This window comes from Hippocampus guttulatus, chromosome 6, assembly GCF_054856545.1.
Source record: "Hippocampus guttulatus isolate MCC_2025c chromosome 6, RoL_Hgut_1.0, whole genome shotgun sequence".
NCBI lineage: Eukaryota > Metazoa > Chordata > Actinopteri > Syngnathiformes > Syngnathidae > Hippocampus > Hippocampus guttulatus.
Window position 1 is genome coordinate 24302436 of NC_141266.1, and position 121896 is coordinate 24424331.

A 121896-nucleotide genomic window follows, 5' to 3' on the forward strand; every position below is an offset into this window, starting at 1 on the left:
GCGCTGGAGCCTATCCCAGCCATCTTCGGGCAGTAGGCGAGGGACACCGTGAACCGGTTGCCCCATAAAAAATATATGTTTAATACTAGTTTTGTTTTTCATAGCAGTAATCAAGAAGGGAACACTGGATCGGTCACCTCCCGTTGCCATGGAGCAAAATGGAACATGCCGCAAAAAAGGTTTGATTTCATTTGCACGGGTGGAGCAGGCGCTGCCATTTGAAATGAACCTTGTACGTTTTCCACCCGCATGAGGTTCGCCTCTGACATCTTTTCACACGCGTCATTTCCAGTAAAAGTGAATGGAATTGCTTGTTAGCTGCGGTTGGACTGCCTCTCTGGTCAACACCTGCCGGCGTCCATCTTTGCTCCCACAAAACCACTCCCTCGGTGTTAATCCTGCTCCGAAGCCTTGCGTGATGTTAACCTTTTCTTTGGCGCCATATCAGATTTCTCAGTGTGCTCCCTGCGGCAAAACGCGCAGCCTTTAGAACGAGGCCGCGAAGAAAGTGTGCTATGCTAATCCATCACTTGTATTTTAATGTATCATTTTTATGTATTATTATGAGTATTGTTAGATGACAAGATTGTGCAGGAGCTGAATATGGTGAGCGAGCCTGCTGAGAATGGAGCCAGAACGGGTCCAAAACCATCGCTGAGATAAGAGCTCCCCCACGTGGACACAAATGAGCACTACAGTTTCATTTGAATTCGCATCCGCCTGAAGTTGGTTTCCTGTCGACTCAGAGGCGCACACAAATTGTACGTCTGTGTTTGTTCAGGCAGAGGCCGAGCGAATGTCACGGAACAGACTGAATCACAAAGAATCCAATGCTGAACGTGCAGCTCTGTTCGTACGCAGCCGCTTCGATCCGTTGCCATTCATCGTCGTGGACTTGAGGGCTTCGTAGCGTTGATGCTACACTGTAACGACAAAGTTTCGGCATACGAGATAGACGAATGTTCATAAACTTATCATAATTCTTAACTCATTCACTCCCAAAGACGTTTTGAAACGTCTTTTCAGACTTGGTCCAGAGTTGGCTGGTACTGAATGAGATGAATCATTAAAAATATAGATCATGAGGAAATACAGTCATAAAAAAGGTGTCAAGTCGAAGTCGTCGTAGGAGCAGTAACATACAGTGCGAACTGCTAATTATTCTTAGCATTTTTATATGACCAAACGTGGCCGCAAAGTGACGTATTCTAAGAAAGCGTACTCTGTAAACAACGCGAATTGGATTTTCGGGAGGCTAAAACAGTCGTTTCTTCTTCAGCTGACTATTATAATTACAGCGAAGTCACCGAAGGACCGGACATTTTTACGATTCGGATTATTGTTGCTCATATTGTTGTGGTTATTATTACAGTATCACACTGAGCTCGGCAAAGGGACTCATGAGTGGCGGCTGTCGGAGCGGCACTGTTTTTGGTGCATTATGATTAGTCATCTAGCCACGGGTCAGAAGATCACTTTTCTTCTTCATGTATTCGACAACATCATGAGCAGGCGCGGAGAAGTCACAGTACGCACTATCGAAATGATGTAAGTTGTTGGATGGTTGACAAATATAACGGCGGCGTGCTACGATTAACCGAGCCCACAAAACGTCAACAGATTCCATTAAATCTTACATTTCAGCGCGTGCCCGTACGCACAACCACAATCTATTCTCAGAGCTTGTTCCAACCTTTGCACACACACCTGCCTCTCCTCCCAGTGTCCCTCTAAAAAAAAGTCTGTTTACCAACGTCGAATGAAGCCAAGCTTAACGCCTTCCTCTCAATGGGACAGCCGTAAGGACCAAGTGGGGTCATTCGAGCGATGAAAAAGTATTTTATCACGACTCGGAGCTTGTGCGGCGTTTGAGGAGCCTCTGCAGACCGACCGAGTGGAAAAGACGAGTCGAAAGAATACAAAAGAGGAGCAATGTTATCACACAGGAACAACCAAAGCGTCTTTGCGGGCGCCGTTTAGACTGCGAATGAGCCTTGAGCTTCTTTTTTGATATTGTGTGAACACGCCACCCCCCCCCCCCAAAAAATGGGCAAAGACTTGGTTAAAAGTTGTCAAGCTGTATTAAATACAATTGAATATACTTCACAAATAATCAAACGGTGATTTTTTTTGTGTATGTATATATATACTGTATATATATATATATATATAAATACATCTATATATTGTATTGTATACATATACAGTATATATATATATATATAGATAGATATAGAGAGAGAGAGAGGGAGATCTCTCTCTCTGTGTTGGAATAACTCATTTGGTCTTGAAATATATGTATTAAATACATCAAATTAGCCAGCAACAAAATATAGAAAGCTTTCTTTCTTTTGTTTTCAATTCACCACATAAAAAGGTGAATATTGTGCTAAACAAAACAAGTGCAAATGACTCACAGTGTTTCTGTTAAGAAGTACAGATTCCACGACAAGGTAGTGCAGCGTGTCTCCTTGTTTAACACAAGGAGATGCTGAGAAGAGTTTACGGTGGGGGGTTTTTGTATTGTTTTTTTTTTTTTTAAGCACTTGAAGGTCTCATCATTGATTGTGCGGGAATGTAATTGCATGGAAATAATTTACAACAAAATCACCATTTCAATATTGCGCTGCCAAAATCCGCTAAAAAGCTCATGATAAAGTATTTGTTGCCCATTAAAGTCCCTTTTAAGTGAAAATAAATATCGACACACCACATGGAAGATTGATGGTAAGACTCCTGCCAAATGCGAAGGAGGACATAAATCAGCAAGTACATGAAATGATGAAAAAATTAAGGCGTTCTCTCCACTCACGAATGCCGGGGCCGTGTTCTCTTTGTGAGTTAAAACCACGGCCACTCAACTGTCAGCGGTCGATCAAATACCACTACTACCAACTGGAGCCATGGATGCTAAATGGATGAGCATCAGTCTTATGCCAAAAATCCCTCCAGTAGTTGGATGAATCTTAACGGGTCATTGCAACAACGAGGCGCTCTACAGCGGCCACGACAGCGCGAAACCACCTTTTCCCTACACTGGCCGTCACGTGGGACTTTAAAAAGAAATTTACCTCGCTTTTTCCGCCTTCTCCGCATCGCGCGCAAACTTGTGGGTGACTATGAGGCACTCGAAAGCAACCACGGCAATTAACTATCTGAAAGGAAGATGCCCTTTCGGGTGGAGGCATAGGCTGGCTAGCCAACTGCATGTCGCAATTGCGCCGGATACCTGCTGAGGCGAACAAAGGCGCTCAAGTTCTTACCTATTAGGGGACGGGTGATTCCTGACAAATCACAAAGTGTATCAGGCACCGTTTTGGCCACGCCCCAAAAACAAGTAAAAGTGAAATGATGAAAAAGAATTGTGTCATGCTCTCCGCAATAGCGCTGTCAGTCTTTGACATGTGGTCACCAACTAAGCCTAATGGATTTCGAAACAAATCTCCGAAATCACTTTACAGGGTCTTTAAATGCAACGGGAATAGCATTCATTCATAAAAATAAAGTCGCTTTCATAACATAAATATGAATATTGCAAGTGCTCCCGTCTTTGTATGTCTGGGACATTTTAAGTCTCCGTTTCGGAATCAGAGTTTTCGAGATGAGACGCGGTGGAGCTGTACCATTCAGCAGGCTCCTCCTCTTCTTCACGACGACCGCCGCCGCCGCGGTCGTTGAGCATTTCCACGGCCACTTGGTGGAAGGGGTGCTTGCGCTTGGTGTGGCGTCGCAGCGTGTTGCGCTCGGCGAAGCGCGTGTGGCAAAGTTGGCACTGGTAGGGTTTCTCGCCCGTGTGAACCCGTTGGTGGCGCTGGAGCTCGCCGGCCTCCCTGAAGCGTTTGGCACAGATGGGACACACGAAGTTCCTCTGACCCGTGTGGATGTGCTTGTGTCTCTGGCGGAGCGAATCAAGGACAAGAAATATTTTTTTTATCCCAGCCAAATTCCGGTCCAGTGGCACCTTGAATTACAGGATGGGTTGAAATTTATTCCGCGACCCAGCTAACGCAAAGCATCAGAACTGAAGCTATATTGGCAACAACGCTCAACTGCCCAGTTGAGATTTGTTAAACTGGCTGACCAAAAAAATAACACAGTTGATAAAACAGTAGATTAACCTCAGCGCTATGGTACCGGGCAACGGCTGAAACACATTTGCAATAGCCGCTAGTCACAGAGAACCACAGAGCACGTTTGAGAGGGGCGGCTGGCAAGCTAACGCTAAAAGCTAACGCAAGGGTGTTCAACTGGTTCAACTGTGAACACCACGAAAATATCAAATCGTTTTGGATGTTAACCATATGCTGTTTTAAGCTCATGGTTTCTGTTGAGGAGAAAGAGGAAATCGACAGCAGATTTCATGACTTTTAAAATGAAACATTAAAGGCTTAAATAACTGCGCTGATAATCACGATTCTGAAACGCTGTTTCGATAGCATCTCGCCGGTCATTAGGTTTGGTCGACAGAAGTTGAGCGGCACCGTGTTTGTTTCAATCAATCGGTCGCTCAAAACCCGTACGTGACCAGGAAATGAAACCCACTCAGACCGAGGTCTCTTTTTACTTTACGAAGAGTGAAGCTCGAGCCTACGCAAGTTGCACATCTTGTCCGTTAGCTGTACGGGGGCCCTCATGTTGGCCCGTATTGCATTACTGCTCTGTATTTGCTTTGTATCTTTTTCATGACAGATGACTACTTTTGAACGGGGGGGGCAGAGTAAAATTGTTGCAAAACTTTCACGGGCCACATTGTTTGACGAGGATTTGTCTGCGCGATTTCAGTCGAGCTAACAGGTTTGTCATCAGCCGATTTCACCAAATTGTAAACATCAAGTCAACGTGCCCACGTCTAACGGTACTTTTGGCTCGGGAGCGCAAAGGTACGGTTTGAATCCTGGCCTCAAGGTCACGCTTCCTGATGCGCGGCCATGTTTGCTCAACACTGACCTGCAGATGGCTGGAGCGCTTAAAGGCTTTGCCGCACTGCTGGCAAACATGAGGCTTCTTCTGTGAGTGTGTGATGGCGTGGCGCTCCAGGTCCGAGAGGTAAAAGAAGATCCGTGGGCAGAGCTGACAGTAGAGCACCCGCCGGGCAGAAGGGTCGTCGGGGGACTCCGTGGGAGAAAGAGAGTCCGCCGGGTCCAGCGGGTCCAGGGGCTCCAGTTTCGGTGGCAAGGGAGGAGCGGCGGCACTGGAAAAGTACATGTGGTCGTCCAGGGGTAAATGTTCAGAGTCCGCCAAGGGGTCGGGGTCTATCGATCGGGTGTCTGAGGGGTCGGGCGTCAAAGTAGCAGCAGCTGTTCTTGAAGATGATGGCTTATCGCTCTCATTGGAGACCTGCTCGGTAGGTATGGCTTCAATTCCAACAGGGGAGGCGACGTGAGTAGGAATGAGCGAAGAGGAAACGGGGGCCAGATTAGGGGCCAGGATGCCGCCGGATCCCCCCGATAGTATCACAGGGGGGTTGTTTAGGCCCAATCCCATGACGGGGCATGACAACGTGTTACCGGAAGCCAGGGGAAGGGAAAGCTGGGACAGCTGACCGGTGGCGGGGTTCAGGATGGCGATCGGGGTGGAGGTGGAGCCACTGGAGGAGAGGAGGAGGAACATTGGGCCGGAAGCATCAGCGGCGATGGGGGCGGCAGACAGAGGAAGAGAAAAACTCAGTGGAGCAGAGGGGAGCAGAATGGGAGCCCCGGACGAAGGCGTGCTAAGAATCTGGATGGGCTGGTTGGGGATGGCTTGTCCGCAGCCTTCGGGGGGATTCGTATCCAAACCGGTCAAGACTTGTGGCGTCTCGGAAACCCGCGAAGGCATCGGATCACCGGAAGGCGCATCGAGTGCATCGGCCAAACTTTGGCTGAGTTCTGAAACTGCTGCGTTGGGCACCCGCAAGGCCCCTTGGTTCTCAAACGGGCCCTCGGAGACGGCGACATCCACTTGCGGCACCCTGAGTCCGTCCGGACTGAGCGTGTACGGAATGCCCTGGTCGTCGATGAGAAGAAGGTCCCGGGTAAAGACAGATGTGGGGTAAAAGGAAGACGGTTCCACTTCGTCCTCCTCCACCACATCCCGGTCTCCCTCACCCTCGTATTCGTCCACCTCCATAATCAGCAAGCTGTCGCACGGGTCCAGAAAGCGTGCGTGCCTGGGCTCTCGGCTCTCTCTTTTCTTGGGCAGACTCAGGTCCAGCGGCTCGCTTTGCTCCTCCGCCCAGGCAAAGTCCTTCAGACAGTCTTCGACTTGCCTCTCGAAAGGTTCTTTCTTCGCTCCCTGACCCACTAATATCACGCCACTGGCTGTATGCGATTCTTTTAGGCTTTCTGCGAGCAAAACATCGCCACTAGCGTGCGTCCCTGCCGTGAGCTCGATTCTCTGGTCCTTGGTCTTGACCGTAGATATTTGGTTTGGTTTTTGTGCACTACTGAAAGGCGAGTCTTTGGTGGGTCCGGCGGCCGAGTCGGCGTTGGGCGTCTGGCGCAGAGGGGAAACCACAATTTGGTTTCTGATTGGTTGCCTCGACCCATGAGTCTCTCTCAATTCCTGGGGGGCGGGCTCACAAGTCCCGTCCTCCGCTGGCTTTCTCCCGTTGATTGACAGAGCATCATGGTTGACGGGGCGCGCCCAGAGACTACCGGCCCCGATCGCGTCGGAACCTGTCCCCTGCGGCTCCCTCTTTGGCTCCGATCGCAGCAGTTCGTGCGATTCTGCGCCCGGGCTGCCACGTCGGCCCTCCGGGCTGCCTCTCGGCAGGACTGTAGCCAGCTGACCATCCATTTTGGGTCACACCCATTTAGACATCTTGAATTTAAGAGCATAACAAGGCGTTAGAGACTCAAATGAGCACAGCAAAACAAAAATCAAATAAGTGTGCACAGGTGGCTCAGGTGGGGGTCCTCATGTCTTGAGAATAAAAGACTGCTCAGTTTAAGAGAGGTCTGACATACAACATTTCGAGGGTAGGAATGGCACATATTCAACTCATTTGCACGACAGGTAAGAATATGTCTTGACTGTTTCATATTTACGTCCAAGAAGTGAATTTCATAAAAATATTACCCGTTACTTTGACTGAATAATTGCATAAGCATATGTTCGATAAGGATGCAATGTAAGAATACAGTACACAAACCGCTATACTTTACTACCGCGCTAACGACTGTCCGTGTTTTATGTTATGTGTTGTGTTTATTATTTTACTTTATGTCAACTGTTTTGTGAAGCGCTTTGTTACAGCTGTCGCTGTTGTGAAAGCGCTATATAAATCTGCATGTATTGTATTGTTAGCGACAGATGACTACACACAGCGTAAAGGCCTTTTCACACTGCACTTAACGACAAGCAGTGCGCGGTCACCAACCCAAGCTCTTGTCAATGTGCTCCGTGGGCACACGGTGCAACAGGCCCTTAAGTTAAGAATGTTCAAGAGCAGTGTTGCGGTGAATTTATATGGCGCATCCAATCGGAGAAAAAAAACATGGCAGTGTGATTGCACTTCCAAATATGGGCAATCTTGGACAGGGGCGCTGTCGTCCTAAGACAACCAAGTGTGAAAAGGTCTCAGTTGTCGACGCAACTTATATTCCTGGCCCGGAATTGTATTTCCTCCAAATATTTACTCTCACTATGACTTTACAAATGCATTAGCTGACTAGACTACAGCGCTGCGTGAAAATTACGTGGTCACGTGGCACAAAGTCACGCTCAGTTACTCCATACTGTTTATCATCTCAGTATTTTATAAATATAACCAAAATGGGGATTTAGGAGAAAATGTTACTTCACTACTGCGTTAGCATAGGTTTGTGTGGCATGTTTGTTTCCCACCGTAGTCGACTGTTTTTCAGTTTTAATCATTACTATTGATATTTTCTGTCCAGTACATAGATCTGACTCTTGTGGATATGCCCTGGCGCGTTCCGACTTACATACAGGTTGCGCTTACGTCGCCGCCGTAGCAACGGAACTCCGTCGTAAACCGAGGAGGAACGTATGTGGGTCAAGTTCAGTGAGCGAGATGCTAATGAACCGGTCACGTGACCTCCCTAAACTCCGCGACGTCCTATCAAATGTGACGTTCACTGACACTCTGTTAAATTATGAAACACGTTGAAAAACAAATCCTAAATGGCTCGCGTGGGGGTGTAGCCGAAGCACACTGCACGTCGTCTCTCTTACTTCCTCATCGAAACGCACCGTGGGAAGGACATGATTATCATAAGACGTATTAGTGGCTCTTGCCCGTGTCGCGAAAAAAAAAGAGAAGGAAGGCTATGAAAGAGACGAGGCGGACAGTAGGACGCCATTATGCACAGTCCAAGGTGCGAGCTGTCAGTGCGCCGTGACGAGCGTTCGGACCCGCGACGTCGCCAGCCGGCACACTGACGCGTCGTTCCGACAGCCGAGAAGCATGCGCACGAGAGTTATATTTACAGCTTATGCGTGCAGGAAGGGAGACCGCCGCACCGCTGCTTAGTGCTTCCTCCTCGAACCTCCAGCCAGCCATTTTCGAAGCCGAGGGTCCGAGCGCGAGCAGGACAAAACTTTACGGCCGCGCCCCCGAGCGCCTCGCGGCTGTTGACGACGACCGGGCAACGCTTTGAAAATGCAATTTTTTTTAATCTTTGTAAAAAAAATAAAAAAAAAGAAAATTGAAAGTGTGCTCCACCCATACGCAGCCGCCGTGCTATGAAGGGACTGGCTTACCCGAGCCGCGCACACTTCCGGAGGACCAAATATGTCTGAGCTGCGCGCAGGGTGATGCTGGCTGGGGCTCGGCGAGGGAGGGGTCAGGGGGAGTTGCTATGGCGGAGCAGCCTACCGGGTCCGAGCAACGGCCATGCTCAGCCTATTAGGCATTTAGGCTGCCGTGGAACCTGCAGCCTGCAGGCTCCCCGCAACCGCTGGAGAGGTCGGAGACGTTTTATTCAAGTCTGATGACATCCAGCTCGAGTATGGAGTCACACTTCCTGTACTCTCTATGCTTGAATGGTGTTTTAAAGAGAGTCAATGGAAGGAGTGCAATGTAGGCAAAAGTGGGGTGGCATAAAGTGTGTGTGTGTATGTGCATGTGTATATATATATATATATATATATATATATATCCACACACACACACACACGCCAACAACCGGTTCAGGGTGTCCCCCGTCTACTGCCCGAGGAGAGCTGGGATAGGCTCCAGCACACCCCGCGACCCATGTGGGGACAAAGTGTTTATATATATATATATATTATAGAGCAGTGTTAATTTAATCCATCTCTTAATCGTCACAATTAGTCCCAATTCTGTACAACAAAACACAACATAGCAGTAAACAACTCTGCCATGTATATTATACGGAGTGGTTCAGAATCAATATTAATGTGAAAAAGTCAAGAGCTCACCTTGGTCAGAAAAAAAGAGTCAGGGGGGAATTTTTGTCAATATTGACTTTATTTCAAATCACTGCAGTCACTAAAAAAAAAACCCCTATAAAAATGTATAAAATATTTGACGTGTGCCGCGTCGAGCAGAGAAGAAGAAAGCTCACCTACAGGAGCCGCTACGGTGTAGCTAGCATAGCGAAGAATGTGTGAGATGTAGTCTCGTGCAGCGCTCAGAAGAGATTTCAAGTATACGCCACATTTGGTGGTCATCTCGAGCATTGATCGCTTTAATGATTTATCATCGGCTATCGATGGCAGAAGACGGACGGCAGCAATGCACTACTTTTCTATTAGACCAAGCTTTGGGCCAGTGGCCCATCTTTCAGAAAATGGTGCCACGGCACTAGTTTTATATTAAACAGGTCTTGAGCCTGCCAAATAGAAACCCCTCGCCTCATTTCTACATAGATCCTTGGCACCAAGATGGTGCCAAAGCACTATTTTTATATGAGATGGGGCTTTTTGTCTGAGCACAAAAATATGGTTGGCGAGGTTATTTTGGCAAATAACAGATGATAGGTTCCAAAACTGTTCTAAAATTTTTTTAATGGATCAAAAACGTATTTGTTTGGTTCGTTTCTTTTTTTTTCTTCTTTTTTTAATAACTCAAAATATTACTTTCACCATGTTGCTTCTATTTATTTTATGTGTTTTGTCATTTTACTGTTTTGGTCTTTTATGTTTGACTTTTGTCTTGAGTTTCATGTTTTGAATGTATTTATTTCTTTGCCTATGTAAAGCACCACGGATTTGCTTTTAGTATAAATGGTGCTATACAAATTGCCCCCACCCCCCTGTCTCGTGAACGCGGAGTTTTCTATTTCTGGGTGTACCTAATGAAATATCCACTCGGTGTATGCGTAACCATGGGGGCACGGTGATTGCTATTTACAATAAATTGCAGGATCATTACTGGATAGGTTCCGTGTTTTGTGTAAAAGGGGGATTAGTTGCAATTTAAAAAATGTCATATTTGTTCAAACAGTCATTATGACTTGACATTAGTGCATGATGAAAATGAGCTGAGGGAAAAAAAAAAGTCGTCTTTGGCCCCACCCAAAGCCTCTCATTATTTTGTACTGTGTCTGGCAAAAAAAAAACAAGCACTCGTGGGTGATTTCTGACAGGTCATATTAATTTTGTGGTACTGTCAAAACATAATTGTTTTAAGAAATATTACAAACAGTGTGTGTGTGTGTGTGTGTAATTCCAAACTTCCCTTCTGGAAGAGATGGGTGCAAATTGTCAGAACAGGGCTCACACCATACGCCAGGAGTCCCGGACCAGTTAGTTTTTCCCTCTGAACCACAGCAACAGTAGGCGTCGACGGCATTATGTATCACGAGTGCGCTACGAGATCAGAAGGTCTCCACGTCGGCGTCGGCGCACGCTTCAATCTCGGAGACGAGCCGGTGAGGGAAGAGTTTAAACTGCAGCCACGTGGGCTCTGCGAATCAAACACAGGCTTCATGCAATCACGGCGGCAGCCTCGAACCATCGACAACCGGAGTCCGGTTGGGAAGAAGCGAGAGCGCGTGAGATGCACGCGGACGCCCTACCGAGGTAGCAGGCCGGCGGCTGCAGCTCGCCGTCGAAGCACGTCTGCGCGGCGCTGAGGCTGCACTGCTTGTGAGGGTGTTTGCAGAAGAACGTCACGTTCTCTCCGTGAGGGACCATCGCGTCTGTGATGTCAGAAGGCCACCGCTTTGCGCCGTCAATCATCACGCGGCTTCTCTTGGCAGGGATGAGGCAGCGGGCTAGCAAAAGCAGACATTTGTTACACACTTTGGGGCCCCCCGAGCTATCCCGCATGTTTGATACGTTTCCCTCCTCCAACACACCGGATTCAAATAACGAGCTCATCAGCGAGCCTGATCATGAGCGTGCTCATTTGAATCACTTGCGTTGGAGGACATCATCTAAACCATCCCGGATCGGGGCCCCGGAGGACCGGAATTGGTGACCCCTACGATACGTCATCCCCATCACACTCGGCACGTCACTCACCTCTGCAGGATGGGGGCGCCGCGCTCCAGCTGCCGCTAGACAAACAGGTGACCTTCTGCGGTCCATCCAGGTGGAAGTTTTTCTTACAGAGGTAATGGATGTCAAAGCCCGCCTCGTACTCCGTCTTCTGGACGGCCACCACGTAGCCCTGCGCCACCTCGCGAGGAGGCTCACAGTACACCTCTGACCCGTGCGCACAAAGACATTTTTTGTGGTTCGTACCGGGCCGTCACCAACATGATCAACAAAAACTCACAATTTATTCCATCCAAATGGATTCACTCATTCTCTCTTTTTCATTCTCGAATATTTCTCTATGAATTTCTCTAATATTAGAAATTCATGACCCAGCAAGAATAAAAAGAATCAAATACATGAATAGGTTTGTCACCGTGTCAATCACACGTGAGCATCGTTATGGTCAGATGAGACTGTGCATGATGCAGTTCTTTTCATAATGAGCGCAGTGTCATATGCCACCGCTAGGGGGCAGTAAAGCTCTGCGAAAATGACGGCTTCGGGGAGAAAGGCCGACGTTTGGATGCTTTGCGTTTCCTGTTACATTGAAAAATAGATCCGACTTTGCAGATAATCATCATCATCATCATCTCACGATGCCATCGGGCCAGCGTGCACGTGGAGGAGGAAATAAAGGTGAAAACCAAACAAACATGGCTGGTGTTCCCATGCGCTGCTCACTTACTTTTACAGATGGGGTGCGGATACTGCCAGGTTCGATTGTCCTGGCAGTAATTCTCACTGCTTCCGACTATGTCGACCCTGTGCGGGGAAAAGAGAGAGCGGCGGGCAGATGGCTGGTGAGTGACATGTGACTGCCGGGATAGGCGTCAAAACATGAAGAGAGGGCGGGGGAGGGGGGGTGTCTAAAGGTGTGAATGCTCCTGTTTCCGCAGCATCCCCTTTCATTTCCGTGTGGCTCACATCCCCACTCATCTTTCTGCTGTGGATATGAGTCAGTGCGGAAGGGAGGCCATTCAACATGAGCCTGCAAGCATGACTCCTTTCGTTCAATGGAGGGAGAGAACTAGCCGGCACACGTCACTCTGGCAAAATTGGACTTTGGGGCCCTCTATTTCTGCCAAGAGGACAGATTTTTGTCAGCTGTTCAATTTCCACTCGAACGACTATAATGGGTTTAATTCAATAAAATTTATGAAAAAAAAACTAACAATAATAACCAGTAAGAGCAAACTTAGCACAACATGCATGCCATTGTAACAGTACGCACAGTTTCAACAAAAACACTGCACTCAGAAGAAAACAAAGTATTTGAAAACAAATGTTAAACTATAAAATGTAAACTCGAACAAAATCTGAAAGATTAACATGAAAACGCATTGCAAAACAAAGTTAAATACAACCGAACTGCATTATAAAATCAATAATACTGTAGTCTATAAACCCATACGGCAATGAGACATGTTTCAATAGAATTTAAAGAATTGAAGATTTTTTTTTTTTGCCACATTTTTTCAGTGGACGTTGTGCCGCTCCTTCTGGAGTGTCCGCCTTGGCCACCTGGGGGCAGTATAATACAGATATACCGTCCATCCGTGCCTCGGTAAAGAGCAGTCATCTGACTCGTTCTTCACAGAGGCTAACAAGTACATGCCCACCAGTGTTTTATGATCGGTTTCGGATAAAGACGAATAAAAGCTGCTGCTCGGGGCTTCGTAGTGTTTGCGGGTGCTAACTTCTCTTCTGACTCCACCCCTGACCCCCCCGCCAAAAAAAGGGCATGACTGCCATTCATCAGCCATCAACCGGCTCGCTCTCCAACACCTCATCCCTTCTTCTTCTTCACGCTCTGTCACTTCCTCCACATCCACCCCCGAACCACTTCAGGTTCACACGCAGCTGCAGCCTACTCACACACTCACGCAGGCCTGAAAGCCATTCTTTTCTTCCCTCCTCCCGCCAGCCGAGCTCACTCACCCTGACAGGCAGCTGTAGCGGATGGCCGTTCCTACGGCGGCGGTGCCCTCGATGGCGAAGGCGCTCGTCACCTCCCGAGGAAGGAGGCACGTCGGGGGAGGTGCAGGGAGAGCAGATTCTGGAAGAGCGCATCCATCAATTCACTCATTTAAGACTGACAAGCTATCGAGCATGACTTATGAGGCCTAGATTTTCATCACAATTTTTAAATGGCTGACTTTAGATTGACATTGTCGAGAGGGACTCGTTTAAGTGTATTTATTTTCCGGACTATAAATCGCAGTTTTTTGTCATAGTTTGTCCGGGGGGTGCGACTTATGTGTGAAATAATAAACACATTCGATCATTTGACATGTTATTTTCACATTAAACCGCAAGAGGGGGCTCTAGACCTGTGCCACATTGACCAAAAAAAAAAAAAACCTACGATGACTGACGTCAGCGAAGTAGAAGAGGAAGCACCGTCCGTCTCTTCTACCTCCGAAGTTGGCAGAGTTGCTTAAAAGTGACACCGAGGATGAAGATTTCATTGGATTTAGTGATTTGGAGTGACACTGATGGTTTGGTCAACTTGTTCGCATCACCATTATGCTACAGTTATCGGAGTAACTCTTAATATGTTACGTGAACATACCAGGCACATTCTCAGTTCATTGTTTATGCGTCATGTAACGTTAGCATACGGTACTCTTATTCAGCCCGTTGTTTTATTTTTATTTGCCTTCAAAGATGACATGTCTGTTCTTGGTGTTGGATTTTATCACATAAATTTCCCTCCAAAATGCGACTTATACTCCAGTGCGACTTAAGTATGTTTTTTTTTTTTTTTTGGTCTTTATTATGCATTTTATGGCTGGTGTGATTTATAGTCCGGAAAATACGGTAAATTCGTATTACGGTTGTGCTTGTCAATATAACTCACGTGTTCGGACACGAACAATCTGAGAGTGAGGTCACAAATGGAGAAATTAATCCCATTAAAAAAATAAAAAAAAAGACAGCGCCAAGAACGTTGGCGGGACTTTCAACGCAGATGAGGCTGAAGCACTTCGAGTACGAGGTCAACGGTCACGCGTTAATGGAGGGTCTTGTTCTATTGAAGCCGCCGCCGTTCTTAGGTAACACATTAGAGCACCTTCTCCACAAGAGCGTCGTTCTGTAACGGCGCGCATTGTTGGCTCCTGAAAAAGTTTTCGAGTGCATATAAAAATGATCAAGAGGCTGCGCAGGTTGCTCAAGGGGAGCGCCATCAAACGCCGGGCTCGCCTGAGGGGGAGGGGGGGGCATCTTTTGCTCTAAGAATGGAAGTGAGGGTGGTTGGCTGCGAATAAGAGCCTGGAGCTCAAGTTCACTGTTGCTGCCTCCCACACACACACAGCAGCACCAAAGCGCAACGGAGCAGGTGTATCATCTCAGTCACTTGACAAAGCAAAGCTACATGATGGAGCAACCGCCGCATCAATGCACAGAGACTAAAAGACGCCACATAGTCGGAGGTGGCTGAAGTATCGACAGAACGTATTTCAGTCCAACTCATACAGATACTTCGAGTACTGATTGAATGCGACTGGCCTCGCTTCACAACAGGCAGCACTTGGGCAGAACTGTCACGAGAAGAACGAGCTAGCATTAGTGCAGCGTTAAGGCTATCCAAAAAAAAAAAAAAAAAACCACGTTGCCATTGCTTTGCTAACATCGTAGCCAAATGATACTAAAATAGCTCATGAGCTAACGCGTGTTTTTTCACATTAGAGTGGTTTTGAAAGCCACTAAGGCCATATATGTAGAAATAAAACTAGATCAATCAAAGAAGCTGAGCTGTGTCCAGAGGTTTTTATCCCGACAACTGTCTGGATGATTCCCTTTGCGATGAAAACCTGAAATCCCTCGAGAGTACTCAGTTACTTCCCACCACTGTTTATAAAAGGCACTTTCCTCAAACTCAAGCCCCCAGCGCCTCACCACCACTTTTGCCTGCCGTTGTCGAGCGAGCCCCAATCAGAGGCCTCTCGCGTGGCAGAGGATGAGAGGGAGAAGGAGATGAGCGGTGAAGAGAAAGGCCTCAAGCAGCATGACCGGCACAGTTCTTTCTCTCGCTCCCTCTTTGACTCTGTGGACTGTGATGGGCCGCCCACACACACACACACACACAATGAACCCCCCCCCCTCACCACAAAACACACACATCGAGACTCGCATCTCTGTGTGCCACTTTGCCAGTGATCGGCCGCCCACAACCTCTCAGCAGGCATGAAGGAGCTCCAACGGGCGCGCACGCGTACGTGCGCGCGCGGTTGCAAAGCGGCTCTCACACGTTTTCAAACCCACCCACCTTCTGGCCGTCTCTCGGCAGCACGGCTACTCAACACCGCACACGGAGCCGGCGACGGTATCCTGATTTCAACATTTCAATGGCCTTCCCGTGGCTCGAAAAGATGAGCTCGGAAAGTGTGTCTGTCTGATGAGAGCCGGCAGGCTGGCGAGAAAAATAAGCCTCGAGTTTTGGAAGGCGTTTTATGCCGCCACTAAGTGCGCGTGAGGGAGTAGTGGGATTGCACTCGGCAAGCCAACGTTGACTCGTGTTACGTATTTTGAAGCGCATTCATTCAAGGTGAGACGCCGTCAGAGCGGTTAGCGCGTCTGCCTCACAGGCGAGTGGTTGCGGGTTCGAATCTGGGCAACGTTTGGATGTCCTGCTCGCGCTGACTTCCTGCCACATTCCCAAAACACGCATGTACGGTTTGCCGTCTGCACGAGTACCCGACACCTTGAAATAAAGCCGGTATCAGCCCGATACTGATATCTGGTATCGCGACTCGCTCATTGCTAGTTTTGGTTTCAATCATTTGCTTCGCGATCGTGTCGCCATAAAGCACGTAAACCACAACCACCGCGCCTGGCGTTGCGGGCTGTTTCGCTTGGGCGCCACGTAGACAACTCAAGTAACAAACGTTATTGTTCCAGGAACACCCATAACAGGGTCAATCAAAGGAGAACCGTTTTCCCTTTCCAATAAAAGAGTTGTTGTGCAAGTGTTGACAGTTAAGGTGCAAGGCTGACTGCAAAATATTTTTTTTCAGCAGCGCCCCGCCGCCGCCGTGGTCGCCATGGCGACGAGGAGGCCAGTCAAACACAATGGCTTTCATTCTTGAGGACGTGTCTCTACTTTGTCTGTTGCCAACACGACACAAGAGCGACTTTCAATCTTTGAACACATGCGCACGTGTCTGCTCGAAAAATAACAACAGGTAATTACTCAGTGGCACTGTGATTTCCTATTTCCGCTTTAACTTGAATTGAAATGTCATTCATCTATTTCAGCCACACGTTTTTCTTGCTTTTTTAATTTCATAAAGAAAGACGTAAAATCATCATGAAATGCGACAAATCAACGTGAAGGAATAAACGGACTGCTCATCACAATTACTTGTGCTCCAAATTGCAATCACGGTTATTTATCACAATCGTTCATCATGTTTGGGGAAAAAATACTTATTTTTACTCTTTTTCAACACACAAGATCCTATTATTTGTTTTCAAATCTGGAAATGACCCGGCTCCACCTTACCGCTCTCCACACCCGCCCGCTGCCTCGGGTCTGCGGACCGGACACTCTTAAAGCTAGCGAGAACTTAGCGGAGGCTCAGAGGTGACCGAGCCTTTTCCGTTGCCGCTCCCTCTCTTTGGAATGAGCTCCCGCCGAACAAGCCCCGTCACTGCCCATCTTTAAAGCTCATCGGTATTCTTTGGCTTTTGACGTGTCATGACTCAGACTTGACCTTAGTTTGACTGTTTTGTGCTTTCTACTGTCTTCGTTATTAATTTCTTATTTTATTGTTGTATATATGATATTTGCTCCACGTGCAGCACTTTGTATACAGCGATGGCTGTTTTAAAGTGCTCTATAAATACACTTGAGCTGAGTTGAGAATATGGGAGCTGTTTTCAGTCGAGAATACAACTTCAAAATTAATCCGGTTTTTAAAATCTCTTATGATCTGCATGATGCTTGTTCAGATTATTTTAAGGTATGTTTGGGTTTGTTTGTTTTTTTGTTTGTGTGTCATGTTATCTCTTGTTTACCCGGTTCATGTTTTGCCTTACTTGTTCGACAAAACCAAACACAAACACACACACACACGCTCACGCGCACACACACACACACACAAACTTCATGACAAAATGATAATAAAACAATGTACCAAGGTCTCACTGAAGAAATATGTTGTTAATGTCCAAACGAGTCAATGTCCAAATCCTCAACTTCAACTCCAACAATGTTTGCTCTGCCGCCTTCTCTTGCCATGACTCAGCAGGGTGCACTCGCTTGTTTTTTTTTTTAGGCAGTTTAAATGAAGCCTCGGCGATGTGCTCGCCCCCTGGTGGTTGGCTGACTACCGAATGAGAAAGCGTTGGATGAGATGAGCCAACTTTGAAATGTCAATAATGTCGTTGACCAATCAGGTTCATTGAATCATGAGCGCCAAAATCGGATCCCAAGCAAAATTTCCCCCGAGCCTTTACCTGTGCAGATGGGCTCGTCTCCGCTCCACCGACGGTCGCCTTGGCAACGCCGAATGGTGAAATCCAGGCCGCTCGGTAAGGCAAAGCCCGGCTTGCATCGCACTTCCAGGAAGGCGGAAAAGGAGTGAGTGGGGGAGAGCAGGCTAATCACGGCGTCCTCTCGGTGGGGCAGCGGCCAGGGGCAAGTGCGACCTGGGGGGTGGAGGGGTGGGGGAGGGGGATAAGGGCAACACGGTCAGCAGGCCTTTGCTGGTCTCAATCTGATCAGAAGCACTGACCTTATTTTTAGAAGAGTGAATAAAATTGTGTTCAAAGAATCTCAAATCTTGAATGCTACTTGGTTCTCACCTTCATCAAAAAACTGCCACACATTCACCCTAGAACTCACAGACACCTATAAACTCCCACATTCCACCGATAAACTCCCACACTCACCAAAAATCACAGACATGTGAAAGGCACTCACACATTCACCCAAAAACTCTCATATGCAAAAAAAAAAAAAAAACCACACACATTCATCACTTTCACACCTACACCCACCGAAAAACAAAAAAAAACTCTCAAGCCAAGAAACTCTTTCAGGCACAACCAAAAACATTTACTAGAAAAAAACACCCCAAAAAAAATCAGTCACTTGAAAAAAATTCTCCCACAAAAAAATTGTGGTGTGAAAGAAATTCAAAGTGTAAATGAAAACCATCCCAAAATGAATACACTGTACAGGTTAAGTCCCTCATGGAACTATTTTGGTATGTGTGAGTGGTTTTGGGTTTTTTTTTTTTGTTTTTTTTTAATGTGTGTGAAGGGTAAAATGTTATTCTTGGCCAAGATGCCACCTCACCAAATCGCCCTTTACACCTCACAAGTCATTTTCATTCATCACAATCAGTGAGCGACCTCACATGACACTACATGTCTCCTGATGTGGTATGCTTTGGATCACGAGCTAATACTTTCCTCTACCACACGTTTCTCTTGTCATCCTTCCGATGCAAGTCGATGACGGGCACCAAGTGTGTTGACACAGCTGTGAGTAAACACAACAACAACTGGGCCAGGACACCCACGCACGCACGCACGCGCAGATTGAAATCAGCTACCTGGAGCCACACAGCTGAGCCCACACTGTCCGTCGCACAGGCACTGCCGCTTGCTGCCGCAGTCTCTGTCGGTTTTGCACGGACGGGGACACGTCCTCCTCCGCTCGTCTCCAACGAGTCTCTTCGGGCACGAGTCTGCGCACGCACACAAGCGCACACGCACACACACAAACACACACACGTTACATTTCCTGGCATTTGGCCTTTTGTTTTGCCACCCTGCGGTCATGAACCCCCACCACCCCCAGCCCCCGACTCCCCCCCCCACTTGTAAAAACAGCAAACACCTCAAAGTCCACAAAGAGATTTTGTTGGCCTCTTCTGCTCTGTGTTGTGTTTGACGAAGTAGCGAATTCAGTGTGGGTGGGCCGGCCAAATGTTCACCACCCAGGTTGCCTTTTGAGTGATTCGATTAGGGGTGGGCAATTTGTGGCAAATGCAAAAAAGTTTGCCCATTCCTGATTTCAAGGAAGATCAAATAATGAAAATGTATCATTATAATTTGGGAAGTTCGCGACCACTTTTTTTTTTTTTCCAACCAGTACCAATATCTGTAATCATCATCATCAGGACTCACCAATACTATTAATAATTAGATCAGGAAAATTTCAAAGAGCACAATGACTGTCTGACGCACTTGATGATTCACCAAAGTGTCAATCGGCCGTAGTGGAGCACCAACTACAGGCAAAAGAAGACTTATTTGATGTACGATTTATTTTTTTTGTATGGGTTGCTGGTATCGGCATCATTCACGCTTGGGTTTGTGTGATTTATTTTTATTTTTTAACATTCAGAGAAGTGGCATCACAGCTTTTAGTTTCTTTGAATACTGAGTTTCAAAGCCTCATTCATTTTTCTTGCCTTTTTGTATAAGCCACCATATCACATGTCCCACAGCCAAATCCTTGTTTTTCGTAGCATGCCAACCTCCCGACCGACACAACACTGGAGGAGGAAGAGGGCACGGAACGAGGAGATGCGATTACTGTCCAGGAATGAAAACATGTGTGTGCGCTGCTGTATGTCAGACACATGGGAACACGTTTTTTTTTCTTCTTCTTCTAAAACCAAAACACACACGTGCCACGGTCACATGCAACACTCATCATGGAAACACGGTGTACAGTACATATGCGGAGGGCACATACACTATTGTGAAACACGTTGAATGATTGCAGTGCAGTTCATATTTATACGTATTTTACCTGACAAATACAAGGCAAATTCTGCGTGCTTGGCATAAATATTGCATCGTGTCTTCACGGATTTGGCTTTTAAATTGTGAGATTGGACTCTCTCCTTACGGTAGCGTGCAATTACAATTAACTTGAAACTTTGATTTAACCCTTGAACCGTCTTCAGCACGGATAGCCGTCATATCACTCTTTCATTTTTTTGCCGATGATACACGGCTTACTGTACCTGCGGTAGCCTGCGGCGTCACGCTTGCGGTCAGAGCGCACATGAGGGACAGGAGCAGCAGTGCACAGTCCATCCTTGAAGCCAGGCCTGCGACCTTCTGAGGGTGGGAGATGCCTACACACGGCCTTTGGAGGGAAGAGGGAAGAGTGGGAGGGGAGGACAGGGGGTGGCGGGGGTCATCAAAAAGAAAATGAGGGATGTTTTGGAAGGGAGGGAGCGATTGCAACATATGCGGTCTGTGGTGAGGAGGAGAAAAAGCCAAAATTTCACTCAGAAGGACCTTTCACTCATTTCAGGAGGATCGGCAGCTAAAAGTGAATTCGATTCACATTTAATTCAATCGGAATGTATTGGGTGAGAACAACAAATAAAGGCGAATTAAACTGGATTTCATTCACTCATTATTGTATTCAATTGAATATATTGAATTGAGTTGCTTGAAAATATTCCATCCACTGATTATTCACTGGTTGCAAAACTAAGCAAAAGAGTAAAAGTATCGCAATAAAGTAAGTAAAATGTTTTACATTTTTAAATAATACCAACACAATAAATAGAAATAATTATCTGCTGTTCCTGTTGTGTTAGTAAGAGAGTAAAAGTAAAGTAATAAAGTGAAAGTCAAATAAGGAATGCGAAAATACTAGCAATAAAATACAATAAATACAAATAATTAGCTGTTGTTCTTGCTGTGCCCGCCTTGGCCTCGTAGGGGCAGTATGGGTCCTGCTCAGAGACACACTAGCATGATGATTAAAAAAGAGCAGGAGAGGAAAGTGGCGAAATAATATTAATATCACGCATTTTTCACTTCTTAGGAAGAATAGAAACCTTTGAGTATTGCTGTGTTACCTGGTTGCACGTGTTAGTAAAGCGATCGTGTATATTCATTATTTGAATGAATCTCACTCCTGGAACTTGATGCTAACAATTAGCCTGTCAATGGGATCTTACCGTACGTTAACTTGATTCGCATTAGCATCGGCGATGTTTCTAAAGCTTTTACAGTGAACTCCAACTGTGATGTCATTAAGCAGCTTAATGCCAGAAGATCGAACATTTGTCACATGCTTGTCGCTCGCAAATCAGGAGCATTCAGGGTGTTTGGAAAATACATTAACTTCATACAAACACGCCGCCGTTCGGCACGTTTGTCATTTTTCGACAATTATAGTGCTTTGATGGCCGTGAGAAGTCAAAATCACAATTATATTCCAATAAACTGCTCAATCCTACTTTAAACTCACCATATTTTCCTCTGTCGATGAGTAAGTCACATGGGTTATGGCCGCCATTTTGTCAACCAAGCCCGGATCTCCATTTCTGCCATTGGCATTTTTGAAGTTGATTTTTGGCAGATTTGGTTTGTTGTGTTGCTTTCGCCACCCCCCACCCCAAAAAAAAGTTTTAAAAATAAATTTAAAAACCTTCACGTCAGCAAGCGGGGGTTTTCTCTGGGTACTCTGGTTTCCCTCCCACATTCCAAAAACATGCATGGCAGTCTGATTGAACACTCCAAATTGTCCCTTGGTGTGAGTGTGTGCCCTGCGATTGGCTGGCAACCGGTTCAGGGTGTAACCCCGCCTACTGCCTGAAGACAGCTGGGATAGGCTCCAGCACGACCCGCGACCCTTGTGAGGATAAGTGGATCGGAAAATGGATGGATGGATGGAAAATAACAGCAAAGTCGGTGAATGAGAATAATCTTTTATTGGTGTCATCCTGGGGAAATCTCAACTACATCCATAAAACCAGCACATAGTGGGTCGGACATGGCTGAGCCCACTGATGTCACCAGGGAGGTGGAGGGGGGCGGGGGGGTCAGATGTAGAGTCACTCTAAAGATTGATCAAGCACATCTGTCAAGATATCAAGAACAGTCCTGTTGGGAGAGTGCAAACCACCACTTGACACAGGTGAGAAATTGCTGAAAGAAAAGTAACCAACGGACGACGCCGTGCAAAGTCCGGCGACTTCGTGAGGAGCTCGTCCTGGAAAGAAAGGCATGTTTTGTTTTGTTTTTTGTTGGGGGAGTGGGGGGACACAATGGTGAACTCCATTCAAGCAGTTTTGTCTGTGGGCCACATTGAGGAATACCAAAGAGTGAGAAGATCATTGTCTTTCATTTCGGGGAGGTCACACACTGTATCAAGGTGCTTTAAGGTGGATCATTTTCATCCAAAGGAAGAAAAACAGTCATTAATATTGAACAACAACCATAACATAATCCTCATAATAATCATAACAAGAAGAAGAATAGCAGTCATGGTGATTACTCATGACAGGGATTACAATCGCACTCTCACGTTGTCCGGCTGAACACGGTGTTGGTACAGAAAGTTTGTTAGATGCGGGAGGGGGATTCTTGAAAGAAAGAAGTACAGACGCAATCTTGGCTTGGAATCTGAGAGGCATCATCAGGAAGATGCACAAAATAGCAAAGACCCTTCCGATAATACTCACTGAAGGACAATTTCCACTCCAGAAAACGATTGGAGCACGTAGCAAAAACGTTTGCCCTGAGAAACGCTTTTTTTAAAAAATATTCTGAATTGCAAAAATAGTTATCATGACAAAAATCGATGTCGTCTATTTTTATTTGGAATTATCTTTGTTTACTGTTTGGTTGGGTTAAAAAGTACACTCTCGTTTTGATTTGCCCTGTTAAAGGATGATGACGCTTTAAAAGTAAAAAGTCAAGGTTTTGGTGTTAAGTACCATTGAGGTAAAAAAATAAAATTAAAAAAAATGGGGAAATGTTATCATCCCCTCGTGTTAGAAGAGAAAATGGGAATGAAAGGTGTAGAAGTAGAAGCAGCATCACGACGACTTTCACCAGTGAAGTACCAGTCTGATAGAATTAGCCTGGGTAGTAAAGGAGATTATAATTACAGAGGATTGTCTATTTCTTTTTTTTTTCTTTTTCTTTTTTTTTTTTCCGAAAGATGCACAAATGTCTTAACTCAACTTTCCAAAATATAACGAGAATGTGGTGGGATTCGAGGGGGGTAAATCAAAGAAAACATTAAGTGCTTGCGTTGCTTGCAAAAAAGTCAAATCCACAAAAAAATTGACCTACACGACGTGAAGATCATTTTTGCTCTCTATATTACAACCGTTACACGCGTCCTCGCCCGCGCCGCAGCGTCCCCGCATGAATCGACCGGTCCAAAAAAAAAGAAGAAAATACCCATTCATGGCTGACCCCCTTTACATAAGATATCACCCCCCCCATCTCTAGTCATGTAGAAAATATACAAAATTATTTTCCAAATTTCTACTCTCCCGCTAATTGTTTTCTGAAGTCTTATAAAAATATACAATTCTCCAATAGCAAAACCCTTAAAAGTCACATCTGTTAAATTATTCTCTCCCTCCGTCACTTTTAAGAGCTCGACAAAAACAAGACACCTGAGCTGCGGTCCGCACGCCTTCTTCCTCCTCATCCCCCGAATACATTCAAAATCATCACCGTCATCATCGTCATCATGATTCCAGACCTGTCCGTCCTGTCATCCCCCCCAAAATTTCAAAGTTTGACAAAAGGAATCCAGCTTATTTCACTCGTCGTCATCGTCCTCCTTCATCACTGGTCGGCCAGACGGTTCTCGTATTTGCTCAGGATGCTGCGGCACCGGCCCAGTTCCTTGCGCATCTCGGCCACTTCCTGCCGCAGGGCGGCGTTCTCTCGCTCCAGGTAGGCGGCGCGCACCGAAATTTGGTTCTCCTTGAGGCGCCGCGCATCCCGGGAGCGCTTTGCCGCTTCGTTGTTTTTGTATCTCCTGCTCCAGTACTTTTCATCCTGAGAAGACCGAGATAGAGACAAAAAAGTACACATGAATTACATTGAAACCATTTTACAATGAAGCAAAAAACAAAAATACATGGACCGAGTTAAAAAGAAGGATAAGCTCAAGTAGATGGATAGATATTCAGTCTACATATACACTTACCCATTGCACATGTTTATGACGGGCACAAATTGAAACTAAAGAGTCATCAAAAAACTCATTCTTCCATTCCCCACAGTTATATCCACCTCAGATATAATTGAACATAAAAAGAAATTTCAAATTGGGTTGAAGCGGTACGGTGGTACCTCTGCTTATGAAATGAATTGGTTCTGGAAGAAATTTCTGAACTAGAAAATGATGTAAGTCGAGATTCATTTTCCATGTAAGAGGGTAGCACCGTACGCGCCCGAGTTTCAAGACGGCGCACGTCACTCACCTTCATGTTATCAGGCACCAGGATCTTGCGCGCTTTTTTCACCATGGGCTGCGGCTTCAGCTCCTCTTCACTGAAGGTCTGCCTGGGGTCAAAGTTTTGCTGATCGGGGCCGTTGGACAGAACCATGTCCGACGGATCCATGTTGAAAATTCCCGCCACGTCCGGCCCGCCGCTCGTGGGCGTCAGCAGGGGCGGGCAGGAGGACGACGGCGAGGAGGACGAAGAGGACGGCGACTCGCACGAGTCGTTCATACTGGTCTGGCTCCCTGCGATGACGAGAGCAGACGTCAGTTCTGTGTACCGACTGATGAATTGCTTCATGGAATTTAGTTCTATCAAACCCCCCAAAATTAATGTCGGTCAGGCCTGATGGGTCCACCGTATCTTTCTTCAACCGTCTGTGCCGGTCATGAATTGTGGCAGGCAGAATGAGTAAATGCAATTCCACGAGAGGGCAAAAGTTGCAATTATCCATTGTATGATTATTTAAATACGTGTACACTTTGTCACGTGTTTGGGGTTCCGATTATTCTTGCGAAATATTCTGGATGTGCTTCGGCGAGGGAAAGGTTAAAAAACACATGAAGCGTTACATAAAAGTGGCCACTAGGGGGGGGGGGCGAGAAGGATACGTTCTTGGTGCCATAAATGTCATTCCAGCTGCCTTAACTGCATTCCAGCCAAAATCCATCTCGAAAATGAATAATCTATTACGCAAGAAATACTTGTACTACTACTACTACTACTACTACTACTTTATCAATCAAACGACTGTCGAGGTTTGGACCGAGAGATCCAAAGGTGGAAAATGTTATGTAACGTGCTACCCCTCCCCTTGAAACGAGTTGAATGAAGAAGGGGCCTCAAAAGGGTTTTACTGAACCCTCCGACCGGCTTGAAGGTGTGATGTACCTTCAGCGCACCGCAGAGAGTCGCACAAACAAACAAACCGCCGTATGCACGCGACACGTGGAGGGCATTTGTTATGGACGTGGGACCGAAATAGAGCCGCGAGTCGATATCAGCCAGGCCGGGGGGTGCGATGCTATTGACAGGGCATGCTAAGCGCTACACAGGGGAAAAAACCAGATGTCCATGCAAAAAAAGCAGCTGGTTGCGATGGGAGTTTCAGGTGATTTTCATCTGTTTGAATGACAAGTCTGGGTCACTTTTCAAGGAAGAGGCTTATACGGCTTGCGAGCCAAATACGACCCGCTGGTATCTTTTCTACGGCCCACCAAACACTTCTCAGGGGCATGGCTGCGAAAAGAAATAAATAAAACGAAAGCTAAATCTGCAAGCAATTAACACCCCAACAAAAAGGTTTATAATGACCACAAACTGGCACCAAAGCAGTATTTTTTTTTTATATTGCACATGCTTTGGCCTGATGACAAAAATAGTGAATGGACGAAGAGATAGCTTGCACAACCAAAACAAAAACAAAAACATTTCATGTGTGACTCTGCGAATGTGGGTGTTAAGGTATGATAATTATCCCCATTTTGGGGTCTCTAAGAGGACTTTGCAAAAACAAAACGACCCTGAAAGGGATTTTTGGGGGGGGGGGGGGGGGGGTTAGGTAATGCAGAAAACATAGCTGAGCCATTGATGAAACTTAAACAATGCCCGCACAGTGACCAGAAAGGCACGCAAAATAGCCGGAGGCCTGAAAACTTGAAAGTGAAAATCCCGGGAAAAAAAAATACAATAAAAATCGCTTTTGGTGGCACATAATTCAAAAACGTTAATTTTTTTCCTCTGTCCCTTGAAAATATTAATTTGATTATCTGTTAGTTAAAACACATTTTCATCATGTCCAAATGAAGTCAATCCAAAGGACTTTTTTTTTTCCAGTGGACAGTTTTTGAGATTGTGATGCGAGCTCGAAGTGCAACAGGTCATCGATTGATTGACAACTAATCGATCATCGCGCCAAATATTTTGATCGTGGATGAATCGTTGACGAGACTTCAGCTGAAGCCTCGTGTCGCGTTTGTTTCTTAACAATGTTGATGGGTCAGTGTGACTCGCACGAATGTTTCATCATCCCCCAAACGATCCCGTAAGGTCACGCGCCGTTTTGCAGAATCTTTCTCTTTGGTGATATTTGAAAGAAAACATTTTCCAAGCATCCGTTTTGACTCTGGAAAGTCAACGATCAACATTTTCTGCCGATTTTCGGACATGTGACAAACCCAACCAGTAAGGGACTCGGAATCGGTTGACGTGTGTGCATTTTTTCGGCGCGTCGATTTGAAACGATGTCCTGCTTTGGAATAAAAGGGGATGGAAAATCATGATGCAATTCGTCAATGAAGTCGGAAGTCACACTTTTCCACCATCAAGCCTTAATTGTTTGGAATCGTTTTTTTTTTTTTGTTTTTTTGCTGGTATCTTTCCCAGCTGGAACTCCAGCACAGATCCGCGCTCGAATGAGCCCCAATTTGCCCTGGAAGGTAAAAGCTTAGCTTTGAAGCTTGCTCAATGCTTCCTTCCGTAAGAGCTGATCATTCCGTTTGACGTGAACGCGTTCGGCTCTCTCACGGGACGGGCCGAGGAACCATATTTGGTAACGTGACAAAATGGACGCCGTAGCAACGTGTTGAAAGGCAAGCCCCCGCAAAGAAGGAATGTGATTCTCCGAGCCGGTCACAAAAGAACGTTGACGATAATCATGAAGGTTGACCGAATGCAATGACATCGATTTTTTTTTTTTTTTTTTTTAAAGACAAAAATGTAAGATTCATTTTCAAGCGGGTGGGCTACGACCGTGGTCTCAAGGGTCATATTTGATATTTGCTCACACGATCAAATGTCCAGAGTTTCCACTAGCGGCCGTCTTCCTGTAGCCCGACGCGGCCCTCCCCTCCCCCCCCCCCCCCCTCCCCTCCGTGCGGACTCCTCCTCCATGTGTACCGGCCCGCCTCGAGTTCTCTCACTCCAGCCGACTCAGGCAGCCTCGGCACGTGTAGCGACGCGTGCACATGGCCGTGGCGTGTGAAGTGAGAGGAGATTTAAAGACACGCAATCATAAACACTCCACGCGCTGCTCTCTCTCGCTCTCTCGCTGTCTCGGTTCCAGAAAGAGTTTTGACCCCGCTTGCCTCCCATGACGGCGAATATTAATAATTGGCCCGGGTTGAACGCTGATCGTGTTCAGACACTGGGGAACACTGATCACATGCAAAATCCTGAAGCTGACTCCGAATGTTTCTATCTCGTGGTCTGTTTTGCTCGCTCGAATGCCACGGAGGAGCTAAAGGGAGCAGATTTGAACCCTGGGGGGGGGGGTTTCGGGCATTGTTTCAATGCTCAAGTCTATTTCTATGCTCTCGTCAAGCTTCACTTTGATTCCACGGGACCGAAAAGTGCTTTGTCACCGTGCTATTTACACTTTTGAAATTCCCTCACTGGCCTGCGGGAAGATGACACGCATCATATCTGCGTTTCAAGTGAACCTCGCAGGACGAGACCCCCCCCCCCCCCCCCCCCCCCCCCCCGTTCCCGGGCTCGTGTCGGCAAACTCACCGTGCAAACAGTCGTTTCCTCCGGTCAGGCTCTGAGGCTGCGCCACCTCCAAACCCAGCAGGGACGGGGAGGAGGAAGATGAAGGCGATGAGGACGAAGAGCCGGGCGGGGACGGGGGCGGTAGGCACTGGGAACTCTGGTTGGGCACTGCCGACTGGGAGCTCTGAGAGGGGATCTGCGCCGAACTGGAGCTGTTGTTGCTGTGCATGCTGCCCATTCCGTTTTCGGTCAGAAACTCCTCCAAGTCCATGTACTGCAGCTGGAAGAGGCCCCCGTCCGCCGGGAGGGTGCGATCCCACAAGAGGGGGCCCAGGAACTGGTTGAAATTGCCACCGCCACTTCCGCCGTTGCATCCGCCGGCGCCGGCGAGTCCGGACGTGTTCCTCACGGAGCACACTCCCATGGAGTCTTCGTCCAGGTCCATCGATCGCTCTTTGTCTAACGATCGACAAGAGGCGCGCGTCGTTAGCATCGGATCAGCGACAACGTGAAAACCCAAAAAGGATTTTAGGACGGAGGCTTTTCGCTTCGAAGGTGATGCCGAGCATTTGGACTGGCGGGGGGGTGTTATCGTGTTGGGACTTGGGCGGGTACCTTTTTACCTTTGAGTTTTACAACTCGGGAACACCCTTGAACTTTGGTCCAAGGTTCCAAGGGTCACCTTGAAGGCCCGCCGAATATCCCTTAAAGCGGAGACTGCAAACGCAGGCGCAAAAATAAAGAGGAAAGTCGGATGATTGAGTTCAGTTTGCTACAGTGGGTTTTGTTTTGGTTCCCATTGGCAAAGTTGCTCAGCTAAGTCACCCGAGAGCCGATAGGGTCCGTTCGATGCTACGTCGAGGGAAAGATATGGGGGGGGGGCCTTCAAAGTCCATTTCCGCCAAGCGGTGGAAGCTTGGCTCCGAATTGCTTTGGGGCACTTTTAATGGCTCCTCTTGTCAAAGTTGCAAAGGCCCACTGTCAGGTCTTTGAGACCGCATTTTGGGGAATCGATATGGAGCCTGAAGAATCGAGTCGGATCGAGTCGTGCGTTTCGGCTCAATTCGGGGGCCGGGGCGTACCTTTTTGGTTTTGGTTCCTATCGTCAGAGTTGTAAAAGGAAGAGTCACCTCGGAGCTCACCGATTTGGGTGTATTCGATTGTAGCCCGAGTGCCAGAATTCCAGCCTCAATTCGGAATGGTACCCTTGTTTTGAGTTTGTATTGTCAAACTTGCAACTTGTAGCCCAACAATTTGTCCTTCGGGGTCTACTAAATTGGATCTTGAGGGACAGTAATGGAGCCTCAAGCCCCGTTTACAGCAAGCGCCAGTGTTTGGTTCTGAATGGTTGAGTTTTTTTGGCTTCCTTGCCCAACATTTAGTTAGTTCCCTTCGATATTATGCCCCATAAGGTCTACCGAATTGAGGGCGGCAAGGCGGTCGGTCGAGTTTGCACGTTCTCCCCCGGTCCTGCGTGGGTTTCCCCCGGGTACCCCGCTTTCCACCCACATTCCAAAAACATGCACGATAGGTGAACCGAGTACTCTAAATTGTCACTGGGTGCGAGTGTGAACGTGAACGGTTGTTTGTTTTTGTATTCGCCCAGTTCAGGGTGCACCCCGCCGACTGACCGAAGACAGCTTGGGATGGGCTCCACCACACCCTGCGACCCTTTTGTACGAGGCTCGGAGAATGAAGGATGGAGAGCCCGAAGCCCCGTTTCCAGCAAGCAGTAGAGTTTGATTCCCAACGGTGTTTTTGGGTTCCAATGTCCCGAGTTGCGAGGGTGTGCCGATGTTGCGTGTGACTGGTCAACAGATCAGGCTTTCGCACCGTGAAGCAAATCGCTTGCCTTCGACCGGCCATCTAATTCAAGCAATGTTTCCACGAGACTCGCTTGGACGCAAACTCCTTCATATGCTTCCAACCGCCCACCGCGCACAAGCACACAACTCACAGATGGAACAGATGGCAACAGAAGCAGCGTATTTAATACGAGAGCCAGGACCGGTTTGCTATCACGGCGTATACGCGGCCGACAAGCTCCTGCGCCGTCCTCACCACGGCGGGAGATCAGAACGCATGTGAGCCTCGAACGTAAACGCACATTGTAATCCGGATTGTTATCGCCAAGTGATTCGTCCGAGGGACGGGCGGGGGATTATGCTATGCGGTGGCTCATCTATCATGAATTTTGATGGATTAATGACGCATCTTTGTACTGATAGCGCAGCATCAGATGATTTCATTGCCGTGTAGGCGGGGGGGTCACGTGGTGCACAACATAAACAAGAACCCACCTTTGAGATCGCAGGGGCTTCTCAAGCGCTGGTCCCCCTTCATGGGATGCTGCAGGAGGGATTTGAGACCCGTCATGGAGTTGAGGTGCCCCCCAGTGAGGGAAACCGCCGGCTGGGTGCAACTCCCAAACTGTGGGCTAGCGCCTGCGGGCAGGTCCGGGGTGGGGAGCTGTGTGAGCTGCCTGGACATCCTGGGCCTTATTGGAGGGGGTACGGGGGGAGTGGGGGAGGGGATCACGAAGAGACACCTGCGAGGTGGAGGTGGGTGGTGGGAAGGGGACGAGGTAAGATGACCACAGGGAGCTACCAATGGCAGTTTGGATGACTGCACATGCAGCAGAGAGAGGGGGGGGGGGGGTGGAGGAGAGTTGTTTATTGTGCTACTACTGTAAAGAATTATAATGACGAATATAATATTAACGATACATGCAGCTTTTATTACCTTTTTTCGATGAGATGACAAGCAAGGTCCCTTTATCCCCTTGCAGGACTGTTTGCCTCGAGGTATTCCATTGCACTCCTCGGGTGAGGGGGGGGGGGGTCGCTCCAAATTGTTATTCTCAGCACAGTGTGGGAAGATCAGATGAGTGGAAAATCTCACCAGATTTAGTGGTGTCGGGGGGGAAAAAAACTATGCAATGCGTGAAATCGCAACAGAAAGAAAAATATGAAAATGATATCCAGTTGTTTCAAAAAACGGAGCGACGGATCTGGTTGAAAAGTCTCCGAAAGAAAGTGCCGATCGATGAGGGAAGAAATGGGTGAGAAATCGACGAGTGTCGGTTGTTGTTCAAATGACAAGTTGATGTTTTTCCTCTCTGGGCTCGCGCTCACTTGTCCGTCGCGTGGAAGTGGGAGGAGGGACCGAGTGGTGATGGGAGTGGGTGTCGGGGGTGGGTGGGGGGGGGTCGTTTCCTCCTTCTCTGTCTGTACTCTTTCTCATTTGCACCCGATGGCTCCGGTCACGGGCAGAGTGGTGTGTGTTGTGTCGCGTGTAGTGTGTGTGCGAGTGTGTGTGTGTGTGTGTATGTGTGCGCGCGTGTGAAGCCGTCCTCCTCCTCTTCGAGCTCAGATGGAACGGACACGGGCGGCTCACGTGACGTCAAACGTCGCGGAATAAAGCCGGAGAGGGTTGGTCAAAACTCCTGACTGATCCCCCTCCGAACTTGCTCCATTATTTATGAGCAACGCCCAATCTCGTGCCACACCTCGAGGAGAGACGGCTGCTGTCACTTGTTCTTGTTTGTTTACTCCGCGGATAGAGCACTGCCACAGTGAGCATACGCGCTAACGTGACCGACCCGTAAAATAGCGACGGCTGCAAGATCGCCTTCTTTACGTTCGCATTTTGTCTGAGTGGCAAGGTTATGGCGTGTCTTTTGCATTTCCCTCCTCAATAATAATAATCCAATGAAAACGTGAGTGTGCAGTTTTTTTTTTCCCACGTTGCCTCCCGCCGGAGTGTACAATAGCGCCGCGGCTCACGTGTACCAAGCACGCGGAGACAACCCGTCCGCTCGCGGCTGTCGCTCTGATTGGCTGAGAGGGCGCCGTCTCCGAGATCCCCCATTGGCCAGAAGTAGGTCGGCCGGTCCCGCCCACTCGGATTCCCTCCGTGCATGCTCGAGCCGCGTGAGAGCGAGTTGGAAGGAGGGGGAAAAAAAAAAAACGGCACGAGGGCGGCCCAGTTCGCTGTACTGTACCCGAGCACAAGCAAAACTGCGCGCCACAGGAATCCAATTCTGCACGGCCCACAGACGGATGTGCTCGAGTTGACAAGTAAACAGTTGACAGGGCTCGAAGACACCCTTGGCGGGCGAATCATTTCCAAGCGTGAGAACACACGTGACGACCTTAAAATTAACCATGATGTGAACCAATACAGAAGAGGGGCGCGTAGACATGGTATTCAGTCTTGATTTTGGAGTCATATCAGGACTTGACAATTCCATGTACAACCCTTTTAGTCTTTTTTTGGGTCTAACGTTTAAGAGGTCGTCTCGAGGACGAGCCCCAAGCATTCGCGGTGCCCCAAACTTGATTTGGGAGTTTTCCCTGACTACAACTGTGTCACCTTTGATTGACTACTATTAAGTGTTACTACACTGTGTCCATCAGAATTTAAGATATCCTTTATTTGTCCCACACTGGGGAAATTTACAGGATTTCATGTGTCACCTTAAATATGTTTCGTAGGTGTGTCAATTTTGTGTACAGAAAAGGTCAATATTGGAATAAACCATTTGAAGAAACGTAACACGACGGTAGGGTGAGTTTTCTTCTTGTTTTTTTGAAACACTGCTACTTGTTTTCTTTTGTTTTTGTAATCCAATTTTGTATTTGGTCTTCAAAGGAAACCGCTTCTTACAATGTGGTTGCAGAAAAAGCTCGTCATGTTGAGAAATTAATTACATCTTGTCAAGATTTCAAACCCTTCAACGTGACCTTTAATACTTGATCGGGATCCGTGCCAGCCCAAGCCTGTGTGGAACCCAAAGCAGAGTCAAAGAAATAGCATAGCTCTGCTCTACTACCACCGATAAAAGTGTTGGGCTTGCATAATTAAACATCAGTCTGATGTTCGTGTCACCACGTTCATTTTAAAAACCCTAATTTTTTGGGGGAGGGGTGACCAGGCAGCCACCGCGTCCCAAACAGTTACCCCAGGCCAGTTGTGTGTCATTCAATGTAAACGTACTGAGGCTTGATTTACCTCAACTTGATGTACGTCCTGCCAAAAGAAAAGTGTATTTAATTGCCCTGCCTGTCACTTAACATCCCTGGACTCGATAGATACTTAAGTAACCTTCAGACCAATTATGGGAACTCGGGTAATTTCCCGAAGCATCCCTGACGATTTCTCACCCACAGCGATGGGCCGCGGCCAGTGGCGGGCCGTGCATTTCAACCTTAGGCCTTCAGTGACGTCACATACATGAACACAATATAGGCTCGTCAGGCAGCACTTCATTTCAGGAGCATTGAAAACCATCAAGTATGCATTCACAATTAAGAGCAGGAAACTACATTTACAGATATTGTCAAAAATAAAAAGATTTTAAAAATACTCAATAAAATGCCACCCAAATGACGCTGTGTGATCATCAACAAGTCTGTCCAATAAATTGCGCAATGTCGCAGTGTCATATAAGACACCAACCACACAATAACAAAACAAACTATTCTTTGAAAATAAAATGAACAGATCATTTGCATTTTGAGAATAGGCTATACAACAGCAAATAAGTGAAAATGTTGAGCAGCTGAGATTGAACGAATTTTAGTGCACGAAGCTGACGACAATGCGCCATTATAAATTGCAGGTGAGCCGATTTATTTGATATGTAACCAGGTGAACCTTACTTAGACGCTTGTAGTGAAGGCTTCCTTGTTTAACAAATGTAGCACTGTCACTTTAAGAGCCACACTAGATCAAAACACGCGGGAACATATGCAGCGTGTGAGAATCAGACCAGTAAGGGTGACATGCACGTGAAGGAGGGTAGTCGCTGAACTGTGCCCACTGCTTGTCCCAACTCGATACACCCATGATCGTCGTCGTAACCCTGGCGATATTCAGAGCACAATATCTGGAGTGGTTTGGTTTGGAGATTGAAATCTACCACTAGTGAGTCGTGTGAACAGCTGTACAGCAGGGGAGATCATTTGTGTTTGTCCACGTGCTTTGTACACACCCAACACACCGGAACATATCGACAAGCCACTGCTGTTGTCTATTGCGGCGTAATTGTCTTGAATCTGTTAAATGATTTTCTTTGATCTCTTAGATCCCTTTTTGAACTCTTTTAAAATTCAGTTTACATCTCAGACTTTCATCTTAAAGCTGCACAATTTCTCATTGTTCAGTCGGGAATAAAGCCCACATAAAAATTATTTGGTGTCCAGTCTAGTCCTTCCAGAGACTCGGCTACACAATTTTGGTGTCAGAAGTGGGATTCCCTATTAAGTTCTGAGATTGTAGTGGATAGTGTGAGTTTAAGTATAATAGACAACAGTAGTGGTGAGAAGTGAAGCAGTCCGGATGCCATTGTGTGGAGTGTCGATGGAGTAAGGCCTTCGTGTACAACCTGTGGTTCGTGTGGCTGAATGTGGAACAGCCTCGCATCGACACGCATCACTGGACGCGAGGGAGTCTTCAAAGCTGCCCGAAGAGAAACGGATTGACTTTTTGTGACTGTTGCGCTCTGCTGCGTTAAATACATTGCAACGGAGAGCTGAAAATGTCAGAGGACGGCGCGCAAGCAGCTGCCATCCTGGCAGGGACCCACAGCGAGGATGACCCAAGTTCCTTACTTTTGGGTGATGAAGGTAACTGCGTGACCGCATTACAGTCGCAAATTAGCGAACTCAGTCGAAAACACGAGGCTGTCATGTCAAGCCTTGCAAATTTGGGTAATGTTTAGCCCAGATCAATTGTTTACATCCCAAGGGAAAAACATATTGTACCTTTTTCTGGTGAGATTGGGAAAGATGTTGACACTGTTGATGAGTTTATAGAGGAAGTAGAACGGGCAATAAGAACGAGAGGTCTACAGGAGGAAGACCAAGTAGACTTCATTCTTTCACTGTTAAAAGGTTCAGCCCTAGAGGAGGTTAAACTATGCATGCGAGGGCAACCTAAGACGCCCAGTGATGTGTTTTCTTGTTTGCGTGAAGCCTTTCGAGAAAAACGTACGGTACCGCAACTCCTACACGCTTTTTATGCTCGCAGACAACTTGATGGAGAAGAATTGCGTGAATTTTCACATGCTCTCTCACAGCTGCTCAATTCAGCCCTCCAACAGTCGCCTAATGTGGTATCTGATGCTCAGATAGCTCTTAGAGACCAGTTCGTGGAGGGAGTGCGAGACTCCACCTTGAGGCGTGAACTGCGTAGGCTGCTCAGAGAGAGACCGGAAAGTAGTCTATTCGATGTGAGAAAGGAGGCCATGATGTGGGCCCTTGAAGACCAACCACCTCACACTAGTGTTGCAAAGAACAGAAACCTGGTTAGTGACCACGAGGATAGGACTTTAGAGAAGAGAGACACGACCACTGAAGTCCAAACTGACTTTTCCGTGACCCTGCAGGAAGTAGTTAAAATAATTGCCCAACAGGGAAAGGCTATTAGTGAATTGACAAATGCAGTCCGTGGACTCACCATGACCAATAGCAGACCTAAGGTTCAACCCAAGTATACGAGTGACGGCCAACCAATTTGTCTGCGATGTGAAGGTGTTGGACATATTGCTAAGCAATGCCCGGTGACACGCAAACCTTCATATCAACGTCCTACTGTGCCCAGGCCGCCAGTCCAGGGAAACGGGAATCCTCCACTGTTGTGAGCCGGTCAGTGAGGGGTCGGAGTGAAGGTTCAGGTCATTTGTTGACGAGAGAACATTTTATAGAGAGGGCTGTAGGCAAGTGCCCTGAAGTAGACATACAGATTGGTGGAGTCCCCTTGCGATGCATACTTGACTCTGGAAGCAATGTAAGCACCCTCACAGAAAGTTTTTTCAGAAACTGTCTTAATGGAGGAGATGAAGATATGCACTGTACTGCTAAATGGCTTAAACTAACCGCAGCAAATAACTTGCCTCTACCCTATTTAGGTTATGTTGAGTTGGACGTGCAGGCAATGGGAGTCAAGATCCCTGAGTGTGGATTCCTAGTTATCCAAGATAGCACAGATGAGGCTGGCAAACCTTTTCAGGGAATTATTGGAATGAACATTACCAAGCGATGTCAACAATTGGCATTGGCACGGTTCGACACCACTTTGGGTGGTGGATTCGATTTTGCCTGGAAAGAGGCCTTTCAGCGCGTGCAAGAAACAGAGTTGGTAGAGAAGGTTTCAGCTGCTCGTGTCATAGGAACAAGCAAAGTTAGAGTACCGTCTTTTTCCGTCGCAACAGTCTACGCAAGGGGCCTAAAGAGGTCACCCAATGATGCTGTAAGCATGCTGCTTGAACCTGGAAATAGCCAATTACCAGGAGGATTGATTGTGGTACCAACAGTAGTCCCTTCCCACAGCAATGTTTTCCCAGTCCAAGTCGTCAACTTGTCTCCAGAGGACACCTGGTTAGCTCCAAGAACACGGCTAGGTATTCTAAGTCAGTGTCAGTGTAGGGAAGGCAATCCCTTAGAAGTGAATTTTTGACAGATTTCGGCCAACCACGAGGAAGTCACAATTAGTCGGAAAAGTGTTCAACAGTCAAACTGTGACGTACAGGGCTTACTAGACCGGTTGGACATAGGTGGTACAACGACCCAACAGGCAGAGTTTAGGGGGCTCCTGACTAAGTATGCGGATGTGTTTGCTCTACAAGACGAGGACTTGGGATTTACTGATAGGGTTAAACACGAAATCCCCGTGGTTGATGAAATCCCAGTCAACCAAGCATACCGTCGCATCCCACCTAATCAGTATCAGGAAGTCAAAGAACATATATCAGAGTTGTTGAGGAAAGGTGTGATTCAAGAGAGTTCAAGTTCCTATGCTTCACCAGTCGTCTTGGTCCGAAAGTCAGATGGCAGTTTGAGACTTTGCGTTGATTATAGGAGGCTCAACTCGAAAACGAGGCGGGATGCTTTTCCACTCCCCCGTATCGATGAAAGCCTGGATGCTCTAAGTGGCGCCAAGTTCTTTTCCACACTTGATCTCGCCAGTGGGTACCATCAGGTGGCAGTACATGAGAAGGATAAACACAAAACGGCATTTACCACACCTTTTGGTCTTTATGAGTACCGTAGAATGCCTTTTGGGTTGTGTAATGCGCCCGCCACTTTTCAGCGACTGATGCAGACTACAATGAGTGACTTGGCGTTTCAGATCGTACTGGTCTATTTGGATGACCTACTGGTCTTCTCACCAACCTTCCGTGACCACCTAGTGAGGCTAGAGACAGTTCTGAAGCGATTGAGGGACACAGGCCTTAAAGTAAAGATTGAGAAATGTCACTTCCTAAAAACGGAAGTGAAGTTTCTGGGTCACCAGGTGTCTGCGGAAGGCATAAAAACAGACCTGGATAAAATAAGTGCAGTGAAACAGTGGCCTATCCCTACTACAGTAAAGGAACTCGGGTCTTTCTTAGGCTTTTGTAGCTATTATAGGAGATTTGTGGAAGGGTTCTCTAAGATCGCCGGACCGCTTCATGACGTTGTTAGCACCTGTGTAGCAGAAAATAGTCGGGCCAGGGCTAGCCAGTTGTTTAGGTCCGCTTGGACACCTCAGTGTCAACAGGCTTTTGAAGCATTAAAAAAACGGCTCACAAATGCACCCACACTAGGTTATGCTGACTTTACTTCACCTTTCATACTCGAGACAGATGCCAGCAATTTAGGTTTGGGTGCAGTCCTTTATCAAAAACAAGCGGGTCAGAAGAAGGCGATAGCTTTTGCAAGTCGTAGACTTAGGGGTGCTGAGAAGAATGATCAGAACTATAGCAGCATGAAGCTTGAACTCCTAGCACTGAAGTGGGCAGTGACTGAAAAGTTTAGGAGTTATCTGCTCGGGTCCAAGTTTACAGTCCTCACCGATAATAACCCTCTGTGTCACCTTCAGACTGCTGACTTAGGAGCAACTCAACAGCGCTGGGTGGCTCAGTTAGCAATATTTGATTTTGATGTAAAGTATCGTCCTGGCAGATGTAATACTGTAGCCGATGGCCTTTCTCGTCGACCGGTGAATGATGAGCCAGAACCGACCAGTGACGATGCAGAGTTTGATGGTAGTGTAGCAATTTGTAGCTCACTGAGGACAGGGATGGTTTTAGAACCAGAGTTAGTTTTGGCAGGAGTTGAGACCCATATGATCAGGCAGCTGCAAGCGTCAGAGGCCAATGAGACAGTAAATGATGAAACTGTTCAAGATAATACCCCCACACTGCCGGGATATTCCAAGGAAGTACTTCAAGGATTTCAGGCTGCCGACCCGACTCTCAAAGTGGTGCGTGACTTTTGGAGCCATCAGAGAAAACCATCTTATCAAGAAAGAAGGGGCCTTTCAAAGCCAGTGCGCGCTCTGCTAAAACAGTGGCCCCGTCTCAGAGAGAGAGATGGACTCTTGTACCGAGTGATTAACGATGTTCACCTGGGAGAATGCTACCAGTTGTTACTACCTGCCTGTCTCAAAGATAAAGTTCTCAGAAGTGTCCATGACCAGATGGGACATCAGGGTATAGAGCGAACATTAGGTCTGCTGCGGCAAAGGTGTTTCTGGGGAGGCATGCATGAAGAAGTTGAGCAGTGGATAAAGAAGTGCCAGAGATGTGTTTTGACCAAAATGCCACAACCAAAGATTCGGGCCCCTCGAACTCCATTTTTGGCGACTCGGCCACTTGAGGTCGTTGCTGTGGATTTCACGACACTGGAACGTGCAACAGATGGGCGGGAAAGTGTTCTCGTGATAACGGATGTATTCACGAAGTTCAGTCAGGCAATTGCTGTTCGAGATCAAAAGGCAGATACTACTGCAAAAATCATCCTGAGAGAGCGGTTTCTCAAGTATGGTGTGCCAGAACGCCTGCACTCAGACCAAGGCCGGAATTTTGAAAGTGCTGTCGTGGCCGAGTTGTGCGAGCTCTATGGAGTTAAGAAGACCCGAACCACACCCTATCACCCCCAAGGCAACCCACAGTGTGAAAGGTTCAACCGAACCCTACATGATCTTCTGCGTACACTTCCCCCTGAAAAGAAGCGCCGTTGGCCGGAACACCTGTCCGAGTTGGTCTATGCATACAATGTGACTCCACACTCAACAACGGGACATTCACCCCATTACTTGTTGTTTGGCGTCCATCCTCACCTTCCAGTGGATGCCTTACTGGGCCAAGAGCAACAAGTCAAAGATGATACAGTCGACTGGCTGGCCGTACACCAGGAACGACTCAGAGATGCACATGAAAGAGAGATGACTGAGAGCAAAGCGGCTGAGAGAATGGCCCAGCAACAGGAGAAAGTCTACTGTCCACCTGTTGATGTGGGTGAACTCGTGTACCTACGTTTCAGGCCTCTCGGAAGAAATAAGATACAGGATGCATGGGCCTCGACCATGTACAAGGTTGTGGAGGTACAAGGAACCACCTACACAGTAGAGACCCTAGATGGAGGACTGACAAAGAGGGTGCATAGGTCCAACCTCCGTCCATGTGTGGGACCAGCGCCGGAACAGAGAAGTCCTCGCCAAGCACCTGAAAAACAACCTATCCCAGCTCCACCATCAGAAGACGAGGCGAATGATATCGAGTTTGTATTAGTTGAAGAATTCAATGAACCACTTGCGGAAGAGGAAGTTTCCCAAGAGCCAGATGATAATGATAATGTTTCTGACACTGGTTCTGAGGAGGAGGAAAATTTGGAAACAGACTCGCGACAAAACCTTGAGGCCACATCAGATATTAGCATGGCTGAGGAGAGCCCAAGACCTGGGCCTGCACCGAGGGGAGAAAGAAAAGTGACTGTTAGTGTAGGTGTACCCAGTTCTGCCCTACGCAAGAGTAAGAGGAACACTGCAGGGAAACACAAGAATCCGTTCCATCTCCCCGTGTCAACATGCAATGCCATTTCGTTGAGTCCGGACGTATTCTCTCAGATTTTAGCAGGGGTAGTCCGCTACACTTCGACCTTCACCAGACAGGTGATCGAGTGATAAGTCACAGAGGACGTTGACTTGTAGCAGGGGAGAATGTAACCAGGTGAACCTTACTTAGACGCTTGTAGTGAAGGCTTCCTTGTTTAACAAATGTAGCACTGTCACTTTAAGAGCCACACTAGATCAAAACACGCGGGAACATATGCAGCATGTGAGAATCAGACCAGTAAGGGTGACATGCACGTGAAGGAGGGTAGTCGCTGAACTGTGCCCACTGCTTGTCCCAACTCGATACACCCATGATCGTCGTCGTAACCCTGGCGATATTCAGAGCACAATATCTGGAGTGGTTTGGTTTGGAGATTGAAATCTACCACTAGTGAGTCGTGTGAACAGCTGTACAGCAGGGGAGATCATTTGTGTTTGTCCACGTGCTTTGTACACACCCAACACACCGGAACATATCGACAAGCCACTGCTGTTGTCTATTGTGGCGTAATTGTCTTGAATCTGTTAAATGATTTTCTTTGATCTCTTAGATCCCTTTTCGAACTCTTTTAAAATTCAGTTTACATCTCAGACTTTCATCTTAAAGCTGTACAATTTCTCATTGTTCAGTCGGGAATAAAGCCCACATAAAAATTATTTGGTGTCCAGTCTAGTCCTTCCAGAGACTCGGCTACAGATACATTTTTGTATCTTACTCTATACTAACGAAATAAAATAACAAGAAGAAATGTAAAATAAAATTAGTTTACTCACCAATTTAGTGCCTGTTCACTGAGCTGCAGATCTACGCGAGTGTCCCCAAACGTTTTGAAACGCACCGTAGATTGTAAGTGCCCAGCCTGTCCTCTGATGTTTCCTTGCTGCCTTGGTAAAACAACTTCAATTGGTAAATCCAGTGGAAGGTCCGTCTTGAAAATTGTGTGGAAAGTAGTCTTGCAACCAGATCAACGTCTTCTCCTTCGGCCATTTTGGGTCAAAATGCAGCAGCAGCTCCCTCTAGCAGGCGCCCATCCAATCACCGAACGCGCACGTCCAATGTCGACGTAAGGCATTCGAGCTGGCCCCGGTGCGCAAACTCGTGGTCTGATTGGCTATTGCAACCTGACTGTGCCCGTTCATTTACAGCGCACAGGGGCCTGCTCTGTTTAATCTGAAGGCCCCGAGCAAGTTTAGTTTACCTGGCAACACAGGCTATCTGAAATATGATTGGTTAAAAACTCTACCATAATAAATAAGTTATTTAGCGAGTGGCTTTCAATGTTATTTTAAATAACTCGATTAAGTGGAAATAATATGACGTAAAGAATACAGAGAATCATTTTGTTGACATATTTATGAAAATAAAATAACAAATTAAATGTATGTTATTCTCAGAAAAGTAAATTTAATAAACTGAGAATGTTTAGGCCAGCAGAGAAGGCCTTGCTGGCCCTGACGGAACGCACTGGCCGCGGCACAGTTTTCCGGTTTAGACTTCACATCGTTACAACTTTTAGGCTGCTGTACATTTTGAGCTTTCGCCAAATTAGTGAAGTCCACCAGGGCTATCAGTCTGAGTTTTGTTTGGAATGTAGGTCAACTGGTCGCAGTTCAAGAGAGATGCGAATGCATACATTCTTTCCCTGTTCCATTTCATGGGGGAAAGCACGGGCAGAATTCGCAGCCACGCAGCATTGTGCCTTGTCACAGTGCGAGTCCACGTGACTTGGATGGCCAAGCCACGCTGGAGCAAGAGAACCGCGGTCCGGTGTCATTTACTGACACCTAGTGGACTTACAATGACAGTGGCTGGCTTTTGAGTTCTTTCTTTCACGGGTTCTGTCGTCGACAGGAGTGCGTCGCCGTTATCAACTAACGGAACCTTTGGTCAAATACAAACACATCGCAGCGAATGTTTATAAACAACCGGTAGAGAAAGGCAACAGTGGTCAGGATTTGCAATCCTGTTGCCGTGATTTGAGGGATAGCGTCGCTTCGAATCCTTGACTCCGACTTCAGAAACTATTAGTCAAACCTCGGTTTTCGAACGTCTCTGTTCTCGACCAAATCGGTTTCCGAGCATAAATTTCGATTTTTTTTATGCCTCGGTTATGCCAGAAAATCGGTTCTCGACCAATCTGGGCGCACTTGAATGCGCCACTTGACTCCTCTCGCCTTCCTTACACGAGGAAGTGAGTTTGATTGAGCAGTGTTCAATAAAGATTACTTCTTTTTTTTTTAAGTGTGGGATTTCAGTTTTCGAACAGCCTACTCGAACGGATTATGGTCGAAAACCGAGGTATGACTATATTTGTATTTTTACGATTATTATTGATGGGTTTGTAGGAGAAAATCATAACGGCGAAATTATACATTTCAAGAATTTTGAAGCCCAAATGTCCTCCAATTCCGCAATGACCCCCACGTTGCTTTCCGTTTGGCTTGGATCAAGAAAGGCAAACCATTTATTACACTCAAGGTTTATTCATTTCAAATATAATCAACTACTGGCTTTTCAGTAAATAAAGTGATAGAAATCTACTAAAACTATAGATTTTTTCTTTAGAAGAAAAAAACAAGGCATGAAACAGACATGGAAATTTCATGTGAGGAAATTAACATTTTTAGAAGAAAATAAAAAGCACGACAGTCAGATGATGATTGCGACTCAGCACACACTAAAAGGTTGCGGGTCAGCCTAAGATTGGTATGAATACGGTTACATACATAAATATGCGGAAGAGTACATTTGCTCTTCGAGAATAGGTCCTTGTCTTAAACACAAAGTGAAGCACTGTAGAAATAGTCACTGCTAAAAAGAGCATACAAATAACATGAGACAAACGTGTTATAGTTCACTTGTTTACTGTACCTTGCATTCTATCCCTTGGTATAAAAGCTAAGGAAAAAAGGAAAAATGGAAATCAAGGAAGCCAACGTAAAAAGCAAGGCTTTTTGTAAGTTTCTTCACTTTGGCAGGGGGGGGGGGGGGGTGAGTGAGTGAGAGAGAGAGAGAGAGAGAGAGAGAGAGAGAGAGAGAGAGAGAGAGAGAGAGAGAGAGAGAGAGAGAGACCCTTGATACTAATTACCACCAACATGTTTTATCTATATGTGATTATAATCACTAGGGTGTATATCAAATTTACACTACAAACTTCCGGGATATACTTGAATAAGCCATCACATATCATCTCAGCAAAAAACTTGACCGGAGAACAAACATGCACTGACAGACTATCAACAAATGTCTTCATCCCAAAGTCCCTATTCCTAATAAAAAAAGCACTTTACATGTTAAAATATAAAATAAAAATCCTCAGAGGTGCTACATGAACCATACAAAGTACACAGCAGAGACACAGTTTATCGTACAGCAAAAAAAAAAAAGCTGTGCGGGTTAGAATAGGAGGAGCGATACGTGTGCAGGGAAGGTTATCTAAACTTGCCTAGCGACTGCACAGTGTCTGCCGAGCGTAGTGTCAATGCACTTAAGGGGTTAGTGATCCTATGGAAACAGTCACATTTTTTGAAAGACATTCCAAAAGAATCTGGAAGCATTTCAAGGTGATTTCATTGGATGCTTTTACAGTAGTTGTTACCACACTCAGTCCTCAACTCAGCAGAGTGTCAAACCTAGTCCCTTTTTTGTCATCGGGGGCGGCGCGGGCACCAGGACGCTCAGTATCTGTACGATCCCAGCGGGTGGTACGGCGTGTCACCCTGAGCACCATCTCGGTGCTGTCTTTCTCTCGGTCTCTTTAAGAGCGTCGGCGGCTTCTTGGCCTCGCCTTGCCGCGCTCCCTTGGCCACGCGGCTGCAGGAGCCCTCATGCCTTCGGAGGAGGACGGCGTTCCAGAAGCGAGCCGAGCAGCACTGGCAGGAGAAGGTCCCTCTGGCGCGATGAGAAGCCCGATGGACGAAAGCTGCCAGGGGTCTTCGAGACTGCTTCCCACATACGCCGCACCGAAGTCGCTCTCGAGTGCTTCGGGCTTTTTGCGGGTGTCTAATTGCCATGTGGACGAGCAGCCCCGCTTTGCGGGAAAACACCGAACCGGGGCATATAGGACAGCCAAAACGCTTCACGGGAACTTTTAAGGACGACAGGACCTGAACCTTGACGCCCCCGGTGTGGACAAGTTTATACCCGCCGCCGCCGCCGCCAGATCCTTCTCCCCGCCTAATTGTCAAGCGAAGAGAGCCTTGTTTTTTGTTCGGCTGCCCCCTGACCGTGCAACTTATCTTTCTCTTCTTGGGGCCGCCGTCGAATCGGACTAAGTCGTACCGAGTCGTTCCCTGCCGCTCTCTCCTATCGGACTTTTTTTTTTTCTTCTTGTGTCGTCTGATCTCATCGTGCGGCAACGGGTTGCTGCAGTCGAAGTGTTGTTGGGGCTGGACGCCCAACTGATGATGAGGAGGATGAAGGTGGGGGTGATGATGATGATGATGTAGATGGTGATGTTCGGCGGAGGGCAGTTCCGTGAGGGGCTGGAACGGGGCCGTGGTGTGTAGAGTGCGGCTGCGGGATCCGGCCGGGTAGATGTGCTCCCCTTTCACCCCGGCGGGGGAGTGCGGGTGGTGGGGCGGCATGACAGTGGAATTGGGGGGCAGGGGCTGCGAGTAGGACTGGGCGCCGGAGGACGACGACTGGGCCGCCGTCGCGTCATAAAACAGAGGCGAATAACCGGCCGGTGGCTGCGGCGCCGCCTGTTGGTGGCCGTGAGTGACAACGTTCAGACTCGGAGGCCCGTGGCCGTCGGCGGCCGGGGCCATCTGCAGCAGGGCATTGGTGGCGGCCTCGCTCTCCGACGTCGACTGGTTCACGTCGCTCCCCCCCCTGTTGTCCGCAGAGCCGCCGCCGCCTTCTTGAGGGTTCGGCGGCTCCCCGCGGGTGATTCCGTGCTGGGACTGCCGGTGTCGGGTAAGGCTGTTGGAGTAAGCGAAGGCCTTACCGCACACCTCGCAGCAGAAATGCTTTTCGCCCCCTCCTTCGTGAACCGTCTGGTGATGAGCGGTCAGGTGGAAGTGGTGGCGGAAGGACTTCCAGCAGATGGCGCAGGTGTAGAGGCGAGCCGGAGGCTGCGAATCGTGAGGCTTGACATCTTGAGGGTAGGGGTAATAGGAGGAGGTGCTTGGTACTTGGTTCTGGCTCCCGTCTTGGGTCACACCGCATTGAGGGTCGGGATTAAAGCTGTTCATGTTCTCCGGAGCCGGCGTTGCGGGCACCTCTTCCATCTCCCCCTTCTGGTGGAGTTTGCTGTGCCGCCTGAGACTCTGGGAGTAACCAAACTCCTTCCCGCAGATGCTGCATTTGTAATTCTTAGCCCCAGAGTGAACCGTTTGGTGCTTGCTAAGGTGGAAAGCCTCCCGAAAATACTTGCCACAAACCGTGCAGTGGTGAGGCTTTTCTCCGGTATGTATGCGGTCGTGCCTGCGAAGAGTCTCGCGGCGTGCGAAACCCTTCCCGCAGACGCTGCAGAGGTGAGTGCGAGGGAGCCCGCCGGTTCCCATCCTCGGCGTGTACTGCCTACGTTTGGGGGGCTGCCCGTCGGCCGATGGGTCCTTCTTGGCTCTGGGTTTGCGGGGACGTTTGGGCTTCGCGGCGGGATTGGGTGGATTGTTGCTCAACGCCTCCTGGTTGCCAGCGCCTCGGAAATTCTTGTCCATGCCGGAGGTTGACGGTGAGCCCAGAGGGCCGAGGCCCAGCCCACCGAGTAGACCTCCTATGATGTCGCCCCTGTCGTCTCTATTTCCAGTTGCCGCAGTGATGGCGGAGATTGCGTTATTGACGGAGCTAGTGACATCATCCTCTGAGTCATCCAAGAGAGAGGAGAGGGGCAGGTGGGGCTGCTGCTGCTGCGGCTGCGGCTGCGGCTGCTGCGGATGATGGTGCTGGTTGTGGCTCTGAGAGTGCGGATGCAGTGTCGGGGCCAGGGGTGCCTTTCTCAGGGCCGGGCCGGCCATCCCGCTTCCGCAGGGGGATGCGCCGGAGTAGCATGGAGACGGATTACCTTGAGAACGGTGGTCTTCATGGTAGCCTGTGTAACGATTCCGAGAGTAGTCAGTGGGGTATTTACCATCGGCTCTGTCCCTGTCATTTGAATTCCCTCCCCTTGCAGACTGAAACAGATCACATCCTACACCTGATTTTTGCTCTCCTTCCCCGACAACGATAACACCCTCCTTCTCCTCAGTTTTCCCATAAACGACCCCCCCATTGCTCGGATAAGTTCCCCCTCCTCCGTGACCTCCTGCGCTCCCTCCCCCTATCCTGTCCTCACCATTGCTTCCTGGCTTGCCGCCTCGTTGTTTGGGTCCCCTACCCGGCTTGCCGCAGGTGCCTGAGGCAGCGTGGTTGAGTAGAGAGGTGCTCTCGCGGAAGGCACGACCACAGGCAGGACATCGGAATGGCTTTTCCTCATGTATCTTCTCATGCCGTGTCAGTGACTCCCTACGATTAAAAGCCCGAGAGCAGGTGGAGCAGCCATACGGGCGGGCCGAGGAGTGTAGGACACCGTGTTGCAGGAGGTGTCCTTTTTTCTTAAAGCCTTTCCCACAATCGGGGCAATGAAATATTTTGTCTGGGCTCGGGCAACAATTGGACAAGGGTCGGGGAGTTTCTTGGGTCGAATGGGGCAGGGTCGGGTCGGACTGACTTTTAATGTGCACGGGATTCGGGCAAGTGGCGGCAGATTTGCTCGTGCCGGCTGCAGTTGGCTCGTGCATACGCATGTGCCTGCGCAGGCTGGAAAGGTGCGGGAAGCTTTTGCCGCACTCTCCGCAGCTATAAATCGACTCGGTATCGGACTCTGTGGGGTTAGCTTGCATGGAGCCCAGGTTATCAGATTTAGAAAGGAGAGATTCGTTAGTAACCAGCACCGAGGCAGCGGAGGAAGAGGGAGCGGAGGAGGAGGAAGAGGAAACTACGGATGAGGATGAAGATGATGAAGCAAGCAGGGATGAGGGGTCTCCGCCCAGATTGGATAAGCCTACCCCACTTCCGATTAAAGCTGGGGGCTGACTATGGCTAAGTGCTCCATTGCTACCACTCGCGCTCGGGTTACCGTGGCTGCCGGGGCCATTGCTAGTGCTTTCTGATTTTCGCTGGGGCAAATAGCCAGCCATCGCTTTCTTCCTCCTACTGCTACTCGTGCTACCGCCACCGCCGCCGGTTCCACCACCCGTGCTTTCCGCTTTACCATCATCCTTAGACAAGGACAGATGAAGCGGCAAGGGAAGCGGCAAACCTCCTTCCTGCTGCATCAGTGAAGCGATCTGATTGGTTGAGAGGACAGGGATGCCTTGAAAGTCAAAGCCGCCCAGCGACGAGGGCTGGGACCCGGGGTGCAGCGGGTGGTGAGGATGAGAGTGAGAGTGAGGATGAGAAAGGGTGTGAGGCGGAAGCTGTTGCTGCTGGGCGGGCTGCGGCGGAACCTGCTGCGATTGCGAAGCGGAGTGGCTATGCGAGTGAGAGGAATGCAGCGCCGGGGGCGGAGCAAGGCTAGGTTCCCCACCGGTCTGACTTAAACCGATCCCTAAATGATTATGGCTACCCTGTTGAACGAGAAACTGCTCTAAACTGGCGTTAGCGGGCACCCCAGAGAGGAAGTACTGATTCGCCGCTAGCATGCAACTAAACTGTTGGTGGAGGCTCCGTGCATCAGACTGGGCCCCAACCAACTGGTGTCCCAAGGAGCTGACTGCACTGCTGCTAGAGGTGGCCACGGAGGTTGAAGGGGAAGGGGAGGACGAGGAGGGGCCAGATGATGCTTGGGGGACAGAGAGGCCGGGATGCAGAGGAGGTGGGGGCGGAGGTGGGGATGTGACTAATCCTCCTAATCCCCCAGCACTCGCACTACTGCTACTTCCTCCGGCAAAGTGCTCAAAGCGGCCTGCGCTCGGGTGCAACTGCTCCTGCGCTAGTGCTGCCTCAGACGGGTGGAAAGAGCGCAGGAACTGTGGGTAGCCTGAAGAATGGCTTGAGCTGCTGCTGCTGCTCATCTTGCTTGACTTTGAACGAGAGCTCTGGGATGAGGAAGGCTGCTGTTGTAAAGGCGGGGGAGGAGGGGCACTCATCTTGGCAAAAATGGAGGCAGAATCAGAAAAGGCGTTACCTCTTGACCCCTGCAGGGGGCCCAAGCCAAGTCCGGACAGAAGAGCTCCAGACGACTCGGCTTGCTGCTGCTGCTGCTGCTGTAGTTGGTGCTGGTGGAGTTGCACTTGCTGCTGATGCTGCAGTTGTCGGTCTAAACCAAGGCCTTTAAACTGGTGGGCCTGGTGCCCACTTAACATCTCTATTATGTCCAAATTGTATTTTCCAAACTGGAACATTTCCCACTCACATGGGGGAGGGGGGGGAGTGCAAAGTCAAACCTCCAGTGCTTAGAGCAGCAACAAGAGTCCCAACACAGAGTAGTGAAGTAAGGAGAGGAACAACAACAACAACAACAAAAAAAAAAAAAAAGCCTAAAGACGCTTCTGTCAAAAGGTTTTATCCAGAGACGCTTGAAAGTCACTTCAAAGTTTCCTATCTGGACTGAACAAAATTGGCCGTCAGTACCCGCGATCATCCACTGCTCACAATTTACTTCCAAAAGCAGTGGAGTAGCTGGGAAGCTCACAAGTATTTCAAAAAAGAAAAAGAAAAAGTGGTCCGCCTAATTTCAAACTTGCCTCGAATAATTTCTACCAAAGCAGCTCAATCGACTTCCTCTTGTTTCCTTTGCGAGTTACTGCTTTGACATTTTCCTTGATCTAAGTGAGAATCCTCATCTGTCTTCAGCCAAGAAGACCCTGACGCTGAAAAAAACACAAAGTTAAAGAAAAATACATGTCACAGAAGGAAGTCATGTCTTCCATCGCTGACGGACATTTAAGTAACACCAAGTTGAAGAAAGCTATTGACTCAGTTCAATTTTCTTATGCCGCCGCTTGCAAACTGTAACGGATGGTCACATTTGCTGTCTTCCCGTCTCATCCAGTAGCCAGCGGTGCTTCTTTTTTCAACGGCATATTTAGATTCCAAACACCAAAGAAACCAATTGTCTTTTTCCGACCCGATTTTGAACAATTTGAGCAAGTGCGGCAGATTTAGGTCAACCAAGTGTCAACATGGCAATTCATACTTCGAAAAGGTTTAATACAAAACACATCATGTGGGGTAAAAAAACAAAAAAAAAACCACAGCGTAATATATTGCAATATGTTCTTTAGCCACTTCGGATAAGTCATCATAATGAGCATTTGACGTTTTACAACTTACCCTGAAGTGGTTCTGCTGGGTAGGAGGAGCACATTGACGCTAAATAAATGTTCAAATGTCTCCCTTTTACTCGTTAGAGATTCATTCATTCATTTTCCAAAGTGCTTAATCCTCACGAGGGTCGCGGGGGTGGGGTGGGGTGCGGGGGGGGGGGGGGGGGGTGCTGGAGCCTATCCCAGCTGTCTTCGGGCAGTAGCGGGGGACACCCTGAACTGGTTGCCAGCCAATCACAGGGCACACAGAAACGAACAACCATTCGCGCCCACACTCACACCTAGGGACAAATTTGGAGTGTTCAATCAGCCTGCCATGCATGTTTTTGGAATGTGGGAGGAAATCGGAGGACCCGGAGAAAACCCACGCAAGCACGGGGACAACGTGCAAACTCCACAAAGGAAGGCTGGAACTGAGATCGAACCTACAACCTCTGCACTGTGAGGTCGACACGTGTACCACTCGTCCACCGGATCGCCACTAGTGAGAGATGATTACCCCCCCCCCATAAATAAATAATCACAAGTAAAATAAAATACCGAGAACATACACCAAACATTTACATGATGACAACTTGTGCAGTCTAGCGAGATCTGATACAAGCACTGTATGCCTTGACAAGGCTTCATTTTGATTGAGAGTGCCAGATGTGTTAATGTGACAAGTAAAGACTGCATTCTTCATATCATTCCACCATGACCGAGTCAATCAAAATTGCACTTGATCATCTTTGTGAAGGCGCGATTGTTAATAAATCTTGGCTCGACGCCATTAAGATCAGAGATTACCAACCAGGGTGTCGAGGCGCCCTTGTATACTGTGGGAAAATTACCCAACCCCACTTCATTTATCCCCAAATTTCATCACAAAGATGTCTTTCTTCATTGTGCGTGTGGGGGAGTTACATTAATACTAATGTTTCACCACTTTTATAGTTTTATTACTGTAGAGGGATTGTGTGCACAGATAAAGATGACTTCTGTTTGTCTTGTACTTTCCCCCTTTCATAAATTTGCTCCTGTAATTTGGGACTTTCTCCATCGTGAGACAAATAAAGGTTTTCTTATCTTATACAATTATGAACATTTGATGAGAGTGAGAGCACCACTACTCCACTCACTCTGGTTTACCTTTTACTGATGAAACGCTTCTTTAGTGACGCATTGCATCATCGTAAATATCTGTAAATAATTGTAAATCATTTTCATCCAATCCTCATTGCTAGAGTCATTTTTCAAAATGGGGGCAAAATATTAACACGTTGGGTAGAAGTAATAGACCCTAAATATATCTCTTTCATCTTACTGGTGGTTCCCTAAATATTAATGAGTGTATACGTGTAATTATTGCTCTAATGACATTTAAAGTTCCTTCAGGGATGACTATAATCTTAAAACCAATGTAAACAAAGCAATCCAGCGGTTTCCTTCGTTTAATATACAAATGGGGAATTTAACTGGTAATATGATTTGGCAAGTTTTAGATAGTCATGGTCAAATCGAATGCATAGTGGTTTTGATGTATTCCTTTCTGTGTGTTGCATTTGTAAACATGTGGAAAAAAATCTGGCTGTATTCCAATGTCTCACTTTGTACGTCGTGTTTTGTTTTGTTTTTCGGGCTCACCTCTTCACTTCTTACCGTTTCCTCCAATCGATCCTAAGGAGCTTTTGCACAACGAGCTCCCCCGAGTGATGAGCGAGGGATTTTTTTTTATCGTAGTTTGGGCCGATTCGCATTTTCGGGTAAAGCATCAATCCTGCTGCTGCTGCGGGGAAAAAACGAGGAAAAGAAGCGCACACATTAGCATTGCCCTTGCTGCACAGTGTAAACACTGGAGGCGGGTTCAAACATGCTAACTAACAACGGGCCATTTTGAGGAAGGCGCCTTTATTCAAAGAAATAGGGGGGGGAAAGTGGCGAGAAAAAATATTTAGAAACTCTACAAATCACCCAGGTTTAGATCATTTAAACTAGCCCGATAGAGTGGAGCTGTTCTGTCTTCGTCAAGGGAGGGGGGAAGGCTGCACCATGCTAACGTTAGCCATAGCACAAACATCCATATAAAACATACGCAAACTACACTTGGGATGCTAACAGTAAATTTTGTCGACCTGGATTAGATTATTTGGACATAATATAGACGTACCTGGTCGTGGAGAACGTGAAAGACGGATGCGGCCTGTCACGCCTTCTTCTTCGAGCCGAGCTAGCTATTAGCCACGGGCTAGCAGCTAGCGCTCGTTTCCATTGCTACGTGCTGCGTTCCAGTGCTTAGCCAGAGCCATTTTCAGCAACGCCGAGCCAAAAGGCTAGTGCAAGTCCGGCAACCCTTTTGCCCGCCTGTCTGTCTCCCTCTGCACGGAAATCAATCATAGACCGATAATGCCGTCGTCCTTCCGCATCCAACTCAACCAAAGAAGGGGCTTAGCAACACTATTAGCCGGTGGAAAAGGTTGGAATGGTGGTGGTCGCTAATTATTTGGGGGTTAAAAAAAAGTGAATGACGTGTGCTCCCCAAACATCGGTCCTTTCCGGCCCTCCTAATGTTTCCGGGTAGCAGGCATCAGCAGCGAGGCTGGACGGTGGACTCTTGGCTCTTTTGGCAATACAGTGTACTAAGGACGCGCTGCCCCCCCCCCCCCTTTACTGTTACTATTCATTTGTACACAAGATAACTTGCCCACTGCAGTGAAGAAAAAAATCCTCTGATAAGTGGAATAATTTCTCTTTGGATGACCACCCAGACAATGTCATGCTAGTTAAATGTTTTTAAGTGCAGCCAGTGGATAAAAAAAGTTTTAAGACTCATGGTTTTGCGCTACAAACACACACACATTACTCCCTCTCTCTCTCTCTCTCTCTATATATATATATATACACACACACACACACACACATATACACGTATAAACACACACACACACACACACTGTCGAGACAAAGATTAATCATATATACAGTGTATATATATTTTTTGAAGGGAAGTCAAAAACAATTAGACTGATGAACATCAAATTTTAATCAGAAGTGGCTTTATGTGTCCATAAATGTATTTTTGATGCCCATTGTTTAGACTTGTGGAGGCGCATAGAACATATTATTGGGAAAAATATTTTTTTTGCTTGGATCCCCCGATAAGTTTGACCTATAAAATCTTGTGCAATCCGAATTTCACAATGCGTTGTAATTCACACATAGGACGTTTCAGAACAAAATCCACCCAACCCTAAAAATGAACCTAACCCTAAATTCATAAACATTACTAAATATATTACTGTATTGGGCGGCACCGTGGTCAACGGTTTGGCATGTGTAGGTCCAGTTTTCAATTCCGGGTTCTGGCATTCGTGTGTGGAGTTTTCAATTGTACTCCCCGTGCTTGCGCGGGTTTTGTACGGGTACTCCGGTTTCCTCCCACATTCCAAAAACATGCGCGGTAGGTTAACTGAACACTCAAAATTGCGATTGGGTGGTAACCAGTTCAGGTACCTCTGATGAACCCTAAATAAAGTTCAGATGTTCTAGTTGGCTTTTTCCCCCGACATTTTTGTAGTCAGCTTTTACTGCATAAGCGATTGTCCCAAGAGAGCCTTTGGAGTATCAGAGGGATCTCATTTTGCAAAGGTGTCAGTCAGAAGAAGAGTACAAAAAGAAGTTCCAAGTGCATTGAACATACCATTGAAAATCGAGTTTGGTTATCAAATTTCCCAAGTAGTAGAGAAATGTATCCGACTCTCCATCTCAACATGAAATAATTATCGTATCATTTCTCTGCCTGCCTTTTATTCGTCAATGGTTGTAATCACACAGATTTGAATCATCGCAGCTCTGTGTCACTCTGAATTTTCAAAGTATTCATCATGTCTGAATTGGGAGGATAATCATGAGGACGGAGCGAGTCTTCTCCATCAAATGGAACTCTCATTTCAGAGTCATGAATGCATCATTGAAATATTCATTTGGACAGGGTTGTCTCGTCGGCCTTATCTTGAAAGGAGCAAACGAGGTGCAAAATACATTTACATAAAGTAGCCATCCATTTTCTCGTCCGCTTATCCTCACGAGGGTCGCAGGGGTCATTACATAAAGTATAGAATTAGGGACCCTTACAGTTAGCAGTCTAATGATGGCTAATACAAGAGCTGTATCCACATGATCACTCTCCTTGGCAAACAATGCACCGGTGGAAATCAAGCAAAAGTCTAAGCCAGGGTTGTCCAAAGTCGGTCCTGGAGGGCCGCTGTCCTGCCTGTTTTCCAGCTCTCCCAGCTGTGACAGGCAGGACAGCGGCCCTCCAGGACCGACTTTGGACACCCCTGGTCTAAGCGTAATCATATTGTTGGGTCACTCTGATGTCAAGTCTCAATTGTGGTTGAGCAGCCCTTGCTCCCCCTGGTGGCAAACTACGCAAACTACAAGTGGCGCTCCAAACGTGATTCGGGTGTCGACCAAAGAGCAAACTGCTGTGCTATTTCATTTCTGCTATTTCCCAATACAGCTCACTGCAATAAATGCAATCACAGGAGCTCAGTTGCCTTGGCGAGAGCGCAAAGGGCACTATAACTTTGTGCGGGCGAGACAGTTATTTGAGGACTCTTTCTACTTTTCATTTCACATATCAGAAGTGGAGCTATCCACCCCCAAAGGTGCTGCATAACCGCGCTGCCCCGGCATTATACAACTTGTTCCATTTATGTGCACATTGAGCCACATTTCTCCCGCTGTACTGTATCCTCTCTGCATTGCTTTTATTATGTTGACTCGGGTGAGCAACTCTGGTCCTCGAAGGCAATTATCCTCTTTGTTTTAGATGTTTCCCTCCTCCAAAATAAAATGTCTTCCTTGCTAATCATTGGAAGATGCAACATATAATATGAATACCTGACCCTCAAGTAAGTAAGTTTTTTATGTCATCTGTGAAGACCATTTCATTGCAATATGTCCTGCCTCTGCCCCATCCCACAAAAAAAAGACAAAACTATGTTTCCCACCAACTTTATTTTACAAATTCTCTGTAAGTCATTGTCGTATCCAAGGGGACAGATGCGTTGAAGAATAACAAAAAGGGGGGTGGGGGATGTTGAAATGTATTATCATGAAAATAAATTCATTTTTAGGCTATTGGACACCATTACGGTCCTTACAATTGTCATTTACTTTTGGCAATGCTTTTGTTTGACATTTCAAGTGGCCATTAAGCATCCTCGCTCTAAATGAATTCATAATGGTTCAAAACACACACCATGTTCATTCATTTCGCTCAAAAAAACACCAAAAAAAAGAGGTCCCTTACATTCCTGTGTATTGTTGGCTCTCAGCGGTGAAAAAGATATACAGTGGTGTACCGCTGTAGCCAAGCAGAAGACCATCATAATAAGCAAGACTGCAAACGTTATGAGTTTGGCACTGCACAATTCATTAAATACGTACACAGAATTTGCTTTTTAATTCTCAAATCAATGAAGATATCACTCAAAATAGTTTTCTGATTGTACTAGCTATACAAAATACGTTACTTGCACAAATTAGATTCACTATTTAGAAAAGTGGGAGAACATGAGTTTGGGTAGATATGGCTTGTGAGAGTTTACAGACTTTGCTACAGAGCTTTTGTGGCTCTATTCAAATTTAAGAACTAAAAAAAAAACCTAATACTGTACTACCCCCTCTTCAATAGACCCTTTACACGTGACGTCGGTATGTGTAGCTTTATCTTACCTTCGGTTGCGTCGCTTGTATTTGTTAATTTAATAAAACCAAAACAAATGACAAACAAGATCTTGGGACGTGGACACGGAGGAAACCGAACAAGAGAAGTAAAACACTAGTGATGCCAAGACGTTAACAGAGGAAGAATTGCTGCGAGCAGACCCTCATGCTAACCTAACCACCGGATATTAGTGTGATGGCGTTGCGTTTTTGGGTCTTTTTGACAGCTCCTCCAACTACAATGCCATGGTGGTGGTATTAAAAGCCGGATTAATTTGGGTTAGACATCGCCGAGGGCTCGCCCCAACAGTCCAATCTCGTCACAACGCACCTCGAGGGGAAAAAAATGAATCTCTACGTCATCACGGGAGTTCGTCGCCACCGTTTCCTATAAAATGGCCGCCAACTAATAATGCAATACGAACATTAATAGATGTAAAAATACGGACGTGTAATTCAGTGTAAACATGTCAATTACAAATACATGCATATGAAGAAAAATGATTTGATAAGACATGAAACAGACAACTGCCGTGTTCCTACTTCATCTATGAAAATATTCAGCCAGCAAACGTGAGCGACAGTTTCGGCCGTCACAAACCGCCAGATTCGCTTCCGTTTAGCGGACATGTTTTCAGAGCATTGTCCGCCGTGCCTCCGGAAGTACGTACAGCAACGAGGTTTTATGGCGAAAATTTGGTTGACATAATGACGTTTACGTTATAAAGGTGTTCGTTCTCAGCAAAATCGGAAAATGGATTACGTGAAATGGGGCCTTTGAAATGTGAACGTTATAGGGGTGAAATCGTAAACGGGGTTGGTTGAAAAGAGGTTGGACTGTCATTAGCACGCCCGTGTGCTAGCCCTTCTGCCACCACTAGCAATTTAAGACAGATCGACACGCGGGGGTCAATTGGGCCACATTTGAGCATTAGTTCTGAACAACTCATCAAATATCAAAACAGTTGCTTGTTATAATGCTGATTGGTGTAATCAAGTAATTGTTGCACCTCTAAATCTGATAACATTAGCAAATACGGATTGGGATCGACATATGGCATCACCTTGAAAAGGGTCTATTTCCCTGAAATATGCACGGATGTTTTTCCAGCAGCTCTTCTCCAGCAAAAACATGTCATGAAACGTCACACGTGTATAATGGTATCACAGGTTTTAACTCACGAGAATCAAATGAGGGACCTTTGCTCGTCTGGTGGCGGGCCTTTAAAAAAGCGCATCCCAAAGGACTCCCCGATACCCTTTTTAGAACTTCTTGCTCAACCCAAGCAATTGTATTAGATAAAGACACCATAAGGTCAAGGTCTAGGCACAGTACGTACAGCTAGAAACAAGAAAATGACCTTAGAGTCCAGACGTACTAGAAATGCTTCTTCAAAGAACGGAACCAGGCATGCATCAAGGAACCACATGTTTTGAACAAAATAGAACCTAGTGAGGAAGCTAAAAGTCATCCCAAAAAACGATAAACACTAAAACCCCACCAAATAAATGAACATCACATCATAAGATAATCGCGGATAATAACCATAACAATTATAATAATCATCAATAAGAGCACGCCATCATATTCAGAACAACGACATCGAGCACTGCGTATAAGGAAGATTGTTCAAATGAAATCGGTGTCCTTTTGTCGACAAAAGCGAGCGCTTGAATTCTTCCCCACCATCAGCAAAATGGGGGCCCGGCTAGTCTAGTTGTGCAAAATTTGAGTTTCTTGCGTGGTGACTCTTTCAACTGTGCTGCGTTTGCCCTTCTATCGTTATCGACGTGAATACTCTCCATACGCAATGACGATACCAACACAAAATCAAAGAGCATCTTCTATGGACCACAGATATCACATACTACAGTGTGTAAGGAGAGGATAGCCCTTGGTATTGATAAGCGTTGTTATTGATGTTTATTGGGGTTCTTTTTCTCCGGCGTGTTTTCACCCCTTACTGGCTGCAGTGCGTGACGACACGGCGAGGTCTTTGCGTGGGCACGTGTTTGGAAAGGGCTTCCTGGCCGTCCCGATGTCTCCTTGCCCGTACACAATCTCGCTGGCGTGTTTGGAACAATTGGCGAAACGCATTGCAATGGTGATTGTCTGACCAGCTTCCTCTGTGGTAGATTTTCGGAGTACCTCCAGAAAATGGCTTTGAAGGACATGTTGGATGCGTGCAACCTCTGCGACATTTCGACTCATTCTATACTAGTCATTTGTGCTCTGTTTAAATCGATACAAAAACGAAAGAAAAACATCTCCTTCGGTTACGTTAAAGCAAGTTGACTATTCTTATGTACGATGCATATGAAAAGTCTACACACCCTTGTTCAAAGGCTACAGTTTTAGATGAAGCGTTTTAAAAGGAAGGAGGAGCCTACAGGAACAGCTGAACTTTATCTGGGGTTAATCAGAGACACCTTAAAAGTGTCGATGCGGGTTTCACGTGAGTTTTCAATGTGAATGTTTGATTCTGAGCACAGCGACATCCCCAGTTATCGGAGGGTGTGGACACCCTCATTATTTCGGCTCTTTGTCCCCTCTCGAAAGGATTTTCAAAATGGAGTGATACCAGTTGGACAAAAAAAAACAAAAAACATTTGAACAGTGGCGTGTAGACTTTTCATATCCACTGCAATCATGGCTCTTGGTTATTTGGTAGCCCATTTTTGTTTTTGCAGTCAGCTTCTGATTTCAAACAACGGGACGCTGTCGTCTTGTGATAGCGTCTTTGACACGTTTGGCAGTGCAAAGGCGACGACCAGCGAGACTTCCTCCTCGAAGCTAAGGTCACATGGCAACACGGGGCAACGTGGGCGTCGGACCGCTCCGCGTTTGTCCGCGCTTTGAATGCGTGCGTCGTCCTGGTTGCTACGTCGTCCCAAAAAAAGTCACTCTTGCTGACGGGAAGCAGCACGAGTCAGTTTCTCCCTGTGGCGAGGGCAGACCAACATCCTTCTGCTTACCCACGAGAATCATCTCCCTCGTAAATCATTGTAGGCGAGGGCTTGCCCAGCAGGTAGTTGGCTCCGTTCTTTCATAAATTGTCTTTCCCACAAGGTCTTCTTCCTTTATCAGTCCTTTGAGTTTGTGTGCGTGCATGCGCATATATATATATATATATATATATATATATATATATGATCTAATATGGCTCCTGAGTGCTTTTTCAAAAGCGTCGACTGTACAACATGTACTGTACCGCCGTGTTCCTCCACCCCACCGCTCTGTGCAAGTAATGGCACTGCTGTGTATATGGCAAAGATGGCAAATTCACTTACAAAATATGGCTGATGTATGCTATCGCACAACTGGAGCGCTCCCGACGCTTTAAAAAGTGGTCGTTTTGAAGCCGTTTCACTATGACGCGGATTAGAATTGTCTCAATAGGCTTCTTGCCTTCCGGGTGAAATTTCAGGATAAACCTAAAAGGCATCATAAACTTTCCAGGTCAACTTCATTTCATTTTATCCAATCCATTTTGGGCGAACAAGGGGGGCTGAACGGCAAACGTGACAACAGGTGTTCGATTTAGGACGGGGGGGGGGGGGGCATACGTTTTCCTGGTTCAATTGGAATCACGTTTTGACATCCTGACACCAAGACGTCATCAAACAATTGATCCAGCAAAATAACGGTTCGGCATGAGCAAATTTGCCTGCAAGCGATCATGCTTGTGGCTATTCTCATTGGTCCAGGTGATTTTTTTTCGCAAGGCAATGAATCGATCGCAACTGGACCGCTCTATTGGTCCGAGAGGACGTTTTGCGTCCCATCCAAGAAGACTTCATCAATTCAAGCAACAAGGCTTGTTTTCGGACAGAGCAGCCCGAGTTGCCGTGGGAAACCCGAGTTGGAGGCACGTCCCACCACCAAAAACCATCATTAAGATCTAGTTGCTGAGAAACTCCAAAGCAATTGTTGTGGAGTAATCACAAAAAAAAGGTGAGTTGAGGAACTTCATTTAGGCAAAAGGTAGTCCTTTGCTGCCATCTTGTGGTGTTTATCGGCAATTACAATCCCATTGAGGGTGGCACCTGTTGTTTATTTTATTGTTAGAGTGCAAAAAAAAAAAAAAAAGTGAAACTTTGAACGGCTGGACGCTCGGAGGTCAAATGAAATTCACCTGTAAAGATGAGAGTTTATCTCCTGAAATTTCAAGCGAACATTTTGTGAGTTGTACACGTTAGACCGTCACCTTGTTCTATTTCTGGCAGCGGTGAATCGAGAGATTAAATGCAGACGGGCGAGGGGTGAGCTCGTCGTTAGGCACAACGCCCCCCTCACACCGTGACCTCATTTTTGCTCCCCGTCCTGATTTGACTGCCGCCGCCCCCGCCGCCACTGCCGCCCCCCCCGGATCCGCCGCCAGCGCCTCCCCCACCCGGGATAAAGTGCAGCTGCTCGATCGTGTTCTGCCGTTTGTTTGCGAAAGCCATCCTGCGGGCGTTGTGGCCCCCTAGCGTTCCCGTTCCCATGACGACGCCCGCCCCGGGTGTCTCCCCCGCCCATCCCATGCCCCCGCTGATGTGGCCGGTCACGCCCGGGTTCCTCTCCTGCTCTCTGCCAGACGTCGGGTGAGAGTTCATCTTGATCATGTGGTGGCGGTCCAGGGAGGGGGTGGCGCACACGTTCTGCTGGGACTGGGCCTTCTGCTGGCGAGGCAAGGTGGGGACACCCCCTCCCGAGTGGGCGTACGGATCCATGACCCCCATCCCGCCCATCCTCTCCTCCAAGTGGTCCGGGGACATGAGCAGCCGGTCCTGTCTTTCGTGTCTCTCCTGCCTCTCGTGTCTTTCGTGCCTGTCCTGCCTTTCCTGCCTGTCTTGGGTCTTACGGGTGAGGGTCTGCGTGTTCGAGTTCTTACCGGAGGCAGCCATGGCCTTGTAGTACTGGTGCTGCTGGTTCTTGGAAAGACGGGACAGGGTGCCGGTGTTGCCGGGGACGTCGCCCATGTTGAGCAGCTGGTCGCTGGACTTGACCTTCCTGGGTTTGGAGAGGGTGTCGTAGTTGGGGTTGTACTGGGGCTCCGGCGGGTCCAGCGGGTAAGGGTTGGGCGTGGGCGAGGCCGGCATGCCGGACGGCGGCGGCGGAATCCAGGGCCGGGCCGCGTGTCTGGGAAGCGTCCCCCTCCCGCCGAGGGTGTAGTCGCCACCCCAGTGGAGGTGGTGCTGGGAGGACTGAAGGGCCGGCTGAGCCGTGTGCGGGCGGCGCTTGGTGGTGCAGTAGCCGGACGAGTACTCGTCCAGACCTTTTTCTGAAAGCGGAACGAGATTCCTTAGCGGCACGCGACGGCGCCTCCCTCGCGGGCGAGCGAAGGGGGGCGGGTCACCGCGACGGAAACGACCGTACTTACCGAGCCGTTTGAGCGAGGAGTAGCGGTTGAGTTCGGGCTTGGTCGCGCTCTCGTAGGAGGGGGGCAGCTGAGCCAGGTTGTGTAAGGAGTGGTGGAAGGCAGGCTGGGATTTGGCGTTGTTGTGCTTACTGGACAGCAAGGTGCCCCCCGCCGCCAGCTGAGCGTTGTTCATCCGAGGCGTGCGTTCTGCGACAAGTCACAGGGAGTGGGTGCTACATTCAGTGAGATGTTCTCCTTTCGTTGATCTCATCGAAATCATTCCAAATGAAGACAAGCATCGGAGCATTTCAGGTCATTTGAGCACATTTGTTCTTTGGATCAAAGCGGTAACCCTTCACGTCAATGAGCGCGCTCGTCGCTCAGTTTCAAAAAGGGCCGCCGGTACTTTGACTGTATATTGTCAGTTGACATGTTGCTGCACCGTTTGTTTTCTTCCTAAGGTATAAGCCCGGTCATGGCCCAAATCGTATCTCAAGGCGCCATTGCAGCACTTACCGATCGTGGCGGTATGTTTGGGGCTGGAGCCTGACGTGTGGATGAAATTGTGCTGCAGGTTGCCCACTGTAATGAAAAGAACACGATGCTTCATCATCGGCTCAACGGCAATTTTTCAATTTTATCCCACCAAGAGATCTTTTTTTTTTTTTTTTGGTCAAGCACACTCGACACCCTCACGGAGGTTTTTCAAGTACCTGGATCATGAATGGCTAATTAAAATCTGAAATAATGATTGCTGCAAACCTCTGCTTGTTGAAAAGAAAATTAACGACAAAAAAAATAAAACAACAACAACGACAGTCCTTCTGCACACAGATACAGTATGAGTATCTATCCTTGAATGTCGTGCTCGTTATTAAAAATAAAAAACTAATTAAACAACAACGGTAACGTTGGCCTACGCTTGTTTTTTTTTTTTGTCCACGATTTATTCGAAAGCAGGCATTCCACACATTCCATCAGCCGCGCAGACAATTGTGCTCTAAAAAGCCGTGCGCCCTCACATCTGTTGTCCTTGCTGGGCAGTCCCGGGGCGTAGAGGTTTTTGGGAGCCCTCCCCAGCGTCCCCTGGCCGTCCCCCATGGTCAGAGCCACGCTGTTGTTCCTCTCGTCCTGCTGCACCGGACTGGACTGGTGACGCAGCATGTCCACCAAGGCTCTACAAGGGCGGAAAGTAGAAATAAAGACCCGCTGAGAGTTTCAACAGTCGACATCATCTGGTTTACAACAGTAGGCGGCGCCTCTGAGGCTAAAAAGTCGTCCGAGATGATATTCGGGGTCCCCCTTTGTCACTTGAACTGTTATGATATCGCCCCCCCCCCCCCCTCCACCACCTCCCGGGCGCGGTCTGCGCTTCTCGTCGAACCCTACTGCAAAAAGCTTGGAGTGCAGTAGTAGGCGTAAAGATGATCAATATTTTTAGCGGAACTAAAACCCCCAAATCCAATTTTGCTCGGGGCCCTGCGGAGACGTAGGCCGACTCCGGTTGTTTTCATGGATGATGGAATCTCTGAGGAAACTATCACGAGGGTCGGAAGGCACCGGGAGCATTTCAAAAAGGCTTACCGGAAAACACGGGTTTGTTTTGTTCACGACATGAACGTTTTAGTCTTCCAGCTAAGACAAGGAAATGAAATTTTGTTCGATGGGCAATTTGGCTTCGATGGCAAGAATTGATTTATGAATGTAAAAGTTGAAAGGTTTAAGGAGAATAAAGAATTATTCATCAAATTTCCGGTTTGTCACTTAAATATCGATAACCCTTTGGCTTGCTTGGCTACACGTGCGCACGCACGCGCACGCAAATCAATAGTGGCACCAAAAGACAGTCCAAAAACGATCGAGACACAGTATGTTTTTTTACATCTGTGCATTTTGCATTTATCTGTTGATAAACAAAACAAACATTATGGTGCGCCGAATGGAAGTTCATCGTCATGTAACGGAACAAACCAAATGTCGGCTTAAATCTCAATACTTCCCACAGAAAGTGAATTCAGCGGAATATTTTCAAGACGAATCATTTTTCTCCCGGGCCAGCTGAAAGGCATCTCCGAGATAAAAATGGCTGCATAAAAACAGCAATAAGCGAGAACCCAAAGGCGCCCGTTGATGCACGCGTCATTCTTAATCCCGCGGTGAGATTTGCGCTTTGTCTCTGCACGGCGAACTACAACAAGAATCATTCAAGCTGTTGTGAAACGAAGAGTTGAACTGAACGTTGACGATCCTTCGCGTATGGAATCGGCGCATTGCCGACATTGGCGGTGACATCCAGTGCAGCATCTGAGCCGAAAGGCCCGGAGGACTTTGCGGCGGCAGCCTCTCGCACTTTCCAGCTGATGACTAAGAGAAGGATTGTGAAGGCCGAATAATGAATCTGGGCCATTCATCGAGTCCTGAAAACCTCATTTCTTCACATCATTCACACACGCATGTGCGGAATAGAAGTTCTCATGCGTTGCGCTTCGTCCAAGTTCAGATATTGAGAAAAAATAAATAAAGTAGAAGTACCGATGCATCAAATGTACATTTAGGAGTGTAGACAAACAAAAATGCTTTTTTTTTTTTTACTGTCAATTCTATACAATAGCCTTTTTTGATCCCCAAAATGTCACCTGACCCGGACGTGTTTTCACAGGTTAGACGGCGAATGAATGAAGACCGTGAGCTGGCGGGTTTTAGTCTGGCGCAAGTCAAGGCATAATTCAACAATTGTCCGAAAGAAGGCCGTGGCGGGGAATCGTCTTGCTTCTCCGAATCCTATTTTACGTCGTCGCCGAATTCTCCCTGATTGACATTCCTCCATGTCGCTCCCGCCCCAAGACCTCAATCGACCCAGATCTCGACCGTTGCGTTGTCGTCCTGAGTTTGAAAACGCACCGAGGCTATTTTTCACAAACGGGTCAAAACGCTAAAACGCAGCGTTGACGCAAAAAAATATTCAGATTCCGCGTACTTGAAAAGTAGCAGAGAGTGAGACATAGCGTAAGATTGAGACCGAACGAGCTACGGCGGGGGTGTCAAACATACGGCCCGCGGGCCGGAACCGGCCCCCCCCCAAGGAGGTTCGATCCGGCCCAGCAAGATCATTTAAAAGTGAAACAAAAAAAAATGCATTGAAGACACAGAAGGAATATTTTCAATAAAATGCAATTCGTGGATTATCAGCTAGGGGGCACACTGTTTTGATCACAGGAGAAGACGACATGGTTTTGATCGGGGAAGAAAACAGCAGTCTCAGTCTGTCACCGAGATAGACCCAACGCAGCAAATGACATGAAAGTGCATCCAAAACAAAGGCAAGAGATGAGATTTTGGCGATTCATAGCACAGTACGGTTTCATGTTAACGGTTTGGCCCACTTGACATCTACAGAGTCCGTGTGAAATGAGTTTGACACCCCTGATCTACGGGAAGAGAGTGATAGAGGGAGCAACAGAGCGATAGCGAGAGAGAACGCTAGTTAGAAAGAGAGACAAGGTTGGAGAGAGAGAGAGAGGCTAGAAGAGATTGCAATCAATAGAGATGGAAGCAGAAGGCCTGAGAGAACAACAGAAAGATTGAGAGCGATACAAAGTCATATACGATAATCGTGTGCGTCTGTGTGAGAGAGAGCGAGAGCAATAGATAGAACACGATGGCAATGTGGTAGAGAGAGCGAAATGGAGTGATAGAGCCATCGAGTACAGCTTGAGCAGTGTCGACGAAGCGAGTGGTAGAAACACACACACACACACCCACTGACCCGAGAGACTGAGAGATGTTGGAGACGGGCGGGCAGACAGACAGACGGAGAGAGAGACGGATGGATGGACGGACGGCGTATGCAAAATGAGCAGTCCTTTGTGGTTTTTCAAAAAGCGGGAGAGGTGGCGAACTGCTGACCTTGGCATGTTGAGGTCCCTCTGGATGGCCTCGTGCTGCACCTTGTTGAAGACCACCTTGATGCCCACGGCCACGGCCACCATGAACACCACCACGCCTCCGATCACAAAGCCCGTGTTGTGGCTCTGCTGCTTCAGGGGGTCGAAGTCCGGGTCGGGGCCCAGCTCCTCTTCGATGACCAAGGCGTTGGACTCGGTCTTGGCCCAGGCGGGCGAGTCGTAGTTCTTGCAGCTGTCCTGGTCCAGCTGCCGGTTTCGATCGGGGCAGCAGAAGCGGTAGTGGCACGTCCCGCAGCAGTAAACGAACGTGTCCTTGGTGCAGTTGAAGGAGTTGTCAAAGTGTCCCATCACGTCGTAGTAACCCTGACACACGTCCATCCACACGTCGATGAGGCGCGGGGCCACCTGGGCGGCGCCCAAGGGCGGGGCCAGGGCCTCGGACGACGTCACGTTCTTGGGGAACATCGCTTGGGCCATGGGCTTCGGGGGGGCCTCCAGGACTCCCTCCGCGGGGCTTCCGGGAACTTTCTTGGGGGCCTCGGGCCGGCCGCGGAGGGCGGCCGGTCTCGGGTCAAACCGTGGCATGGAGGGGCCGGGCTGGGTGGAGGACGGGGCGGAGGACGGGAGCGCGTCCTCGCCGGCGCTATGCGGGGCGCCGAGAAGGACGACCAGCGCCAGGATGCGGAGCCTGGCCGTGGGCGTCATTTTTACATGACGATGGGACGGCGCTTTTGTTGTGCAGGTTTCTAGCTCGCCGGCTGATTCCAAAAGCGCACTCGTGAATATTCGCAACACAAAAGCAGCTTCATTCGGAAAAGCTGACCGGATCAAATTTGGCGGAGGAAAAAAAAAAATGAAAAAGAAAGGAAAGGATCGCAGGCGAATACTCTTAAACTGGCAGCTTTGATTTGAGATCGTTGCCAATGGCTTTGGAACGGGAGAGTCGAGTGCGCGCGAATGGCGTGGCAAAGCTTTTCAGACTCAGCCCGGAAAAGAAAGTTCGGAGGCAGTCCGTTACATTCCCGTACCGACGGCGGCACTTGAACGGCGCATCGATTCAACTGCAAAGGTTTCCGTAATGACGGTACGGCGCATTCAAAAGTAGGCACTCGTTCGATATCTCATCGGCGCGTCGTAAACACGGACCGCCACTCGCTCGGTGACTTCAGGGGAGCCCTCGGGAGACTCCCCCCCTCTCCCGCCCCACTAACTCTTTCTCTGGCATATCTAAAGATAACACGCTGTACTTTTATCTCCTGTTTTTTATTCCCGGGTTTGGATGAGCGCGCATTGGCGCTGGCCTGGCACGGGCTGTAACTGTGATGGGGTGCTGGTGGGTGATAATGAGGGAGCTTTTAAGTGTGAGGAGGGGGAGGAGGAGGCTACTGCTGGAAATTACGAGTAAGCACAAAGCGAGGAAATGGCTCCCCGCCCGCGAGAGACACTGCAAGCGACCACTTTTGCCGTTCTTCTGCCCTCGGCTCCCGAATTGCCGGTCCCATTTCAACTGGGGTGACTAATTAAGCGTGTGATAAATGACATCTCTTTCCCCCTCCCCCACCCAAAAAAAAAAAAAAAAAAATCAACCAAACTCAAACGGGGAGAAAAACTATCTCCGATTTGTCACTGGGAATGAGGAGTGGCTTTCAAAGACGATCACTTTTGTGGAGAAATATGTCAATTTGTGAAAGTTATTGTGCCGGCAAATAATAGGACGATGGCAGATGCCGGAGAATAAAATATAATTGCATGTAATTTTGAAAAATGCGTGGCAGAGAATGGAGGTACGTATGGATGGGAGAGGCAGCGGGGAGGGTGGGCTTCTGGAAGCTTTTGCGGGGGTGTTTGGTTCAAGGGGCGCAGGGCCAAAAAAGGCCTCTCTCGGAGGGGGGGGTCCGCTGGAATACAAACAAGAGATGAAGTGATTAGTGGCGAGGTAAATCCAGGAAAGGTGAGCCAGGGGGAGAGATTGAAAGGAAGCACAAAGAGAGGCGAGGAGGAAGAGCCGCCGGAGGTATAGGAGCAGAGACGGCCGCGAGTGGGAGTGCGGCGCGTGGGTGGGGAGCTACACAATCAAGTACATTTCTCCCAGCACTTAAGCGCCACGGCGCACGCACGAGAGCTGCAACATTAGGACGCGCGTATAGAGGGCCAAATAACCGCCGCAAAGTCAACGGCCTTTCCTCAACACCTCTTCGCAGTCAGAATGTTGTGTGTGCATCGAGCATGATTCTTCTGATCTGGTGGATATTGAATTCCATCCAAAATGTGTGTACCGTTGCAATGTCGTAATTTTGTGTAAAAAAAAAAAACTAACCAACAACAATAATAAACAAAAACGATCAATCGACGGCATCATTGATCGGTTTTGCGCGGCGAGACATCTCGTTCACATCAGCGGCGTTCTGTGCGACCATCGTGAATTTCTCAGCATATAGTGTTAGACTTTTCCCAATATTTGTCAATAATTTTGGTGGGTTTTTTTGGAGGATGGAGGGGGTGAAATCATTTCAGCGGGCGTCACTTCAAAGCAAAATTTGGCTATTTGTTGCCCGGGTCGTTCCCAATCTCCCTCCCACGTGTCGTCCCAAAAGTTAGGTCATGTGGACGATTACGTGGCCTTGGAAGGTCCCCACCTGTGACACAGCCAAAGGTTTTCAGGCATCCTCGTGTCAAAGGCCTGGCCCTTCTCCGTCCGCTGCTCCCTCTACTACATGGGAGCAAGTCACCTCCCGTTTTTCAGCGAAAAAATGGAAATTGGAAAAACATTCAATGATATGTTTATTTAAAACAAGTCGGGAACTAAAAAATAAGACCGTAATGTGTTTCCCTCGAAGAACTTCTGCTACGGTTACCTTTTTTGGCTGCGGCCACAGCGTAGAAGAAGAAATAGTTGTAGAAGAAGAACGTCTTGAAGCCCCAAGGAGAACTGATTTCGAGAGAAACAAATTACGGTCCTTTGTTATTCCACCACTTGTGTTCAATAAACACGTCGTAGGAGCTCAGAAAAGGCGAATTTTCCGGTTTTCAATTTCAATTATTTGGACGAAAAAAACCGAGAGATGGCTTATTCGGGTTCAATTGAGACAGCGACACCGCTCCCTAGTGGACGGAGGGGGAACTGGCCTTTCGACATGTGGAACGGAAGTGCGAACCGTGTGCATTGGAACTGCGTGACGTTTTTCCTCAAATAAAAAAGCGCGTGCCCGCTGATCCACAAACGTATCAATTCTACAATTCATAAGCAGAATAGAATGTTGACAAATGATGAACCATTATAAGGGCACACCGTGTAACTCGCGGAGATAATTGTGTGAAAATTCTGAGACAAATCTCGCCTCTTTCCTTCGGCCTTTCTCTCGCTTTCTCTCAGATTCCGTGCGTGGGTTGAGGCAGCTAACTCTCTCAGAATAGCACTGCAGCGCCGTCTGTGTGATGGGGAACGGAAGGGAAGCGAATGCAATTGGAACCCGTGGGCAAAAACAACCCCCAAAAACGGGTGAAAACGCGTTCTTGTAAAAGGATTCAACAACAGCTTCGTGTGAATTTTCTGTTGGACCAAAAAAAAAAAAAAAGCATCACTTCGGCCAGCGGCCTCTAGCAAAGGCACACTGTGTCAACTGAGGCATTGCAGCAAGGGGGCGGCAGGAAGGACGGAGGGGGTGAATGGCACACATTGACGAGTGTGAGGATGCATCGTTATGAGCAGCCACCGAGAGGAGGACGCAAAACAAAATCCAAACAAGCAAAAAGGAATCAAAATGCACAAAATGACCCTGCGTGATTGAGCCACACCCACCAAGTGTTACTTTGGCGCTAGCGCGTTGCAACAGGTGCTTGTCGGAGAAACTCCAGCATGCATTGGAAACATTCGGGGGGGGGGGGGTATTCAAAACACGAGTGCGCGACAGAGGCAGATTCATCAAAAACCACAGCACCGTAGCGCCCCCCCCCCCTAAAAAAAATGTCTTTTATATCCCGCTGCTGCACAATTAATGAGTGACGTGATTTCCCCCCTCCTCCCCCCGCACCGACAGATGAATTAGTTGGAACTCGTAACGGGGAAATGGACATGACTTGCATGTCGCTGTGGGGCTGCTTGCTTGCTCGCTGCTTGCGGGTGCGTGGGTGTATCCTCGCCGCTGTGTGTCTGCTTCTTCGGGAGTGCTCTCAACATCATTATTCTCATTATGCGCGTGCACATACGCTCGGTCATGTATCACTATGAATAGGATTGCTCAAACCCCCAAAATGAAATAAAACATCGCGCACGTGGTTGCGAATAACATAAAATAAAAGAAAATCAAATGAAAAAGTGACGAGCAGATAATAACATGACAAATTCACAGAAACATGCGCTTCGATGATGAATATGCAAATGTTTTCAAAAGTGCAGCGTCGTGTCTTACCTGTGCGCAGCTGTGTGAGGTCTGCGCACTCAACCTCCGCGTCTCTCACTCAGACCGGCAGCCTGTTGTTATTAGACCAGCAGATGATCCGGATCCCGGAACCCCGGATCCTGGATCTGGATCCTGAGCTAGACCACCTGTTTTTTTTCCCCCTGTCTGTGTTGTTTAATTAGAACGAGCAAGTGTCGCAGGTCTCCGTCGTCCTCGCTCTTGATAAATCCACGCACACGCACGACATATAGGGAAGCGAGGGGGGAGGGGGGGGCTTTGCAGGGGGGGGGGGGGTCAGCACCACCAGACGAGATGTTCTGAGATGTTCTCACACATGTCAGCTAGAGGATTCCGATGCAGAGGAAACCCACGGCGGGGTTAACGATGCAACTTTTGTCGAAGAGAATAGCAAGCCTGATCCTCGCCGAGCTGCTGCTGCCGCATCTTGTGATTGGACGCTCACCGGCTGCTGCTGATGAGACTCTCAACTCTCCTCCGAGCTGATTAGGCGCCTTCTCATCCCTCCCGTTTTAATCACTGAAAGTGCGAGCCCAACCCCAGTAGCAGAAGCGGCAAAGAAGTTTAATTGAAGCGGCAGCCGACAGAAGGGTGATCAGCCTCCGGTGAATGTGCGAGCGTTGGGAGGAAGAAGATGAGGGGGAGGGGAGGGGAGACATAGAAACATGGTTGCCAAGGCAACAGTGTCATTATGTTGGTGGCAATTATGAAAGAGATGAAACCAGAGGAGGGGAGCGGAGGGGGAAAAGATTGGCGCAAAAAAAAAAAAGCGTGAATACACGAGTCATTTGCATGGAAGAATTAGAAGGCGACTTTGCTTTGTGACGGACAAATGTGTGTGCTGTTCCTTTGGGGGGGGGGGCACGGTGTGTCGCATATGGTCTCTGTAATGGTGCATGAAAGAAGTGCTTTCGCATTCCTCCTTCAATGCGTTTGTTGGTGCGCAAATGCAAGGACGAGTGCAAAATAAACGCCAATTGATGAGTATTGTACAATGCGGTGGGGGCTCGTGGTGAGCAAGTCTGCCTCGCGGTCTCTGAGATTCAAAGTTTCAATTTCGGGTCGGGCCTCCATCTTCCTGTGTGGAGTGCACGCATGAATGGTGATCGAGATGGATCGAGTGATCGATAGATCGCTGTCGCTTAGACGGATTGATGAAGAGCAATCGGAGAGATGAATGAATGTAGAGTGAGCGACAAAGCGATTGATGTGGACAGAGTGAGAGATTGAGCCACAGTAGATCGAATAATGGCGTGACAGAGAGCGATAAAGATATTGTCGATAGAAGCAGCCGCCGATATGGAGCAGTAAAGTGCAGGAGAACGATACCAGGTATCAGTGGGCTCATTTCACCGGTATCGACGACTTACGAAGGCTGCCGATACTGCCCTCTTGTCGCCGTTGTACTCTCGCAAGTATATGCCTCGCATTGGCCGCCAGAATGTCTTTCTTGGAAGTGGACTGCTTCCGTGTCAATCGTCTCAAAATGCCCATGAAGATGAATGCTTAACTCATTCAGTACCAGCCAATTCTGGAGCAAGTCTGAAAAGACGTTTAAAAACGTCTTTGGGAGTGAATGAGTTAAGAGTGCGTCATTGTGAGCGAGTCGCCACCAAATCGTATACGTTTGCCAACTGCCATTTCTGCATCGCTAATTGCAAGCCTATCCATCCTCTGGTCTGCCCATTAAGACGCCATTTCTGAAACGCTACGTCCAAGTCGAAGCTTGATATCAAATGCGAATTGTGCTCTCAAATTTGGCCCTCGGGGCAGAGCGCCGAAAGTTCGCCCGGAAGAAGCGAAAAAAGGTTGGGGCTGTTGGGTGTAATTACTTGCATGTCAGGCTGCGATTGCCACACAGGTGGGAGGGGGGCCGGCGTGGGCCGTCATTAGATGCGCTCCAGTGCCGCTCTACAGGGTGTGCTTTTTCCATCGGCTGCTCTGCATGCAATTACGAGCTCCCTCCATCATGCTTGTTCCGTCGCGGCAGAACAGCGGATGACGATAAACAATGTGAACGGCGACGAGCTCGTCGTGTACGTTCACTCGGTCAGAAAATGAGACGGCGACGCCGCTTTCACTGGCGCTGGAAACACAAAGGTGACCGAAACATAACTGGCGTCGGCGGAACATGGTCGATTTCTACAACCGTAACCAAATGAATCCTCCATCGCGGGTGTGCCGACTTCAAAGTAGAAATCACAGTGGCAGCAAAATATTGAAGCAGTGGAAGTATACACCCCCCCCCCCCACCCCAAAGAAAAAAATAAAGACAATGATATTCAAACTCATGTTCAACGGGAGTCGGGACACACAAGCCACCACTCAAAGTGCCTCTGATTAACGTCAAATAAAGTTCAGCTGTTTTGGTGGCCCTTTGCTGAACATTTTGTGCTAATACTGAGTGATAATCAGGACAGTTCACGAATCCAGCTGGAAATTGGGTCTAAGATGAGGTGTGGGGGGGAGGGGGATTACGAACAGTTCCAAATAGCAGTCCATTATTAGCACGCAAGACAACGTGTCAGAAAACAGCAAAGATTTCTGGGGCACGGGGGCTAATCAGAAGCAATTGAAATCTTGGCGGGTACACCGTCTCTCTTTTAACACGAGTTTGAAAGCATCCCCAGTAATAAGATCAAATCACTCTCAAAAAGATCCAAGTCACATTGATGATGGAAAACGTTTTGAACTCATTTGTTTTTGGGTCTCACAAAAGCCTGGGTAGGTTTTGAACTGGGGTGTGTAGACTTTGAATACACCCACTGTAGAACTCTTGGGAGGGATTTGGTGAGGGGAAAAAAATGGTTAGAATATCTACAATGACTGGGGGGAAAAAAACTAAACTGTAATTGGGGATGGAATGTCCGGTTAGCAAGAAAACATAAAGCAGCCGCACCATTTTCTTTGGTGAGCCACAAGAGAGCGAGATGGGGGGAGGGAAAAAAAACAACGATGTGGTGGGTGGGCCGGGCCTTGAGTTCGACACCTGTGATTTAGTCTTCAATGAAACCTACGCAGTCGCCTTATTACAAAACCGGCACAGTGAGAGAGAGAAAAAAAAAGGCTCCAAAAGGGCCAGAGCGGAGATTTGAGCCTCAGAACGCAAAGCAAACCACTCGCTGACGTGCTGCAGCAGCTCCACTCCCTGACAAGACTAAAACCACACACACAAGAAAAGGAAAAGAAAAAAAAAACCGGAAGCTACATTGTTCATTTGTGCCTTCTTTGGGAAAATGTCAAAGTGACCTAAAAAGCCCCCCCCCCCCCCCTCCCCTGCAGTTTGCACATCCGGTCCAGTCGTTCTTCAAAATACTCTTTTCTATCCAATTTCAAGCAGAGATGGACGGTTTCGTTGGGAAATGAAAGCCAGCCTGCAGGCGAGGAAACCACACGCCGTCCAGAAACGTCTTCGGGGGTCTTTTTTGTGTTCATCCAAAACAGTCATGCTGCACACTGGACCGGATATTCTGCTCAGTAGACTCGACACTCTCGTGTGTTTTTAAAAGACACTTTCAAACACTTATTTCAACCAGCGCGAAATAATTGAATTGCAAATCCGCCCCCCCCCCCCGGCCTCTTCAATATTGTGATTTAAAATGCCATTTTTTCTTCCAAGGTTACCAGCATTTTCGTAAACTCACAATAAATGAATCTGTATGACAATAAACATCAGCTGCTGTTTTCAAGATATGACGGCGGTCGACCGTTTAGCGCGTCCACCTCACGGTGCAGCGTTTCAGTCCGGCTGCGGCCTTCCTGTGTGGACTTTGTGTTGTCCGGGTACTCCGGTCCCCCCCCCCCCATTGTGAGCGCGGATGGTTGTTCGTCAAGGTGGGCTCTGCGATTGGCTGGCGACCAGTTGAGGAAGACAGCTGGGATAGGCTCCGGCACACCCGCGACACCCGTGAGGAGAAGCGGTTGAGAAAATGCATGGATCGATATATAGATACATATAGACACACGGTTCTGGCTTCTGCAAAAGTTAAGGCAAATGAAGCACAGATCAACATTAAAGACAAGTATCTATTTCAGTCATTTAACGCGCAGTCTTTTAAGCATCCACGACGACTATTCATTCTCTTCCGCTGATCCAAAGTCAGGACGTGGGCGCAGCAGCTTCAGCAGGGAAGCCCGGACAACGTTTGATTGAAGACATTCTGATGCCAATTGCGGCTTTGTTTTCAATTCTTAGATTCAATGCCTTTTCAAGGATGTGCAGGAACCCAGAGTTGTCTTAGCATCCTAATACAACCTTGAGATCAATATCGAATTGCCCCACGGGGATAAATAAAGTTTTCTGAATCGGAATATCAATCCTCCTGAATACATTATTAGCTCATTCTGAAAATCCACGCAATGCGTCTTTTTTTGTGTGTCTTAAAAGCGGGGAGACCCGTTACATGTTAATATTTTCATTTGGAATTTAATTCTGACAAGTCAAACGCTATGGTACAAAGTGGACAGTCTGGATCGTGGTTGAGAAGGAAAATAAAATGAAAAAGGAACTTGGATATCTGTATTTACACCCACCCACACACACACACACACACGCACGCACACACGCACAAGCTGAAAATGTTGCATTAAAGTCGCCTCAATGCGCGCTTTTTATCTGCTTTCTTTTTGACGACTATGTTGTTAACGGCGCTACCGCTACTACTGCTGGCGGTCGTGCTGGGTCCGCTGGCGCCGTTCCCCAGAGCGGCGGGCACAGCTGCCGCGCCGGATCCCGCCCGCTTGCCGAGGTCTCCCGCATGCTTCTTGGGCTGCGGCCCGTCGTTTGGGTCCTGCGAGGTCCCCGAAGAGCAGCCGGGCCCCGTCATGGCATGGATCTCTGTGAGGAGGCGGGCGCGGGCCTCGTATTCCGTGTAGTCCTCCAGGAGTAGGCGCCCCGCCTCCTCATTGAGAGCCGACTCCGGGTTGGGGTGGATAAGGAGACATTTGATTGTCTGTGAGGAGGAGGGGGAGACATTTGGGGCCCATTAGAAACCGCGCGAGGGGGAGAAAGTGAAGAAAAGACCAGGCGGTAGATCTTACGAGCAAGACGTGTCTGAGCCCGAGTTCTGCCTTCCAGTCCCTCTTGAGGACATTGACACAGATCTCGCCTTTGTGGCCCACGTTGGGATGGAAAATCTTGGTGAGGAAATACCCCTTGGGAGGCACGGCGGGGAAGTCCTTACCGAGGACCAGGCGCATTCGGAACACGCCACCGGCAAACGGGGTTCCCTCTGTGGACGCGTAAACAATTCATCACATCAAGTCGACCCCGCCAGTCAATAAGCTGAGTCGGCAAACACCGCACCAAGACAAATTTAAAACCTTACGAAGGCCACTTTGAGCCAGATTACGTGGATGATATGGGCTCAATCACAAATTACATCATCGAGAGAGAAGCAAGTCAGAAAAGATAGACACAGCAATAGCAAATCAACCTTAGGTACTGTAATAGTGTACTTGAGTCTTGAGTACTATTAATATGAAAGGCCTCTTACCGGGCCCTTCTATGGCCGTGTGCAGTTCTGTTATGTCTTCATCACTGGGGTAAACCTTGATACCCTCCGGCGGGTCCGCGGCTAAGGCTGAAACTTCTTTGTACACCAAGCGAAGAACGTGGGGGGGCAAATTCTCCACATTGGAGTTCTGTTGAAAGTCAGAGAAGTTAAATCAGTCTTGCACAGGATTTAACTTATTGCCTGTGGGTGTGGAACGTATTCCCGTGATGAACGGGGGTTCACTGTATTGTAACCCAGCTTCATTACAAACACACACAAACAATTAGCCAACAATACAGAACTCAAGCAAACAATATATCAGTAAGCACCCTTTAAAAGGCTTGAACAGTCCGTACACAATTTGTCACTGCATATTTAAAATCAATTTAATAAACGTTGCCTGAAACCGAACTGTCAAATTTTACTCTCACGGTGGTTGTTGACGAGACTAAATCATTTATAAAGACGTGTATCACTGTGACTGTACACAAAGCTGCCGTCGTTGTTTAAAGACAAAAGGAAGCCAATGTAAACGTTTGCATTAGCCTAGCAGCATCAGATTGGGTTTTAAATAGACGTCACGTTAGCTACGCTAGCACAAAAAAAAACCCCTAACGCGTGTAACACTCTTGATGTAAAGTACTTCTTCTCACCGAGACACGCGCCAGACTAAAAACAGAATTCGTCAGAATATTTAAATGACATCAGCGTTTGTGTTAATATGACTGAATCGGAGTAAGGAAGGTGGACGCCTGGCGACAGCTAAACACCAAAACAAGCTAATGGCTAACAGAAACTAGTCGTACAATCGACTGTTGGCGTCCGTCTTACCATTTTCAAAATGAGTTATTTCAAAAAAGCGGATTTTAGATTTCACACACGAGGAATTCCCGCTTATGTACGACGAAAAAAATAAATATTTGGGAATAACTTGTTGGTTTTTCACGAGCTGCTGTTCTTTTCTTCTTTTTTCGTTGACACAGGAACAAAAATACGCCGCTCGGTTAACCTGGAGGCAATGCCCAATGGAATCGTAGCAGTGGGGTGCGCTGTTTGAATTCAACCAATCAGAATGTACATAAAGCGCACGTCATTATCAAGAGCCCAACCATCCGCTTGAAGAGGGTTAACACTTATCTGTCATTGGTCCGTTTGAAAAACGAAAATACACGAAACAAACCCGAAAAAACGAGGAAATTATTAAAATAGACTGGATTAAACGCTTTCTGGGTATAACAAAGGAAAACATTCCTGTTACAAAGGAGAGAATAAACCAGATGTTTTTACATTACTTTATACTGTGTGTACAGACGATGTACAACGGGGTATGTATCGGGAAATTTAGAAGGAATTTCAACACACAAACTGTGAGAGCAAGCCTCATCAATAACAAATGCCAGTTTCAGTGATCTTGCAGCAAATAATATTTATGTTGCACAGAATAGATCCAAGATATTGACATTTGTCCCTGATTACGTGAAAGATAATCACTTTTTATGTTTTGTTTCCTTACTTTACAGACCCTTTTCAGCCACAACAGATGCCTGTGCATATCTGGTGCACAAGTACAGTAGACAGACGTTGTGGCGCTGGGAAGATTATTATTAGTAGTAATAGTAGTAGTAGTAGTAGTTAATTGTTTAGTTTTTGAATACTTTCCAAAATATCAACATGTATAGCTTTCGTGTGTACGGGAGTGGGAACCGGAGTGGAAAGTTGTTGTTTTTTTACTTCCAAGAGGAAACAGGCCATTAAAAAATAACACCGGAATAGTCTGTGGCTACAAACTATGAAACAGACTGGATCAAGGACATAGTTGCGTTTGCGGTGCTCATTTAATATCTGGTTTAACTTCAATTTTACGCCTTGAAATGTTGAATACGTGGTCAGGAATCTTGGAATAATGGCATGATGTTTGCTATCACTAGTAACTGGTAGCTAACTCATTCAGCTATGATGCGCTTCCGTGCACACTCGCTCCAATTTAATGAAGCTTTTAATTCATTAGCGTTATTGTTTCTGATGCTTACCTTAGCCAATTTGCCCTGGGCATCCTAGAACACCTCAGCAACTTGCATTTCGACTAATTCACAATGCAGTACAGTAGGCAGCGGTAATGGACTACAGTATAACGTTTTGCTGCTAACTGCTGTATAACAAGAAATAAAAGATAACCAAGAATAGGCACCGGGCGGCGCTCCTACACAACGGCAAAAATCTGATGCCTGTGCCTCTCGATAAAAAGTAAATAAGCAAAGTTAATTCACTTCTGTTTTTTAGGACAGCAATTCATTACGGAACCATGGGAAGTGTTGTTTTGGATGGTATGAAACGGCCGTAACCATACCAGACATAGGCCAAAGTACTTAAGAATTATTTAAAAACAACAGCAACAAAAAAAAAACCCTAAGCCTAAGGTAAAATAATGACTTGTAGAACTACTGATTCAACTTTTGTAATTAAGTACAAGGACGAAAAGTACATAATGAAATGTACTTACTAAAATGGTCAAAAATAATTTTCACTGTCAATTTTATACACCCCTGTTACGAAACAGTGATGTACTGAAAAAAAAACGCTAAAAGTAAGCCGATTTTTATAAATTAAGGAATAGGAAGTTCATCACAAAAGCAGGTCTGTAAAGTTGGAAAAAGTCGTCCGAAAAGTACGTATTACAGTCACATATAATTGCAAGGGAAAAATACTTAATTGCAATAACCAAGTATTTTTAATGTTTTATTGCAAAACGTAACGAGCTTCATTTGATGAGGTATTACAAAGTCCAGATGTTTGTTTTCAAACAGAGTAAAAGTTGCCAAAAAAATTACATAGTTGTGCAGAGATTTCAGAAAGACATTTGTAATGATAAGAAAAAAGTAACCGTATCCCTTAACCAAGGAAAAGAGGACAATGTATTCTCAGTACGGAAGGTGATTGGGAATCAACTTTTTACTAAATAAATTATAATATTTTTTCCGGAAGCGTATTGCACATGAAGATTTTTTCCGAGTAATGTTTTTATTGTTGCAAATTTACTCCGATCAAAAGAAAAATATCAAATTCGAAAAATCTGAGGATAAAAATGTTTTTCTTTCTGAAAAACAGAAAGAAAAACATGCGTGGGTTGGGGGCAAAATCATAAACTGTGGAAACGTATTGTTTGAATGATATGAAACACTCGTGACAACAACAACGCGTGAGCACTTCCGGGTTCTGGATGGAGCTGTCAAGCGCATAACACCGCCTTCTTGTATTTGGCTGACAATCGCTTCGTCATCAACTTATTTCATTTGCTCTCAACAACACGACACACTCGTTGGAGAAAAACAAGCCAAACAATTCCACGCCGTTTAAAAAAAAAGATGTTAGCCTGGTAGGCGTCCTAATAGCCATGTTTGCTAGCTAACGTGGCCAGCTAGCTCGGTGCTGCTGATGTAGGCGCCAACGCGGTTGACTTTAGTTTGGTTGGGTTCCTGAAAAAAAATCCTGCTGTTATTTTTGCGACAATCATGAGCGAAGGGGGCGTTTTCCACGAGAAGCAGCGTCTGGAGCTGTGCGCCATCCACGCGCTCAACAACGTGCTGCAGGAGCGGGTGTTTACCAAAGAGACGGCCGACGAGATCTGCAAACGGTACGGCGAAAAATGATATACTGTTTTATTTCATGATGCCTGTGCTTGTGTGGACACGCGTTTGCAATCCGGTGATCAAAAAACATGATTAATGTCATTTGAAGTCGCGCAAACGAAGCCCCAAACAGTGAATCGTGTGTGTGTCGGTGTGTAATAGGGGCGTTGCTTTGAAATCTGCCTCCTAGGGTGAAGTGATCAAGTTTCATTTGCGTTCGGTACCTCGGCCAATTAGGTTATACGATGCTAACTTGACTTAAGTCTTTAGTTCGTTCCAAGGACAACTTTGAACTAAGTTAACCCATACTATACATATCAAATGAAATGTCTCTCTTGGAATGAAGATGTCATAAATGCGTTCTCGCTCCCACCCCCCTATAACAAGACCAAGTTTTGAATCAAGAAAAATAGATTGTATTGTAAGAAATATAAGAAAGTAATAATGTTGACTCATTTTATTTAAAAAAGTGGTCACTTTATGGGCGTCGGCACGCAGCCAAAGTGACCCTTTAGACGTGTTATTGTCCACTTGCCTTGTTTACCACCCCGACCATAGAATGCCTGTGGATGAACACAAGTCATCGCAATGAATCAGCTGTTTGCGACTGTGGCCGCATCCTGGAAGGAAGCTTGGTGAATGGAAATTCACATTCCTCATTACTGAATCAGAATTTTTTGTTTTTCTTTCCCTTTTTTTTTTTTTTTTGTAGGCTGGCTCCACAGTGTGTGGTCAACCCACATCGCTCAGTGTTCGGCACGGGCAACTATGACGTCAACGTCATCATGGCGGCGCTCCAGAGCAGGGAGCTGGCAGCCGTGTGGTGGGACAAACGCAGGTGGCTCAGAAGAATCACTATGAGGGAAAATGTGACGGGACATCAGGGATTTTTTTTTTCACTTGTTAAACTATTCCGCTGAGGTCGCTGTGCGGCGGAATTCCTCGCTACTCCAAAACCCATTCGGATTCAGAAATACGAAACCGACCAAATTTAGATGGACAAGGTTTCGATTGACCACTTCTGCCTCGTCACTTGGAATGCGTCAGGCACAACTGGCCATGATCAGGATGTGGCTTACTAAAACGCTTATATATTGTTGTTTTTTTTTCGAGGGGGGTGTGGCAGAAACAGAATAATGGAACTGCCCATGGGGGTTCACTGTAAAGCATATGAAGGCAGTTACCTAACGAGAGCGCGTCATGTTTCCGTTACCCGACAGGACGGTCCAGAGCCTGTGCATCTCCAAGGTTCAGGGCTTCATCCTGAACGTTCCTTCGTGCGTCTCGCTCGGCATCCTTTCCCTGCCGCTGCTGCGGCGGCGCCACTGGCTCGCCGTCCGCCAAGTCAACGAGCAGTACTACAACCTGGACTCCAAGTTGAAGAGTCCCGTCTGCATCGGCGGGGAAACGGAACTACGGTACGCCGAGAACAGTTTTGGTTGAATTCACTTTCTTTTATTTCATGAAGTGGTCGCATCAAACAAAATAATCGGGATCCGTACACTTTTTATTTTTTTTTTCGAGAGTAGATATATTGACACCGATGATTTTATTTTGTGCAACCACTTGATGAAGTCAAATTGTGTGCATTCAAAACACCTTTGTTTTTCCCTGTAGGAGATGAGAACTTTTATAGAATTTATCCAGTTCACGTTATTTATCTAAAATAGAATTAAAGCATAAAATGTTGAAATAAAGCACATCATAATCACCAAAGATGCTGATTATTAAATGTATTAAAATGTGCAGATGACTAGTTTTGTTTTGATAGCGGAAGTTGGCCGGAACATGTTTTGCTCTGACCGACCAATCAAGACGGGAAAATGCTCCGGTTAAAATGACTTTGGGCCAGCACTGCCGATTGCGCAGGCGCTGAGCAGATTAGATTGACACACACAGGCTGAAATCTGATTGGACGAAAAAAATCACATCCACTGACATGTATTCGGTGCTCTTACCCCAGAACGTTTCTCAGCGAGCAGCTCTCTCAAGACGTAGCGGAGATGCTCCTGGTGGTGCCGCGGGAGGTGGAGGAGGACGGCTCCTGGCTGAACCCCGACGCCGCCGGTGAGGGGGCGAACAGTATGGATTGAGAGCAAAACAAAGGACTTTGTTTTTTTTTAACACACTTCATGCCAGGAAAGTACAGTATTCAGGGAACAAACATGAAATGACCATACGGGCCAAAGAGAAGCTCGTTTGGAAAGCTTTTGTACATTTTTTTCCATGTCCTTGCTATCCAGTTTAAGGTCCATGCACGAGTGCACTCTTTGTTCTCACAAGCGAGACAAATCAGCATTCTGCCACTTGTTGATGTCTGCCTGTTACTAGTACTACAAGGTCATAGGTGTCTCATAGAATTTGATGTCACTTGTCGTTTTAGTAGCTCGCAGTTAACAACGAGCGCACATACGGCTATCGTACGAGTGTGCCAAAGAGTCCACTACTTGTACATGGACCAGTCGCTGGATATCAAGGATGTGAACGAAATGCACGACCGGCTTTCCAATACAGTACACTTGTGCACGGGTGACGCCAAGATCCGATGATTGTAACTTTTTCCTCTGCAGCTAAAGTCGCGCGGGAAGCCATCTTAGACTCGACGCTTAAACGGTTTCGTGGTACAAAGTGCCGACATGATGTCATCATATTCAGACTACGACTACTAATAACAGTGATGGCTCATGATTGTAACGAAGAAGACTCATTCCAAAACACTGAAACCGTTTGGTCTTTGTTTCTAGCGAGGCAAAACTGTGCTCAAGTCATCATCGCCACGTTACCGGTACAAGTGAAACACGCCATGTTAATTCGGTTTTTATTCCGCTCGTTGTCTTCGCGGCACAGGTGCCAACTGGCGAACAGTTTTACTTCGGTCGTTGTCCAACTTGTTTTGCCAAGTGTCCCACTAGTGTGGACAAAGATCGTGCGCGACCAATACCATGACAGTCAAGCTAGTAACGTATCACAACAACAGCAATGAATTGGCTCAGTCACACGCCCGTTCCCGGTGTCTCCTATCGATCTATGCATAGCCGACGTGCGTGTCCGTCTGTGGTGCGCACTTGTGACTTATTGACTGACAACCTAAGTTTTTATCGTTGACATGTGTTTATAATAAACTTTGGTTGTTGTTTTAACACTCGGGCCTTGCTTGATTTTACTTTTCAGCAACACGTTCAGACAGCCCGTACGTACTCTGTAAGATTGTCTGTTTTTGGGCAATTGAACAGAATGTAAAGAATTAAACTGATTTAGACGACATACAGTACATGGACACGGTTGCAGCTTCTTTGTAGGCTGCAGTCATAGTTGTCGTTCTTCACAGAGGAGAAAGAACATGTCTCTGAATATTGCTCTGTTATCGGTCTACACTTGTTCTTTTTTTTGTTCAACTGTCACTCTCCTTTGCAATTGTGGCCACAGACGCAAGGACACAAACGTACTGTATTACATTGCCTCAAATGATGGTCACCATTTTGATTTGAGAACATAAATGTCTGCTACATCCCTCGTTTCACTACATTTGCATCAACGCAACAAAACTGGTTCAAAAATAGGACGTGAGATGGACACAAATTGCACGTCAGAGGGTTCAATGTGCATCTTTGCGGAGTTCAACGACTGCCAAAAACACGTTGAGCGTGAGGTTATTGTTACATTTTTTTATTACTGTTATTCATATTAGACTCTTGAGTGTAAAAGGATGCCATTCAAAAGGAGCATTGAGAGTACAAACTCAGTTGGAGGGGTTAACACGGTCGAGTGGTAGGGCTTGAGGAGGACTCAATGAAATCTCCAACATACCGTAATATACACACACACACACACACAAAAAAAAACAATTGTGGAGACCCAATGCTGTGCTTTGCAGCGGATATAGAAAAAGTCTACACACCCCTGTTCAAATGGCAGGCTTTTGTGATCTAAAAAAAAAAAAATTGTGCAAAATAAATCCTTTTCGAAACTTTGACCACCATTGTGGCCAAAGCGAAATCTGATTCGGAGGGTAAGCAAAACCAAATGACATTGTGTGGTTGCAAAAATGTGCACACCCTAATTCGGATATACAGTATATATACACACATCTCTCTCTCTTTTTAAACTGATTTATCTTGTCTTTTTTTTTTTTTTTTACATGGCAAAAAGCTGGCATTTGAACAGGGGTGTGTAGACTTTCTATATCCACTGTACATTAGTTTTATTGCTCTGTACCCGCTGTTGCTGCTGTTCTTTAAGGGTTCTCCATTCAAAGAAGGGTCTCGTAGCCCTCAACCGTGGTGATTATTATTATTATTTTTTAAAGAGAAATGATTATTCTTGCGATATATAGACAGTGAGATATACTCAATACCATTCAGGTAATACACAGAAAATACAGAATTACCACCTATAAAAAGTAATAATAAAAAATATATAGCAAGTGAGGGGGAACTGCATAACCATTGACAGAAAAAAATGTGCTTTGTTGCTACGTGCCAGTGCTTTTTCTACAACAGTTTCATATTTATATATTTATATGTATATAAAACAACTTTCAAATAAACGGGTGATACATTGAAGAATATAAAAACTACATCATGTAGTCACGTCAATAACATTCTCCACGTGCCTCACCACTGTTCACAGCTTACACAGTTTGGACAAACAAGGGGGGGGTTTGGTTTCACATCCTACCGGCGTGCCCACAGTCATTTTTAGTCCTGCTCCATTTTTTTTTTTTTTTTTTAAATAAGTGCTTCTAATCATCAGAATTGTCGGAATAATACACTTCTGTGATAGCCTCATTATACGCAACACTAAAGCCATCGTTTTGCTTCTTTAAAATTCGTTTCCGTTCCTTTTAAAGTGTCCATTCATATGAAAACTAAACATTTGTTTTCTTCTTCTATACATTTCCTAAGAAAAGAAAAATAGTTATCAACGTGAATACAGGTTCCTCGAATGGGCGGGGTTAGGGTGCGATTGACTTCCCCCGTAACCAGTCAGCATGCTGGGAGAGTACTGCGGAAAAAGAACACAGATGTCATTCAAGCACGCCAATGTCATCTGGAATCCATGAACACGCCACAACAGCTGACGGCCTTTTGCCAGAAAACGCAGGTCATTTCATGTCGTGACCCCCCCCCCCCCGCACACCAGTCTGCTAATGTAGGGGTGGGGGACCTACGACCCGTGAGCAACATCCCAAACTTTTTCTGAGTAAAGTAGGACCCATGGAAATTGCCTATTTGTATTTTCCCCTCAATTCTTAAAAATAGACTTTTTTCATAAAAAAAAAAAAGGAAACCAGTCATGGGTGGTTGAGTAACGTTTTTTTTAGGAGGGGTTAAAAACGTTAATTTTTTTCCTCCCATTTTTAAAAAATCTCCAATGCCATATGTTTGTTGAATTGGCTCTATTTTTGTTTGAGGTCTTGATATTTTTACAATTAATATATCAAAATTGGAGCATAAAGAGAATATCAAAGTCATAATTTGGGGATTATTGGCACTTGTTAAAAAAATGGAATACTTCAAAACTACAACCAAATTGGAAGAAATATTTTCTGATTCAGCGACATCAAAATACCCTGAAACTTTCTTGGCACCAGAAATGTGTTGTACGTGGATTTTTGCTGTTGTGACTATTTGCGGCATATTTGTGGTCTGACATTCACAAAGTCACATATTCATGTTGTTGTTTTTTTTTTCCAAACCACCCTCTGGTATTTGCTTTTTTTTGTGCTCTGGCCAAAGTAATAAAAGTATTGCTTTGTCATCATCTTGTGGTAGCTTGGTACCAAGAAACTACGTTGAAGTGAGCTGAGGATCTTTATTGAGCCCAACGTAGTGCTTTGCCCCACCACAGGGGACATCAAGTATTCGGGAATATTCGCGGCAGGCCTCAATCCCTGAATAGAGTTCAATTTCATGCGCGGTTTGAGGGGGAACAAAAAAAAAGTGACGTGAAATGAGCTCCGGTAGAACAAAGTTTTCCCTAGTCCTACACTAGTCGGCGACGAGCATGATGATAAAATGGCACACACAAGAACAGAGGAACTCACAGAGGGGGGTGGGGACTGCCTGTCAGTCAAGGGGAGGCTCTCATAGCCAGGGTTGCCATTGGAGGAAACGTTTGGAGTCCTGCGTAGAGAGAGTAGAAAGAGACAAAGGGGAGGAGGAGGAGGGATGGAGGATGAAGAAGACACGTCGAGAGAGACGGGAGACGGTGGCACAGGAGTCGAGGGCAGGTAAAAAAGGGAAGAGGGAGAATCAGCGGTTAGAGATCAAGCGCACAAAGCACAGCTCCCGCTCTCTCCCTCTCGCTCGCTTTGAGTAGGCGTGCATCTCCGCTCCTGACTGGAGGTGCAAGCATTTCGGTTGCCGTGCTCGTGAATGCGTGATGGGGGAAGAGAGACAGAGAGAGAAAAAAAGCTATTTGGAAAGCACTCCCACTGGTTACTGGTGCGTGTTAGTGCCACTTAGGTCGACCTGCGCAGTCCAATCACATCCAATTCCATGTTAACTCTAATTTCGTTTTAAGAAAGCAAAGTAGACCTTCCTCGTTGCTTCCGCTCTCTCTGGTTTCCCATTTTCGCTTTTGATCTCGTTTGATGAAATGACATCGTTCAAAAGTTTGCAGTCCCTTCGAATTGTCCTTCTTTTTGAAAGAAAAGCACCGTCTCCCTGAATGAAACAGAAATGCAGTCTGGAGCAGTGATTCCCAGTCATCCGATTTCACTTCGGGTAATTGGTCCGATTTTTCAAATCGCGTGTCTTTGTTCACTTCGCTATACCAGCGACGTGCAGCGACAGACAGAAAATTAAAAACTCATCCTCCTTGATGTCCGAAAGGACGATTCAACTGCATATTTCATCGGACCGTACAATTGTAAAATGCGTTCCTCTTCCTCAGCTCAGTCAATACAAATCTGACATTATTAATGTGCCGTGAAAAAAAAAAAAATCTAAAGTGACCCCCAAACTTTTGAATTGATGATAGTAATAGGGTGTCTTTTTCCAATTCTCCTGATGCAAAACTGCCCCGTGTCACATTGAGAGATGTTTTGAATCTGACAGGACGATGCGAGAAACTGTCATTGGATTGCACAGCTGTTCCTGATGTGGTGGCCTGCAGTGAGTCTATTACATGGAAAGCCATTGGAGCATTTGTTCCATATCCTTGATAATTTTCTACCCATACACTCTCGGACCTCACTGGGAAGGCAATTCAGTGCTGCAGCTTACTAGTTATGTTTTTTTTTTTTTTTTACACAACTAGTGCCACAGCAGTAAGACAAAGTCATCGTAGCAACGCCCTGAATTATCTTTGACGTGAGGACAGTGTACTAGTACATGGAATCCAACGGCTTTCCGTCGTGGGACTGCGCTTAACAAAAGATGTTAGAGGTGTGAGGAGTCACGATGAGAAAAACGGCCAGGAGAGATCACAGTGAGGAGACAAGTGATGACGAGTGATGCGGAGGGTAGAAAAGGTCGGTACCTACTCGGGTTTCCTTGCCAATTTACCCCCACTCCCTCCCCGAATCCCCATCAAAAAACACAGCAGCGGTCTTACTATGTGGAGATTGTGACGCCGGAATTTCGAGTCTGGGGTGAAGGGAAAAAAAATGGCGGGCCTGCGTGGTCTGTCCGGAAAACACTCGAGACAGACGGACGAATTGGACAGAAACACGGGCAGACAGACAGACAGACAGGCCTCTGTATTTGTGTCCGCTCCTCTGTCTACACTGGCGTCCGTGTTGACCTGTCTGTATATCTGTCTGTCTGCGGAGGAGCAACTAGTGCTGCGTGTGGAAAAGCGCATGGTAGTGTAGGAGCGTGCCAAGGCTCACTGACTGCCTCTAGTGTGTCCTGGTTACGGTCAAACTTGGATATGATGAAGGAGGGACGTGGAATTGAAATGCAGACCGAGTGGACGCAACCTTCGATACACCTGCACAATCCGGTGAGATCCAATAAAAGAGCTGGATGGAAAAAAATAAAAAGTGAATGCTGTAACGCTCAGCCGGAGAGCTTTGATTGCTGTTGTAGGTTGCAGTGGTGGAATATCCCCTCACGGGGATGGTCTGATGGTTTTCTACTTCTTCTACCACGACTACGACTAGGATTTCTACTTTGACTATCTACAATACTCGGACAATTTCAAAGACTACTTCTACCATCACTATGACGACTACAACTATTTTTACTTTAATACCCCCTACTGTTATATTGTTTATTTCATTATCAGAAAAATAACTATGATGCCAATATGGTTATCAACCATTACTCCTACAATTTTACACGACGATACCGGCACTACAACAGGTACTTCTACTACACTTTCTCCTACTTCTGTAACTACTTTCTATTCAGTGAAATACTATTTTTTTTTCTATTTTGAACACAACTACTACCTCTGCTACATCTACCACAACTCCTACTGCTTCTACTGTACCCCCAATATTTTTGCTACTACCTCCCAATTCTACCTGTCGACGACTTGGACTTCTACTACTAATTCTACTTCCAATACTATGTCTACCACTTCCACTACTGTTTCTGTGATGATATCTACTACACCTAAAACAACAATTTGTACTATTTCTATTACAACGACTACTTGTACTACTACTACAACTACTAATAGCAAAATAGCTTACTAGCTAGCTAGGAGGTTGGCTAGCTAGGTACCTCGGTGGTTAGCTACACACACACAGACAGACAGACAGAGACAGATTGATAGATAGACAGATGGATAGATAGATAGATAGATAGACAGATAGATAGATAGAGAGAGAGAGACAGACAGAGCTGTTCTACACCGATGCAAATTACAGCCAACCTTTTATAAACCTCTTCAATTGGATTTCATTAGATTGTGCCAGCGTATTTAATATTATGGCTGGTTGGTATATGTAATATGCAAGTCTACATGTGATTTGTATGATGGACTCTCCTGCAACATCTGGAAGCTTCCGTCTGTCTGTCTGACTGTCTGTCTGTCTGCGTGTCCGTGTGTCTGGTGTTACTCACGGGAGGGGCGGCGCGCTAGAAAAGGGGGGTGTCCACCCGGCCCCCGGGTAATTATAGAAGGGGGCCATGGCCCCGCGCTGAGACCCCGAGGCCGTCTGTCTACGTGCCTGATGGGAAGTGAAGGGGTCCTCACTCTCGCTGTCCGAGTCCTCGTACTCTTCCGAATCACTGGCCAAACGGCGCCCATGGAAGAGAGAAAGATGGAGATGTGTGAGGATGGATGGCGAACATCGAGAAGGTGGATAAAGACGGAACATCAAGAGTCATTTTTAGTCTTGGCGTCTTTGGCTTTGCATTAGTGACTGATCACCAAACCTCCTCCACGGGGCGTGTCGAAAACATTTTCTCACAGGTATGTCTACAATCTTTGATGGAGTCGTCGCAGTAAGTGACCAAATTCTTGGAATTTCCACCACATCTATATTGGAATCAACTCACCTGTTAAAATGTAAGTTACCGCATGCGTTTCATCTCCCCTGGAGGCAATTTACCTCACCTAACGTCTTCTTCTTGACTGACACACATTCAAACTGTGGCAGTTGGGAAGAAGGTTAAAAATCGTGTGCAGTAGCAGCATCGAGAATAAACTTCTCATCCGGAGTAACAGTAGGTGGATGTTTTTTTGTTTTTTGTTTTTTTTTTTTGTTTGTTTTTAGGGTCTTCCTCCCTCACCTTGGGAAACTCCTCCAGGCACCGGGCAGAGAGCAAAGAATGGCAGTGAAGGCCAGAGCCGAGAGGAACGAGTATAGGGAGAGGTATAGCAGCCCCTCCATCCCGTCATAGCACAGGCCTTTCAGTGAGTCGATGTAGTCCTGCGGGACGGACATGTTCGAATCAATGTTGACCCATCATGTATGTGGAACAGTTGCATGATGTTATCCATTGGTTTCTAGAATTGCAACGTTGCGATTGCGGCGGTACGAAGAGGCGGATTAAGTCACCGCTGAGTGGGCAGATATCACAGCCCGCCACTGCTCGGTACCTTGTTGAGGCCTCGGCAGTTGAGCAGCGCCACCAGCTGATGGAAGTTGCCCTCCGTGCTGTTGAGAATCTGTTGAACATCCCTGAGTGATTTCTGCAAGAAAAGTGTCCCGCGAGCGGAAATCAATACGGGGACGTGACCGACGTTTTTTTTTTTGGGGGGGGGGGGGGGGGGTTTCTCCCCCCAGGATGACTCAAACCCACCTCGGCTTTGGGGAACGGTGTGAGGGCGTTACGTTCCACGCTAGAAAGGTGTGTGTGGATATTGGACAGCGCCCTCTGTGACTGGGTGAGGAGCTGAAGACAGAGCAGGGAGATTTATTGACGAGCATCGCACCCAAGCAGTATGCTATAACATTACATCCGGTGGATGTACTCGATTATATCTAATCAAGTAAGAGCCGTATTAAAAATTCGGCTTTTACTGCGATAACTCGAAATGCATGGCCATGTATTCCGATGGATTGTCCTTATTTTAACCTGATTTCGTGACATGATCCACACCAATTAATGATAACTCTGTTTGTAAAGGCGGAATTCTGGTTACATCTTATTGGCTCTGATGAGGTTGTGCAAGTGTAGCTCACGCATGCGTGTTCTATACGACGGAGGCAGAAGTCTTGGTACCTGCTGGAACGGACTGTTCATGCGTCGGCTGCAGGTCAGGTAATAATCCAGCACATCTGAGCGGCAAACAGAGCGAGAACACAAAGGAGGTCATGTGGGATTATCCAGCATCATCATACACCGTTCTGCTGACGTGGGCACAGATGCATGGCGGCCGAGGGGGACGGCGACAACAACCACCATTTTGTGTGTGTGTGTGTGTGTGGTGGGGAGGTTGGCAATGGGTACCTGAGCTGGTTCCCGTGTTGAAGTTTGTGGAGTTGAGCACAAACATGTTTGGATCGGTGCAGAAGTCGCTGAGGGCCTGCGAGCGGGGTAAAAAAAAAAAAAAAAAAGTCAAACAAGGAAGCAGAGGAGGGAGCGTACAGTCAGAGAGACAGCACGATGACCGAGTGACATACTCGCCTCTTGACATATCTGACAGGCTGCAGATGGCACGCGGCCACAAATAGACACAATGCTGCTGTTCTCAATAAACTTGCACCAGCCTCTCATATCTTTCCATTCGCATAAGCCCCCCCCAGATCGTCAATAGACTGCAGAAGAGCGGCCTTCTTTGCTGCTCCAAACACTCTCACAAGCACTGGCCTTTATTTGCAAACCTCCATTTCAATATTTGTTCGATGTCAGGTAGAAACTTCAAGTTCCTATTTTTTCACGAATCAATACAGCGAACCGATTGGCAGGATTAAAAATCGCTTGTAAACATGCCGATGATCACATAAACGCTCATCTCCTCCTCTTCCCTCCCTCTGCGAGAGCCGACCAATTACAGGCACATGTAAGCATATATTATTCATCCTCTGCAAAGAATGACGAATATAACTGCGGCTTACCGAGGAGTAAAATGGAACAGTCTTCGTTTCTATCCATATGTCTGCATTATACTGCCACCAAGTGGCCATGGCCTACACAGCAGAAGCAGCAGCACAATGTCCATATTTTGAAGCACAAAATATGGCAAAAACAATTTTCACTTTTCATTCAATTGACTTGTGACATGACTGATTTAAAAAAAAATATTCTACAGTGCTACTTTCCTTTTTTGATTTTCTTTGGGATTTGCGATTATTTCAATGAGGAAAGACGACGACGAGATTTGTCGCATTTTTGCTTGGTGACGTGCTGGAAGATGTTATGAATGTACTCCAATCGGAATGCACTCACCAGAAGAGGGAGCGATAGTCCCAGAGAGAAGCAAGCCCAATCTGGCGCGTCAAAGTGGCCACGGAGGACAGAATAAACTGGGCCGGGCCCACAGCGAGCCCTTTGTTTCCTTCTCACGAGCCAGAGACAGAGCGTCTCTGTGTGGACAAAACGGGCTTTGGGACATCTCCCATCAGCTCCGGGTGACACAAAACAGGCAGCAGAGCAGAAAAACAGCCACTATTTGGCCTCTTGACACATTCTTTCAAGGGGAAAGCTGGAAAAGCTCCCTCTGCGCGCTGTTACCAACTCATGTCAAAAAAGGTTACGACTCCCTCCCCGTTTGTGAGTTTCACTCTGACTGGATGGCGCTGATGCCACTTTTTGTGTTTGAGCCGAGCGAAATCCCCAAAGGGCCCGAGAAGAGAGCCGGGAAGCCGTCTTCCGCCACCTTTCCAACTCGTCCCCCCTCTCTGCCCGCGCTCCCGCTCGGAGCGCTTCCCTTCATCTTCCGTCGTTGCGTCTCCGAGCCAAACGCCCACGCATCCACCGGGGCACGCTTTGCTCGGAGACGCGCATTGAATATTTAATCGCTGCTCCATTTTTTTCCCCCTGTCTTTTGGGTGCTCCGCCATCGCTGCGGCGCTCCCTCCGAGGTTCTCGGTTCGACACAATGGGTGCAGATAGCTTACACGCTGGCTGCGCTTGGCATGCCATCAGGGGTTTAAAAAATAAAAAATAAAAAAATCATGAAATCGTATCGAATGAAAATTTGACCGAACTAAATGGGTGAAAACAAATCCATTTGACGCCAAAGGTTAATGTACTTGACAAATATTGTGTACTGGTTATTAAAAGTGTTCAAAAGATGTTCAATTACACTTTATTCCAGCACGGCAAAACAGACAAGCATAAGCATGTTCCCCGGGGGTCACATGCGCCCCTCCCCCCGTGCCGATCTGCGGGGCCAGTTGGTCCCGGGCCGCACTGGTCCCGGGCCGCACTGATAGATGAAAACAAAATACGTGTTTTGTTTTTGTTTGTTTCTTTCGCACCGTACGTCCCAATCAGGAATGTATGTCACCGAGTATCTGTACTTCGACTTGTGCACCGCGTGAGTATTTTTGCCACCTCCGTCGGCATTACGTGCCCACCATCTCCTAGCTCGACTCGTGCACCACGGGGCCCACTCACCACCACGGTGGCCGTCTCCAAGCCCAGCGAGCCCCAGCTTAGGAAGAGAGCCAGCCACGCCAGCACCGTCATCCTGCAGGGAATAGCGTAAAACGCCGGCGTCAGGAGGACACGCGCGTGGACCAAGACGCAAATTTGTGACGGCTTACGCACAAAATAAGCAGCCATCGTGCTTGCTTGGCCAGTCCGAGCAGGATGAACAGACACACAATGAGGTCCAGCAGTAGCAGCATGACGTATGACAACCACCTAAAAAAAAAAAAACAAAGCAAAACAGATTTTCCATTTTAGGGTTAGCGAAGACATGCAAACACAGCACTTCCGTTCCTGAGCAGAGGAATGTGTGGTGAGGATGTTGTGGGGAAAGGCTGCGCCATTTCTCCTCCGTGTGTATGCGCGTGTGTGGTTTGTTTATGTGAAGACACACTGGTAAGATGGATAAATGATTTGTTCAATGATTCCGAAGCATTCATGTGCGGTTAAACGCGGAAGCAAAGTTTTTAATGGAAAACCAAATGAAGAAACAACACATTTGTGCGGTTTGTTTGGATTCTTAAAAAAAAAAAAAAAAAATCTATTATGACTTTGAAAAGGGAATAAAATGAGGCTTCAAATCCAAGCCATGATCTCCGCTCTCAACCCCCCCCCACCCCCTCCAAAAAAATCTGATCTGGACTATACAATGTTTTGCTGTAAATGCCACAATATGGCGGCAAAGCACTACATGAAGCTCTTCGACTAACTTCAACATGTTGGCAGACATCAAGATGGCGCCAAAGCAAAATTTTTACTGAAAAATAATGGAGAATATGCCTTCCTGTGTGGGGTTTGCATGTTCTCCCCGTGCCTGCATCGGTTTTCTGCGGGTACTCCGCTTTCCTCCCAGGTTCCAAAAACATGCCTGGCAGGTTGATGGAACACTCCAAATTATCCCGAGGTGTGAGTGCGAGCGCCGCTGGTTGTTCACTACTGTGTGCCCTACGATGGGCTGGCAACCGGTTCAGGGTGTCCCCCGCCTACTGCCCGAAGACGGCTGGGATAGATTCCAGCACGCCCCGCGGCCCTTGTGAGGATAAGCGGATCAGGAAATGGATGGATGGCTAGATACTCCGAAATATCTGCACTAATGGCAAATCCCAAACTATTATACCCTTGCTCGTGTTCCCCTCACCTGTAGTCCTCATTCATCATTAAGGTGTTGGCCGCCCAGCCAGGTGAAAAGGGGCCGGGCATCAGGCCGCCCGACGGCGCCACCGTGGGGGCCACCGAGGGCGGCACCGGGGTCAGAGGGATAATGGAGGCCCCGCTGACCCCGCTGTCGTTCCCCGGCCCCGCGTCCAAGCCGGACCGAGCCGCAGAGATGGAGGAGAGGAGGTTGATGATGTTTTCGGATAACCGCCGGCAGTTCCGCGTGGAAACCAGGAAGGGTTTGCTGCCCGTAAACATCTCCTCCATTGTGGTCAGCGGGCCCGAGACGGACAGCTGCAGACCATTGATTGTATCCGAAATCTGGAAAGGGAGGAGGAGGAGGATGTGAGTAAACCGCAAATTTGGGATGCACTTAAGTTGTGGTCGGATCTGTGACAGACAAGTGAAGGTCCTCCTCTGTCTGAACCGCAAGTATGCCTCAAGTGCTTCACTAAGTTGCCTAACACATTCGGTACACAAACAAAAGTCTCGAGACACAAGCTTAGTGTTTCCTGATGACCTCAGGGACTATTGTATGCTTCCAACATTATGAAAACAGTTTGGGTATTGCCTTTCTCCGTTCCAAGTGCAGAAAACAAGCTCTATAAAGGTCCACTTGGATGACTTTTGTTGTGGAAGGACCTAGTATGACAACACCACTGGTTTTAAGTGTCCGGCGAATGGACAATATCCCACCGGATCATCAAGGAGGCTTTCCCACGCCACAATAACTCGAAAGAAGCCATACCAGCTTGAAGCACTCGTCTACTCTCTGACTATCACATTGGACTTTTAAAATTAATCCATCCATCCACTTTCTAATCCGCTTATCCTCACGAGGGTCGAGGGCGTGCCGCAGCCTATCCCGGCCATCTTCTGGCAGTAGACGGGGGACACCCTGAACCGGTTGCCAGCCAATCGCAGGTCTCACACACACTGTAGACAAAAAAGACCATTCGCGCTCACAGTCACACATAGGGACAATTTAGAGTAAACAATGAAGCTACTGTGCATGTTTTTTGGAATGTGGGAGGAGACCGCAGAACTCCGAGAGGACCCACGCGAGCAAACTCCACACACGAGGGCCAGAGCCGTAATCGAACCTTGCACCTCTGCACTGTGAGGCCGGACGTGCTACCCAGTCGATCGCTGTGCCGCCTTTTATTAATAATAAATGAAAAAGGTTCTCCCTCATCACTACTCTGCCTTTCTCTGTGTGACGCGCGTGTACTCAGGGCCAACAACGGGGTGCTCTAAACCTGCCACACACCAGTGGCCTATTTGCAGGCCAGATGTATTTTACGGGGGTATCGGCATCGCTAGCTATCGCTATCCAACTGCATGTCGCAATTGAGCTGGACAACTGCTGATGCGAGTCAAGGCACTCAAGTTCCAGTTTGTTTGTTTTTCCTTTTATCTGAAAGCTCTTTTTATGTGTGAGTGTATTAAGGCGTTTATATACTGTGAGAGAGTTAACGAAGAAGTCAACTTTTTACCTCAGGGAGTGCGTGAGTTTTTAAGTGGAGCAGAGCATCCCCCCCTAATAGTGCTGCTCAGATCAGATCAGCAGCACCTGCACTCGGTGTTCCTGAAGGTCATAAAACATTCAGCGCAGTTCCATTTCTTTTCTTGCCGTGCAGCTGCTTTTAAAAGTGGCTCCTTCTTGACAACTGTTTTTGTGGCAATCAATGGTCTCAATTTTCACACACACACATAAATTCACACTGTCCCTGGATCACAGTTTAACTGAAACATGATAATGGTGGTAATAAGATTTGGGTGAAGTTGGGTAAGTCCCCACTGAAAGACCAGGTACCAAATTCATCATCCACCATCGGATTTGACTGACCTGCAAAATTCGCAGACTGCTCCGGAAGGGGGACAATTAGCAAAGTGACACACTAACCGCTGTTTGACCAGGAGGGGAAAATCAATCAGAGCGACATTTGTATGCCATTTTCACTCTCTCTCACACACACACACACACACACACACAAACATGCACAAACACACACACACACACACACACGCAATTGCAAGCTGCGCGAAGCCGGGTAGGGATTCCGCATGACATTTTACTTGCAGAGAGCACCACTCACCAGCAAATCGATGGAAGCTAGCGTGTAATTGGCTGTGAGAAGAGACGAGGTCAACTGATACATCCCATCATTAGCCTCGCTGTTGCCATAGAAACCGATGCCTATGGCAACACTGCAAAAGAGGGAGGCAGAGGAGAAGGAAGGAGGGAGAGGAAACGTGAAAAGACTGCGCGAGCAGATAGCAGAGGCGTGGAGAGCAATGCGTGACTGTACATTTGAAACGAATGAGATGGCAAGGATGCGATATGTCTTGGTGAACGCGCAAACGGCAATGCTGAGAATTAAAGAGCCCACTTGAAGGACAGCAATGGAAATTTTAACCGCAGCGTGTTTACACACCATTCTCTTATTCAAATATTCAGATTAAGACTCGGGCCAGCTGTTCATCAAATCCCCTCCGACCACAGACAAATGGTATGACCCAATCTCCCATAGAATGTGACCCAGATTACAAAACGGGCGGGCGATTGGGGGGGGGGGGGGGGGAGGGTGTCTTAAGGATTGCATTGCGAGCCGCCCAATGCAAACGTTACTTGAAATCACTGAGACTGTTTTTTTTTTTTCCTTAGCAGAGACGAAAAAGCCACCATCTGTACAGGGGAGCCACACTCAATTAAAACACCGCCATTAGCTGTCCCGCACATCTGCTCAGAAGGGACTACAATTACAGGACGCTCCATAAGGGGGAGACCGCATGTCAAGTTTACATCTGATGACATCACTCGGATGTACATCAATAGATAGATCTAAAAGATAGATAAAAAATAAATAAAAAATCTGAAAGATAGATATAAATGGTAGTCATAGAGCCCAGAGGATTAACACAATGTAATAATGTTACAGAATTCTGGCCATGACTTTTCACTGATGTGACTTTTGCTTCCTTCTGAAACAGAAGTGTTGTTAAGCAAAGTAATATATCGTATGTGTGTCATCATGTCACACGTCGAGGTTGGCAAAGAGCAGCACAACATGAGTCAGATGTCAAGTAGGCCTTCCTCTTGTTTTTGGTGACATTGCTGAGAAAAAAAAAAAGCACATGATTACGATGCTGCTGCTGCTGCTGCTGCTGCTGAAGGCGATGACAGCACGTGATTCACGACTTTGCTGCTGCCGCTCAACCTTAAGTAAATGCCTTGCGGCTGTGTCGTCGTCGTCGTGGTTGGTGACGTCAACGTGCCGCTCTATCATACTGATGTCACATCCTGCTTTGGATACTTTTTATAGGGCAAATATTGTACGGACTGCACTTCGTCACCAATTATCGTTTGTTTTTTTTCCCCCCAATGTGTAGACGTTTTCTAGCCACTGTATGAAAAGTGTGAATATGTCACAATGCAGTACTGTACTCCATATATAGTACTGCATTGTGTATTTGGCAAACTAATCTCTCTAATTTTATATCCATTTAAACAACTCCCAGCATGACGCGGTTCGATTATATCATGAAATTCTTCTGATTGTGCACATGTACCTAATGTATTTTTTCTCCGGTCACGCGATTTCTACCGTTCGTTCTTTCTACAGAATTCGTCCATCTTCCTGAATGCGTATCTCAAGGATTCCTCCGAATAGACACTTTGAAATGTCTTCGACCTATCCCTCCCACCGCCCCCCCCTCCTCCATATTGATCAGAGCCCAATTCCACGATATTCAAATTTCCTCCCCATCTAACGGGTGAAGGCAGTGCATCGCCACGGCAACAGCGTTTTAAAAATGACATGCATCCATCCGCCTCCTCACCAGCACAGCGTGACCGACGCCACGGCCACCCACGTGACGCAGCAGATCCCTCGGCCCTTCTTGCCGCTGTAGCCGTGACCCGTGCTGCCATCTTCGTCCTCCTCCTCTTCCTCGGATCCCTCGCCGCGGTCGCCGCGGTGACAGCAGCAGTAGTGTATGAGGAAGGACAGAACCACCAAGAGGGAGATAACGAGGGCGATGGCCGATAAACTGGACAAAACCAGCAGAGTCTGAGGGAGAGGGACAGAATCGAAGACGTGAGCGGGGTGGCTCTGAAAAATGTCCCTTTGATTGTTTTTTTTTGTTTTTTTTTAAGATATTAAAGTACGAAGTCATCTTGCTTATCCTACAATGTAATGCATGGCCCTCATTAGCAGCAGGCACAAGAGATTTAAGGGAATATAATGTTCTGCAATTTAACACACTCAATAATTCCACTCATGTTAATGAACTAGCTCGTGAATCCCTTCATCATCATCATCATCATTTATTTTCTCCCTCTAATAGTCCACGAAGAATCATTGAATTAAATGCTCAAACCCAACATGACTGACCTAAACAGTTAGGAATAAAATCCATTTGGCAATTCTTCGCCGTACTTGAGCAACAGAAAAGCGGCTACCCTGTATCGGGTTTTAGGACTCCGCATATAAACTATATGATGATAGTTTTTCACTGAACTATAAAAACATGGTGCGACTCTCAAGGAAGAAGCGGTTTGGGACAAAGCATCAACATGCCGGAATAAAAAGTGGCTATTTTTGAAAGGGGATTGGTGGTAATCGGTTTTGCCACCAGAGACTCCCCACGCTTTGCTTTCGAGCCAGCGATACGTTGAAAAGATAAGTATGGTTAAACTTTTTTTTTTTTTTTGCTAGCGGTTTTGCTAGCATGCAGCCCGCCAAAGTGGTTGGTGCCCCGCCACCAAGTGCAAAAGCAAGTGAGTCCTTGCTCGTGACCAGTGGTCGGCTCCGCAGCCGTCGGCTATCACGCGGAGACGGATGATGTCATCGAGCCATATCAGGCATCTGATCGGGCCTTGTGTCATCGAGTCAACTTTACTGAAATACATTTTTCAGTGCCCATCTCCCCGTATTATCCTCTCATCCATCTGGCCGTCTGTCACTCCGACCCATTCCTCCGCATCCGCTTCCCCACACTCCGGCCGCCTTTCTCTCTCCCCCACTCTCCCCTCTTTTTTCTTTCTATCTATCCACAGCGCCTGAATCTCTATTAATAATCTGTGACCTACTTAAACGCATTCAGTGCGACTCCCCCTCACTGCCGCCGCTGGCTGACTCTCTGTGAGCCTCCCCCAGCCCCGGACTTCTCCTCAGCAACCTCCTTGCATTACTCATTCCCTCTCTCTTTGCCTTCTCAGAGCACTTTAAGTTGCTTTTGTCTTTGTGTTCTGCAGGATCATTTGCTCTCTCTCTCTCTGTCTGTCTTTTTTTATTTTTTATTTTTTCACCCCCACTCACCACATCCTCCCGTTTGTGCCACAGAAAAGTCACAAGCACGCAATGTGAGACAGTTAGTTTAAGACGGGCGAGACCTCATATTATGCACGGCAAAGTGCATAAATACCGAGCTGTGCAGCCAGCGGCAATTGGGATTTTCACGCGCAAGTTGATAGCAGGCTGCACGCGTGCACAGGAGCAGGTGCAGCTAAGTGACCTCGTAGAGAAGCATAAAAAAAATAAAATAATAATAATAATCCTATGCGAGCTGGAGGATGAGGGAAGGCAGCCCTCAGAAGGATAATGATGGTGTCGGTCAGCGTTTGGAAAAAAAAAATAGCACACTACAGAATTGTACTTTTACAAACATAAACAACATACTTAAATAGAGTGTAAATAATTAAACAGTTGGTGCATCATGATTAATTCAATGTGCAGCTCTTTCTGGTGTGCACTCATTGGCCATCAGGGGCAAGTATGAGACATACAGATATAAATGAACTGCTCAGTAGGCCGGAGTAAGAGTAGTCGTTTATTAATATATGCCTGTGAGTATTGCTCTTTTGTCTGTTGACGTATTGCTATACCGTTTGTGTTCAAACATCTGTTTGCTAGAGTACAACGCAACATGGACACTAGTTTCGTTAGCCCATCTATGGCATTTTGCATTCCGTGCCAGCATTAAGCTAGCGGACTTTTGTATAAGGCAAATCTAAATGGTGGTTTTAAATACAAGACCTCCAAGTCTCTTTGTGTTGTGTTTCCACTGCAGTTTGACATCAACATTCAACTGGGAGTAATGGCAATAAAGCTCGTTTTGAAGAATTGCTCACGAGAAGCCGAGCCGCTGTTCCGGCATGAAAAGGCATACGGATCCAAACGGGACAGGTTGGGGGGGAGTGGGATGGGGAGAGGGGGTTATCACAGTGTACCTTACATTTTTATGCCTACAGGCGGCAGCGGTTTTAGGTTCATTTTATAATGTTCTGTCCGTCTTTAAGCATGACTATTGATGTATACAGTATTGTGAGAGGATACCTTTGTTATTGGGGAAAAAAAAAAGGATTGAGTGATCAGTACGTTGTTAACACTGCTTGTACAAAAAAAAGGCTTGTAATTCGATGTTCTCAATATATTCCACACATCACGAAAACCCGTTCGACACCCATGACAGTCAATTTGCAAAATTTGAAAGCTAGACTTGCATTCAAGGACTTCTTGCGTCATACAACACCGATTGCATGACATAACGAAAACCGCAATGTGTGTGCAAACTTGATGATTTCAGTGCACCAAAGAGTATGTGACTTAGTAGCAAGTGTGTGTGTGTGTGTGTGTGTGTGTGCGTGCACTACCTGCTGGTACTCCCAGCTGTCAGGGGCAAAGAGGTTGTCCCTCATCTGCATGGTGAGGTCCAGCCGAGGGAGAGCGTGACACATACGCACCCACAGCGAAGGGGTATAGTTGGGTACCGTCGTCATGGCAGCCATTGTCCACCTTCACTGTATGCCCTCGTACACCCTGTGCAAGGGAGAGAGAAGTGTCCGTGTCGTTAGGATGTGAAGTGCGAGCGGTGCACGGGGGGGACCGAAGGCCCCGCCGAGGGCACTGCCGAGCCCGGAGGACGACGAGGTCGACAGGCGAGCTTTCACGGGAGTCGCCGACCTGCGGCGCGCAGTGCGGATGATTTAAGAGCCGCATCACCTGAGAGATGCCAGGGTCAAGATGTCGGCTGCAGTCACACGTGGTAAAAAATATATACGCTCAAGTGTCTTCAACTGTACATACACCGGATATTAAAAAAAAAAAAGTCTACCTGGCCCTCTTCAAATGCTGGGTTTTTGTGAAACAAAAAAGCAGACCAAGTTAGATCATTTTAAAACGTTTTACAGAATAAATGTGGCCTTCAACATTTTTTTTTTTTTTGAGAGGGGAAGTCAAACTAAATGCACAGGTGCCTTTAATTGTCCTCAAAATAAAGTTTTGCTGTTCTGGCAGGCTTTCCCTGACATAGAACCAAACATGACATCATGTCCAGTAAAGACAGTGGAAGAGCAATTAAGTTTTTTTTTTTCTGGTTTGTGAAACACATGAACTCATACAAGATGAGTAGAGTAATGATAAGCTGCAGAGCGGTATTACTTTGTACAAAGCGTGACGGCTTTTGTTATTTTCTTTGCACAGACTGTATGCCGTGTGGACTAGCGTGGCTTATATAGGGCCTATACGGGGTCTTTGAAGGGGCCACGGCAAATGTATGAACATGAGGAGGAATACTATTTAATGCAATCGGAGCACGATGCCAGAAGGCAGCGTTTGGACTCTCTTCTTGACGACTGCTCGGCGCTTGGTGTCTTTTAAAGCCGCCCAAGTGGGTTAGAAAGTAGGGTAAATACAAAAGGCAAATCCGGTTAGCCAAAACACACACTGGGATCCGATGAGGGGAAGAGACGGGGGACAGTGGCTGAGACACAGCCTGGTTGGCGTCTGATACGAGCGTCGCCGCGTATGAAAAGGCACATTTTCGGACAGCACAAAGCGCAAGCGGCGCTTTACGTACAAAGCGTGCACGCAACCCTCAATTTGAGACCGTTACTTCAAGCTAAATGTTCGATTGAACCATTCAAGGCGGCCATTATGCATCGGGCACAACAGTCAATATTCAACACGGAATGCTTTTCACCCTCCCCGCTGATCCACACAGCATGTCTTTGTGTTCAATACCGTCCAAGATAAAAGTTTGGATTCAGCCAAATGGCGAGGCTACGTGACAATTGCTTTATTCAAATTTAGTTTAAAAGCTCACTCAGAGGCCGGATGGGGCCGGCGCTAAGCACATCTCAATAAGCCCGTTGGGCCTAATGGTTCCGGCAGCCCAACTGTTACAAATCAAATTGTTGCCAACGCCCCATTTCACTTATTAAAATGGAAGCTGAAAATTCTTTTATCCGGGCGGCCGAGCGCTTCAAGCCGCTCGGAAACACGCCGAGGCCCGCCAAGGCTGTTAGGTAGCAAACTTTGGTTTACGTTTGCGCCGTTCATTAGACCCGTTTTAAAACCACCGTCGTAGAAAGTCACACTTTGATCCCTTCACGGGCATCTGGTTTCACAGGCGCAAAGCATTTCAGAGCTTTTTGTTCATGAAGAGTGGATATGAAAAGTTTACACACCTCTGTTCATATGCTAGGTTTTGTTGATCAAAAAAAAAAAAAAAAAAGAGATGAAGATTAATTCCAAAACTTTCTCCACCATTCATGTGAACTAAACCTCAACAAAATGAAGTCTTTGAGAGGGGAAGTCAAATCAAACAATTGAGAAGATGGAGTTGCACAAGTCTGCACACCCTCATAAGTGGGATGTGGTTGTGTTCAGAATTAACCAATTCAACTCATGTCAGCACACACCTGGCACCCTTTAAAGTGCAGCCTATTCACCGCAAATAAAGCTCAGGTGTTCCAGTAGGCTTTTCCTGACATTTTTTTGGCTTTCTATAAAAAAAGTATCAAAAGAAATCAAAAGTGGTTGGTACGAATGACCTGTTTGCTGCATTTCAGAAAGTTATTGGGCCAACCTAATAAGGTGACGATGGTCGTGAGGGGTGAAAGTGGGCGGTGGGTAACAGCAGTTAGTCAGTGCTTGCCACACAACAATAGCCTCGCGTTAAAGCGATGCCATCTCGTTAACTTGCCTCTTGCGTGAGTGAAGACGAATAAATGTGATTTGGAGCCCGCTCGCTGACCGATGGCGGCGGCCTGAGGAAATGCGCGCACGCAAAATCTCCGGCTGGAGACTCTGAAACACGGTGATGTCTCAATGTGCAGACGGAAGGGAGAAAAGGGCCATTTTGTGTGGCCACGCAACCTGGGAAACGGCCTGGAACAAATTCATCGCATTGGCTATTTGCAGCTATGGCGAAATGCGTATTGTGTTCGAATAGATTTCCAGCTGATGTGAATGATGTGCATACAACCGACATCGCATTAGTCAACGCTGAGAAAGAGGAGCCAGCACTTAACGTCAACCTTTCACGACCGGAATTTACAGGAGGGCATGAAAGGCTTACGACACACTCCCATCAGCTGGCGGAAAATTCATGAACATCTCGTGTGTTTACACGCTTTGACTAGGAGGCAACGCTTCCCCCGGCATCCGCATCGCCGCACGTCCATTTTCATCTGCGTGCTTAACGTCCACTCCTGACAGCGCGCGCTCTCCTCTCAAAGTGAGTGCAGCTGACCGAAGGTAAGTGAGCGCAGTCAGTAAGTCGGTGCAAATCAGTGCGCAAGAGTACGACACGGCAAGTTGACAGACACAAAATAGTCGCCACCTCCCTACCAATGTTAAAAAAAAAAAAACGAGTGGATGCAATGAATGCATCGGCATCAATGCAGCATTTGCTGCATCCCGTTCCAGTGATATAAGGAGCCGTGTATTCGATGTGACGGCCGCAAAATAGGCATGACATCTTAACATCTGATTTCATATTTAACGCATCCAAGCCAGACATAAAAAGCCATTAAAAAAAAAAGGGGCTGACAGCAAGATTGATCGATTTCTTACCTCTGACAGTCGAGTTGGAAGGCTTCACTTTTTGTGTTCTGCCGCTTCTCGCCGCCACTCGTGAAATATTTACCCACTCAAAGACGTATACTGCCAGCAGTCAACGCCTGATGATGCTCTTGCAAAAACATCCTGCTGAGATTCAAAAAAAAAATAAAAAAGAGACAAAAAAGCTCGAGGACATGCCAAAGAATTTGTAAAAAAAAATATATGTGGCAGAAGGGGTGGGAGAGCAACGATGTGGAGAGAACGAGCGAGTAATTCTTGGGCAGCTGTTGAAATATTAAATAGCCAATAATTGTATGCTTGTCGGCTGACAGTGGAGAGCCGCTCGTGTTGATGGATGGCAGAGGAGCTCTCAGTGAGGGCGAGTGAGCAAGGGAGGAAGAGAGAGAGAGAGAGAGAGAGAGACAGCGAGAGAGAGTGGGGGGTGATTAAGATTGAGGAGACACCCCTGGGGGACTCTGTATCATTTCACTGCTGCCCTCCGTATCTTAACGCCCAACACGATGTCGCCCAAAGATAATGAATCTGTTAACGGGGATTTAACGGGAGGGGATCGGGGTGGGTGCACTGCTTCTCATTCCGACCCCCCACTCCACATCAACCTGACCAATCTACATCCGGAGCGGCGGAATGAAGCTTGGCCAGATTACAGCGGGAACAGCGCAGGACAATTTTAGCAATCCGCTCACATGTGAGATGCAAAACAGTGCGCTCCTGGCCAAGGAGGAGAGCGAATGTACTCGAGAGATGCACATTAAATGAGCGTAAGTGGCGGCCAAGCACTCTGGTGAATGCAGGGGAGGGGTGGGATGTTGGAAAAGGCAGTGAAGAATGGGGGGGGGGGGGAGATTCCCAGGGAGTGATGCTGAGAGGCGATGGAATGAACAATGAAAGCGGTTTGGCATGGAGGCTGCACAAGAGTGACAAGGAGGAGAACATGTGACCACGTGGGGGAAGCGATGATTTGGGAGAATTGAGGAGGGGCAGTGAAAAGCTGGGAAGAAGTGAACTCGAAAAAAAAAAGAAGAAATTTAGGGGGGGGGGCACTAGTTTTCTGTGTCACTGAAAGAGAGTGGGGGAAGGGAGATAATGCGAGTGAGGGAACAAACAGTAGCGAGCCACAGAGCATGCCCAATGACTCATATGGAGCCTGTGCATCGTGTGCAAGTGTGTGTGTGTGTGTGTGTGTCCAGGAGGAAGGGGGCAAAGACAGAAAATGTCGTTACGTATCCAAGAGCTGCTACTCATGCTTGACCACAGCAGCAGCATCATCACATCAAGTATTTCCACTCGCAATTTAATAGTGAAAGAGCTAGATGATATGTAGGTTTTAATTAATCCAAGCGCCCCCCCCACACACACACACAAATACACGCACACTCAATAGACATTGAAAACAGATTGCATAAATGCTTGAACCATGAGCTGCACAATGCGAGCACTTTGCCTCATGAACTATTTATGAGCCGCACATAAACATTTATAGCTGGTGGAGATTTTGTGTCAATACATTCATTGCGTTGATTGCACATTGCATGATGTGAAACGAATACTCCTTCACCGAATATTTGACCTCCCTTCGGGGTGTGACATCATGAGTGGACTTGCACAAAAGGGATCCACGAGAGGAGCTGCATGTCAGAGTTATTGAGTACCTGATGTTGAGGTTTGCTCGGGTTCAGGGAAGGGCAACTGTTGGTCCGCACAAACACTCTGAGTCACCAATTTGCTGATTTTTCAATACATTTTTGGTTTGGGGTTGTTGCTGTTTTTTTTTTTTTGCTTGTTTGTTTGTTTTTAATGTTTGATTTTTTTCCCCTCGCCATTGCATTTCAATGAGCATCAATGACGTGGATTTTCACTCTTCAGGTGCCATCCCTGTCCATATCCCACTGTATAGTTTCAAGTTGTAATACCACCATTCACCATTAGATGGCAGACATTGTTTAGTTGCATTTATACTGCCTTAAACAACAACATGAGCAGGCCTAATCATTTTACTTCATGTTGCTGCTGTTCGGCCGTTTTGTGCCGAATGTTTTTTTTTTTTTGGGGGGGGGGGCTTTATGCACAAGAGTTTGAGCATTCAAACTCTTTGTTGTTGAAGGCTGATGCTTTAACACATCCGCTGAAAAATGTTTTATGAAAAATGAAATCTATTAAAATTGTGATGTGCACTGGTTTAATAAAAACAGCCATATGCTCATATTTGAAAATGTTTTTGTCATACATCTAGTTAAGAGGTTTGTCGTCCTATGTTTATCCCCTCCAGTAGCGCCGTTGAAAATTTTTGACCGCCATCATTTAAGTTGCCCATCCCCGGTCTAGTTTGACTCCATACATAAGCCACTTCTCTAAAACGTTCTGATCAAAACGAACACAAAGTCACTGTATAATTGATCTGGCTACATTTGTGTTTCTTCTTCGGGTATTCATTTGACACACAATAAAAGGCATTCATTCACCCTGCTCACCTTAACATAAGAGCTGTTGAACAAACTGTCGTTTGCATGCGGCTGACCTGACGTTGCCGCGTTCCTACCCTTCATTAAACCTTTATAAAAACATTTTTTTAAAGTTAAAAATCGTAAAAAGCAAACGCCCAGATATGATTGATTCACAACCCCTAAATTCTTGTCCCTGGTGTTATAAAACATTCTAACACACACATACACATTGAAAGATGCCGATATTACCAACTCATGATCGAATGAGACCTAATACGACGGCTGTTTAAATGAGTTTGCCTTTACAATGACAATAACAAACGTGAGAGGATTTCATTCCACACTATGGTTGTTGTTGTTGTTGTGACGGTTGCAGAAGTGCACTGAGCTGTTTGGAAACATTTTACCGTCCTTGCGTCAGAATGATGCGGCGTCAACGTTTTGTTATTACCACATCAAAACTTATCCTTGTATACGACACAGCACCTGGATCGGATCTCAATGCGTCGAGCAGATGCACCTAATGAAGAGTCCAGAGTGCGCGCCTGAATTCATCCCACATGAACTAGCAATTATCGAAGACTTACTGTACATACGGTCTCAAAAAAACCATCCACGACCGCACCCCCGACAACACAAAGGTGCAAGGAGTTCACAGGCAAACGGCCAAAATGTAAACCTTTGCCCACCTTCAGGTCGCCGACCCCATAAAAGATGCGTTCGCCCTCCTTGTCCGTGACCTTGGCCAGGGTGAGATGGTAGCGCGGGTTGTAGGAGTCCCTGTGGAGCAGGCCCTCGCTCCTGTAGGCTTCCTGCAGGCCGCCGTTGAGCTGCTGGAGCTGAAGCTGAGGCTGGGGGCTCAGGTACAGCACCCTGCCGTTGAAATGCTTCAGCTTGACGGGAAAGCTGACGGCCACCGGGGGGTTGCGGTCCAAGTGGGCAAAGCGTCGAAAGATCTCCACGGCGGCCTCCACTTCGGCGGGGCCCCGCAGCACCAGCAGGCACAGGGTGACGTGCAGGCTGGCCGAGGCCTGCCAGTGAGGGGCGGACGACGGGAGAAGGGCGCTGACCTCTTCCTGGAGTTGCTGGAAAGAGGCCAGGATGGCGGGAGTGTTGGCCCGGAACGTGATGAAGTGGGTGGGTTTCTTTTTAGGGGGACGACGACCGCGGTTCTCTTCGATCTGCTTGAGAGATTCGGGGGCATGAAAATGGGAAACAATGCCATGACAGCTGGAATGACTCGCTACACAGGTCACATGACGCTGTATCTCTCAAAGAGTACAAAGAGCAAACAAAATTGGGGCTTTTCATGTTTCATGAAACAACGAGATGGAAAGTACTGAACTTATCAAGACGCTACCTGTAGACGTAAATATAGAGAATAGACATATGCAGCACATAAAAAAAAGAAAAAGCTGAATGACCAACCGAAACGAATCATTTTGCAATTGAGTGTGACAATTTAGAGTGTTGAATGAATTTCAAATGCATGTTTTGTGGGAGAAAACTAAGAAAACCCACCTGAGAAAAGCCAGAGGTCGCAATCGAACCCAGAACCTCTCGAATGTGGCCAATAGGCCATCGTGGTGCCACTCCAGGAATATCACATCAAAGTAATAAACACGTACACCATCTGAGCGGCGTTTTAGCTGAAGCGCAAGTGGCGACCGCACCCGTGTGTTCACGTGGACAACACGCCCAGCGATTAATGAGGGGGGGGGGGGGCATCTTTTAGACTGAGCAAAGCCCACTACGAGATACAAGGAGGTCAACGGTATTACCTACCACATCATTCTGGCCGTCAAAACTTTCTTTCCATTCATTTGTGTCTCCATCTATCAAACACTGTCCTCCTTTATCTGTCGAGGCCTTTGCGCTAAAAAGTAGAACAGAACATCAGATAAGTCAAGAGAGCCTCTCCGGGTGTGCAAGCCTTCACAATTCGGAGCAGAGCGAGGCGAGGCGCTCGTTACATAACAAGAGCTTGACGTCTTGGCTGTTCCTGCACTTCCAGCTGGAGGAGGATTTCTGAATGCAGTTCATGGTCCAAGTAAAATAGGAGCGACAATCTTTTTTCCTACCTTCAACATTCTGGTTGTTTTGCAAATTGCATAACATCCCCAATCAAATGAGAAACTGTGTGTGTGTGTATGTGTGTGTGCTGTTTCACAAAAGTGAAAATTCATTGAGTGACTTTAACTTGGCGCTCTTCGCAAGAGAACGTGCCATGAGGAGAAGGGAGCTGGATGGAATTTGTCATCTATTTTCAGAGTGGATGAAAAGCAGACCTAATTGGAGCCTCCTCCTCCGCAACGCTTGTCGACGCCTGACCGGCTTCCGCTGACTCAGAGGTGCGAGCGTTCATCTCACTGCGCTTGTCGTCCTGCAGATGCGTGTTCTCAGTGTCGGTACACTCCATTCTCTGGCCGAGATCATCAGGTAGTTGCGCTCTTGCTGTTTTCGGGTGATACAAAGTCACTTTCACTTTCACTTGTTGCTCTTGGTCATCAGACCGTGTGCACCCCCCCCCCCCAAAAAAAAGGTTTAAAAAATGATGGCAATGGGGTATTTACTCTTTGTAAGTGTACCAATACAGGTTCCACCAGTCCTCGCTTACCTCTGACTTCCTCTTCCCCTCCAAAGGGGGGAGCCAAAGACTGACCGGTGGAGCCAAACACCCTGTCGGTCCTGCTGTGGCGGTCCCAGACGCGATGCCCTCTGTAGGTGAAGTACTGGATCCTGTGTCTGGGCAGGGCCAGCTCCGTGGCGTAGTCGCAGTCACATGGGTTGGTGTCCCAGTTAAAATCACAGAAGGGGCGCTCCAGCACGCCAAGGAAACGGTCCACATAGCCCACAAGGAATTGGGACGCGTCCACCGAGGGGTCCCAGAGGATCCGAGAGATCACGTCGTCCGCTGTCCGCATGCGAGGCTTTTTATTGACGTCTGAGGGGACAACGGGATTACCGAGATGGCATTGAGATTGGAGAGAATCTCAACACGGTGCAAAGCTTGAAGGAAACATCCAATCAAAGTGACCTTTTGTCTCATTTTCTTTCGCTTTTGCCGTTTTGTTTCTGTTGGTTTTCTGCTTCTTTTGTACTTCTTCATCAGGTTTGTCCTCCTGCTCAGGAAGAATTGCGTCTGCTCTAGCTACCGCTGGGTCACTACAAAGGACGCAAACAAAATCAAGATCAGTGTCTAAACACGCAGCTCAGTGCAAAATCTTGCATTCAGTTGTTTTGAATACATTGAACACATTCATTTATCCGCTCCAAGCTCTGTGTGTCTTTTCTCTCTGTCACAACCTTGTGAAAATAAAACTACACCACCATTAGGTACGCCTGACGATATCCTTGAAAGTTGAGAAAGTACCTGCAAACTAAATATACCCTCTAAATTTGATCCGCCACAGAGAGGTTGTGAACAAGGCAGTCAAATTTGAATGATTTAAAACGAAACAATTCATCAAGTATATAAATTGATGTTCTTAGTCATCAAAACTCACGCCTTTGGCTCTGCTGCGAATAGGTGAAACCACAGCCCGTGTCAATAGATCAGTTCAACGCCTTCAGCGGCTTGAATTGACAGTATGTCATCAGGTTCTCGGAAGACTTTCCACCCGGCTAGCTTGCAAGCTAAGGGGCTTCTGGGGTTCCTCTTGGCCAGCAGACGAGCGCTGATCTTGTCCGTGGCTTCTCCTCCTCGCTTGGGAATTTCAAACGCTTCTTTTTGAAAATAGTGGCATCCAGGGAAGATGCATTTTCAAGCTATACCCGTAGTTCACCGACTAACTGCTCGCTGAGGTGGACTGAATCAGACAAGCAACATCTCTCAACTCCTAAATTGGTGGATTTTGCTTTCAAGGTACTGCTCTACTGTAATAGTTTGCAAAATTCTTTGCATGGCGCTTAAAGACTCGCATCAGAAGCTCGGTGATCAAAGGAGACTTGACAAGGCGGGGTAATTGAAGTTGCCCTGAAAGTTGGAAAGGAAACCAAATTACAATCGGAAATCTTACACTGAGGTGCTGGTTACTTCGCAGATCAGCCGGGTTGAGCTGTGAGCCATATGACATCTGACACCAAAGTGACACTTTCCCTCCAGGAAGAACGGGCACACGTCGACTCCTTTTTCATCTGTCAGAGCTGTACGAGGAGAGACGGCGCAGAGGTCAACAGGCTTGTCGCGATGTCTGCTGTATATTGATTCTCTCAACAATTACAAGTACCACCATCGTGACCACCATCAAAATAGAGTACCATAGTGGACATAGGCAGAGGTTTTATTCCTAAAATGCCCCTTCATCGTGATTGTAAGCCATTGCAGCGTTACGTATAATTGAAATATTAACGCTTTACTTAAATACAAAAAAATTAAAATAAAAATGGAGTAAAGGCATGATTACATTGAAATATGCTGAAAAAAATATTGAGTAAAAAATCATATGGGAAAAAAAACAAAAAATCATCTTTCCTGAAGCTTTCGCTCTCTGGTTTTCATGTGGGTTAGGCAAAATCCCACTCAAATGGCTGGGTTCAAACAGAAGGTGCTAAGTTTTGTATCAAATACGAACCTAACAAAGAAAGGAATTGGGCTGACTATTGCTATACTGTTGCAGGGGATTGGTACAAAGCCTGGTGAATGATGTGCTCTTTGACGTCACTATCAGCCAAGTGACATGACACTGGAAACAATTACAGTACATAGCGCATAAATCCTGGAAAACAACTTCCAGAGAAAAAGTGAACATGACCCACGACCGGAAAACATTTTTTGAAGGGTGAAAGGTTTGTCGAACTTCTCAGTCTATGATACACTGTCAAGTTATTCTGCCTAAAATGAGGAGACGTCTGGGGTGGGGGTTTTTTTGTTTTAAATTAAGCCTAGTCAGACAAGCACAGACTGATACAGAGTGACACTCATGGTATCTCAACAGACGAGACTCCTGATTCACTTCCAAATTCCAGCCAGCAGTCCCAACAACGCGCACGGAAAAAGGTTGCTGTGATCCATGCCTGTTTGCCTGAGGTATTGCCAGCACAAAAAAATGACATGTTCAATTGTCATAACAGTAAAGTAGTTTAGTATGAAAATATGTTTTCGAGACTTCAATATATGCCATCATATATGAAGCCATAAAGAACACTAGTATCCAAAAAAAAGTACAAACATTTTGTGACTGTACCTCAGTAGAATTTGCAGGTCTCCCAATTGTACTTAAGTATTCATTTTTGGGATGATTTTTTTCCACTTTATTTATCTTCATGTTGTTTTGCTTTTTTTCTTTCTATTTTGTGTGCTGAAGTCTAACAAAACGGGTATCGTATGGAGTGGAAATCCATTTTCAAGTTTGTATTTTTTTTACTTCAGTAAATAGTTCACTCAGCGCTTCTACTTTCATCATAGCATTTTTTCCCCACAAATATCTGTATTCTACCTAGCGTGGGAGTACTTTTCCCCACATCTAAAGAATGTCCCTGAATGAAACGTATTATTACTTTACCTGTTTTGGCATTGTCTGTGTCTGCTGGACCTTCTGCTCTGCTTGCGTCTCTTTGTACAGCAGCATTCTTTGTGCGTGAGGAAGTTCCTGTACATTCTGACGCCATGTTGTCCATTTAAAAGATAAGACTTAGTTAAAATGCCGACTCACTGTCTTTAACTTGTTTCGTTATACAGCCGCCCACGCTGAAACTGACACACCTCACGCTAAATACAACGCAGTGGAAAACGCGGAAGTGGCATGAAACAAAACAGGCCTATACGCTAATTAATAAGTCTTAAAATACACAATAATATCGTCGAGGAAGCGCTTTGAGTTTTAAAGACAAACATAAAATAATGTTTTCGCTCCATTACTAACCTTTTCGAAGCAGTTTCGCCTAAACTCAACCTTGACCCCAAGATGGTCATACCATGGGGGATTCTGGGTAATGTAGTAGTCTTTTCTTTCGGTCGAAAAGGAGCGTTATAAACGTGGTGTAAAACACAATTTTCAATCAAACAACAACGAGAGTAGACTGCAGTCTGAAATTATAATATGTGATTAGCACTCGTAACAATTGAAGAAAAAAAATGGGGAAAACGCAAACACGTGTTTTCGAGTTCGAGCGCGTGACTCTGTGTCACTCATATGACGTCATGCTAGCGCTACAAAACAGCACGGAGGTAAACACAATAGAAGCTCGTGCGGCTGCAGGCAATAAACCCATATTTTTGGGTTGGACCCAGGCAAAATGTTAATTTTTGTGCGACCTGTTTAGGGGAAACGGCGAATAATGGATGTACTTTTATAAAGCTGGCTCAAGTAAACTTCCCTCTATCGACGGTAAGGCAAGCTGTCAATATTGTGGTAACAACCCTGTCATGCACCCATGCTCATTTTAATTTTCAATTGAATTGTCCTGAAACAGTGATGTTTCCTCTCCGTTTAGATGAACGCGCTGGTGGCTCTCTGTCATTTTTGTGAACTCCATGGACCGCGTACACTGTTCTGCACCGAGGCTTTGCACCCTCCGTCCCCGTCACCTTCCTCCCTGGCAGGCGTTGAAGTGCCCGGGGACAGAGATGTTGACCGGGACGGTGAAGGACTCACCATGAGGGCCAACAGTTCGGCAACACAAAGGGGAGAAATGTGTGAGGTGAGCTCACTCAGGGGCGGGGGTTTAGCTGGTTTGGTTTGTTTATTGAACATAAAACACATATACAGTAATAATTTGACAGAAAATAAGGTAGATAAAAAAAGAAAGAAATCAATCTTCATACAACACAGTTATTATGTTCAAGGGAGTAGGAAGAAGTAAAAAACTTATCTAGTCCTACCCCGTTATGTGATTGTATCTAATAAATCATTTTTATATCAATCAGAAAAGAAAAAAGTAAGAAGAAAGAAGTCTCCATTAAGGCTCATACTTTACCCTTAACCGTGATATTTTTACAACTTTTGGTTTGTATCGGGATTATATACTTCCACACCCTGACACTCTTGTGTCAATTTTCTCTTGTATTCATAATGGATATTTATATACCTTTCTCTATTTATCAACTTAGTTCTGATTTATCATTATATTTAATGTTTTGAATTTATCATTGTAACTCTGATTGATGTAGGTTGTTTGTACTATTTTTTTGAATTTGTTTTTGAACTCAGCAAGCGATTTACTCATTTTCAGGTCCGTTTCGAGATTATTCCACAGATTAACACCTTTGATAGATACACTTCTTTGCTTGATGTTTGTTCTTGTTTTGAGTTTTTTGAATAAGTTGGTACCTCTTAAATCATAGCTGCTTTCTCGAATTTCGAAAAACTTCTGAATGTTTTGGCAGAGCAGGTTATTGTGTGCTTTGTACATTAATTGGGCGATTTTAAAGTCAACCAGGTCATAAAATTTCATCGTATTTAATTTGATAAATAGTGGATTTGTGGGTTCCGTATATTTTGATCTATTAATAATTCGAATTGCTTTTTTTTTGTAGGTTGAGAATAGGGAGTGTGTTTGTTTTGCAGGCATTTCCCCATATTTCCACACAGTAGGTCATATATGGTAATAATAATGAAGTGTATAATGTGTACAAAGATCTCTTATTTAGCACTTCCTTGGTTTTGTAGAGGATCCCTACGGTTTTGGCTATTTTTCTTTTTACGTTATCGATATGTGGCTTCCAACATAGTTTTGAGTCTATTACTAATCCGAGAAACTTGGTTTCATACGCTCTTTCTATCTCAATTGAGTTTACCATAATTTTAGCTTGGTGTTTGATTGGTCTTGTGCCAAAAACAATTAACTTCGATTTTTTCAGGTTAAGTGACAATTTATTTCTGTCGAACCAGTTTTTTAATTTGTTTAATTCGTTTTCTACGGTTTTCAGGAGCTGTTTCAGATTTATTCCAGAACAGTAGAAAGTTGTATCATCAGCAAATAGGACACATTTAAATTGTTTTGAGACCTTGCAGATATCATTTATATATAAGATGAATAGTTTTGGACCAAGCACTGACCCCTGAGGAACTCCGTGAGTGATTTTTAGTTGATTCGTTTTTTTATTGTTGAGTTGCACGTACTGATATCTGTTTTCTAAATAACTTTTTATCCATTTATAAGCTACACCTCTAATGCCATATCTTTCTAGTTTTTTCAATAATATACTGTGATCTATTGTGTCAAAAGCTTTTTTTAGATCTAGGAAAACCCCAACAGTAAATTCTTTGTTGTCTATATTAGTGGCTAATGCTTCCACAAACTCCATAACTGCCATTGAGGTGGTCCGTTTTTCCCTGAAGCCATATTGATTCTCACTTAACAGCGCATGCTTTTGTATAAAGCTATCAAGTCTGCGAGAAAATAGTTTTTCTAATATTTTTGAAAATTGTGGTAGTAGTGATATTGGTCTATAATTTGTAAACCGATGTCTTTCTCCACTTTTATAGATTGGAATAACTTTAGCAATTTTCATTTTTGATGGAAAGATACCAGCTTTGAATGACAGGTTGCATATGTGCGTGAAAGGTCGCACTACATATTCTATAATCTGCTTTATTATTGTCATGTCAATATTAAAGCAATCAGTTGACTTTTTATTTTTAAAAGTTTTTATAATATTTGATACTTCTTCTTGTTTTACAGCAGTAAGGAACATCGTGGAGGAGTTTTTTTCTACATATCTATCTATTTCAAACAAGTTTGTTGGATCAGGAATTTGTTTTGCTAGGTTACTGCCGATGTTGACAAAATACTCATTAAATTCAGTTGCTATTTCTGCAGTTTTTTCCAAAATAGTATTTTTGCCTTTGATAAAATACTCTGGATAATACATTTTTTTAGGACTATTTCTGATTACTTGGTTAAGTATCTTCCATATTTCTTGTGTGTTACTTTTATTCTGCTCTAATAGTGCATGATAATGATCTCTTTTACTGGTTCTTATAATATTTACTAGTTTATTTTTATAGGTCTTATATATTTTTTCTGCTTCTTCAGTTCTCAATTTTAAAAACAATTTATATAAATGGTTTTTCTTTTTACATGCGTTTTCTATGCCTTTCGTTATCCATGGCTTACTTGGGTCTTTATACTTTTTGGAGACTTTAGTTAATGGAAAATGTTTATCATATAAAGAGATTATGGTAGACTGAAATACTTCAAACGCTGTATTTGGGTCTTCGTTTGAGTAGACCTCGGTCCAGTTTTGTTTTTCTAGGTCTTGCTTAAAGGCGTCGGTGGAGCGTTGGGTTCTTAGTCTTATTTCTGTTATGTGAGTTGTTGACTTAGCTTTTCTATCAAAATAATGATGAAAAACTGCAAAAACAGGTAGGTGGTCACTTATGTCATTAATGAGAAGTCCACTTTCCATTTTATGGTCAATCTTATTTATAAATATGTTATCTATTAATGTGGCCGTGTCAACTGTTATTCTGCTAGGTTTCAGGATTACTGGGAAAAAGCTGTTGCTGTACATAGTATTTATGAAGTCGGTTGTTTTTTTGTGTCCATTTGGGTTTAATAAGTCAATGTTAAAGTCACCACATATTATTCGTGTTTTCTTATCGTTGTTGTAACTGAGCATATCTGTTAGTTTTTTATTGAATGTGTCAATACATGATCCTGGTGTCCTATAGATGCAACTTATGATGATATTTGATGCCTTTTTATTATGTATTTCAATGGTTAGACATTCCATTAGGTTTTCTATTGTGTTTGTCAATCTCTCGATTTTACTGCATTTAAGTGCTTTGTCTACATATATTGCAACCCCCCCTCCTTTTTTGTTTTCCCTATTAGTTGCAAACATTTCATAACCTTCTATTTCCATTTCAGTTGTTTTATCTTCATCAAGCCAAGTTTCTGATATGGCAATTATTTTAAATTTATTGAATTTAGTCAGGTATTCTTTGATTTTTGTGAAGTTTTTATAGAGACTTCTACTGTTTAAGTGTATTACTGAAAGTGCATTTTCCAATTTTATATTAGTGTTGAATTGTTCATCCAGGTAATAGTCAGAGTTTGTTACCCTTTGTTTGTTCTGGAAGAAGTTGTTGTCTGGGTCCAAATTGTTCTCGGGATCGAATGGCTTATAGTCAATATCTTCAAAGGGTTGGAAGTCCAGCTCACCCTTCCTGACGGATATTAAAAAAGATTTTAAGTCAATTTGAGATGTAAACATAACCCCGAGTGACATTAAGAGATTGCGATGACAAGTTTAAATAGAGTATTAATTTATAAGCAGTTTATACATCAAAAATAAGTCACTTGCATTGCAGAGATTGTCATGTTCTTAGTAAGGGTTTACCATGACTGCCTTTCAGCAAAACGTGATAGCTGCCGTGACTGTGTTACTTCCGCAACGCCGACACCACCGCCTCTCTGTGATTGTAGCTACTCTGTCATGTGTCTCACAGTGTTCCTCTTCCCCGTTGCTTCACAGGGATGTCGCTCCCTCCCTGCATCCCACCCAGGCTTCATGAGCATCGACGACGAGACGGGCATTCGCTTTGTGAGCCACCAGCATCCCAGAGAGCCGCAGCTCTTCAGCGTCGTGCGCCAGGCTTGCGTACGCAGCCTCAGCTGTGAGGTAACTGGTGACGTATGTCTACTTGTGTGTGTGAGTCACACATCTCATGCACCCCTACGCCAAACGTTCACCTCTGTTTGTCCTCAAGCGTCCTCGTTCATTTTATTTCCAAGGTGTGCCCCGGGCGCGAAGGGCCAATTTTCTTTGGGGACGAGCAACACGGTTTTGTGTTCTCGCACACGTTCTTCATTAAGGATAGCCTCGCCAGAGGCTTCCAGCGCTGGTACAGCATAGTCATGGTGGCCATGGACCGCATTTACCTCATTAACTCCTGGCCTTTTCTGCTACGCCACCTCCGACTGACCATACAGAGTCTGCAAAGCACCGCCCTGAAGGTAAACCCGTCTTTGCTCTCTCCAGACTGTCATCACACACCGTGTTTTCACAAATGCTCATTAGGGGCATTCGTTTATTGGCTGCAAAAGTATCTCAGGTCGAACAACTTTCTCCGGAATCACATTGAATCTAGTGATTTATATCGTTTTCCGCCGATCGGTTATTGGCCGCGAAAGTTGTCATCCCAAGGACGATGGAATGACCTCATTGTTATTTGCGCTACTCCTTCAGGTGTTTGACAACGAGCAAGGCGTTTGCCCCCAGCGAGCGGTGAGGATGAACAGCGTGTTCTCTCCCGCGGTGTTCCCGCACCAGAGGAGCGGCAACGCAGCCCGCTCCCTCACGTCTCTCACGCAGCATCCCAATCTGTGGGCCAGCCTGCACTCCTCCTTCAGCTGGTCCGTCAGCCTCGCACATCCAGCAAGGCCTTCTCCGCTGGCCGAATCACCAGCACAAACACAAAACGGCAGTTCTATTCGAAATTGCAATATTTGTTCCACGCATTTGCCTGGATTTATTGACAAGGCATTTCTCTCGGCTTCACCGCTTCCAATGAACGGCTGTGGAGGTTTGTCCAAACAGATTTCCGCCTCGACGTGCCGTGTTAATGTTATCGGCCTTCAGAAAATTGAACCCTGGCTGATGTCATTCAATCTCTATGAGCGATGGGAGTGTTGTCTTTAACAGTCCAATTTTCAATTTGTCTTCAAAGGGCCGCAGTGCTTGCCTTTTATTGATGTGAGCTTTTCTTTTTTTGTTTATTTATTTTTTCCTTTTTGTTTTGTTTTAGTCAATGAGGAACTATGTCCCAAAAAGGAACATGAACGTTCACAGATAACGGGACTCATACAAAAGGAGTTCCTCCTGAATATCCCATTTCAGGAAAGAGTTTCTAAAATCAGCTCTTGTCAAGAGCTGACCGCACACGCTTCCAGAAAGTCCGTATTCAGTGACCCGCAATTGCGCTTGTGTTTTCGTAAACGGCCAAAGCATTTTTAGAATGAGGTGTCACGTCACCATGATTGTCATCTCGCGGCTGAGCTGTGATATCATCTTGAAACTTGTGGTTATTTTTCTTCGCAGGCTGCTGAAGGCCTGCGGTAGTCGTCTTACGGAAAAACTGCTGGAAGGGGCCCCCACCGAAGACACGCTTGTGCTCATCGAGAGACAGACAGGTGCCAAACGTCCAGGAATCAATATGTTTTGCCATCAATCGTGATTCCGAGTTTTTTTCGGAAATACGGTCGATGACCATGCCTGCTTGAGCATTTGTTCGGTATCCTTCAGATGTAGTTTGAGGTCCATCTACTCAGAGGCACTTTGTCCCCACCAGAAGGCCAATTTGCGCACTAGTAGGGGGAAAAAAAAAAAAAAAACAGGAGCAAAAGCAGGCGAGACACGCAGTGCTACCCGATATTTCATGTCCGGTCTGAACCTAGCGTAATTGCACTAAATCTAAGCTAACTGCCGCCGCCGCGTCGCTTAGGAACAGAATGTACAGCGCGGGATTGCCCTCCATTGCTGAGCGACGTGTGACAAGGATTACGTCACTACTATAACGATTAGTAATAATGAAACACTCTCGTAGAGACAGATTTATCAAATCATTTTTTTTCTTCAGATCCACGTATTTGTAATTGACATGTTGACACCTGTGTTACACGTTCATGTTTTGACACCTACAAATGTTCAGATTGTATTGTTTGGATTGGATTGGATAAACTTTATTGTCAAATGTACTGTATGCGTAACATACAGCACAGATGAAATTTCTTCCCTCTCAACATAAAACAACAACATTATGCATCGTAGTGGGCGGCCATTTTATTGGACGTGGTGACGACGAACTCCCGTTACAACGTACAGATTCGTTATGCCCCATGAAGGTACGTTGTAACGAGGGTCGACTGTAGTGGGATTGTGAAGAAATGCTCACCCGGCTTGCCATAACAAGTGTGAGTCACTCGGCCTTTGTGAGCTTTTTCTGGAGAATATCACCTCTGTCGTGATAACGTGTCCTCAGTTTGCATTTGATCTGCTTGCTCCAAGAACAAGAGGAGGAACTGAGCTGCTGGGAAGGAGCCGAAGGGGGAATTTCCAAGCCCCAGGGGCACCAATTAGACAGTGAAGTGGGTCACGACGATGAGTCTCCCGGTCCGAAGTTTCGGTCACTCAGGCACTTGAGGCAGGTAAAGATGAAAACCCAAATCGGTTTGTGTTTGCGTAGCACTGCCGCATGACTCTTAGCCGTGAGCTTTTGTGAGTCACAGTCTGCTTTGCGTCGTCCACGCAGGCGCTCGGGGCCGCTGACTTCCGGCAGGTGGCGTGGCACGTGCTCATGGGAAATCAGGTCATCTGGAGAGGCGCCGAGCCCAGGCTCATCCAGTCTGCTTTCACGGTACTTAAGGTACTTAAGTGTGCGCGCCGACTACAGTGGAAGTCATTGCTTTGATTATTTTTGTGGAAGCTGATGCTGGGGGTGCGGGTGGAAACTTTCAACAACTTTCAACGAGGGGTGTCCTGATCACATTTCATCAGATTTTTTTTTTTTTTTTGCACATGACTCTGAGACACACCGATCTGTATCCAAATTGTTTTAACTACCTTCATCAATTTTTTTATTCCAATCAAGGTATTCCAAATTCACAACTTTTAGATGGCTATGAGTCAGCAGAGCGTCAAATCAAGTAAACAATACAAATATTTTAGTTTTTAATCAAGAAATCAATCCAGCCTTTTTCAGCGATTACGATCAGCTGAAAATAATCGGTTTCAGGTAACCATGGCATGATCGGACCTGTCACGTTGCATGGTGGTGGTGGACCCCAAAAAGCAGGAGCAGGGTGTACTTGAAGAAGTGTATTGATAAAACACAGAGATAACAAAATCCAAAAACAATCATAGTCCAAAGTAGCAAACAAAAATAGCAACTGAAGCCAAAACAGAACCGTGACCAAAACGTGACCGAAACAAACCTGACGGCAGCAAAGGAACAGCAAACATGACAGTAGCAAAGAGCAAACAATGACCCGACAATGAGTGTTCGGGCTGGGAGTCCTTTTAAAGCACTGATTACCTAATGACCAATAGGTGCGCAGCTGCAGGGGGAGCCCTACAGTGCCACCTGTTGGTCCCAAACCGAATCATGACAGGATCAGATCAGAAGCAAAGCAATTCCCAGAAGGTGATTGTGTTGTGAGCAAAGTTTGTTTGGAATAATCAGGTGTTTTTTTTTATGTCAGCAATAGGGGGAAAAAATGATTAAAATGGAAAATTGGATTTTTGTTAAAAAAAAAAAAAAAGTCTGCCATTTTATTTTAACGCTCAATCGGACAGACCAAATATGCGGTGCCTAATTCATACCCAAACTTCAACTGCGTCAGAAACATGTTTTAGAAAGGGTTCACTTTCAGATCCCAATGTGGAAAATTGTTTTTCAGTTGCCAAGGAGGTTGGCCAGACCATTTTATGAAAGCTTACGACTAACGGCCGAAGATAATGACTGGCGGCGGATCATAAGACAGCATTTGTTATGAACGTAGTTACTAATTCCCGCCTGTGGGTATAAGATTATTATTGAGTTACCCTTCCCCACCCTGATGTGTTCCTTGCCTCGACTTGTGTCCCTGACGTGCTTCTTCCAGAAACAAGCCAGAGCACGCAGCTGTTATCATCTCACAGTGATTTTCCTTTTTTTTTTTTTTTTCAATTTATATTTTGAAGTCAAGCACGAGAGTGGACATTGGTATTTTAAACATCACGTGTCACACACTCGCAGCCTAAATTACTCATACGAACATTAAATGTGCCGTCGGTCGTTGACAGCTACTCCCTACTAGTGATATAAAATACTCTCGCATATGAGTACACGGACCTTTCGGTGGAGATTAAGAATCTCGAATAAATGTTCTGTCTGTCTCTCTCTCCCATCAGGCGTTGCTGCCGGTAGGCTGTGTGTGTTCAATTCCCTACAGCGCTCACTATGAAGAGGCCTACAAATGCAACTTCCTGGGTCTGAGCCCAGATGTGGCCATTCCAGCCCATGTCATCTCGTCAGGTGAAACACAAGCACGCGGAGCTTCAATTCTCAGTGTCCGCACGTCATTTGGAGGCCTAAATGCGAACTGAACCGCTCACCTACATTTGACATCGAAATGTGTTTCGTGACATTTTATTTTATTTCCAGCATTCTACTCTCTTCATTTCATAGTCTTGTCGCAATGACAAGTGCAAAGGATTTCCCCCTCCCCACGTGACAGAAAGCAAGCCTTCACCCACAATGCACGCTCGCGTGTCCTTCCATGCATGTTCCGCATAAACATAATCATGGGCTAGTCAAGGGCAACTCGACTTTCATCACATAAAAAAAAGAAAAGTTTCTAATACGTGAATGTGGATTTTGGCGGAAGTATCTTCAACCATATTCGTCACGAGAGTGTTTCATTAGCCAATCGGATATCAAATTCGTGCTCACAAGGCCAGTAAGCCGGCCCTTGATGATGTTGGCTTTTTTTCTGTCCTCTGATTGGTTGGTCGGAGCAAAAACTTATTACAGCCAATTTCGACCATCAAATCCCGTCTGGAGCAGTCTGTCCACATTCGTACATTTGATAGTCACCATTTCTGGTGAATATGATGTCTTTTATTTCATGGGGGGGGGGGGGGATTTTCTCAACTACTCCAAACGATATACGTGGCATAGTTGGTGGTATTAAGAGGTGGATTAAGTCTGTTTAGTCACCACTGAAGGCCCAGGCACCAAATTCACAGCCCGCCATTGCCGCAAGTTGAACGAAAAGTCTTTCTCCTGTTTGGTCCCTGTAGAATTTTCAGTGCTGGTGGACGTCAGCTCAGAGAAAGGCTGCCCGAGCCCACCGACAGACGACAATATCTGCTCGCTTTACCAATTCAACATGAGCAGTGCCAACACCCAACCCACAGACAGAGGTGAGCATACCGTGTTGTGACGATGGGGTGTCACGTGCGCTCACAGCCGCACCCGCCGCGCGGCTATGATATCTTGCACCTAGCTGAGCAGATCGACGTGAAATTTTCTTCATCCCCGTGGAATACTGTATCGCAAAATGAGCCACCACAAAATGATGACCAAACAATCCCTCGTGAGGAGAACCAAAAAGCACATCTTTGTCTTACTCAACATTCAGAAAAATTTGAGCCCCGGCATTTTTTTTCAAATTCCAAAGACTGCCATGCGACGATGTGTGTGTGTTCCTCATCCAGGCCCGACGTTACTCAACAAACTTGAGGTGGCGCTGTCCAACGAGAATCTGTCGGTGGACGTGGTGTCCCACTGTCTGCTCTGTTTGAAGGAGGAGTGGATGAAGTGAGATACCGCCAGTTGCTTTTGACTCTGGTTCGTCCGTGTCAGCCCTCAACTCATAACGACGTGTTCCCCGCTCCCACTTACAGCAAGGTCAAAGTGCTCTTCAAATTTTCCAAAGTGGACGGGCGAGGCAGGGAGGACACCCAGAAGGTTCTGGCTCTGCTCGGCACTACGGGGCCCGGCGAGGAGGACAACGTGAGGCTGCTCAAGTTCTGGATGACGGGACTCAGCAAAACCTACAAGAGCCATCTGATGAGCGCCGTCCGGGGAGGGGAGAGGAGCCCCGGCCAGTGACGAAGACTGAAAGACTCAATGAAGTTATTGTACTGGAGAAAGGAAAGTGAAAGCAAAGAATCCTTTCACAGTTGTCACCATTTGCTTCTCTTTACAAGAATTGAATGAAGGGACACCCTGGTTTTTCCCCAAAGTGATGAGAATTTGTGCATCCGAGATTAGACTTGTGTATTTTTCTATTGGAATTGTACAAATACGTCCATTTTAATTTATTATGCTTGTTTGTTGCTTTGGTAATAAAATGATTGAACTTATGAAATTATCATGTAAAAACGTGATATTTATTATGTAAAACGTGAAAACTATCATGTTAAAAATGTGACAATTATGATCTAAAAACATGACAATTACCACGTAAAAACGTTGAAAGGTAAAAAAACGTGAACAAGTTGCCTCGCGGAGGGCTCCCCAACTTCTATTGCGACTTTGTCCCATCCTGCAGCAGGACTTTGAGGCAGGTCCTTCCGTACTACGTCCAAATGCCATGGCACTGAACCTAAAATTTCTCCTTGTCTCAGCCCAAGCATGAAGTAAAACTGAATCCAACCATTTAAATGAGCCATTCTGTTTTAAATTTTCACTAGATTAGAAGGCGATCACGTTTATCCATGAGAATGATCATTTTACAGGTTAATGTTCATGTTTTTACATGAAAGTAAATTTTTTACATAAAAATTTGGCCGTTTTTACATTGTAGTTTTCTCGATTTGACGTGATATATTTCACGTTTTTACAGGATAGGGTCGTGGCAGCAATAGGCTTCCGTAGTTTTCCATACCGGCCGTGATTGATTTTTTTTTTTGTTGTTGTTCCACAATTTGTGCCCTCTTGTGGCAAAGAAGGGACCGAAGGAGTGAAACGAAGCCTCCGTTTCACTGCCTCAGTCCCTCCCTCGGACCCCTGACCACATAAAAGAAGAAAACTAGTACAGTGGAACCTCTCCTTACGAACGTCTCTTCATACGAAAAATGCTGCTCCCACGCACTTTTTTTAAGGCCTTGCGCACACTGCAAATCAAAATAGATTTAAGCAGACACTTTGTCTGGTTCTACTTGACTCCTGG

At 46.5% G+C, this 121896-nt stretch overlaps 10 protein-coding genes across 22 annotated transcripts; 2 read left to right on the plus strand and 8 right to left on the minus strand.

The window, feature by feature from the left end:
* Positions 1-2206: 2206 nt before the first annotated feature.
* On the minus strand, positions 2207-10384 carry LOC147204334 (uncharacterized). Of its 3 annotated transcripts, none has more exons than XM_086112993.1 (3): positions 8707-10384; positions 4948-6801; positions 2207-3961 (listed from the first exon to the last, which is right to left on the minus strand). In XM_086112993.1, the coding sequence occupies exons 2-3, from the start codon at positions 6775-6777 to the stop codon at positions 3569-3571; spliced, it is 2223 nt and encodes a 740-aa protein (XP_085969119.1). In that variant the 5' UTR covers positions 6778-6801; positions 8707-10384; the 3' UTR covers positions 2207-3568. The 3 variants fall into 3 exon arrangements, with proteins under 3 accessions (XP_085969119.1, XP_085969117.1, XP_085969120.1); XM_086112991.1 differs by having other exon boundaries at positions 8434-10384; XM_086112994.1 differs by having other exon boundaries at positions 2207-3895; positions 4948-10384.
* A 159-nt stretch (positions 10385-10543) lies between these two features.
* On the minus strand, positions 10544-20613 carry ntd5 (ntl-dependent gene 5). The gene is made up of 8 exons (XM_086112995.1): positions 20445-20613; positions 19020-19154; positions 17917-18108; positions 13393-13510; positions 12140-12216; positions 11437-11619; positions 10989-11186; positions 10544-10876 (listed from the first exon to the last, which is right to left on the minus strand). The coding sequence occupies exons 1-8, from the start codon at positions 20515-20517 to the stop codon at positions 10788-10790; spliced, it is 1065 nt and encodes a 354-aa protein (XP_085969121.1). The 5' UTR covers positions 20518-20613; the 3' UTR covers positions 10544-10787.
* A 1522-nt stretch (positions 20614-22135) lies between these two features.
* Positions 22136-31569, minus strand: dbpb (D site albumin promoter binding protein b). The gene is made up of 5 exons (XM_086113826.1): positions 30927-31569; positions 30485-30809; positions 28206-28643; positions 24675-24940; positions 22136-24246 (listed from the first exon to the last, which is right to left on the minus strand). The coding sequence occupies exons 2-5, from the start codon at positions 30672-30674 to the stop codon at positions 24031-24033; spliced, it is 1110 nt and encodes a 369-aa protein (XP_085969952.1). The 5' UTR covers positions 30675-30809; positions 30927-31569; the 3' UTR covers positions 22136-24030.
* Positions 31570-42528: 10959 nt separating this feature from the next.
* LOC147204337 (uncharacterized) lies at positions 42529-51896 on the minus strand. 4 transcript variants are annotated; one of them, XM_086113680.1, is made up of 3 exons: positions 51466-51896; positions 50958-51084; positions 42529-48860 (listed from the first exon to the last, which is right to left on the minus strand). In XM_086113680.1, exon 3 carries the CDS (start codon positions 48390-48392, stop codon positions 43743-43745), a length of 4650 nt encoding a protein of 1549 aa, XP_085969806.1. In that variant the 5' UTR covers positions 48393-48860; positions 50958-51084; positions 51466-51896; the 3' UTR covers positions 42529-43742. The 4 variants fall into 4 exon arrangements, with proteins under 4 accessions (XP_085969806.1, XP_085969805.1, XP_085969809.1 ...); XM_086113679.1 differs by having other exon boundaries at positions 50943-51084; XM_086113683.1 differs by having other exon boundaries at positions 42529-46099; positions 48176-51084; positions 51466-51871.
* Positions 51897-54298: 2402 nt separating this feature from the next.
* shisa7a (shisa family member 7a) lies at positions 54299-69452 on the minus strand. The gene is made up of 6 exons (XM_086114144.1): positions 68688-69452; positions 64280-66176; positions 61396-61550; positions 60890-60955; positions 60395-60580; positions 54299-60295 (listed from the first exon to the last, which is right to left on the minus strand). Exons 2-6 carry the CDS (start codon positions 64981-64983, stop codon positions 59322-59324), a joined length of 2085 nt encoding a protein of 694 aa, XP_085970270.1. The 5' UTR covers positions 64984-66176; positions 68688-69452; the 3' UTR covers positions 54299-59321.
* A 3555-nt stretch (positions 69453-73007) lies between these two features.
* ube2s (ubiquitin-conjugating enzyme E2S) lies at positions 73008-75628 on the minus strand. Its single transcript, XM_086114043.1, has 4 exons — positions 75023-75628; positions 74192-74339; positions 73737-73927; positions 73008-73648 (listed from the first exon to the last, which is right to left on the minus strand). Exons 1-4 carry the CDS (start codon positions 75023-75025, stop codon positions 73283-73285), a joined length of 708 nt encoding a protein of 235 aa, XP_085970169.1. The 5' UTR covers positions 75026-75628; the 3' UTR covers positions 73008-73282.
* A 1750-nt stretch (positions 75629-77378) lies between these two features.
* josd2 (Josephin domain containing 2) lies at positions 77379-80957 on the plus strand. Its single transcript, XM_086114044.1, has 4 exons — positions 77379-77822; positions 78530-78655; positions 79038-79235; positions 79781-80957. The coding sequence occupies exons 1-4, from the start codon at positions 77701-77703 to the stop codon at positions 79908-79910; spliced, it is 576 nt and encodes a 191-aa protein (XP_085970170.1). The 5' UTR covers positions 77379-77700; the 3' UTR covers positions 79911-80957.
* Positions 80958-81467: 510 nt separating this feature from the next.
* On the minus strand, positions 81468-102830 carry ttyh1 (tweety family member 1). 5 transcript variants are annotated; one of them, XM_086114034.1, is made up of 15 exons: positions 101837-102659; positions 98632-98797; positions 95817-96046; positions 94073-94184; positions 91957-92294; positions 90939-91034; positions 90786-90858; positions 88674-88749; positions 88446-88501; positions 88023-88115; positions 87820-87912; positions 87510-87649; positions 86838-87005; positions 83864-83942; positions 81468-82821 (listed from the first exon to the last, which is right to left on the minus strand). In XM_086114034.1, exons 2-15 carry the CDS (start codon positions 98764-98766, stop codon positions 82738-82740), a joined length of 1773 nt encoding a protein of 590 aa, XP_085970160.1. In that variant the 5' UTR covers positions 98767-98797; positions 101837-102659; the 3' UTR covers positions 81468-82737. The 5 variants fall into 5 exon arrangements, with proteins under 5 accessions (XP_085970160.1, XP_085970165.1, XP_085970163.1 ...); XM_086114039.1 differs by having other exon boundaries at positions 86945-87005; positions 101837-102647; XM_086114037.1 differs by lacking the exon at positions 86838-87005 and having other exon boundaries at positions 101837-102655.
* A 325-nt stretch (positions 102831-103155) lies between these two features.
* Positions 103156-110218, minus strand: leng9 (leukocyte receptor cluster (LRC) member 9). 3 transcript variants are annotated; one of them, XM_086114042.1, is made up of 8 exons: positions 110154-110218; positions 109794-109889; positions 108309-108435; positions 107327-107454; positions 106907-107233; positions 106578-106743; positions 106075-106165; positions 103156-105473 (listed from the first exon to the last, which is right to left on the minus strand). In XM_086114042.1, the coding sequence occupies exons 3-8, from the start codon at positions 108356-108358 to the stop codon at positions 104862-104864; spliced, it is 1374 nt and encodes a 457-aa protein (XP_085970168.1). In that variant the 5' UTR covers positions 108359-108435; positions 109794-109889; positions 110154-110218; the 3' UTR covers positions 103156-104861. The 3 variants fall into 3 exon arrangements, with proteins under 3 accessions (XP_085970168.1, XP_085970167.1, XP_085970166.1); XM_086114041.1 differs by lacking the exon at positions 110154-110218 and having other exon boundaries at positions 103156-105470; positions 109794-110146; XM_086114040.1 differs by lacking the exon at positions 110154-110218 and having other exon boundaries at positions 109794-110146.
* A 206-nt stretch (positions 110219-110424) lies between these two features.
* Positions 110425-121095, plus strand: flcn (folliculin). 2 transcript variants are annotated; one of them, XM_086113874.1, is made up of 13 exons: positions 110429-110458; positions 110554-110618; positions 110725-110931; positions 114713-114871; positions 114973-115194; positions 115427-115593; positions 116279-116370; positions 117245-117384; positions 117489-117602; positions 119129-119252; positions 120020-120142; positions 120437-120539; positions 120626-121095. In XM_086113874.1, exons 3-13 carry the CDS (start codon positions 110725-110727, stop codon positions 120831-120833), a joined length of 1659 nt encoding a protein of 552 aa, XP_085970000.1. In that variant the 5' UTR covers positions 110429-110458; positions 110554-110618; the 3' UTR covers positions 120834-121095. The 2 variants fall into 2 exon arrangements, with proteins under 2 accessions (XP_085970001.1, XP_085970000.1); XM_086113875.1 differs by having other exon boundaries at positions 110425-110618; positions 114713-114859.
* Positions 121096-121896: the final 801 nt, after the last annotated feature.

Coding starts and splice junctions, on each gene's coding strand:
- LOC147204337 (XM_086113681.1), bottom strand. CDS start 48,392: ATGTTCCAGTTTGGAAAATACAATTTGGACATAATAGAGATGTTAAGT.
- ntd5 (XM_086112995.1), bottom strand. CDS start 20,517: ATGGACTGTGCACTGCTGCTCCTGTCCCTCATGTGCGCTCTGACCGCA. Junction 18,109..19,019: donor GCTCAGCTGTGTGGCTCCAG/GTAGCTGATTTC, acceptor TCCACCCCCCAG/GTCGCACTTGCCCCTGGCCG. Junction 10,877..10,988: donor GCCGCCGGCCTGCTACCTCG/GTAGGGCGTCCG, acceptor TTTGATTCGCAG/AGCCCACGTGGCTGCAGTTT.
- shisa7a (XM_086114144.1), bottom strand. CDS start 64,983: ATGACGCCCACGGCCAGGCTCCGCATCCTGGCGCTGGTCGTCCTTCTC. Junction 61,551..64,279: donor AGGGACCTCAACATGCCAAG/GTCAGCAGTTCG, acceptor CCGCCCTTGTAG/AGCCTTGGTGGACATGCTGC. Junction 60,956..61,395: donor GCCCAGCAAGGACAACAGAT/GTGAGGGCGCAC, acceptor TTTTCATTACAG/TGGGCAACCTGCAGCACAAT.
- leng9 (XM_086114040.1), bottom strand. CDS start 109,908: ATGGACAACATGGCGTCAGAATGTACAGGAACTTCCTCACGCACAAAG. Junction 107,455..108,308: donor GAAGTAACCAGCACCTCAGT/GTAAGATTTCCG, acceptor CGTCCTTTGTAG/TGACCCAGCGGTAGCTAGAG. Junction 106,166..106,577: donor GAGGAGGAGGCTCCAATTAG/GTCTGCTTTTCA, acceptor TCTACTTTTTAG/CGCAAAGGCCTCGACAGATA.
- flcn (XM_086113874.1), top strand. CDS start 110,725: ATGAACGCGCTGGTGGCTCTCTGTCATTTTTGTGAACTCCATGGACCG. Junction 114,872..114,972: donor GCTGTGAGGTAACTGGTGAC/GTATGTCTACTT, acceptor TTTATTTCCAAG/GTGTGCCCCGGGCGCGAAGG. Junction 115,195..115,426: donor TGCAAAGCACCGCCCTGAAG/GTAAACCCGTCT, acceptor CTACTCCTTCAG/GTGTTTGACAACGAGCAAGG.
- josd2 (XM_086114044.1), top strand. CDS start 77,701: ATGAGCGAAGGGGGCGTTTTCCACGAGAAGCAGCGTCTGGAGCTGTGC. Junction 77,823..78,529: donor GCCGACGAGATCTGCAAACG/GTACGGCGAAAA, acceptor TTTTTTTTGTAG/GCTGGCTCCACAGTGTGTGG. Junction 78,656..79,037: donor GTGTGGTGGGACAAACGCAG/GTGGCTCAGAAG, acceptor GTTACCCGACAG/GACGGTCCAGAGCCTGTGCA.
- ube2s (XM_086114043.1), bottom strand. Junction 73,928..74,191: donor CACGGCCATAGAAGGGCCCG/GTAAGAGGCCTT, acceptor ACGCGTCCACAG/AGGGAACCCCGTTTGCCGGT. Junction 73,649..73,736: donor GGCTCAGACACGTCTTGCTC/GTAAGATCTACC, acceptor TCCTCCTCACAG/ACAATCAAATGTCTCCTTAT.
- LOC147204334 (XM_086112993.1), bottom strand. CDS start 6,777: ATGGATGGTCAGCTGGCTACAGTCCTGCCGAGAGGCAGCCCGGAGGGC. Junction 3,962..4,947: donor AGCGCTCCAGCCATCTGCAG/GTCAGTGTTGAG, acceptor CTGTAATTCAAG/GTGCCACTGGACCGGAATTT.
- dbpb (XM_086113826.1), bottom strand. CDS start 30,674: ATGTCCAGGCAGCTCACACAGCTCCCCACCCCGGACCTGCCCGCAGGC. Junction 28,644..30,484: donor AAGCCCCTGCGATCTCAAAG/GTGGGTTCTTGT, acceptor GTCGATCGTTAG/ACAAAGAGCGATCGATGGAC. Junction 24,941..28,205: donor AGGAAACGACTGTTTGCACG/GTGAGTTTGCCG, acceptor TCGTCATCGCAG/GGAGCCAGACCAGTATGAAC.
- ttyh1 (XM_086114034.1), bottom strand. CDS start 98,766: ATGGCTGCCATGACGACGGTACCCAACTATACCCCTTCGCTGTGGGTG. Junction 88,750..90,785: donor TGGAGACGGCCACCGTGGTG/GTGAGTGGGCCC, acceptor CCCCGCTCGCAG/GCCCTCAGCGACTTCTGCAC. Junction 82,822..83,863: donor GGCAGTCCCCACCCCCCTCT/GTGAGTTCCTCT, acceptor CTTTTTCCGCAG/TACTCTCCCAGCATGCTGAC.